General features: G+C 36.7%; 1 protein-coding gene across 1 annotated transcript; it reads right to left on the bottom strand.

Moving 5' to 3' along the window:
• Positions 1-50,999: 50,999 nt before the first annotated feature.
• Positions 51,000-107,036, bottom strand: LOC121410273 (TBC1 domain family member 19-like). Its single transcript, XM_041602249.1, has 9 exons — positions 106,957-107,036; positions 104,783-104,902; positions 103,985-104,057; positions 90,881-91,002; positions 87,234-87,308; positions 69,844-69,907; positions 64,042-64,196; positions 53,074-53,146; positions 51,000-51,275 (listed from the first exon to the last, which is right to left on the bottom strand). The coding sequence occupies exons 2-9, from the start codon at positions 104,888-104,890 to the stop codon at positions 51,055-51,057; spliced, it is 891 nt and encodes a 296-aa protein (XP_041458183.1). The 5' UTR covers positions 104,891-104,902; positions 106,957-107,036; the 3' UTR covers positions 51,000-51,054.
• Positions 107,037-144,179: the final 37,143 nt, after the last annotated feature.

Genomic DNA, 144,179 nt, shown 5'->3' with positions numbered 1-144,179 from the left:
AAAAATCGTCTATTCCTTCAACCCTTCACCATTTCTCTCATATGTTTTGTACACAACAATCTTACGATACCCAAAGGTCAAAGAGGTTGTTACTTACTCAACGCTGTGGGGCGCTCTTCCCGAGCGTTTCATTAAGCGGTCTACGTACTGTCCGATCTTCCCCTTGTAGTATCTTTGGCTACAGACTACAGGTTGCTGAGGGGTCATTGGGTGATTTCAAGTTCAGTGTTGACCTTTTGGTGTTGGTGTTAGGTCAATTTTTACACGATTATAACACCGAACATAAAATGAAGATGGTCCCGAAAAGTCACTCACTAGTTGTTGAGATGTCAAGAATGTGATCTGGATCAGTTTTACAAACTCTGAATAAGTTTTGGAGCTAGGGGAAGCAATCCAAATTTCAACACCAACACCAACACTGAGGCCAACACCGTACTTGACATCACCCATTGCTGCTTTTGATTATTTATTGGATCAATAATTAATGAATAATAAGTTGGAAAATGATGAATTGCATTTATCACTCAATCATACTATATTTAAATCCCATCAAATCTCTCTACCTACCTGCATTCACTCCAAAACTCTCCAGTGTATCTCCCCTTCCCCCCCCCCCCCCTCTGTCTACCCCTCCCTCATTTTTTGTTGGCAATCCTGATTCATATTAGGTGGTGTCAGACCGCCTCGAAGTTCGTCAGTTCCAGGTATTCTCTGATCGGGAAATTTACCCCGATCAGAAAATACCAGGTATTTTGATAATGTGAAAGCAAACTACGCGTAATCTCCCCGAAAGAAAATACCCGCTAAATAGTAGGTACTTGGCGAAATTACGAGAACTTTCGCGGGGATTTTTCCAAGGTCGCAGGTATTTTGGCGATGTGAAAGCAAATTACGGGAACTTTTAGCCCAGCGTGTCGTTGGGCGTTGTTGGCTCGGGAGCTGTGGGTGGCTGCTGGGCTAGAGATTTTGAATCGCGCCTTGCCTGCTTATCAGACCATACTATGCGCATGCTCGTAACTTCAGGAACTTATCCCGAAGGGTATGTTTCGGGACGGTGTGAATGCAGGAATAATTAATGGGTATTTTTTAGCCGAAAACAGTTCCCGTTATTTAACGGGGATTCTTGTGATCGAGGCGGTTTGAAACCACCTAGTGTGGATCATTTCAGGATTGGGGACTGAGCTTGCCCTGCTAACATCACTTGACTCACTATTTCCATAAATTCTTGATCAAATGGTATTACAACAGTTTTGTAAAGTAAAATTTGGAGTGAATTAAGATGAACATATGTTTCAAACAAATTTTACTAGGTAAGGGAGAAATTTACTCAACAAATGAAAGTCACTCTCCATCTAGTGAATTTTATTCATACCCTTTTATAGGTACGTCATTCACTCCTTGTTTTTGGGAGCGTTTGCTCAGACATCAGCTGGTTGAAATATTTTGTGTACAATTGTGCACAATATGGAAACAGCACATTGGAATGATGGCGGGCCTGCCAACATTTGAAAATGAAAAAAGGAGTCCTAATTGAACAGCCTGCATTTTTAATCTTTAAATGGAAAAACAGAGTGCTCCTCTTTTTGATTGATTAAAAAAAACATTAAAAACTGGTTAACTCCTGAAAAAAGTAGTTCTTGCAAGGCCTATGATGGTTGTAGCAGTGTGAACATCACCCCTAAACCTAAAATCAACTATATATGTAATAACCGGGGCAGACATTCACGCTACGGTGACTTTATGACAAACTGCTGACATGTGAATGCATTTAAGTGGAGAATAATTCAAAGCTGTGGACAAGCTAACACACATGACATCAGAGAAATCGGTAGCAACATCTAGCTATGACACTCTAACTACATGTACGTCACAACCAGTAGTTTATTACATTTTCATGGGGAACTTTTAGATGAAAAGGCTTGCCAAAATTAGAATAAAAACGTTTATGAGGTTAAGATTATGACATTACTTTGAATGAAAGGACCTATATCTTTTCTTACACAATTAAAAGAATCATATGGTTTAAGTGACAAGCTCAAAATTTATGAGATGTGTTTTCATAGTTTAATCAGTTTCAAGGCTAAATCTTTAATCTACTCTCCTCTCTGTGAATATAATATTTTACTGTTTTACTAGTACATACCTTAACTAGAGTATGCAATGGAAAACCATATCCATAAATAGTATCATTCTCATCCTCCTCCTCCTCACAATTAGCATTAGCCCCTTCATCATCACTAGACCAACAACATCATGAATATAACAATCACTTCTCCCTGGCTGCTTAAATACCAATCTCTTGAAAATGTACCCTGGCCTAACTGACCCATTTTTCCTTGATCAATCATCTTTTGTTTTTGCATTTACATATGATCTGTTTATCAATTCCTCTGGCAGCCATCCACCCTTAACCACCCTCCCTCCCATCACAGCTTCAGTGGTTTCCCATATCTCACACCCCAACGGTACCACTTCCCACCACTCACCAGCACCCCCAAAGCCCCCCTTCAGGAGGAGCCAGAGTCCCTTCAGAAACCCTATCCCACTCTTAAGTCACTTTGAGCTGCAGATGCACCCATCTCCCGTTTCACTATGTTCACATCAGGGCCTGATGGAAACCCCTACAGCACTCCTTACATTACACTTTTGTTCATGTGATTGCTAGTCTTCCTGCTCAGACCCATCAGTGTCATCAAATATCAGTCTACTACTACATGTATATACCAAAATAGGCTTTTTACACAGGATTTTCTTAACCCCGGACTATCGCTAACCCCGTACTATCCTTAACCCCGTACTATTTATTTTCCTTTTCACACATGCCAAATTGTTTTTGCTAACCCCGGATAAGGAATGCTTGCTTTTTACACACGAAACTCGCTAACCCCGGACTATTGGTAGCTCATGAATATTCACGAGCGCACTGAGGGGTCATTCGGGTCATATCCAAAATCGCTGACTTCTGGCGTGCGCTTTTTTTTCATCGCAGTGATCGCTGTTCATGAATATTCATTATACTTACCTCTGATTGGACAACAGGGCCGGCTCTGTTGCGGGGCATGAATGGGAGCGCTTAGCCCACTTTCGTTTTACACATGCGATCTTAACCCCGTACTATTGCTCTTAGCACCGCAATTGGTGGGATAACCCTGCTTTTTTGCAGGGCCAAATAATCCCGTACTATAGGTGGGGTTAGCCCACTTTGCAAAAACGCTGTGTAAAACGAAAGTGGGCTAAGCTTAACCCCGTACTATAGGTGGGGCTAAATTGCCATTTAGCCCCACCAATAGTACGGGGTTAAGGAAATTTTAGCCTGTCTAAAAAGGGTAAAAGAGAACCAGAATGCATGCTATTAGTAATGTACATAGCATACATAATCTTGATATTATTTGACCACAATGAGCAAGCAATGAATTGTTGTTGACCAATTTTGCTGCCATATGTCTTTGTTTCAGTTCAATGCTTAAAAAAGTTATTGATCATTGACAGCATGCTGGGTCGCCTGCATAATGGCAGGTTTGATACCAATTTCATATTTTTTAACGATATGCAAAAAAAAAACTCATGGATTTGAGAAGAATAAAGAACAGACTTTACAGGGCAAAAAAATTGGCGCAAAATTGCATGAAAATTAAAAAAATTATGGGTTCCTGAAACTGAATTTCAGAACAATTCGATCCAATTACGAACAAGGCTCACTGGCGCTCAATAAAATTTCATTTAAAGTTATCAAATCAAATTTTGATCCAATTACTAAATTCATGAAGAAAGAAGTAATGCATTCATGAAGATTGGTAATTCATAAGGATTGATTTTTTATTCATTAAAAGTGTCATAACATATCCCTTTAAAGCCTGTGATAGAACAGCTATGGTTTTGAAGAAATTGGCATGACAAAGGAAAATGGCAGCAAGAATCGATATGGTCTTATTTCTTCATTAATCTTTCAACAAGGTATAAGCAATTTTGTGTCTCGCCCACTTATGAAAATAACCAGAAATATTGTGATTTGAGAGGGCACGCAACAGAATTGTATCGAAACTTCATTTTGGAATGACTGGGATAAAATAACAGCTGTCATAAAAGTCTTGCCCATAAACTTTAATGTTGACCTCAAAATGAACTTTGACCATATACCATGTGACCTCCGAACACAATAACAATGCAGGTCTCCTAAGTACACCTACAACCCAAGTTTGGTTGAAAAGTAACTTACGGTTACAGAGTTATGTGTCATAAGAGAGTCTTGCATGTAAACTTGAACGATGACCTGAAAATAACCTTTAACCTTACCATGTGACCTTCGACTGCAGCATAACATGCAGGTCCCCAAGTCCATCTTCCATCCAAGTTTGGTTGAAAAGTGACTTATGGTTGCAGAGTTACGTGTCATAAGGTCTGTGCCGAACGGACGACATTTGGACCCCTAAGTCTCGCCTTCACCTCCGGTGGGTGAGACAAAAACAAACAAGGCAAAAGCAATTTTGTGTCTCGCCCACTTATGAAAATAAACAGAAATATCATGATTTGCGAGGGCACGCAAGAGAATTATATCATGGAACAACACTTGTCATAAGAGCCTTGCTCGTAAACTTTAACGTTGACCTCAGTATGACCTTTGACCTTACCATGTGACCTCCGACTGCAGCATAACATGCAGGTCCCCCAAGTCCTTCTACCATCCAAGTTTGGTTGAAATACAATTTACAGTTGCAGAGTTAGGTATCATAAGAAAGTCTTGCATGTAAACTTTGACGTTGACCTGAAAATGACCTTTGACCTTATCATGTGACCTCCGACTGCAGCATAACATGCAGGTCCCACAAGTCTATCTACCATCCAAGTTTGGTTGAAAAGTGACTTACGGTTGCGGAGTTAGGTGTCATAATAGAGTCTTGCATGTAAACTTTAACGTTGACCTGAAAATGACCTTTGAGCTTATCATGTGACCTCCGACTGCAGCATGACATGCAGGTCCCACAAGTCTATCTACCAACCAAGTTTGGTTGAAAAGCGACTTACGGTTGCGACTTACATTTCATTTGAATTCCAGTGCCTGTAATCGTGGACCTATCATCCACATGCCTACACAACTCTGGAAAACCTTGGGGAGACATACTAATTGAGAAACATTCACTGAAACATTCCGTCTTGAGTGACAGTTTGATGGTATTTGTAAAACAAAGAGCCCCCTGCCCACAGGCATAGCCTACATGTAGCAAACATCCAGGATCATTTTTACCCTGAGCTCTGTTTTAGCTTTCAGATCTTGGAGAAATGGGGGGGGGGTAAAGGGTAGATAACAGAGAGAGAGAGGGGAAAAGAGGGAGGGGAGTGCTGAGGATAAAGATGGAGAGAAAGAGAGGAGTGGAGGGAAAGTGAAGGGGAGAAGAGAGAGAAGGATGGGATGGAGGGGGAGGGATGTGGAGATGAAGCAAAGGGGAGGGGGTAAAGATGAGAAAGAGAAAAAGATGTGAAGATATGGAAAGATGGAGCAAAGGGAGGACAGGAGGATGGATAGATGATATTGGAGAGCAATGGAAATAAAGAAATCGGTAGAAAAGGGAGAAGCGGCCATGACACCAAAATAGTAAGATGTTTGTGTGGGTGTTTTAAGATGCGATAGTAGAAAAAGCACGAGTATCATCTAATAAATGATTGATAATGTAAGTTTATAACATTCTAGTAGCCTATGGCCCACAAGCGAAGCTTATTAGTAGGTCACCACATTTCATTTCTATCTTCTCTCATGGATGTTACTAATATTCCATAAAGAGTAGTGCTTGCACTATGCATATTATTCTGTAACTATTTACTTGCATTGCAATGATTTACTGTTGATGTTGTTAATATCGGAATTGAAACAAAGTGATGATTCATTCAGTCATCCATTCATCCATCCATCCTCCATTCATTCTTTAATTCATTCATTCATTCATATTCTAATCTTATAAAAAAAAGTGTTATGGACAGCCAAACTTTTTTTTACATTAGAACCCTATTTCTTTGTGAAAAGTTGTAACTGATTTTTTTTCTCAAAATACTGCCCAATATCAATAACATTTGAATTACGCTTTAAAAATGGCCTTTTGGCTGATTTACCAAAACTTAAAACAAACTCTGAAATATGATCATTGCACAACATGCAGTGAATTAAACAGACATCTTCTCCCTTTTTTGGAGCTCCTACATTATCGAAAGTCCTCACACGACACCTTCTATGTAAAAAAAATGTACATGTCTTCTTGAACTAGAAAAGATGACCTGTCCAAACCGCTTATACTTCAAAGAAAAGAAGCTTCATCTCAGCTTGAATAAAAAGTGTCAGGCTATACAATGCTATTATGGCATGGGTATCAATGTAGCATGACAAGGAAGATTATAGTGGGTGCTGAACAGTTTAAAGGCAAAAAATATATTGAAGTTCTTTAGAATATGATAACAAAGGAATGACAGAAATTCTTATAGACAAGGTATTTAAGCTTTTAATTGCATAATACAGACCTGCCAACTTCTGGGAATGAAAAATTGTATTCTGTGATAAAAAAAGTGTATTTTTCCCCAAAAAGTGTATTTCATAATAAAGTGCATGGCAAACTCGCTCATCGCGGCGCTCAAGCTGCATGCAAGCTAAAATGCGCACTGCTCTTGCAGATGAAAAAACAACATTTAAACATGTGTATATCTCACCCTGGTTTTAATAAAATGATTGAAAAAAAAGTTACCTGAAATTACATTGATCTACTAACCATATTTGTGTAAGTTCTATGACATTGCAACATGTAGAGATGATTTTTCTCAATAAATTACGATTTTGTAAAAAAAATAAATAAAAAAAAACATACTGCCGTATTTTGGTTGTAAAAACATACTACATATGCCAAAAACATACTGGTTGGCAGGTCTGATAATAAATTGCATTATATTTCACTAAATTTTTTCATGCATTTACAATTGATCCTGATTGGCTGTAAATGATGACCAGTTGTACACTGGATTTAGATCAAATCTCGAGATTTGAATTTAAGCTTTAAGATTTGAATATAGATCTTTTCACGTTCCAAAATACATCTCTAGGATGCAATATAATTCTGAGTTCAACCAGTCACTTTATACACCTGAACTTTAAATCAATTGTCTTTGTATAGTGTCCAATGGACAACTTTTGGTTACACTAATACCACATAATTAGTCTCTATTTATAGCTCGTAATTAGCAAATATTAATGCATGTGAAAGAGTGAGAAAATACAATAAACAGTGCAATTCTTCATACATTAGTCAAATGAACTATGTATGGGAGTGGAAGAGCCATCACACCACCAAAATAGTTTGGTTATAAAGTGGTATTATTTCTCTCTCTCAATCAATGCTTACACCTTTCATCTCTTTAAGAATCTACCTTACCCTGTCAAAGTATTGAAGTATTATCTCTTAAATATTGATGAGCATGACTGCACCACCTTCTTGGCGCATCCAAGTATATACAGCATCAATAATGAAATGTAATGAGATTAAGGTTTCCAAAATAAACACGACCATGGTGGCAAAGTAAAATGGTAATGTACGAGACTCTACTTTGCCTTAAGTAACGTAAGAAAATCAAAATACGGTGACGAAATTGGGTACATGTATGCTTGATGGTTGATCTTGAATGACCTGGATGGCATACGGGTTCACGGACAATCCTGAAGTCAGAGAAGTGATAATGCAGTGTTCGCTTCAAAATCTCCTTCTATAACCTTTGCCGTTTATAATCATATTTGTTTCATTATTTCATACATGTGTGAATGATATGTCTCCCTAATAATGAAATTAGTTGCAGGAATGAATATCTAATGCACCAAATCAGTTGTTAACTCAAATTTTCTAGTTCCTGGAGGGAAAAATTTGAATAAACCTTATTTCATATAATAAAATACAAAAGAACAAGTGGGGATATGACAACGTATGTAGACATGCCTAGAACATTGGCCCGTTTCATAAAGGACTTGCAACAGTTGTAACTTTGCCATTATGACAACTAACATGGAAACCTTGATTTTGATTGGCTGCTGAGTACTGTTACCATGGTAGTTGCCATAATGGCAAACTTCAAACAGTTGCAAGTACTTTATGAAATGGGCCCCTGTTTTACGAGAATAATGCAATTCTTTAAATTGTCATAAAATCAATAATTCATGCATTGTCTAATCTTGATCAAATTTTCAGTTTTATGTTTGTCTGATTTTTCTGTATCTATTGAAATTACATTATCTTCAGCCTGGAGCATCCTTTTAATAGCGGCTTTCCCCGCATTCCCCATTGTTTTGTCTAATTTGGAGTGTGAGAATCCGAGGGTTCCCACAAGATACCTTATCATACAAGCTAACAGTTCCTCTTTAAAGAAAGTTAATTAGTGAAAGTGAATTATAGGCATAACATCTTCAAATGTTAGGCTTTGTAATATTTCAATCTGACAGATACACATCATCATGTTATATCACAAACCTTCTTATAAAACAAAGAAACAACAAAAATCAGAATTTCAAAATGTTATTTCCAAAAAGTCATTTACTAGGAAAAAGATCCACTTTGCCAACCACAAATGTAGAGCATTAAACATGTTTCAGGCAAAGTGCATCTACAAGTACATGTATCATTTTTTTCACGAAAATTCTGTGGAATAGTAGCAAATACCCAAGTTGTACTCAGCAGATAAAGGGTAGAAGTTTGCCATCCATCTACATGTACAGTGCGTCTCAAAAAAAACTATACACTTTTGAAATGGCTGCCAAATAAAAAAAAATATGTCACTTTGGGGATAAAGACCTACATATATGGAAAGCCAATAAAATCAACATTCAGATGACACCAAAAGTTTCATGCTTAAGTGAGCACCACATGTACCTACTTAAACAAATGGTATGACAATTTGGCTGGGCGGGAATTAGACTTCCAATTTCTTTCTGTAGGCATTCAGTTGAGAGGCGAGTCCTTTCGGATTTGCACAAATTGAGGGTGTTGTGATAAATGAATGATCAATTTAGGTTGTTTGAGCAAATTTCATGAATTATTAAATTGAAATCTAATGCAGGAGTGAACATGAATTGGAATTTTTAGTGCAGCATTTTGACTTTAACCTGTTGATCGCAGCAGTGTTCCAGGGAGTCAGTAGGATAGGAGTGAGACAGGACTTAAGTGGGTGAAGTACAAGTAGGTTGATGGGATAAGGGTCAACAGAATATCTACCCTCCCTCCTACAGGTCCCCCCCCCTCCTACAGGTCCCCCCCCCCCTCCTGTTGAGATCGAGACTGATTGCTAATACATGTAGGTATAAAGTCCAGAGTGGACTGTCAATTTAATGATAAATTCTGAAAATTAGGTCATCATCGTTTGTTCAACTATCAATCATTCAATCGACAATTTATCCGTAAATTATCTCAATCAATGTGATCAATCGAAAATGCAGCTTTTTCAATAGATTATCAATCAAACACCCATTTTTAAATGAATTATTTCATAAATCATAATTATCAGTCAATTTGTTAGTAATAATCCCACAAAAAAACAACAGACCTATCATCAACCATCGATCACTTGGCAGTTTTGACTCGCCTCTCAAATTTGAAGTCTAATTCCTGCCCAGCCTAATTTTCATACCCTTTGTTTAAGTGTGTAGTGCTCACTCACGCACGAATAGTTTTCTAACTTTTTGGTGTCATTTGAAAGTTGACTTTGTTGGCTTTCCATATTTATATAGATCTCTTTCCCCTAAGTGACATATTTCTTATTTGGCAGCACTTTCAAAAGTGCATAGTTTTTGTTTGAGATGCACTGTATATTCTGAAAGTTGAATTAGGCATAAAACAGGTTTATTCCAGCAGAAGAATCACGTAGCACCATGCATGATTTGAAAGATTTCCTGTTCAGTTGAAAATTATGTCCATGGTTTGTGCCATAAGCTCTTGACATTGAATCAAAGCTTCCTGACTCATGTGGCAAGCGTTTGAATGGAAAAAAAATGATAAAGAGAGAGGGGAATGTATAGAATGTAGGCGCTTAAATGGAAGAAAGGAGGAAAAAAACAGGGGACAAAGACAGTAGGCTTTGAATGGAAGAAGAGAAGACCATACATTCCTTCAGGATAATGTCAGGCAATGTGAAGAGTCCAAAGTGGCATTTCTTTCTGTTGGCATTCTGTGGACCATTAAAGCAATCTAAGATATTCTTGACTGACAGTGCACTAGGAAACGAGAGCAAGCGGATACAACGGGTTGAGGGAAAGGTACCTGAAAAGCGTATTCAGTAAAGATCTCAGTGGCTGCATGTGATACCAGTCACACCTTGAAACGAATCGCTTAACCTTTCCGCTGCCGAAGCGATTTCCGCTGCATGTGGCAGTTCAGTCCTGTATCGATCTGGACGGAATTTCCGCTCGGTACCTGATCTGTCTGCCAAGCAGAAAAGCATTGAGTGCTTTGTGAATGCAGGTAAACATGGGAAACTAAATATCCGACTGATGGATCAATAATTAAAGCTTTCATACCATTCTTGATAACTTGCCAGGATATTGTTATACCCCTCCATCGAGGCAACCTTTGACAGAAAGGTGTCCTCAAAAGTCGTCATGATAATCTTTGGCAGTGCCTTGGTATTTCACCTCCTATCCTTTATTCTTTCAAATTGTAGTAACCTAACCTCTAGTATTTGCATTTCATATTAAGCACAGAAGCTAATGGCACTGATTTCTTTACTGCTATGAATGCCTATCACTCCCATGCTTTTCTTTTTGGAGGCTTGCAAATAGATATTGTTGTTGATAGTTGAGGAATTTGATAGCTACTTGTCTGCAAACAAGATTTACATGTTAATCTTTGGAGTACACCTGTGAGCCTCATATGACAGCACTATTTTGGAATGGAATGGATGTGAATCGGGACAATCTTTAGTGTGGACAATTATCCATCATGGACAATTATGCAAATGCGGTGACGAGACGATTGTGATCTGGGTCAAATGCCAAGAAGAAATTATGGAACATGGTGCTTGGTTTCTCCCTAACATTGATTTTTCAAATGCCCGAATGGTTTTCTTTGCACTCCTGTACCTCAAGGCCCTGAACAAATCTCTGCCTTACTTCAAGAGCAACTTATCAACTTTAATCAAAGGTAAGTTAAAATAATAATATATCTACTCAAAATGAAAAACAATATAGCACAGCTTGGCCTTATTCTTATTATGGAAAGGCCCAGAATCTTGTAAGTTATGTTTCGTTTGCCTTTTTTTTCCACCTGATCAGTGTCATTTCATTGATTTCCAGTTAGGTAATTGTCTAATATCAACTTGGCCCAAAACTTTAGAGTATGGTTAGATGAACTATTTATGAATCAAATTCTGATTTGACGATGTTGAAACAAGTCGTAGAGAAATTGGATATTAGACTAAATTAGAAATAGAATAAAATAGCATTAGACCGAATGTAGTGTAGACCTAATGGTAATGAGACCAAATCGATAGTAGATCAAATGGGTTTAGACGAAGTGGTATAGCCTGTCTGAGAGGTGGACTACCAAATACGTGTAGACCAAAGGAGTATAAACCATGACAGTGCTCACCTACTTAATCTCACAATATTCAAACTTTCAGTTGGTTATCTGATATGAAGATATTAAACAATAAATGCGTTTTTATAGGGACATATGCAATACTAGGCTTAGAGGCACACGCCTGTAATCCAATTTACACTGGAAAGTTAAGAACTGATGCACTGGTTTGAAGTTTGAGCCCTGGTCGCATCTTTCAGGACATGATGACGTTGAACGTTGGTCTCAGGCATAAATAACAACATCTGATTGATACACGTCTGAAAAAAACCTCAATCAAACACATATGAACATCCCGTCTCCACACAGTCACCCACACATACACACCCACATAAATGATCAAACTGGGGAGTATTTCATCAACATTTTCATCCGACAAGTTGTCAGATCTGACATCTTTCTCTGATGTTGATTGGCTGAGAGGTACTGTTACTATGGTAGCTGTCATATAAAGTGGGGCTTGTCGGATAAAACGTCCGACAAGTCCTTTCATGAAACGCTCCCCTGGAGTCACAATGAATACGGGAGAAGATACTTGTAAAATTACATGGAAATTCTGTATGGTATTTCTACCACATAGAACAACTAATGACTATCAACTAATGAAAAGGCTGAGTAAATGATGCATTCAAAATTAGCTTCACACTTAATGATGACATTCTAAGAAATACCACTTTAGCAATTGTCTGAGCCAAATTCAATCTATTATCAAATGATTTATTTTCCCATGGAAAATTTATTCTTCCCCTTTTCAAACTTCCATGAGGCCATACAGAATGAATATTTGTTATGTCATTCTAATAGTATTTTCAATAGGGTAGGTAATTGTATTTTTCTAATTCCAGATAGAAGGAAGACAAGTATATTCACTATTATTACTTTTATCATCATTATTCTGTGCGCTAAGAAGGATTTCATGAGCAAGTCATCAAAACAATGCACTATGAATAATAGAAATGCAGCAGACTTCAGCAAATCCATGGACAATTTGTATATTAGAAGACACCCTAACTTAAACACTCTCTCCAAACATCCCGTACCCCGATGACAGCCTAAATTTAAGACAACCTCTACCAATAATTGAAAAAGCCGTTAAAGGTAACATTGTGTACAGTACTTGGATGGCATGAAGTTGATGGGGAATGTGGTGGTGGTGGTGGCTGTTATTTGTAGTAATGGCTATGTTGATGGTAGAGCTGGCTGGTGGTGTCACTGGTGGTGGCTGTGGTGGTGATGAAGGAAGAATTGTTGTTGGTAGAGGCGTTGGTAGTGGTGAGGGTGGCTTTCGTGGTGGCTGATTAGGTGGTGGTAATGGTAGTGGTGGTGGTTGCTGTGGTGTTAGTGGTAGTAAATAAATCCTGTTTCAATAATTCAAACTGGCAATTACATATTTTTATTTGATTGATCAATGTTTGATATGGTTAGTCAGCAGACAGAATGAACTTGTTCTATTCTTACTTAGTTTTTTACATGAACTAATCATGTATTGTTTAAGAGTTAAAGAGATGTAGGTACCATCTAATTCATGCTATGCTTTCTTTGAAGTTTTCAAATAGGCATTGTTGTTGAGTCAAATTAAATCAAATCATATTATACCTAAGGCTGTTTAATTTGATTTTTTATAGAGCATCTATGGTTCATAGAGAAAAAAACAATTTCTCCAATGACCAAATAACTTCATTTCTCGGTCACATATTAGCTGGGGTTTTCCCTTTTGATAAAATCAGACAAGCTTGCCTGGTTAACAAAAAATGGATAAAACTATTGGCCATACATGTACATCCCAACACTGGGATTCAATGAAATCCAATGAATTCCCTTGAGTGCCAAAATGAATTTCCACTTTAAGAAACATTGTCAGAGCATAGTCACTCATCCAGCGCACCACTGTAGTATAAACATGTTTTGGTGTCATCAGCAAAACTGCTGATTATTGCGGTGTCTGCAATTGTACACTGCAGACAAAATACAATCCCTCCAAGCCAGGGTGGATACAACTTGAAAGCGCTAAGAGAAGGAGGGATAAGGAAGAGAGAGAGAGAAAAAAAGGCACCTTGAACACTTGAACCCCCCCCCTCCCCCTCCCCCACAAAAAAGTGACAAAATACAAAGTGAAGTTACATTTAGATCATACTTCAGGACTCAAATTCATTCATTAAAAAAAAAATAGAGATATGAGGAGAGAGGTGGGAAAGGTGTGGGGGTAGAGAAAGTGAAAGAGAGAAGAAGAAGAAAAAGAAGAAGGAGAAGAAGAAAAAGAAGAAGAAGGAGAAACAGAAGAAAAAGAAGAAGAAAAAAGAATAGAAAAAGAAGAAAAAAGGTGGGAAAGGTGTGGGGTAGAGAAAGTGAAAGAGAGAACAATAAGTAGAAAAAAAAGAAAAAGAATAAAAATGACAAGAAGAAAAAGGAGAAAGGAGAAGAAAAACAACAAAGAATAAAAATGAGAAGAAGAAAAAGGAGAAGAACAAAGAGGAAGAAGAAAAAAGAAGAGAGAGGGGAAAGACAGAGAGAGAGGGGAAAGTTGAAATAAGAAAGTGGCAGAGAATGAGGTTAGAGAGACAGTGGAAAGAAAATGACAAAGAGAGAGAGGGGATGAAGAAGAAAACATTAAGATTTTCTGTATAAACTATGCTTAATTTAGCGCATATCAGGCGCGCATATAAAAAAATGTCCTATGCTGATGCTTGCTTTTGTCACTGTGCACCAAATTGATGCCTGTTACCATGGTTAGATACGCTATTTTATTCACGAGTCCACCGTTTGATAACTGTTTGGATAACCACGGCAACAGGTGTCAATTTGGCGCGCTGTGACAAAAGCGCGCATCAGCATTACACATTTTTTTAATATACGTGGTAAAATAAGCGTACATTACACAGGAAATCTGCATAAACCATAAGACTCAATCGTGGGTTTTCAAAACCACCTTTGTAAATTCGGGCCAAAGTATATTTAAAGAGATAAGATGAGCAGAAGAATTAAGAGACATTATATTTACAATAATGGCAACTTAATTATAAAATGGTACAGGAAATAGAAGATAAAAACCAAATTGAACATAAGAGAAGAGATCTATTGGGCAGAAGGGAGGATTAAAAAAAATAGACTAAAGTAACTAAACGCCCTGAATGACAGGGATTTAAAAAAAACAAATCCAGATTTCCTGCGGTTAGTGGTGGGTTGAAATCTGGATTTCATGTCAATCATGAAATATTCTTCAAGCTTTAAATAATTTTTTTGTTAGTAAATGAAATCTTTACTGTTTGTTATCCAGTGTTTGGTTGGACACTATTAACTGCAGCTGAACTGGATTTTTTTTTATCCATGAAATTTAGAGTGTAGTCAGGAATAAAGAAAGAGAAAAAGAGAGAGATAGGGGACATGAGGGGGTGGGGGAGACATTATGAAAAGGATTCGCCCCATTAAAGCAGACCTTTAAGACATCCTACTTAAATTACACTTCAATGTTAATGGAGTGCATCTGAAAGAAAATTCAGATATTCTGAAAATGTCAAAACTAGGGACATTTCCAAATGTCCCACCTACGTCAACATTACATCTAGGAAGGACCATGAGGCCATCATGGGTATAACAAACAATTGTCACTTCTTGTAACCTACATCACGTCCCAGTAACATAAAACTCAGTGACTGCTTAAATGGGATTTGTTCTTATGATTGAGTGCCGTGTAGGATCCATCGTAGAAACCAGCCCAACGTTCAATCACCACGCTTTATGTCACAGGGCTCGAGACTGCCGGTGGAAAACTGGGGCAGTTGGCAGCAATGGTGATACGGATACCAACCCCACCCGTCCCTCTCTTGCGAAGAGCAAGTACCAAGATGCCCCTGTCTCAGGGTAAAGAATGTGAAGTGCTTGTGACGACTAATTGAGTACACTGAAGGGGTTGCCTTGATGGTTTCGGCAGTCTGATAAAGACCCAATTCACATGTGAAAAAACAAGTAAACTAAGAAAGAAATAAACACTCACTCAGTAGTATGTATACAGTCAAATAGTTCATGGATTATGAGGCAACCCCCCCCCCCCGAAAAAAAAGTTGGGGTCTCAAGTGAGAGAGAGTTCATATCTACTCAAGATACTCAATATGCAAGATAATTCTACATCAGGTCCAGGGGTGCACAACAGAAAAAAAATGTCTTGACATACTTCAACAAAGTTATACAGAACATTATTTATTTTAGTTTGGGGGGGGGGGGGGTTAACACCCAAACTGTATCATAATTTAGGTGTTAACTCCAAAACTGTTGTTTGGCTCAATATACTTAAACGATTGTTTTGCTTATATTGTTAAAATACTTTGTTCACACTATCAATATCCGAAGATCATTATGTACAATTATAAAGTTTCCATTAAGAAAAAAAACTACACACACAATGATGCATTTATCAATGTTATACTTGATTGAAACACATGTGTGGGAACCTCCCCAACATTTTCTTTTTTAATTCAGCTTTAACACTTGGTACTTTGAAGAAATATTATGGGCTTTGTACATGGTTCAACAGGTTCCAGGTTGCTAAGGATACTGTTATAAAGCTGACACATTCATCTTAAGTCTATGCAAATGGAAGAGACAAAGACAGAGGAAAAGAGAGAAAGAGAGAGAGAAAAAGAGGGGGGAGAGAAAGATAGAGAAAGAAAGTTGGGGAGGATGTAGCGATTTCCAGTCCCGAGGGTGCAATTCATGGTATCATCAAATTTAATAATGAAAGTGGCAAAAATGCAGGAGTGATTTATACGGTGAAACATGAAGATGAATAATGAATTTGTATGGTAGTTTTTGATACAAAAACGGTAAAAAATCCATGACAAGTGATTTGTACAGGAATGTTGTAAAACATAGGAGGCATACAAGAGCCTATGTTGTCTTGGCTTTGAAATTGCACCTGCCAACAGCTAAAGGGCTATCATGTGGGGAATACCTTCCAGCATTAACATTAGAACCGTTTGAAACGGAAACCAGCGTATAGCATGTGTTGGAGAGGAGGAAATTAATGTTTGATAGAAGAAAATGGGGAATTGAATTGGAAAATGCTTTTTTTTTAAAGGTGGCACATGACTAAACGCAGGATTTACATTTTCTAAATGGAATTTTGTTATATCAACATATGGTAATCTTTGGTGAAACTTTTCCTAAATGGCTTTAATTACGTTGTCAATTGATCTATTAATTTATTCATTCATGTTCTATTAGATGTATTTTAAAAATTTCTAATATACATGTATTTCTAATATTCAGTGTGGGTGTTTCATCAAGCTGTTTGTAAGTTAGAGCACCTTTAAGAACAAGTGGTGATCCTTTCTTGTGGTAAAAAAATGGTATATTCATTGGCAATGGTTTATCGCATAAGAAAGGATCACCAGTCGCTCTTAACTTACAAACAGCTCTATGAAACGGCCTCCACGTCGCTCTTATGCTCTACATTTACAAACAGCTTTATGAGATGGCCCCCTGATACACTTATAATATGAATATGAAAAAGGATCAGCATAATATTCATTTATATCACTGATTAGTTTGAAGAAAATATTGGAAAAACCATGTACACCCTGGATTACAGAGATTTATAATTTAACCTGAGCAGCTGTGGGCAGTGACAAGGAAAGCTCTGGATTTGTTTTGAATCCCAAGTACATGTCTTTAAAGTCTTTTCAGCTTTGAAGTCTCCAGGTCAGCCAGTCATCAAACCCACGCAGTCATTAACCCCAGCTGATCTGGATTTGTTTCACATCCAAGGAGGTGTAGGCTCAATAATTGGTGAAGACCAAGTGTATACAAATGGAAGGGGGGGGTTAGCGGGCATTTGACCCCCCCCAAAAAAAAAAAATCCACAACTGACACAAACAGTAGGAGAAATCAAAGAAATAAATAAAAAAGGAAACTGTAAAAAAAGGGAAATAATTTTCTACATACCATGCTGAAATCTGTCGCAACATTTTTTTCCTCCCTCGCTTCCCTCACTCTCAACTACTTGAAAATTGTCATCAAGAGATTTTGTATCATTCTTTATTTTCTCTCATTACGCCAATGGTTGAAATTATGGAATTTTGTTGGAATGGATTGAATAAGAATTTTGAAAAAAAAATACATCATGATTTGAGTTCAAACATTTGAAAAGAGGCAAAAAGGTTAGAATATTCTATTCTTTTTTTGTTCATGCAGTGGGCTTGGGTTCAGAATATGATTTCAAACATTCCCTACTTCTTCAATCTTTATCTTTTTGCACATAACTATGTTTATTAAAATTACAGATAATACTGCAGTAGTTTTAGATAATCATATGATGCACTGAGTTTCATAACAGCGTTGGGGGGTAGAAAAGTGGAACAGAGCAAGAGAGAAATTGATTGTCTGATAAAAAGGACAAACAATTACTTTTAAAGTTCAATGAACATTTCAAACAATTTTTGTTTTTACCATTACATAGAGTTTTGCTTCCTGAATAGTTTGAGGGGATTTAACGAGGTAAAACATCTTTTTCGTATTATAAGTATATATTCATTTTAATGAACCCTGTTATACATTCTTTCATAAATTCTTACATCCTTGTTGGTTCATTCATTACTCAATGAAGAACATGTGATATTGATTTTTTGCTCACATGTTCCTATCAAAGTAATTCGAGTGCAGTGAACTGAAAATCTATCCATCTTTTTTTTCTTCACCAAGTTGATGCATGTAACTCACAAAGACCACCATAGACTCCCAGTAGGGAATGGTTAATATTGCTTCCTCATTGTTCAAACTGTGAGGGAAATGCTCAATATGTGGTTGCTTCTTTCCTGATTTTTTTTTTCATAATCATGTGATATTGATTTTTGCCCATGTGATGAGGGTATCCCTTTCCGGGTAATTCAAATGTAGTGTGGGCGAAGGGGGAAATTCCCAATGCCCCTTGAGTGATATCACATTAATTGTCTAGGTGATCAGTGAATTCGATATCTCAACAAGTTTGAATATTTACCATTTGTTTTAAGGATGTTTGTTTCCTGTTCTTTAGGTACTGTTTTTAGTGAACTTCTGCAAATGTGCAGTTTTCCTTTTCGCTTCATTCTAACGTTAAGGGAAAAAATCTTCTGGTCATACACTTCCTGTCATATGATAAACCTGCCCCTCCCCTCCCCATCCTCTCATCCCATTCTGTGTGACGGTATGTGTGTGTGGGGGTGAGCGTCTCCCTCTCTTTCTTGCATTATATCCCCCTCCCTTCCCATCCCCTCCCCATTATCTCCATCTATGTCTCTCTGTCCTATCTCTTCTATATGTCTCCGTTTTCAATTTACCCCCCCCCCACTCTCTGTTTTACCATCCCCTCCCCTATCCAACCCCCCCTCTACCCCTCTTTCTGGTTTGCTATCCATTACCCCTCCCTCTCCCTCTCTTACCTCTATTTCTCCTCTTTCTCCGTTTTACCATCCCCTCCCCTATCCACCCTCTCTCCCTCTCTGTTTTCATTTTACTATCCCCTCCCTTATCTATCCCCCTCTCTTTGTTTTTGCTAGTATCCCGTCCCCTATCCATTACCCCTCTCTCCCCTCTGTTTTGCTATCCACCCCCTATCCCAACCCTCTCTCTTCCTCTCTTTGTTTAACTATCCCCTCCCCTATCCAACACCCCCTCTCTGTTTTGCTACCCCCTATCCCTTTCCTACCTATCCTTTCATCTTACCCTCCCCTTGGTCATTACTTTTTCCTTTGGCATGTCTCCCTCTATCTATTCGTCTTGTACATTTTTACTCCCCTCCAATGAGGTCTTCATAAATGCATGCACCAACAAAAAGGTCTTTCGATCTTGTTTCCTTTGTCTCCCAAGGTGCAGCCAAGGGCAATTTGATAAAAGTATATACAGCACACAATGAGATCTTTACCAATAATGACTGAAATCTACTATACACAAATCACAAAAATAACAAAAAGATAGCAATAATGATAAAACATGACATCTTTTCAAAAATCTAAAAGGGACGAGGTCTTGCAAGAAGCTCAAACGCACACTGAATTCCCTGTCATAGGAGCATGCGCTGTATACAGTGCGTCCCACAAAAGCGAAACCAAGATTTATCATAACTTAATCACAAATAAAATAGACAAATGACCTACCATTGTAAAGCTTAGAATCTCCTCTTTCATCTGAAATTACGATTATTTCTCATTCATGCATGATTGAGCAAAAACAATTTGAAGAGGGGACGCCAAAAAGTCACTAGGTAGGCTGTATCTGGGTTTCAAAAAGTAAGCCACATTTTAAAAAAGTTCAATATCTGCTCTCTAATTTGATAACTCAATTACAGAAAATGGTCAAGAAATAACAAAGTTCTGGTTATTTGAAATAAGGGCAATTTTACTGTTTCAGTTCATAAATTGATCCTGTCATAGTTATCTTCGTAAATGGCAATTTATTTCTAAAATCAGCTGGCTACGATACACTTTTCTGGTCAGATATGGAATGTCAGATATATATCCTATCCAATGGTAGTAAAAACTCAACCCTCAAATTTCATGTTTATTTTTATGACTTTTTTAAAATGCCATTTTAACACAGAAGTCTAAGGGGAATGTTTTACGCGCGTGGCATCTATAGGGGAATTCCCTAATGGATGGAGAAACTGACCAAACTCCTCAGTACCAAACTATTTCTCACCAAATGTTCAGTCATTAAGGTGTGCAAAAAATGGATTTAATGTCTTGGCAAGGCTATATCAGCAGAGCTACATGTGCCAAGTCTCACGCATTATGCGTGAGACTCAAGCATTTTGGACTCTTGTTCATCCCCTCAAATCTCTGTCTCACGCAACTATCACAGCCTATCCCCATATACATTGTACACAATGTCTGTGATCTCACTCAGATTCACAGAAAATCTCACGCATAGCTGGTCTTTGATCTTGGCATCTCTGTATCAGTTAAATTTAGTAGGTTACGTTCGAATGTAACTCTGTAAGATGGGGACCAGATATCTGCCTGGAAATCCATATTGTTATTTACCAGCAATTATATATATTTTCTATGAGAGTCATTTCGCACATTTATTTTTTTTACTTTTAAACATGCACAACTTTGGTGATTATTTTATTGGATCCTGTTCTTCCTCATCTGGAGCATTGTGGCCAAGTGGATCAGTCTTCTGACTTTGAAACAGAGGGTCTTGGTTTCAAATCCCAGCCATGGCACACTGGGCTGCACTTAACCCATGTGAGGTGCATAGGTACTCGGTAGGAAGGAAATTCCTTGAATGCTTTGAGTGCCTTGGCAGTCCAGCTAAAGCAGGGTAATAATAATAGCAGGGCCCACTGCGAGAACAGTTTTCAGAACTGAAGTGGCTTCCCTGGGTAAATATACCAATATTATTATTATCTTTAGACTGTTAAACAGCAAAAACATGATTTTGTATAATGCTGTTTACTACAGTATATGAACCTTACAGTAGCTGTCTATAAAACAGTAAAACAAGTGCTTATAATCTCAATCAAAAATATGTAATACTCAATAAATTTTGCATGATTGGTCAAATTGTTAAACAACTTCTGCAAGTTTCACATTAGGGCCTAGTTCATACAGTACAAAACATTGTATAAAATTTCAAACAGAATTTTTACTGTGAACCACTGGCATTTAGGTTCAAGCTGTGTGTGAATGCACCCATCACCTACTTGCTGGTGCAGCCTTGTAAGGTATACAAAACAGAGATTGTATTTTTTTACATAGCTCAGAGGATGTGGATTGAAAGCTTTTCTAGAGGCCAACCCTTAGTGTGGATGACAAGATAACAGACCAAGAAGAACCTGTGTTCTTCTGATCCTCTATTGATTGATGCCACAGGGATCCACTGGCAGGAGCCGTATCAAGAAGCATCGTGGGATATGACATGCAATGGGTAGAGAGATAGAAATAGAGACAGCAAGAGAGAGAGGGGGGGGGTGGTAGGTACTAGGTAGGTAATATGGTATTTATTTAAACAAGAAATAAAAACTGAAAACCAGTCCATAGACTGAAAAGTCTGAGGTACATAAATGCAAAAGCAGGGTGAAATAATCATCATAAGAAAATTATAAAGATGATAGAGAGAGAGATGGACAGAGGGAGGAGGGGAGGACAGAGAGAACAGTGAATAGAGAAAGACAGGAGTACAGGGAGACGGGAAAAGAGAGAGGAGTGAGAGGAAAGAGGCGAGACAAGGAAAAATACAATGAGAGCAGGACAGAAAGTTCTAGACAAAGATAAGAGCAACAGCAAGGAGAGAAACAGACAGAAAGTGGTAAACTAAAGAGAGAGAGGGAGAGAAGCTGGCTGAGAAAGGGAACGAGTAAAACGGAGAAAGGGAGAGAGAGAAAGAGAGTGAGAGAGACAAGAAAGGGGGTTGCAAAATGAAAGACTGAAGGGAAAATTGGAATAGAGACTATGGGTAGATGGAAAGCAGAGAGAAATAACTGTGGTAAGAGTAACAGGTGGAAGAAAAACTAATAAACAGAACTTCAGAAAAGATCATTGGAACAAAAGCTTTATTATAAAAATTTGACAGCCGAAGCGGCCATTGTCTGAAAGCACCCCCTAATTCCTGTCCAGAACTCTTTCTACACAGAAAAAAATGTGTTTTAAAACCTTTATGAAATACTGTTCACTTTATATAAGCCTTATAGTAGTTGTTTAAATGGTTTATACAAGTGTTTAAAGTGTTTAATTTCTAATATTTCAATATCAATGCAAGCATGGTTGTTTAAAGGGCAAGTCGCCCCAGAAAAATGTTGACTTGAATAAACAGAGAAAAATAAAACTAGCATAACACTAAATATTTCATCAAAATCAGATGGAAAATAAGAAAGTTATGACATTCAAAATTTTGCGTATTTTTCTCAAAACAATGATATGCACAATCCAGAGACATGTACATGTAAATGAGATAGTCAATGATGTCTTTCACTCACTATTTTTGTTTGTGTTTTTCATTGTTTAAATTATATGCATTTCATTTTTTTACATATTTGACAAATAAGGACCAACTTGATTGAACGATATAGTATTAAACAATGCTAATTCTACCATTTCAGGAAGGAATTAATCAGTTTCACTTGACAATGAGGAGAAAAATTTATTTCACACAATAAAATACAACAGAAACAGTGAGTGGGTGACGTCATCAGTCTCCTCATTTGCATGTAAATGACCAGGATGTCCATATAACTGTTTTGTGAAATTATGCAAAACTTTAAAGTGTCGTAACTTTCTTATTTTACATCCCATTTTGATGAAACTTTCAGTGTTATGCTCGTTGGATTTTTCTCTTATTCAAATCAACTTTATGTTGGGGTGGACTTGTCCTTTAAACTGTAAAAAAAAAGTATTGCAAGGTTCATAGACTTAACAGCATAGTATAATTTTTTTTGGTGTTTTACTGTGTAGACCTCAAACTGTTCACATTTTAAAAAAATACAAACGCTTGCAATGTTCAGCGATGATCTAAGAGGTTCATTTGCCTCTAAACATGGGAAACACTACTGGTGAATCAAAACAGAGGAAGAGGAGTACGCCCATTTTTGTCATCGGGTTTACCCCAGATCTAAACACGCGTGAATATGTTTTCCTCTTCTTCTTTGCCATTATCCAAGCCAACGCAGAGTTCATAATCCCGACAATATCCTGATCTCATCTGGAGTATTGACATCTCATACAAATCACAATCAATAAAAGAGTCCTAACCTTACTAAATCCATATTGCCGAGCACCACCACGTACACAAGCACATGCAGGAAATGAGCAAGCAACGTTCACACGAGACCACTTGTGACGGCGATGCGACATTTGCTCCTGCGACAACTGCTCCAGGCTTAATTTCGTATAAGATGTAGGGTTAGGGTTGGGGTTGAAATAGGGTTTTATGTTAGGTTTATCGTATAGTGTTGAACCCAGGGATGAAGTTGGTCATTCGATTAGTGTGTGGAATTGAGAGCGGAGCGATTGTCGACGGACCAAATGCCATGGAACCTCTGTGACAAGCCACCCCAAAACCAACGCCAGGGAAGGTCCTCTGAAAATAGCCTATTTTTGTCTTCAAAAAGGTGAAAACAAAACAAGTATCTGAAAGGGTAATTCCCTCTTCTATATGTAGAAAACTTTTTGAAGTTTTTAAAGTTTGATAAAAAGCATCTCGCAAGCAGCCTATTATCATTACAAATACGCACATGTCATGGTTACTATAGACAAACCAATGGGGATGCATGAAACCACTATGAAAAGGGGCATGGTGCCTTTGCAACGGGATACCTGGGAAAAGATGCGGCCCGGGGATGCGGCAAAGACTTTTGATACATGTAGGTAATTAACACCCCAAAGCTTCTTTACTGTAATAATTAGGGTGCTGTAAATCTAATTGATACCAACTGGTGTCCCAAGACAAAAACACCCTTTAATTGTCAAAACTACTCCCTAGAGTTTAAACATAACATAAAATAGTATTAGAATAACAATCAGGTGGTACTATGGGGTGATAACACTTGACACCACCGATTGTGCACCGGTGTAAAATGAATGGTGTGGTCCTGTATGCACACTGATTTAACACCACAGCTTTTCCTGCGTTTGATTCATGGCTAGGATTGTTTTTTATGTGATCCTTATCTTTTATCTAATAAGTTCACAACATCCACTCATACCTAGTTTAAATTTCAAGGACTTTCAAGTAAACCCGACTCCATAATACCAACAGACAAGTTAAGGAGAAATCTATGTTTGGGCGGTGCAAATAAATCCGATGTTTGGAGTAATGTCATCCGATCAGTTTGGACACGCACCGAGTTTGAATACTAACAAATCAATAAAGTGCTCCCCTATATTTATCCACCATCAGCCAATTTACATTCAATATCAAAGGCCAAACACGGTCCCTGCATCATATGTCCTCAAACACTCTAAATTGGGCAAAGCGACTGAGCAAGGAACAAACAACATCCTTTATGAATATGGTCTGGATTTTTGAGAGGCAATGCATTAATCGTAAACGGTCTTTATAGCGAGACATGGATTTGTACTGGCCTAATCTTGATGACCTTAGTATTGACTTTCAGACTTGATGCAAAAAAAAATTGTCCTTTGTCCAAACCCCAACGATGTAAAACATCAGGGAGGCCAATCTTAGTTCCAAACTTTTAAAGGCTGTCTTCATTAAGTTCAAGTCCTTGGCATATAGTCTTTAAAAGGTACACTCTCAAAATTTGTTTGCATCTTGTTTCTCTGGGACAGTGTGTTAGATTGTCCCAATGCCCTAACCTCAAAAAGAAACATAACCAAACCAGAAGGTCCATGCCTGAACAGACCTGATGGCTGCAAAAAAGAAAGGCAGTGCAAACTGCCAAGTTCTGGCAAGTTATCTGACATAAAGGGAAGGTGAAATGACAGAGCAATGTGTGTGTCTTTTTTTTTAATCATGGCAGATGGGGAAAAAGAGCTGATGAAGATAAGATGGACATAAAATAATCAAAAGAAGGAAAAGATAAATGAAGAAAAGGTGGAAAGAGGAATAATCAGGAAAGAAAAAAATAGGAAATAGCTGTGGAGAAATGTAATATTAACTTATTAAGGACTAAAAATGTACAAACAGGAGAAACATGAAGTTGGATGAAAAGACAAAGAAGGGGTATGAAAATAAATGATTCAAATAAATTTTAGAAAGAGAGGGAACAATATTATTAAGCACAATAATCAAAGACAAGAGCATGTTTGGAACAAAAGACAAATCTCACTACATCTTTCCTATTCACCACTTCACATGCACCCAGCAACTAGCTATCTCCCCTGACAGCCAAAAGTCAAACCAACTATAAATTATCTCCCACAAGTCTTCTTTACAGAGATTAATTGATCAAGCTAAAGCTTTCTCTGCTGTAAAGCCTTGGCAATTACTTCAACGTGTCCAAACCTAGGACAATATTGCTCATTCGGTCTGCGGTGGCACTCTCTCCCGCTGCAATAAAATGGTCCGTCGATACCGACAGAGATAAATACCTCTTGCTCATAGAACCAATCGTCAATAGTTTCAAGTACATTGTCATTCGGGTGATGCAATTTATTTCCAAGTTGTTCAAATTGTGTCTGATTTGGGGTTCTTGTATGAGGTCTGAAGACATTATCGCTGCTCAACCATAACACTTAAATTTTACAAAATAGAAAGGAAAAGAAGTGGTCTTCTTTGGGGTATTTATTTATGGTATGTGAAGATCAAACATTCTTCCCAACCAGGCAATAAACATTTCTCTTGCAACTAATGAAAAGTCTTTGGAAAAGATGTGGATAATGATCATGGCAATAAGTAGAAAAAATAGAACTTTTAAATTTTTTTTCAAGAGTTTCTTTGATCTTAAGTTATTTTCCAACGTAATATAGGTTTGCACTAACCACATCTGTCTATGTTATGTTTTGTTAGACCTTAGGCTAAGGTCACAACCCCCAAAATTAGCCTGCTCGGCGACCGGGCGACAAATTTCTAGTCAATTTCGCCCAGGCACCACTAGTTTTGGGGCACTGCTCAGTCGCCCCCAAAGATTTAGTGCGGAGTTAAAATTCTGGCTGCGACTGCTCACTCTTTACTTGCTGCTCAGTGCCTGGGTGGTCGCTCTGCGGGTGTTGACCTATTCAAGCGGTGAATCACGGTGAATTCAAGATCGGCCGAGCGATAACTGAAATATAGGCCGGTGGCCAGTGGGAGACTGCCCAGCAATTGGTGGGTCGTCGGTCGGTCACTACTTGGACGCCAAACAGAAAAGTTACAGATTTGACCCAAATTTGGCCTTGAGTAATGGGTACTACAGGGCACTGCTTGGCCATCGAAAAGTATTTTTACAGCCTGCTCGACTTCTACAAATATCGTTGCGCGGTGTCTAAATTCCAGCGGTGCCATTGCAGGCTACTAATCAGTTGGTCGCCGCTCTAAGTTGTGACTGAAACCCAAAGAATTTCATTGTCGGAAAAGGTAAAAAAAAATTGCTCTTATGACAACTGCTCCTCCGCAATTTACACCTCTGAAGAATAAGGTCCAAATGAGGGTTGTGATACTGTCTTTGGTTCAGAATCAATATTGATTAGAAGCTCAAGCTTATGTCTAGAATATGCATGTATTTCCAGGAGGAGCGATTCTTGAAGGAGCAAATGCTATGTTACCATCGGATGAAATATAGCAGATATGTTATATTAAACCCCATGATGACTTGTTACAGGCAATATCACACTCATCTACGATTCATGTCAAATTGGCCCAAACTTGTGGAATACTTATGGTATCCCATTCTTTGCCATAAAAAATGGTGTAATTATTGAACCTTTACCAAAGATGTATGCAGGCTTAACCATGTTTATTGGAAATGAAAAGACTTACAGACACAAAGGCAGGAAGCAGGATTCATAATAGACCTAACTATTAAAAAATGTACTTAATCATAATTAAACAATACACTATATTACTTAAACTACATCAACAGATGCTCACACTTCTTAAACTTCAAGTCATGAGGAAATGGGTAAACACATGAGACCCCTGGAGCAAAGACTGATTTACAAAATTGTAAGGCTTCTTTATACAAAAAAAAAGCCACATCAACCAAACACATTTCCCATTCCAGTTCAACATGCTCACTCATAAAAGTAATATTATTTTGTATGTTCATATGATATACCCATTTGTCCATCCATTTTCAGGATATGTCAATGTCCTCCACATCACAGACACATTTGTCCCTGAGTGACCCTTTTAAATGGTCAATACCTGTCCTGGAATAGCTATCAAATCATCAATGTTCTATTGAAAAGCCAATATCTACCTTCACATGGTTTGCAATTTCACCATACTTGACAGCGTTTAGGATGACTCTTCCATAAAGGATAATCAAGCATATAGGCATAGTAAAGCAAGCATGTCATACAAAACCGAGGAATGGAGATAAACAGAGAGAAGGAAGGGTATGAAGAGGATCGAGAGAGAAAGAGAAAGGTGGAGAAAGAGAGAGAAAGAAAGAGAGAAAGAAAGAGGGAGAGAAGGAGTGTAGAAAGAAAGAAAGGAAGCAAGGAAGGAAGGAAGGAAAAAGAAAGAAAGAAAGAAAGAAAGAAAGAAAGAAAGAAAGAAAGAAAGAAAGAAAGAAAGAAAAAAGAAAGAAAGTGGAGAGGGGTGGGGGGGGCAAAGAGGGAGAGACAGAGAGATACAAAATCATTGTTACTATAACATCTGCTTGAAACACCATGCAATTTTTGTGGTGTCTTGCATTTAACTGGTATCCTTAGCAAAGTTTAAAACTACATGGAAAATATAAATTTAATGAGAAAGTATAGTGTAAATTAGTAGGCCTAAAATGGAAATAGAAGAGTTAGTAAAAAACTGAAAGATCAGCAAAGGGGAAAACAGACGACCCCTGAAAAAGTACAAGATGATTTCGAAAGCATTTTTCTTCTTTTCTTTTCTTCAACAGATGCACAACAATTAAAACAGATATTGCGACCAACTTATGCGTAATATCTTCATGGAATTGAAAAATCAAATTTCCCTACTCCACACAGCTAAGGTTTTTTTCTATAATGTCTTTCTGGAAATGCCTCTCTTAAACCAAACACTCTAGCATCCATTTATGCCTCCTCCTCCTCCTTCGTATCCGCAAGCATGCAATCAATGGTGAGCTGTAAAACAATTTTCACTCAAGTATTTATCCACCCACTTCAGATCGCTCCTCTCGCCGGACGGCTTGTTGTTTCAAAGCACCGTGTCGGGAGGTCTCCACATCACTCCACGGCGCGAGTGTAAACAGTCGCAAATGAGTTTCGCTTTAGGATGTTTCTACTGCGCTTCCCCAATCCTCTTGACTGCGTAAGACCCCCGCCGATTCGGATTTACATAAGCAGAAATTTAGACAAAATACTTTTGCGTGTTAACACAAGGCCACTTCAGATACAGATTACCCTCTCCTCAGGGTCTGAATGTTTTGGGTCGTTTACCGCCAAGAGCCGATCTTTCCCTCGCAAATTAAGTTCCAAATTGATGGCATGATTTTGTTTCTTCTGCCTTTGCTTCTTTCTTGTCTTTCAAGGTCACGTTATTGAATTTGAGGATGGCAATTAAACATAAAGTACACTTCACAATTCGATACGGTGTAAAATTCCAGATGCTATGAGCAGAGTACGAAGTAGGGTTTTTTTTATTGTTAGTGGCTATTTTTTTCTATCTCTCACTGGGGCAATTAATGTGCTCCTGGAGCCATTTCTTTCATTTCAAGGGCTACTTCCTTTTGCCAAATTATGTGGTTATGCAAATACTGTTATCAAACTGTATGTAGAATATTGATTTCATCAGCATTTTTCAATTTTTTTGTGGTAGATCTCTGGTAGCTATAGAAAAGATGGTTGCCCCAAAGTATTCCATCTGGGGGAAACTAAGTGACAAAGATGGTGGCGATGAGAATGAGATCACCCCTCGCCCTCATGTATTTTGTATACTGGCTACAAGTAAACACATCTCAAATTAAGTTTAAAATACTAAGTGAGACAACAAGATCATTCAGAAGCACCTACGTGTATTAGACCAGTGAGTCCGAACTTCACAATATATATATATATATATATATATATATATATATATATATTTGTCATACAATTTTTGAAATTCATATATTTATATTTATATATATATATATATATATATATATAAATATATGAATTTCAAAAATTGTATGACAAGTAAATTTGTGTGGATGCATCGTGGTCTAGTGGTGTCTCTCGCCTTTCAAACAGAGGGTTGTGTGTTTGAATCCTAGCCATGGCGTGTTTTCCTCCAGCAAGAGATTTACTGCACTGTGCTGCACTCGATGCAGGTGAGGTGAATGGGTACCCGACGGGATTAATTCCTAGAATGCACTGAGCGACGGTGATGGTAGCTCGAGCTAAAGCCGGGGTAATAATAGAAGAGCTTTCTATCCTCAGGCAAAAGGCGCTTTATAAATTCAGCAATGATTATTATCATTATCATTACTATTTCTCAATGCAAAACCAACAATTTTTTTCATATTATATTATGTAGCGTACTCAGTAAACTTGCATTATCAAAGAAAAAAAACCTGGGAGAAGGGGGAGGTGAAGGGAAAAAGCAATATGGAAATTTGTACATGATTTCACAAATCCAATGACAGATAAAAAGCAATAAAAAGTACAATTCACTCATTCATTTATTTCATATCATGGCACTTTTTTTCATACGTGTATATCAAACAAGGGACAATACCGAAGAGTGCCTGGGTATCTGTGTCAGTCTCACAAACTTCAAAAGTATCCTACTTATTTCATGTACATGTACAAAATCAGGTGAGAACCATACATCCGTCCTTGTCGGATAACAAACTGTAAATCGGTCTGCGGTGAGGGCAGACGTGTTGCTTTACAAGACACTTAACAATGCTCACCACAAAGTAACAGAACGCAAGGAAAAAAAAAATCAATTGTTGACAGATGGAGTTTGCCTGGCTGTCAAAATTGTAAAAATGTGGTTGAAAATTTCTACATGTGAAGGACACTGCCTTTTAGATGGTTCCCCAAATTGCTGTTATACACTCTTTTAGAAGAGATAATGTGGAATTAAGAAAATTCAAACATCAGCAAAGTATGGTGAGTGTAAATGTGTGGTTAAAAATCGAAACTTGGAATAATGGGAAGTTTTACGAAGGCACTTTTAAAGTCGATACTTGTTAAAAGGAAAGTATTGGATACCGCCTTTTCAAATCACAGAGAGAGAGAGAGTTGGCTGAATTAGCGACACTTAAAACCCACAGATCGCTCTGTCACTAGAAGAATAGAGATAAAAGAAGCAAACCCAGTAAATCCGACTGGTTATCAAAAAATTACATGAGAACATTGATTTTTCTTTAGAGTGACAATGGTGTTTAGATTATGATCCCCAAACTATCTTCAGCTGAGCTAATGTTGGATTTAGAAAATCAAACAGGAGAAAGTAGGGTGGATGTATTGGGGGGTTAAAATTGAAACCTACAATAATGAATGTGAAGTATCCAGAAGAACTTTGGATAATCACTAAAGAAAAAGATCGGATACCACCTTTCGTTCAATACTTAGAGAGAGAGTTGATTGAATTAAATACACTTAAAGCCCACAGATCCCTCAGTGCTATATATTTATTAGTGAAAGAATGTGGACTGGTAAATCTGCCTGGTTTGATTTTAACACAGTCAGGATAATTACACAAGAAGGACATAGTTTGTTTCCTTTTTTCATCTCAAAACACTTGAGTGACAACAAAGTTTGGATTGTTGAACCCCAAATAACTTTCTGTTGACATGTTCTTCAAAGATAATGTTTAATTAAAATAGCAGGAAATTGCATTATGGGTTGTTGGAAATCGAAACCTGGAAGAATGTGAATGCGGTATAAAAAATAAAAAAATAACCATTAGGGTACGATGTAGCAGAGTGCCTAACCAGTTTCCATACAATGTGAGATACTTTATCACTGCTGAAAAGAACACAAAGTCACACACCATGTTCACACTGCCATCAGTGTGTTCACCCTGTCACACAGTGTGTTCAGTGTATCTCAGTGTGTTCACACTCCCACTAGTGTGTCAGATGTCAAACGTCATGTGTGGAGCGTTGTGGCCCAGTGGATTCGTCTCCAGACTTTGAAACAGAGGGTCGTGGGTTAAAATCCCTGCCCTTGCATAGTTTCCTTCAGCAAGAAAAATATCCACATTATGCTTGCACTCAACCCAGGTGAGGTGAATGGGTAACTACCTGGCAGGAATTTATTCCTTGAAATGCCGAGCGCTGGAAAGGCTGCTTGAGCTACAGCCAGGATAGTAATATCAAAGTCCTTTGGAAGCGCATAGAGACGTTATTCATAATGTGTTATGCGCTGCACAAGAAACAACTATTGTTATTATTATCATTATTATTTAATGGAGGTCAAGGAACTTTGGCAATGTTGGGGGTATTTGTTGATTTGTCATCACACATGTAACTTTGAAACTTTTAAGTTTATAGATATAGTTCATGAAATGTGGACATAAAAGTAATCAATCATCCTTGCATGAGTCTAAGGTCACACGATCAAGGTCAAATGTCATTTAGCATTGATGAAAATATACATGTAGTATTTTATTATCATATGAATGGCATTTTTGTGAATAATTATTCAGAAGTTGTTTTCAAAATCAGCACAGCTGCGATATTGAATCCGTATGCAATGCTACGCAGACTCAAGGCATGATGTATTCACATTGAGTAGCAATCACACTGATTAACCTTAATTTAGATAATTGAAATGTAGGGGGGGGGGGCTGTTTTTCCTGTATTGTAATGCTGATTGAAATCTAGATGAATTAATGTTACTTTCCTACATGGTACCTTTGTACCATCATCTTTTTTCCATGTATTCACTTCTGATTATTTTGCATGTTCTGTTTGTTTTTCCTTTTTTAATTTGCTTGTTTGTTATATTGTAAACATTTGTTTACAGGGCCCCCTGGAAAACAGTACATGACTACTGATGGGGCTACCCTGTATAAATAAAACAAAATAAATAAATAAATAAATAAATAAATAAATGCTACGTAAGTGTACGTAGACAAGTAACAAAACCTACCCAACCCTACGCTCATCCATTGTCTCCCTACTATTGGCAGATTCCAGTGTGAACCCACCCTTAAATATGTCTCAGTCAATTTCAGCAGTATGGACACATCAGATCCATACCCGTTTCCGGTGCAAACGTGCATACAATTCCTTAAACATGATCTGAAACCAATAATGACCCAGTTCCGCAGTATGGAAGCATCGGAACGGTACTTGTTTCTGCTGCAAACGTGCATGCAATCCCCTAAGTATATCAGAAGCCATTAATGAGAAATTTTCTGTCAACACTTGATGATATCCTCTTTGGTACATGCTTCATAAATGTTATTGCTTCCTGTGTGATATATCATATCTCTTACATGGTAAATCCCAAAGCATCAATCTGCACACTTCCATTTGACTTTCTTTCTTCACATCACCCCCCCCCCCCCCACCTCCTCCTCCCAAGCCCACCTCCCCCTCCTGCCCTAGTCTGCTGGGCAAACCCTTCACTCGAGTTAAGGGTCTGAATGTGCAGCCTACTCATGCCTTGTACAACTGAAGGCTCTCTCGCTCAGCATTGGAACAGCAAGTTTTGTATGTGCTAGTCTTTGTGTGGAGGCACACTTGTTGATCAAAAGTTCCAATCAGGGTCTGTGCCTGCAGACTTTTCCTGCCCCGGATAAAAGGGGAGAAGACAGGAGGAATGATTGCCTAAGCAGAGCAACTCATGTTTTTGTAAAGTCAGAAGACAGGTGTGAAGGCAATCCAGGTGCTTAAACAGACACTAAACCTCATCAAGGCATGAATGACTTGATGAATGATAATGAGATATAAATGGCTAATGAGCAGAGCTCTTATTACAATGTTGGAGATGGTCTTACAAGTATTATTAAAAATTCCATAAGATGTTTAAAAAAAACTCTGAAAGGATGATATGAGAGGAAATAAGCATAGCTTTTATAATAATGTTTGAGCTGGTTAAGGCATCATTAAAAGTTTGATAAGATATTAAAAAAAAACTGAAGCTTTAATCTACATGCTTTATAGGGGGGGCACAGCGTCTATGTGGGAACTAAATGAGGAATCATTCAAGGGCTATATACAGTGCGTCCAACAAAAATGAAAACCCCTTTTCAGAGATAGATTTCACAATTATCCAACATGTTTTTACTATGAATTTTATACTTATGGTAAGAGTGGAACGTCATCTTTAATTTGAGATGAACAGCTTCGCAAATCATTCACACATTTCAGATTACAAACAATAAATATTGAGGCCTATCAGAAATGATTTGTGCAGAAACTTACGTGTTAATCTGACTCCACTCTCATTTCAGGAATAAGTGAGAGAAACTTAACAAAGAATACAAAAGAAATACGCTAAGGAGATAATTGTTGAAAAGGACGGTTGTCGGTACCGGTATCACAAACCAATCTTGTCCAATTTTTCTGGACAACCTAATTTTGAAATTAAAATTTCAAACTCCTCGTGCTTGTGAATGCGTTAAGTGTTTGTCACATATTAGGTATCATAATGTAGAGGAATTATTGAATTGTATGATGATGTAAATGAAATACCATAATTAATTTGCCTTTGAAGAAAAAAGATGTGGGAAACCCGGTCCTCTTTTTATCGGAACACACTGTATAGCGTTGTAGTTGGTTATGATATCATCACAAGTGCCATTTAACAAACTGAAACAGATAAATACCTGAAGCTTTTTATGGCAGGAGGCATGGAGCCTATTGTGCTAGGGTCCATGTGTGAGGGAAAAAAAGTACAATTTTAACAATAATATTGGAGCAATTAATGGTAGTTTAGGTATCAGTAAAAGTGCATTAGATGTTGGAAAAACCTTGAAGTTTTAATCTTTTCATATGATATGAGGGACAAAACTTCGTATTTTGTTAATAGCCCAAGGAGAAACCTTCACCTGCCGACTTTCCATTTACTTACTGATAACTCAGGGGTGTCTGGGAAGACCTGGGACTATGAGCAATTATGGAAAGAAACTAGGGAATCATTAAAGAAAGTAACATTGCCGATGTCATTTATCTTTCATAAGCAAAGTTCTAATGAGAACACATTGGTGATTAAAACGACATTGAAATGTCAAGAATAGCATAGCAATATACTCAGTGAATATATCTTCTATCACCTCTCACAACATCTATAGGTGAATGTCTTCTTACATTAATTTGGAGTTCACTCATCTGGTTCCATATTAAATACATCAGCTGAACTGAAATCAAACAAATTTTGTTTTGTTCACATGACCCACATTTTATTTTGTGTGTGGATGTGTTAATAATTGGATCAACGTGGAGTTCACTCAATTAATTCAACATTGAGATATTGAATTGATCAGACAGTATGTTCCATTGCCTCTTAATGTTTCTTGAGAGTTTGTATAATTTGTTTTAGAATCGGGAGCCATTTCGTATCCCATAATCATTATTTCAAAACAGGCAATGGTGAACATCCAGTTCATGATAATTAATCAACAGTAGATAATGAATCTCTATAAAAACTCTCTAAGTCTATTGAATCCTAAAGTTCCAGAAACTTTTCACTCTTATTTTTCCTTTTTTGTTGACAACAATGACATAAAAATAAGGGTAAATTGTGTTTATCTTTTTGCTGTATATCCAATTGCCAATAATACATTCTACTGGAAAAAAAATAAATAAAAAGTGGACCCTTCAAGTGGTTTCAGAAAATATAAAGCTTGCTCAAAATCTAAGTTTTACGGGTAAGATTTGTTGCAGAAAGATACATGTAGGATTAAAAACAGATCACCAGAAATTTATGGCACAAGCATCAGGTTTCCATGCCTCATTGCAGTCACGGCATATATAAATCATGCATATGAAATACAAAACATTAAATTATTAGAAAAAGAAACCATGGATGACTTTTCTTTGAAATCATCCCGAACCGCAGTTCTGCAGTGATCCTACCCCTTGGAAGATATCAACAGGTCCTTCAACAGGCTGAACTCTCTCGGGAACACTCGTAATTGAAAGCCCATATCGGCTTCAAACCATCAATGGCTTAAAAAGAGAGAAAACAAATCCTCCCCAAAAACACATATTCATGACACCGTGGATGCTTCAGTCCCCTAAATCCCCCGGGATTAGCCCGGTTGGGACCGCCACTGGAAGCCGAGACATATTACCGCTCCCTCTCTCCCAGATCTCTGGACAGGATATTGGAATTTTTAATGCCGTCTTTTTCTCCTTTTAGTGGCTGGGAATACCTCTAACAGCTTTTTAAGTATTACCTCATGGGTGGATTTCGTGAGGAGTTTTAATCTCTTTCAGGATGTTGGAAGGCAGCAATGACTAACATTAGAAATCACAGTCCCACCCCAGTGTATTCAATTCTTGTTTCCCACTGCCCTGATGTAAGATTGTAGAATGTCAAGGTTGTTTGCCTTGGAGGTACCAAGTGTCTATCAATTCATTGTCCCAGAATGTAGAATGTCCGTATTTGCCTCAGAGACATCAAGTGTCTATCAATTCAGTGTGTTATTAAGATGAGTAAAATCTCTTTCAGGATAACAGAAGGCAGCAATGACTAAATTAGAGATCAAAAGTCCCATCCCAGTGTATGTTTCCCAGTACACTGGTGTGAGATTCTAGAATGTCCTTATTTGCCCTGGAGGTACCAAGTGTCTACCAATTTAGTGTGTTCAGAGAGTCGTAAAGAGAAATGCCAGTAGTTGCAGTAAACACTGATTTCATGAGAAAGTCTGTAAAACAAGGCTTAATTGTCAGTATATCATCGAGGATCTGGTACAGTTACATGAACTGAACTTGAAATCTTGAAATCCACACTGAAAACTGTTCACACTGAAGATTGCCAACACAGATGAGCGCACGTGGGACAGTGTATTATTATTGCTCTGAATGTCGGCCCGATGCTTGACCCGAATCCTGTGCTTATTTGCTAATTTCTCAGCAATTATACAATTTCTTCCAGAATCCTTTGGCACATATTTTTTATTCATACAAACTGACACTTTGGTGGTCATTTCATTTGATTCTGTACGAACTCATTTTGATGTCGTTACCAAAACTGGAATTTACGTTTAACACACTGACAAAAATATGTCGCCAGAGGGCAATTGGCTTTTGAAGAAACTTATGCTCCATTGCAAATCCCACGTAAGTCCCAAAATGAGTGTTAAGAATCTTTTGAATAAATGCAACTTTGGTGATTGGTTTGTTTTTGTTGCAACAGGAAATTCTTGCAACAATCCATCGTGCAAGACTTTGGGACTTATTATTGCTTTGCCAATTTTTTTTAAAAAATCTTATTTTGGTGGAAGTTAACGTGCAATGACTTCTTAAACCATATTCTGGGTTGAAGCTTTGCAAGGGTAGTCATTTATTATGGTATGCACAATAAATAAAATTCATTGTTTTAATCAAAAGCCGGGCAATCAACATTTAAAGAAAAGTATCATCTCTAAATCTATAATCTACAGTAGATATGAACTTATTATACACCCCTTCAATAGTGTTTGCATGATCAACACTATCAGTGCTAATGCAATACAAAACAGAGTATATTTATAACTCCGCCTAGGTTCAATACAGGATCACAAAAACAGGTGTAGAACTACATCATAATAGCACTCCAGTTAAACCAAAACAAAGACAAGTAACTATATCTGGCACTTCTTGTTGCTGATGTTATCACAACACCATACTTGTAGCTGGTGATATTTTGACACTGCTGGTGTTAACTCAACAATAATACTCCCTGGTGTTGCATTTAATTCAATGGCATAACACCATGGGATTACAATGTGACTATGGCGTAAATATAATCACATTTTTTCCCATCATCAGGTAGTTGAACATGAGGCTAATATTCTTCTCAAAGTTTCATATGAACAAGAATCAGGAAATAATCAACCTCTTAGAAATGGCAAGCTTAGATCACACTATTGTGCTTTCTCAGCATTGAATTAAATTCAATATTAAAATCGAAAGTATAAAAAAATGATTGAATATTTGAAATAACTGAAAAACATGAATTTTGCAAGCAAATATTTTAAAACAATTCCTATCATTCCAGCTCTCAATAAACTTTATGATACTGTTCATGGGCCCATTACAGAAAGAGTCCTATTCTAATGCAACATTAAAATATCTAACGCAACTTGATATAAACCAATCAACAACGCACATTTGGGTGTTAAACTTGATATTTTGAGTTGCGATTGAACACAAATCTTCCTGCAACAGGGTCCAGATTGTCTAAGGGCAAAACAATTCAGTTCCAATTCATAGAATCTCATAGCTTCAAACAAATCATGATTTCCAAGTTATCATTTCCAAGATCAAATTTTGTTATTACAGGAGGTCTTAATGGAATCAGCCTTTAGAAACGTGAACAAATGCATTCATCTAATGGACCTCCCAAGCAAACGTTACTCTTCCTAATTGGGAAAGTCCAACTGCAAAAACAGATATGGTGATGGATGTAGTCTTGATAATTAAGAACACCAAGGTAAATCGCATTAAAACAAATACCAAGGGAGTATCAAAATCATTCTATTTTCTAGGAATTTTTTTTTAATCGTTGCCTCAAAGAAACATAGCGATGGAAGTAAAGATTTATAAATGCTAAGAGCATCGTTGCTAGCGAATGCTGTATTGTTATCAGAATGTATGAAGGATGTTTGCATGATATAACTTGTACTATATACATGGATTTTGTGATAAAGGCATTTCTAATTTCTTCAGTTCTTTATCAATTTCTGCATAGAGCTTTAACTAATAAAAGTAAAGAAATGTTACAGAAAGAAGGACATCATATTTAGCTTAGATTGTCTTCTGGGGTTTAATAACAAATGATTATTTACCTAATGTATTGCTCATGGATGGTAAACTTGGAAGTTCCATCAGCGTCGCCACATTTTTGTCAGATGATGACGATGATGATGGTGACGTTGGTAATGATGATGATGATGGTGGTGATGACGTTGATAATGATAATGATGATGACGGTGGAGATTAGTAATGGAGGGATTATGACGACAGTGATGATGATGTCGGTGGGGGTGGTTGTGGTAACGGTGAAGAAGATGATGATGATGACGATAACATTAAAAAAATAATGAAAGACACCTTAAAAGATTTGGAAGCCCTTTTTAATAACAATGGATTCAACAATATATATATGCAATATTAAATTTATGACGAATAAAATCAATAGAAAAAGTCTTCCCGAGTTATTTATCAAAAATTGCGTTTCATGATTAGGTAGGTGTGAGGACAAGAAAAGGGGAATACAAAACCAAGAACACAAACAACATGGTTATTTGCTGCATGAAAATAAATCAAAACAAAAACCTAAAAAATATATAGCAATTGAAACAAACACAAAAATGCATGGATGCATGCAACACTTTTATTACAAAGGGGCCCCCGGGAGGCCTAAACGAGAGAAACAATAGATAAGAGACGAAGATGGTGACGAAAATATTAAAAAAAGCCCTGGATGGGGTATGGGGAGGTAGGGAGTAAAGTGTTTTCTGATCGATGGGAAATGAAAATTCTCTGCGGCATCCATCACATGATGGTATCATTAGTGTGTGACTAACATGATGAACATGCAAGCGATACAAGCAGTTGTTGAAGAAGCCTTTCACACGAGATCAAGATGGTGATCATCAAGAAGAGTTGTACTTAATACCATGAAAGGAAAGATGAGTTGTATTCAAGTAGTTAACATAGATAGGAGAGGTCATGGGGGAAGAAAGTGACAAGATTTCCACAATTTTCAATTTCCAGAATTTTCAATTTCCAGATATCTCAATCTATGTTTATTTGAAGATATTCATAAATGCAAATTTGAAATATCAAAATTGCATTTGAAAGTTTTGATTGAATGAAAAATGTCAAGAAAAAACCTTTATTCTGCATCGGTTTAGTTCAAGAAAAGCATCTCTGTTTTGTATTGCATTGGCACTACTATTGCTGATTATGGAAATGGTATTGAAGGGATGCATAATAAGTTCATATCTACTACTACATTAAAACATGTTTCGACAAATTTTGAATCAATGTGGTGCAAAATCACATTTACTTTCATGTGAAAAAGCTCTTCACAAGATATACATGTAGATAGGTGAAGACAGAGATGGAATGATACAGAAGAAGGATTGAGCAGAAATGGGGAATTGAAAAAAAGGATGTTGATGATGGGGGTAAGGTGGAAAAACATAACAAGAGGAGAGGAAAGTAAAATGGAAGTTAAGAGAATGAGACTGAAAGAGAGAGAAGTAGTTGAATGAGCAACAATTTCAAATAAAATCCTGAAATTGATGACAGAATATTTATCATGCCATCACAGTAGGTATAGGAAAAAAAGAATAAGCAAGCGTGAACGATGAAAACGGGCTGATGAATATTACATGTGGACACATGATTTTTCATAATTTCTGAGCAATGTCTCATATTCTAATAGAATCATTTGGCCATAAACTTGAAACTTTTTTTGTTGAATTCTCTGTAAATCCATCATTTGCTCATTGCCTTGTTTGAATTGAATTTATCCACAACATTTATAGTATACCAGGGCCAGATACGATCAATCACAAATGTGGACGGCCAGCAACATTAACATCTATTATGCATGTTTGTTCAAAATATTTTGTAGCTTTGATGTAAATGTATGCATGCATGCATTTTTTTGTATTCACCGTGCTTCTCTTTGTTGACAAAGGACATTGTGCAAATTTCCTGTACAAAAGAAATTATGACACTGATGGATTTCTATATTAAAAAAGTTACGATGAAATTGGGCCAATCGCAACTCTTTGAAAGGCGAGGCCCAGTACTACTCGTACAAGATCATGGAACAGAACATATATCCCCCCCCCCCGCCCTTCTTGCCTACTCACTGACATTGTGAATTCCATTTGGTATCAATAATTCCTTTCCTCAACAAAATAAGATAGCTCAAGCTTTGTTAAATGGAGGTGAATTCAAATGAACTCTATTATATACACTCTCAAATTTCAAAGTAATGATGGCAATTCATCAAATACCCCCAACATGGCCAAAGTTCAATGACCTTACATGACCTTTGTTCTTGGGCATGTGACCTGAAACTCAGGCAGGATGTTTGCTGATACTTGATTACTCTTATGTCCAAGATTCAGGAAGTAGATCTTTATACTTTCAAAGTTATGATGAAATTTCAATACCTTCATCTTGGCTAAGATTTCAATGTTGACAACGCCGACTGCCACAATCAGAAAAGCACCGCCTATCAATAGTCGCGCTCTGCTAAATGCAGGCAAGACAAAATGGCAAAACATATAAGTACAACAGGGGATAAGTTTTACAATGTTGCGCGCAGTACCGCATTAGTCATATCAGGCACACGCACCACTAAATAGGCATCAATAAGATTACGCATTTTGAGCATGACTCTAAGTTGCACTTAACTCTTGGTGACCCCCCCTCGCCATCCCTGGCCGGAAATCGTATAACCACCAAGACAGGTTTAAGAGTTCAATGTTAAATGGTGCTAAGTTATTCCATGAATACTCAATGTCACTTTCTTCTGACAAACCCGAACAGTGCAGGTGGCAAGTGTTTACTGGCATGATTATTACGTTTGGATGCGGAACACACATAAAACGCATCAACAATTAAAATGCTATTATGAATTTGTAATAAGAATAGGAACATATGTGCATAAGATGAGATTACAAGCTGTATGTTCTTTGCTGATAAATGGATTATTGCTGCCCAAAGTACCAAGATGATTCTACGAGCTGTAGTAGTTGAAAATAAAATAAGTAAACCTAAATGATCCCCGTCAAAGTACAACCTAAATAACACTTCTTCAGTTCAAGGACGGCTTGAGTCTTATTTGATTGAACAATACATTCAGTCATGTCATTTTCTCTAAAATACACGTGAAGGTGAACTTCACAAAAATACACTGGATCTACAATTATTAGTTCAAGAAATCTAGATTTCCAAACTATATAATTCATACCTCATTATGTCGAGAAGCATAAATGCTCATCTTTTGTTACATATATATTTTATCAAAGATGATGAGTGTTATATGAAATGGTAATCCACCTTCAAGGGCAACCTGAAAACACACATGTAAGAGTGTGTTTTGATAGACATTGACTTATTGTTCAGACACGTATTATTTGTAAAAAGTTTTTGTTGTTATGCTCTGAAGCGCCTTGAGCATCTAATGAAGATGGAAAGTGCATAATTAATATAAAACTCATGTATCATTATTATTATCATTAATCTATCAGTGAGGTAGTATACCCTGCTAGCAGTAACGCAGATTGGACAAAAGCAGATGGTATGTAACGTGAGCTCAGCCTTGACTTTGACATGATTTTATCAAATTATGGCATTATAATATAAAGAGAATTAGGCAAGGCATGATATGAGACAGCATTCATCAGTTCATAGACGGAACATTGTCTGGAAATAACGCAAAATGTAACTACATCAACAGGGAGAGTTCTCACTGGATACCAAGGGTGTAAGTTGTCTACACAGCAAGAACGTTGGTGTTGACTGGTGTAGACAGAGGACTACATTATAATTTCACTCTGGTGCTAAATTGTTTTCAACACCCACAGGTGTTATAATACATGTAAGACCTTTGGGTCTCATCTTTACACTCTTTGGTGTTATGCTCGAATTCTAAGCTGTAACTGAATAACATGATTTTATCCAATTATCCACTTAATATTCAAAACTTGTGGTGTCCAGTGTACATAGCACACATTTATCACTATATTTTAGTCTGATGTCTAAATACAGTACATAGTTTAACACATTATTGACACATATTTAGTATCATTACAACACATATTTAACACATTATTAGTATTATTACAACACATTTGGGTATTACCTTTACACTCTTGGGTGTTATGTTCAATCTCTAGGGTGTAATTTAACACCTAAAGTTGTGGTACCCCAAGAACGCAAGTAATTATTATATTGTTGTTGTTGTTACAGGATGGGTACTCTGTATTTTCCTATACATATAAAAAAGTAAAGTATAATATGTGAAGTTTTATTTTAGATGAACTACATGTAGGTTAGGTGCAATATCATCACATCAAACAGAAAAGGGAAGTGGCTATATCTGTACTGGTCACAGGGCTGAAAAGGGCTGCTTATTTTAACATATTCATATATTTTGAGGGGAGAATGTGGGGGGGGTCCTGAAGCGTAAAACAACTAGACACATAAAAACGGGGGAAAACAGGGACCTAGGATGTGGAAAGATAAGTGGAGGGAGGGGAATAGATAAGGAAATAGGGGATTGACCATATTCATTTTAACACTTGAAAAGATGTGATGATTGCATGTTGCTATATTCGAATACACTCCCCGATATATATCTTGAGGGGATAGTGAAAGGGAAGTCTTGCAGCTCAAAATGAGATGCCATTAAAAAGGGAAGAAAGCAGGAAATAAGATGAGGAAATGATAACCAAAGAGGGAGGGAGATAGATAATGGCATAGCAAGTATAAGTAGGCTGCAGGCAAAATACCCTTCACATTCAAGGTCAGGATCTGTCTCGTCTTGTATGTTTCCCTTTCTCGTTCCCATCGGCAACCCTTGAGGAAGGGGGTCTGAATGACACTGTCAAGAACATGTTTTTCATTTGGACCAAACAAGCATAGCGCTTCCAAGGCAACTAGTCGAAAGCATGTGCCACGTCTTAACACCGTTCTCACTACCTTCCTAAACCTAGTTTACTGGAAACTAGTTTAGTGGAAAATAGTTTAACGTGTAATGAGAACAGTCGCAGCGATCTTGGAAGGGATCTTCCGAACCGGTTCATAAAACCACCTCGCAATGTAGTTTTGAAGATAGCTTCGCCTCGTTAAACCGGTTTTAATAGCGTAAGAGAGGACACAACCGTTTTTCGGGAAGCAATCTTCACTCATTTTGAGCACACTACTTCACACGAAAGATGTAGAATGCCTACGCTGCGGTTGCGAAGTTTGCGTGAAACGTATCACCTCACTGAGAGCAATTCCATAGCGACAAGATTGCTTTACATGAAGTGATTTTGAAAACCACCTTTGTGTGATCAAATGGGAACGCCAGCACAGTGATCTTCCAAACTGGTTTCCTGAACCCGTTTCCAGCAAACTAGTATCAAAAAGCATAATGAGAACTGTGTCCTTTAGCACAGACACTATGTGTCTTTTCATAGCGGCTTTCCTGCATACCTTGTCTAGGATGAACTTGTGTGGTCTTTCACCGACTGTGTGTTATAAAATGCCTTGCAATATGCAGTTTGAGATAACCATTTATAAAACAAAGAATAGACTAGACTAAAAATTTTATTTGTGTGAAGAAAAAAATGCTTTTAAGAGAAAAAGTAATTGTTTTGCAACTTAGTTAAACATAATCATTGTGATGCAAATGTACTGAGTATTGAATTAGTGAGAATGCTATCGTTAAAAGTGGGTGTATATGACAAGACTACACTGCTAAGAAAGTTGCATTATGGGAAATGAATCTGAATAGTCAAGGGCCTTAGGTTGGATAAATTGCCCTTTAAAAGATACACATTCCATTTGCATCATCATCAGTATATTAATATCTACCAATGATAGCAAAATCTAAAGAAAATGAAACTTATACATGTACATGTGGATGGGTTTAGAGGTACTTTTCATATCTACAATTCCATTGGCTACAATGATGACCATTCAGCTAAATTTGTGTTAAGTATGCCCGCTGCCAACAGAAAGGTATCATGTATCCATGGAGGTAAATATGACATAAACAGAACCTACGAATCAGAAAACTCAATGCAAGATTCGGGTTCCAATGAACAGGAGTGGAGGATTTGGCCTTGCGAGTTACATCCGTTGCATCGTAGCCTTTGGCGCTGCTATCTAAGGAAGGGAAGTGAAAATGTCACTGCTTTACTAGGTCAATCCTCTTGGGGGAGAGAGACACCTCTGGATTAGTTTGTTATCTAAGCATGACCCTGTGAGCTTACACGATGGTGAGAAGGTAATTACGCATCGAGTGCTTCCAATTGACCATGACCATGGATCCTTGCGCCTCATTCATCCCCAAAAGCCCAATCTGGTCTGTATTTACCCACCACAAATCCGCAGACAAGTGCATCGTCCAGAGAGGAAAATCAACGATGGGTGATAGAATCGTTAAATGTCCTCCTTCCTCCTGCTCTCATTCTTGTTTCCTGTTCATAGAAACTTGTTTATCATGGCATTTTCCCATCATCTTCCTATTTTTTTTCCAATTTCATCTTGGTGCAATATATCATTTAATCTCTTGTCTGGTAATCTATCTTTCTGGCTATCTTTTGATCTATGGATTTTATTACATCCTAAATGAACAAAACCGTGGGAGATAATCTGATTTAAACTAGGTATAACCCTACATCCAATTAGCATGCTAATTTATCAAAAGATAAGCCATTCCTTGAAAATCCTAAATATCACTAGACCTTGCTCTTCTTTTTAATATGCTTTACTACATTCTGTATTTGCCTCTGGAGTCCTCTTCTACATTGGACCATGATATTGGATCTCTCCTCAAGGTGACATCATAATGTTTCCTTTTCTTCCTTTTACGCAATCCATACTTTTAGTCCAACCATCTTTGAAGTTTGTTGACCCTTAACTTGTCAATCTTTTTTTCCAAAAAATAAACTCTTCTTGTTAGCTCTCATACTTGGTCTGCCTCCATCTCTCTCTTGCTTTAACATCTCCACTTCTCCCCTCCCCCTCCTTTTCTCTCTATCACCCCCTCTTCACACTATATCTAACATCTCTCCACTCTCATAAAAGGGGGGGGGGCAAGGGGCTCTGCTGAGAGACCGCACATCACAAATCTCTTTATATTCACCACTAAAAATCAATAATTGGAGGTTTATTAACTACACAAAATCAAAAGCAAGTCTCATAATCTTCAGCAAAGGGGGATTTATTATTTTTTTTGTTCATTCTTTACATTTGCAAAATTCCATAAGAAAATGTGTCCAAGATGTTTAATCTTTTATATATGGAACCAAATCTACATAAGCCCCAAATTACATGTATGACAAGAATGAGTCAATAATTTCCCTAAAGATAGAAGTGATTTAAACAAATATTATCTTATTAGGAGCAGAGAAAAACACATGAAAGGGATAAGATACCCATGTATAAGCAGACAGTGGCAGGCCTAAAGATTTGTGTACCATTGACATTATGGTTCAAAATAAACAATGTTTCAAATACTGTTGGTTCATCAAAATTAAATTAAACAATATGATTAAATTTGTATGAATCATGACTATATTCAATTGCTATATTACACAGCAAACACTTTCACCATTTCTCTTTTCCCCTACTTCCCACTTTACAAATAACACGCACTGAAAATCAATAAGATCTGATCCTGTTTTCTCACCTCTCTTTTTAGTTTATCTACCGACTAGTATTTGAGGAAGGGGTGAGGTTTAAGGAGATGTCATAGGTGAATAACACTCCAATTAACCACAGAACTTAAATGAATGAATGAATGAATGAATACATAAAATAAATGAATAAATAACTAACTAAATAAATATATATAAATATGAATAAATAAATAAAAAATAAACAGATGAATGAATGAATAAATAAACAGATGAATGAATGAATGAATGAATGAATGAATAAATAAATCAATAAATAAATAACTAAAACAATAAAATTAAATAAATAATGAAAAAAAATCATAAATCAAATAGTATTTAAAAACATTGTTTGAAGATTATAAGTAATAAGAATAAAGTTTGAATCAAATGCTAAATATCAAGGAATAATCAAATATGAAGGGGCCTATAAAAACAAAGTTTATCTTTTAACATAAATAAACATATATCTTCCACAGTTGCTTCCCAGTACTCTACGACTTCTTCATTGGTGAATAGGGGGAGAAGCAAGGAAAATACACTGAGTGCAATCGCTGGGAAAAAAAGATGTGTCTCAAACTTTGTTAAATTGCCTAACACCCTGAAATTATAGATTGGCACCAAACAGCATTATCTACATATTAAACTCCAATGATGATGCAATTTCTTTAAGAGCTTAGTCATTATTAACTTTATAGACATCAATCAAGCTATTATTCAAACCCAAGGTTTCTGGTTAGACTCAGCCTTTAATTTGCAATCAGAATGATTTTGAACCTCTAAAGGAATCGATTGAGGAAGAGACAATAATTTCCCAGCAGAGCAATTTCAAAATCCTGGATCATTTGCAAATATCTCTCAAGTTTATTTTACCCAAGTGCTCAATTGAAAGAGAGATAAGTTGCAATACCTCCATTTATCAGTTACCCTAATACATGTACATGTATGTGTTCAGATTGGTGTAAATAATCAATCTAAAATGTTGGAAAGGAATAAAGAAAACCCTGCAATAATTTTTTCCCCTTTGAAATCAGAGTTAAAAATTCACTTGGAAAAAACATGAGAAAAGTTATTAAAATGCCTTCAAAATCTTACAATGAAGAATCACTTTCTTTTTTTTTCTTTTTTTTCCTTCCTTCCTTTCTTTTCTTTCTTTCTTTCTTTCTTTCTTTCTTTCTTTCTTTCTTTCTTTCTTTCTTTCTTCCTTCCTTCCTTCCTTCCTTCCTTCCTTCCTTCCTTCCTTCTTCTTCTTCTTCTTCTTCTTCTTCTTCTTCTTCTTCTCCTCCTCCTTCTACTTCTCATCCTTCTCCGCCTTCTACTTCTTCTTCTTCTTCTTCTACTTCTACTTCGCCTCCTCCTCCTTCTCCATTTTCTCCTTCCTGCCACCTTTTTCCTTTCTCTGTGTTATCTCTTTCATCCTATGACAACCATGTTTTGTGTCCATTTGTGTGAGCTGTAACTGACAACTGTCTGGCTCAATCACTTAACCCCTCCCTATAACTCTCTCTCCCTTCTCTTGAACCCCCCCCCCTCTATACATGTATCTATTTCTCTCTCCATCTTCCTTCCCCTCTTTCCAATTCATTCATTAATTTTTACAAGAATGTAAGTCCATTTTTCCTTCAAAGTCTTAGATCAAGTGAAAAAGTAATGTACTTACATGTAGCACAAAGTACATGTATATCCCAAAGGTGAAACATGAATCATATAAAGCATATCATGGGTTTATTCACATATTTGGGGGGGGGGGTGTTTATACAACAGTACAATTCTCCATGGTCGATCAGAATCCTGCATTAACAATTTTTTTTTTTATAGTTTTGGGAGCTAATTTAAAAAAAAAACACTTTCTAAACCTGCTATATTGGATAAGCTTTAAACAGAGAATTGGGTTTTTTCCAAGGCTCTTTTTATCATTTTAGGGGCTAAATCGCCCCACATCCCAGTGTAATTTCTTTCCTGATCGTGATCATTCATTGGTCACAACTATGCACGTACAGTATGCATGAACATGTAAGGTCCTGTCACATATATCACCTGATTATTAAAGTACTTGTTCGTTTGACTTCTTAATTCTTCCTTCTGCTAGTAAACAAACAAATCTACATATTGATTGACATTGGATTCCCATCTACCATCAGAAGCAATAAATTGCAACTGTTCAACAAATGGATGTAAATTTAAGTATGGAAAAGAAAACAGACGCATTTGAAATGGGGACATATCGTAGAAAGGGTCAAATATTCATTGAGAGAGAGGAAGACAAACAATGTTCTAAAACTCATGGATCTTAAACTAGAAAGATCTCGTAATGTAGCAATAAAGAAATACCATCTTTCATATTATGGACATACCAGAAAACATAAAATCTTTGCAACAACAACAAAAATGTGGAGAAAATTCGTAGGTAGGGGAGGAAAAGATTGAAAAAAACATGAATGTTGGCTTGGAAATATCAAGGACATGACATGTTAAACTGGTTTCCACAAACTAGATTTAAAAAGTAGATGAGATTGGGGTCTCGGCTTCCACCAGCAGACAAAATATACAACTACCCGCAAGGACAACACAGGGTAGGCCAACGGAAGAAACACGAGAAGACTGGAGCTACTGGGCAAAGGTCCCCGGCTCAGAATCCTCAGGATCGGAAAGCCATCAGCGATATAAGCACTTACACCCATCCTGCTCACAAATAATGGGCGACAGGGGCTCATTCATGACAAATTGAAAATGTTCTCCCAGGGAAACCGAACACGAATCACATTGTTTTTTAAACCAGGGGCCTAGCTGTTACACAAAGCTTAACAATCGTGGGAGAATTGTTTTTTTTTACGATTGATTGCATTGACTACAATGTACAATCAATTGTCATACCGGACATCTTTGTCATACCGGACAAAGTGCATATTAATCATAAACATTAGATTACAATAAATGGAGTAAATACATGAAAGTTGAGATCGTGGCATTAATAGTGAAAATTAACTTTGTAAATACCACTCACCATTTTCAGAGCTGCCAAGTTGTATTTTGCATTTTCAATATTCTTATCCCCCCAAATCCGTATTTTCACAAAAAAATCTGTATTTTTACCGTGTGAGATAAAATATGCATGCAAAAGTTTGATCACTTCTTACATTTGCGCCCCACACGTATACAATTGTGTTGAAGACTGAACACTCCACAATGATCTGAATACTGAACTGGTCTCTCTTTGCCGCAACGATACACTTCCATCGATTGCAATATCCCTCCTTGAAATCTTGTTTGCGTGGTTGAGCTGATTTAGATGATTTTGATGATTTCCACGATAAAATCTCAAATCAAACCACAAAATATCACTGGCACAGTGCACAGATGAAAACGGTTTACCCCCTACCCACCATTATTACCATTTCCTCTCCATCTCTTTTCTCACCTATTCTCTCCCTGTGTATTTCACTCTCTTGTATAATTCAAACAATAAAAAACAAAAGAAATAGTGAGTGAGTGACATCATCGAGTCTCTCATTTGAATGTAACTGGCTCGTTCATATAACTTTTTGTTGAAAATAAGCGAAACTTTGAAACGTCATAACTTTCTTATTTTACATCCGATTTTGATGAAATTTTCAGCTTGTGCTTGTCTGATTTTTCTCTATTGATTCAACTCAACATTTTTCTGAGGTGGACTTGACCTTTAACCAATTATACCATGTCTAGAGTAAAGACTAGATCATGAACTCTCTCAAGTGTACATAGTGAATCTAGTCTCACCACTTCAGACTCTACATTATGCAATATGCGAATTGCCAAAACCAAGGGTCTGTCCCTGCAGACTAATCAGAGGGTACCTGCTCTGTTGCAGGAAAGAATCTTGGAAATTAATTTTTTTGTTTTTATTGTTGCAACAAAATATTCAAAAAACACTAAAAAACATAGTAAGCTTTATTATAAATACAAAGTCCATGGCCTAATGCAATTTATGGTGGAAAAAGGCAAAGGATAACGTTGAAGTAGCTCTCCAATTCACTGACAACATAAAAAAAATCAAACAATATCCCTTCATTCAAGCATTTGAGAATGAAAACCTTAACCTTTAGTGAAAATCAACCCTCACTGTCTTGAGCGGACATGATGCCCAAGGCAAGGTTAGAAGAGGCAAGCACAATTCAGTGAGCAAAACATCATTGTGAAACTACTCCGGCCTGGGGGCATTTTCATGACTGCTTATGTACCTTAACCTCCTATACAACAAGAACGTAAACTTCAGTACACATCGGGTTTGTCACACGATGCTGCATTTGACAAGGGACAAAGCAGCCGATCAGCGAAAAAGAGGTGCATCGCCCCTGCCCAACATCCTCGAAGATTCTCTCTAATTTGATTCGCAAAAAATACAGATGGCACAACTTTAGAAACCCTATCCCACACCCCGGATCTTGTTCTGCGACATGAATATTTCATTAGTACCTCGGAGCACAAGACATACTTCGAGTGGGGTTAAGAAAAAGAAAGAACTGCACTTCGGTGAACTTCCTTTTTCCCCGAAAAATGCTTGTAACATTCTAACTGTGAGGGGCATGCCATGCGAAGGAAGGAAAAGTACAAGTGAGTAGATACAGCATAAGGTAATAAAGATGACCACAGTGTAACATATTGGGAGTGTGACACACACACTTACCCCCCCCCACCCCCTTATGTCCATCTTCCACAAAGATACATGTACATGTATATGGGCCTATGCAAATATGTGCAAACTTCTGTTTATTCCTTGGACACTGCAGAAGGAAAAAACCTTCCTATTCCATGAAACAAACAATAGATTTGTTTCAGTTCACAAAGTAATACATGTAAGTACTGTGTATGAATACCAGCTGGGAATCCAAAATAATAAGTCACCCAAAAAGTAATTTTGACATATCACAGTTAACCTTCACTCATATTTATTCAGATCGACATTTTCTAATAAAACATGTTTCAAATTTCATGCCAATTTCCCTAAAATCAGAAAAGCAAACATTTGAATCGGAGGGAAGGCAAGAAGGGCATTTATGACATGGTGCGCAGTCATGAGATGACCAAAAGTATCACAAAACTTAGCAACGATCGTAGAACATTTTTCTACAATTGATTCCATTGACTACAATGTACAATCAATCGTAAAAATCAAGTGTATGATCAATCGCTAACCTTTGTGTTACGGGACCCTGATGTACCAACGGCAGCACGTGGACGTAAAATAAAATCCTGTTCCACTTGACAAAGTACTGTAAAACTATTTCATGCCAACTCCTGGGAAAAGTTTTTATTTTCCCTGCTCCTGCCAAATCGTACCAATACTGGCATTTGGAACAGGATCTTTACTAGAGTCTATTAAGAAATTAACATTCCAGAGGTACATGTAGCAATAGTACTGTGCAATATGGAGTCATTCCACAAACAAACTTTCACAAAGAAAGAAAACCGGACATTGAAAGTAGGCTGCCCATAAACTTACCGTATGATCGACCGCTACTCCAAGGATCTGCTTCCAGATTTGACCCCTGAGCCCACTGGGGCAGCCACTCTTGGCATACTGCTGAGCCACTGCTGTGTGGTTTGCTTGGATGACGCGTCTCCCTAGCTTCATCCTTTCTCCGTCAAACAGCTCTGTCACATCAGTCCATAAACAAAGAATTTTTTCGAATTTTAAAGTCGAGCAATAGTTTGTGAAAAACAGTTATATAAGCATGTTATCACGAACATTCATTAGGTTGGCTTATAATGTTATGTTCCCACTTTGTTCTTGAATATGTTATTACATGAAGTATTAATACATCATTTTCATACATGCATGAATGACACTCTCTTGTAACAAAATAGGTAACAGCAAAAGATGCCTTATGCATTTAATCAGTTGTCAACAGTCAATTGATTTTGTTTTTTCATTCTTGATGGACAAAATTTGAATTTATATAGTTTTCATAGAACAAAATACAAAGGAATATTCAATGTAAAGTGGGATATGACATCAGCTTCCTCACTGCATATATGAGTACATGCATAGAACCGTTATACTAAACTACATGTAATGCAACGCTTTAATATGTCAGAACGTTGTTTATCCCTTGTCTGACTTTGATGAAATGTCAGTGTTTTACTTGTCTGATATTACCTAATCTGTTTAAATCTTCTTACTTTCAGCCTGGAGTACCCCTTTAAAGGTAACAAAAACCCAAGAAGAGAAGCAATCTTATTGGAAAGAGTACGGTAAAATGCGAGGAGCAATCTAGAACTTGCTTTATCAAAATCTGTTATAAAATAAGCTAGTTATGAAAGTTTGAAAACACTTGTTGAACTTTCTAGGGGATCCTCAAATTGGCAAACATACATGTACTTCAAAATGGCTGATTTTGTAGACAACTCTCCATTTGGTTGTATACAAATTTTCTGATTTTCCTCATTAACTTTCAAATTGCATCTTGCCTCCTCATGAACACAAAATATGTCATGGGAAATATAATTCACTCCACATAATTATGTTAATGTGAAATATGTAAAATACAGGGGAAAATCTGAAAATTTGTGTATAAAACAAATGGAGAGTTGTCCACAAAATCAGCCATTTTGAAGCACGTTTGCCAATTTGAGGATCCCTGTTGAAAGTACAAGACTTTTTAAATGTCAATAACTTTAATACTTATTTCAAAACCGGTTTTGATGAAACTTGTTTTAAATTGTTCCTCTCATTTTACTCTTTCCAATAAGATTGCTTCTCTCCTTGGGTTTTTGTTTCCTTTAATACATGTAGAGCAGTTCATGGCTACCCTCACTAATGCTTGGTAATGACATGGTGGTTTATCATTCTTTTAAGGAGTCTATGACTACCTTCACTAATGGTCGGTAATTGCTTGCAGGTTTCTCACTGAAGGAATACAAGTTCATGATTTGAATAACTGTCAAAGTGCTCTCTCTTTATCTCTCTCTGGCAAGATTTCATCACCGAGAAAATAAAACCCCACAAGAAATGAACTTTCAGTTCCTTTTTTCTCTGTCCATGTGAGTTTTAAGTGTGACAGTTTCTCCCACACTAATGATTCACATTAACCACATGATTTCTTGCAACAAGAAACGATTGGCTACGCAGGAAGACACGCATGCAGACAGTCAAACTTAATATTGCACTTTCTATTTTGTGAAGGGTAAAATAGATACAAGGCGACGTTGCATATGAAAGTGCAACAATTATTTCTTTTCTTCTCTCAACAACTTTATGCACTTGTAAATGTTAACCCGTTTCCTAGTGGAACCAGGTGATCCCTGTACAAAACCTATGGAAATCACATGATTCAGTAGTCAGCAGTTTAATCACTGCATTACAAATACCAGTCATAGAGCCCTTTTGATATCTACCCCTGTACTCCCATGTTCCCTTCCTTTAAATAAACGAAAAACTTCTTGTACCCACCTCCGGGGAAATCCGATGTGTCATCTACGCCTGTTTGCCGCTGCTTTGGAGATAGGTCCTTATACTCCTCTTGCTGCACATGGGGTATTAATGAGAGACAAACTCAATTAGAGATGGTCAATATTTGCATATAACTCTCAAATCATGTCAAAGACACATGTGAGCGATGTGAATGACAGGCCACTTTGAGGAAGCTTTCCAAAGATTAATTTTCAGATTGTGAATGATTGATCAAAATGACTGGCCCTTTCTAGCCCGGACTGATTTTGCATTGCTAAAAAAAAAAAACAAGCTAAGACCCTCTATATTGCTGCAACTTTAAAGGGCACTTTCCTTTACCTTCCAGTAGGGAACAAGAAAAAATTTGATGATTTTTATATGCTCTCAATTCAGTCTGACATTGCTCTCCTCCTACACCATAATCATTACCGGTATACTCATTAAATTAGAAGTTTTCAAATATGATGCTCAGGGAAGAATACCTACCACTTATTATACCTGTAAGTTTAATACGTGCAGGGTTCCCAGCTTTTCAAGAAAACAAAATTCCCTGATTTTTCCCTAATGAAGTTAAAAAATTCCTGATAATTATTCAAAACAATTGCCAGTTTCGCATGTTTTCTAAGTTGTAGCAATGAAATTACATGTGAAGAGAACACAAAAAATGTCACCATAACAAGTCATTCAATGGATGTTCTTTTGATATGCAACAAAATATAACAGAGTCTGACTGACTAACGTGCTTTTGACATTGGGCCGATCAAAATTCCTTGATTTTTCCTGATTTGAGATAATTTTAGAAATCAAATTCCCTGATTTTTCCCTGACTGGAAAAAAGTAAAATAATTTTCCCTGATGGGCTGGGAACCCCGTTGATGAAAGTGGCATGTATTACAAGGTTACATTTTTCAAATTTCCCACATACAATATTTATTATTGTATGATAAATGTGAAACAAGTATAGTTACAGAAAGAGGCAGAATAAACAATGCTTACTTTACTTTCACTGATGTAAATGAAAAAAGAAACCTTGAAATAATTGTATTGGTCATTGACGAAGGATATTTAATTCAACATGTTTTAGATAATAATGAGGAAGATGACATAGGGTAGTTATATGTACATCACATACAATGAGCTTCTCTTCTCAACGTGTGATGCAATCACCCAAGTAAAATGAGCAGTTATTCGCTCATTTTTGTTCTTTATTTATTAGTTTTTATCATTCTTTTTTGTTCAGCACTTTATGTAATCTTAAGTAGAACCCATTCTTTTTTAATATTATTTTGCATAAAAAACATGAATGTTTAAAGGATAAACATAACTCGAGATAGCTGATGTTTGGGGTAGTGTTATGAGAAAAATTAAAATAAAAACTCTTCTTCAATGCAAGTTTATAGTGATCAGAGTAAAACCCATATTGTGCTGTTTGCAAGACTACTATGGTGTCACTATGATTTTAGATTAAATTTGCTTTTTTTTGTACATGGAGGCTTGCAAGAGCATGAAACTTAGACTTTCAAATTGATATATGCTCACACCACTATTTGAAATTTTGATAGTTAATATTTCACAAGTTGCAATGATCGTATCAAACACTATTCCATTTCTTTCAATATCGGATACAAAAAAATCAAGAAGCGTGCACCCTGCTTTAGAGTAAATCTCGAAAAATATGGCATGGCAGCACAACTTAATGCCCGAATAGAAATAATACTTGAATGTTCCATGTATGTGGGTGGACAAGTTCTCATCACATCCTAAATCCTCCATTAAAACTTACAAATCAGCTTATAAAGAAAATGTACGGCACAAAAGTCAAGAGCCAAGGTAAATATTAACTTCATGAGATAGCTGTTTCATTGCCAGCTGTTAGTGATGTACATCACGCAACCTGGTACTGCACGCCACATATCGTGACAGTTGTAAAATATTATCCAAAATGAGAGGATGTATGTATTTCAAGACAGTCAATGAACTTGAATGAAATACATGTAAGGGCAGTGATTCCCATGTACCCCCCCCCCCACCCACCTCCACCACTGGCCCCGCCCCAACCCCCTTTAACCTTACATGTATGTATAAAAATGTTTCATTTCAATTCCCGAAGAGACTTTCCAGAAATGCAATAAAGGCATGGCCACATATTTACAAGCATTAATATCACTGTATTTTCAAGCTTCACCTTGCATGATTTAAATTTTTGACCACCCAGCTCAGAAACCGATAACTTTAAAGAACAAAATAAATTCTTAATTTCTATGTAGAAAAAGAAAAAATACATGAATCCAGGGGTCTTTCCACACTCTCGCCAACCGCATCAGATAAACAGGTCTCATTGGGATATGAAATTGGTGTTTAATAACCAACATCAATACGCTGCAGGTTCGGGCATGGGAGGATTACAAATTAAATGAAGATGTTTTTGATCTCACAGAAGCTAATCCTCCCTCGGGTCATGAGATTAAAAGAAGATGATAGGATTTAAGCCATAGGAGATGCATGGTGTTTGTCATGTGATATTTTATGGGTCAAATTTCCCTTGGAGGAAAAAAAACAAGGAGAGTTTGGTGAAATAAGGTGTTTTCAATCATACTTGTATCGTTTCATGATGTCAGAATATGACATCAAAGGGGGATTTTTTACAGTGTTTTCATCAGTCTAAGTTTCAATGACAGCCCATTAATTCTGGCCATGGACATTGATTTATTTTGAATGGGCTTGACTTACATGTGAAGCATCTTGGCCCAGTGGATTAGTCTCCAACTTTGGAACAAAGGGTCGTGGGTTCAAATCCCAGCCATAGATAATTTCCTTCAGCAAGGAATTCATCCACAGTGTGCTGTACTCGACCCAGGTGAGGTAAATGGGTACCGGCAGGAAGTGATTACTCAAACAGCTGTGTGCACCGAATACATGTATACATAGATAGCCTAGCTTAAGGTGGTGTCACACCTTGGCGTTTTAGACAGCGTATGCCCGACGTATCAAAATTTCTCTAAAACGTCGGCATACGCTGAACTTTGATTTTTTTTTTCAACTCTGGGCGTATACTTAGCGTATTCATAACGAGTTGGACGTATACATAACGTATTAGTAACTTATATCGAACGCTTCGTTAACTTATAAGTAACGTATTCCAACGAATGCTTAGCGTATTGCTGGCGTACACAACTTATGCCCTACGATAGCCTAACTTACGCATAGCGCGCGGCAGCGTATTGCTGACGAACACGTGTCGTAGCCTATAAAAAGGCTGCCGCTCGATTATTCAAATCATAACCGCACGATACATCACCTATCAACACCACCGCCATGCCGAAGAAAACTCCTGTGAACCCCTACTTTATATACCAATTCCTATAAACATGATAAACGTTGTCAATACGCCATTATACGGTAGCTGTAAGTTATAAACACGTTCAGTAAGTTTTGTGGTCGTCCGGAGCACGTCTTCATACGTCAATATACGTTGGAGTTAAGTTACACATACGTTCAAAGCACGTTACTCATAGGTTAGAAGTTTTAGGGTACGCTGGACATTATCTCGACGTACATCGACTTATGAGTAACTTACGAGTAACGTGTGTCAACGTGTATCAACGATCGCGTAACTTGCCTACAACTTATGGCCCGCGTATGCGGGACGTATGAGCCATACGCTGGCATACGTCGAAAAATTTTGTGCTTGCACAAAATTTTTCGATGACCTTGCCGTATGACGACGTATACCAGCGTGTTTTAGCGTACTCTTAACGTATGCAAAACTTACCCGTTACGTATTCGACGTACGCCAGCGTATTCGCCAAATTCCTCATACGTCGGGCATACGCTGTCTAAAACGCCAAGGTGTGACAGCGCCTTTAGAGGGGTAGTAATAGCAGGGCCCGCTGTGAGAACACTTTTCGTAACGGAAGTGGCTAGCCTAAGTAAATATACCATTATTATTATTATCATTATTATGTTATTGTGGAAGCACCATGGTGTGGTGATTGTTTTGCACACACACCTTTAGGTCAGAGGGTCATGTGTTCGAATCCAACCTTGGAACTCATATCCTTTAGCAACACAACATCCACGCCTTGTTCAGAATTAGTCCACAAATTCAGGTAAAGCAACACACACGATTTTTAGCAAAATTGATGCATTCATACGCTCTGGCCATTGGGCTCTTATCAAAAACATTGCAGACTGCATATTCCCTTGCTAAAACTTAATCAATCATTAAAGTGGAAGTGCCGTGGTGTAGCAGTTCTAACTCTCGCCTTGTAATCAGAGGGTCGTGTGTTCGAATCTCACCAAGGCCTAGCGTCCTTTGGCAAGGCGTCAATCCACACTTTGCCACTCTCACCCAGGTGCTAATTGCGTACCGGTAGGAAACAACTGTCACTGTGGTTAGTTTAACAAGTGTGCGCCTAACAGGCTGCTTGAAATGCTATGAATTCAGTGACCAAGTAATAATAATTGTGAAGCGCTTTGAGCAGTCCTAAATCGATAAAGCACTATATAAATGCCAATTATTATTATTGTTATTATTATCATTGAGCACTAATATTGCCTCACTCGGGTGGAAAAGGAATTAGCACATGAAACCAAAAGACGTTTAAGATATGGGTGATATGGTTAAAATCATGAACTTTGAATAAACTTGGGGTAACAAAGTAGCCTTGTGGCTCAGTGATGTAGATGACAATATTTGAAGCAGGGGTTAATACCTCTAACATGATTACAATGCAAGGTGAAAATGAAACATAATAAACTATAAACAACTTTTGGTGCAAGTGGGACATTGATTTATTCACAACAATCGGGTTTTGAACAAATTTGAGGCAGTATTGTTCATTCATCTTGAGCTTGTTTACTCCAATGAAAATGACCTGAGGAGGCCGGGGTTGTTGATCAAATTGATCAAACTGATCAAATTTCTTGAGAAAAAAAAAGCTTTGCTGATGAAGCTCAGTGAAATGCAATTTGTGCAATGACATAGGGTAGAACAGGTACAAATGAATACAGGACAGGTTACATAAATGAACATGTCACATATATGTCAATTGTGTTTTAACAAGTTTGTCACATGTACATGAATCAATGCTACCTCTAGTATCATGGTGGGAAATTTTGAGTTTTGTCACCACTTTGTATCTATTTAAAAATACAAGAAAACTAGAAAACTGAATCTTTTTGTCATTTAGACATATACAAATGATGGAATTTTAGGAAACAGCTACAAAACAGTGATTTCTGTTCATTCTTTGCAACTTTGCCCTACTGTATTTCTTTTACATCTCTTTCAATAAGTTTCAGTTAATCAGCTTTTTCACTGGCACATTATCATGTTTAACAAGGTTTTTATCATTTCCTAACTTTGATCAAACTTCCCATCTTATTCAACCAGTTTCACTACAACATTTTGAAAACACCGGAATGCAAACAAAATTCAATCACATCACATTTGGTGGATTTTTGTAATATTCTCTCCAATCATACTATCTAAAGATAGCCAATCTGCATGAAACCTAAACCAAACACAATGCATTGCCATGCCAACCTACCTGTTTTATACTATTGTGTTATTCCATTTTGCAACTCTATTATACATGCATGTAATGATCTTTGTTCACCCAATCAGGTGTGGGAGGGAAGGCCTGTGGGCCATGGCCATTAAAGTTAACCTATTCTCTACCCAGGCTACCTGGTTGGGTGAAAAGGGTCTAAAAACTATTTGTATTTTTGTACTATTTCTTAATCTTGCATTGTACATGCTGTTTTTTTTTATTAAGTGCCGAATGAAATAATAATAATATATATTAACAACTTCAAAAAATGTTTCAATCCTAAAGGGGGCTTATAGCTAAACGTAAAATCGTGCATTCACATTGATTATCTCTTAAAATCTTAAGCCAACATGCTAGTCATGTTTACATGTTATACTTATAGCATCATCCATCTTCGTTTAGAATGTACATGTATGCATCTACATGTATTTTCAGAAATAATCCAATGAAGTACTAAATACTGTAGCTCTCAGGAACAATGCTATTCTAAAACGTTAAAAAAAATTGTAAAAACATAAGCTGTAATACATGTAGAGCACTTGCTCCTTAATAAAGAGTCAATTTGGACTTAAAGGGATAGTCCAGGCAAAAGGTATTTATACCTCAATAAATAGAGTGAAATTCACAGAGCAAATGCTGCAAATTTGATCAAAATTGTATGACAAGCGACAAAGTTATTGAAGTATAAAGATTTGCAAACTTGAAACAGTTCTATGCATGTATTTATAAATATTCATTTGGTGGGCTGATGATGTCATATCCCCACTTGTTCTTTTGTATTTTATTTTATTGAAATCAGGTTTATTCAATTTTTTTTACTAAGAATTAAGACACTTGGATTGACAACTGATTAAGTGCATTAATTATTCATTGCTGCAACTTATTTCATAATGGAGACACATCGTTTCCACATGTTTGGAAAAATGAAACAAATATAATTTCATGTAAGAATATAAGAAAAAGGAAAGTGGGGATGTGATATTATCAGCTTACCAAATGAATATTCATGACGAAGTGCATATAACTGTCTTCACAAAATATTCCTAAAATTTAAAATTCAATAACTTTGTTACCTGTAATCCAATTTCAACCAGATTTTCAGCATTTTGCTCTGTGAATTTTACCCTATTTATTCAGATATAAATATTTTCAGCCCAGAGCATCCCTTTAAACCATGCATGCATTAGTCTATTAACATGACCAGGGTAGATGTTTCAAAAGAGTTAATTGACACTTAAAGTCAAGCTTACATGCCAATGCACTATTATTTAACGTGTAATCTAATTGATGGATACACGGTAGTGCATCTCCCATGCACATGATCTGACAAGTATGGTGATGCATTATACCACAAGCAACTGAAATTTAAGTGCGACTCTATTAAAGTCACACTTAAATCTGTGTGAAACACCAAAGTTTTAAACATTTAGGCTGCGTTTGAAATTTTACTGGTTCATAACCTTTTTCAAACCACGTTTCCGAATGCCTGTTCAATTTTCAACAACTTCCATTTCCAGCCCACTGCAGTCTCCATGTAAATACATGTACCTTTTCAAACAGAATTCAACAACAACAACAAACGCAGTTTCTTTTCAATAGACAGCTTTAATAGCATACATGGTAGCCTCAGGGAGAGTGTAATTAAACTAATGGTAGATCCCTAAAATCCCTAACTGAAAGAATTGCAGAATTCATGAATATTGACTATCTGTATTCCTAGCAGCTGAGATGCATCTTATCTTGCAGTATCATTCAGTTGACTTCAGTCTCTAACTTACATCAAGAAAGGGATGATTTGATTGATGCTTAGCAGTTAGGTACGTGGGGAAAAATGCATAGCTGAAATGGGCTGAACTTTTCAAAACAGAGCTGCAATTAAAAACTGATTGATTATTGTGCAGGGGAAAGGGAATAGAGAGTATATGTAGATGGAAAGAGGGATAAAAATGGAAAGAGAGGGAGAGCAGGGCCACTGTAAGTAACCACAAATAAAAGAGAGTTGAAAAAAGTTGATTTTATACACAAAAAAACACATCATTATCATTATTCAATGGAAATTCACACACAAAAACTAAAATAAGCTGAAGAAAAAAAATGAAAAACATGAGATCAACTTTAAAGCTGAACTCCCATGCCCCTCGGAGTGAGAGACGGTGAGAGTAAGAGAGAGAGACACACACAGAAAGAGATAGAAAGGAAAAATAAAACAAAAAGGAGTAAAGGAGAGAAAGGAATAAAACAGAGAAAGAGGGGTTGACAATTACATGTACATGAGTGAGGGGAAGAAGAGACAGTGAAAAGGTGTGAGAGAGAGAGAGAGAGAGAGATGGAAAAATAATCAGAAAAAGGTCACTGGAGAGACACAGATTAAAAAAAAAAACAACAGGTGACATCCATTAAATCACTCTATCAGATTGGTCGAGACAAATACATGTACCAGGCATTCCGAAGGAAAACGAGACTTGTAAATACAACACCATGAAGGAATAGATGAAAATCTTTAAAAAAAAATAAAAATAAAAATCTTGAAAATTAAAAGCGAACAATGTGACACAGCCCTTGTGAAAGCGCCAGCCGTCTGGAAGCAAATATTAGCAGAACATGTGCGTGACTAGATGGCCCATCTGATGTGGGAAAATAGTCGTAGGATCCGAGATTGGGTAACAAAAAGTCATGATTTTTCGAAAGGTTAGCACTCTTTTGCGTCTCTCTGTCCCTCATGCTTTGCCAACAGAGCAATTTCCTCCTCATAAAGGCTCAATTCATTCCCGTCATCCGATCTCTCTTATCCCCCCTTTTCCTTCCCTCTTCTTTTTTCATCTTTGAGAGGTTTTATTTCAGTGATTCGTTGTCATTAATCAGTTGGTGTTTTCACCCCCCCCCCCCCATCTCTCTCTCTACTCCCTTCTAGGGTGCATTCATGTCTGTTCTTTCACATAAACACATGTACATGTACTGTTCGTATTTTCTAGCCTTGGCTTTTTCTCTCATAATGGACAGCTATTAAAGAGGTCAACTATGGCCTATAATGCTACTGTACTTACTGGTCAGATAATGCAAGTTAATGTCTAACTCAAATAGTCAAAAATTTCACTGACTAATTTGTTCTGAGTCAATGAGATGCGAGTATTTCAGTAGCTTTATTAAATAGAGGTTGTTCGTTTCATGAGATTCTCGCCTTTATGGTTTGGGGCTATTTTGCCCCCAAAGTGCTCAAAAGAGCATTTGCAAATAAAACCCAAAACTTTGAATTCTCAAAATTATTGTGTACCTAAAATATCATGGGGGTAATGTTTGTGGGAAATGTAGAAGACGCCATTCAGTTAAAAAAAAAGTCGTAGCTCAGTCATAAGGTGTATAGTGGCCTTAAGGTGGCTTCACACCCACTAGATCTCCATATTTTCCTGTAGATTTTAATACATTTTTTTCCCTGGCTCCATTTTTGAGCCTACCACCACAATTTTGATACGTTGTATTATATCACATATCAGATACTATAGGAACTTAAAGGTGTTCTTTATTAGTTTAGCAAGGCTCTTTTGGGCATCTCAGGGGCGCATTCGCTCCTAGCCCCCATGTATTTTTTTCCCTGGTACGGAATGAGTAGCAGACTCGCAATAAAAACCTGGATGGGGATTGATCCAAGTTGGGAGTGGGGTAGATTTCCCATTCACGGAATAGCGGGTAATTTTGGTTTTCAAGCTGGTCTGAAAGCTCCTATAATATACCTCATTCAGTCATCCCTCGACGAAAAATTTCTTCCTATCCAGAAGGCCCACAAGAGTGTTATGACCTTAGATAAAGCTTGCACGATAATCCCAACCATTCAAAAGAAGATGCAGTGGTGATCACATCTTCTATTGAAGTTTGATTTTGAATTGTCCAGTCCAGTTTTGTCCCAAAGCGTTATGATTTCCGACCGGTATTAAATCATGGAGGTCAGTGCCTCCTCTTTTATTAAAGAGCACAAGGAGCAAAGTTATGAGTAAATACAATGCCTATGAGAAATGAGCTGTGAAGTATGGCATGGTGCATCATTAAGTAATTTGACTGCTGACAAACTTCTCCAATATTTCTAATTTTGCCTCTCTCCTCCACCTGTTTTTCCTTCTATCTTTCCACCCATCCCCTACGCCCTACTCCCCCCCCCCTTCCCTCCTCCCTCTCTCAAACACACATTACTCTCAATATCTATTTCAAAACCTTTTTTTTTTTCTCTTTGAATGTTGTCACAAAGCTTTACAATTGATTGCATGATTGATGTCAATGCAATCAATTGCAAAAAATAAGAAATAATGAAGAGAAAGAGAATAACGAAGAAAAAGAATAACAAAGAGAAAGAAAAACAAAGAGAAAGAAAGAATAACAAAGAGAAAGAATAACAAAGAGAAAGAATAACAAAGAGAAAGAAAGAATAACAAAGAGCAAGAATAACAAAGAGAAAGAAAGAATAACAAAGAGAAAGAAAGAATAACAAAGAGAAAGAAAGAATTACAAAGAGAAAGAAAGAATAACAAAGAGAAAGAAAAAATAACAAAGAGAAAGAAAAAATAACAAAGAGAAAGAAAGAATAACAAAGAGAAAGAAAGAATAACAAAGAGAAAGAAAGAATAACAAAGAGAAAGAAAGAATAACAAAGAGAAAGAAAGAATTACAAAGAGAAAGAAAGAATAACAAAGAGAAAGAAAGAATTACAAAGAGAAAGAAAGAATAACAAAGAGAAAGAAAGAATAACAAAGAGACAGGAAGAATAACAAAGAGACAGAATCGCAAAGAGAAAGAAAGAATAACAAAGAGAAAGAAAGAATAACAAAGAGAAAGAATAATAAAGAGAAAGAACAACAAAGAGAAAGAAAGATAGAAAGCAAAAAAGAAGATTATATTCATCTGAGAAAATAAAGATTTCAAACTAACAGTGTTCACAACACACAATGCAAACTTTTGATTCTTGGTTCTTGTTCAATCTCACTTCTATCTAGATTTAGGTTAGGAAATGCGCCGTGACTGATGAAGTTATCAAAGAAGGTGATAGAACGAAGCAAATACTCTAGTTCTAATCTCATAATATGAAGCTTCATAATGAAAATGCTATCTCATTTTTACTCCATCTTTCAGTTAACCCCCCTGTCAATCAAACTGTTGTTTTATTCATGAGATTTCAAATACCCAACTCCAAAATACCAATCAAATTCTTTTTTTTCAAGGTCATTTGGGAGATACAATATGCTCACATATCAAATCTGCAAAACTGTTCTTGATACATATGAAAGACATAGAACACTTAACAGATATTAATATCCCATTATCGGGGGGGGGGGGGGCTTGGCAACACACAATACATGTATGTTCACCTTCTTGACTTCCTGGGCAGCATTCCAAGAAGTGCTGTAGAAAAAAAAGAGCAACTACTCACTAACTGAGGCAGTGTCTTGACTTTTAGAGGTAGATATATCAATCCCCATTGTGGTGATGATGTTTGGCCATTTGAGGCAAGATTGGGATGTTTGATAGTTGTGAGCATATCCAAAAAGTCCTTTGGTCCATAAACTGGTCGAAAGTTGCCTAAATCTGTAAAAAAAAATAATGATGAAAATATATGAATAAACCAGTACATAAAGAAATAGATAGATGGATGGATGGATGGATAAATGAATAAATGAATAAATAAATAAATAAATAAATGAATGAATGAATGAATAAATAAATAATAAATAAATTAAAAAAATAAAAATAAATAGGTAAATAAATAAATAAATACCAATCCTCATATTCTGCATCAAGCTGCGCCAATGTGTTGATTATGAATGCATTGTCGCTACATTGTACAGCGCGCGGATATCCGATTATCCGGCCTCTTGGCCGTGTTGTTAATAAACCACACACTCCCACTCAATACTCTGTCTGGTAAATTATCCTTTATTTTATTAAGACTGGCGTGGTGGCAGCTTGTGGTCTGAACCTAAGGCCCTAAGGTGATCCTACCAACAGTCCGATAATTCTTACTCTATACAAGGGGCCAGGCGCTCCGTTAGACTAACGGTGATAGGTTTGAGTTATTTTGCATTTTGAGTGTGTAGTCCCTTCACCTTAAATTCATGTGCAGTATGAATAGTTGCTCGAAGATACATGTGGGCGTGTCCGCGGCCAAGGGCACGGCCTCGCGAGAGGGCCTGGCGGTTAATAGTAGAATGGAGCGATGCTCCAATCCTTGTAACACAGTTACATCTCCTTATTTCCATGCATTGTGTGGTTTTGATGAGAATTATGAACAGAAAGAAGTGAAAATAGAGATTAGGAGTGCATGTGAGGTGAATTTAATTAGTGAATCAATGGCCGAGATATTGGGATTGGAGATATTGATTGATGAGATGGTGATTGAAGATGAGTACAATGAAATATCTAAACATGTCAGCAGAAATTATATTATTGGCCTCACTTATTTTCCACTCTTTCGTGATGGCCTAGAATTACAATTTGATGGGTTGGTTGTTGAGGATGACGCCATGACATTAAATGCTGGAATTGTTGCTGGTGCCCCATTTATGGAGGCAAATGACATATCCGTTAGACCAGCTAGGCATCTGATCACATTCAGTGATGATTCTGTTTTCTTCTATCATAGTAAACCAAGTGGTGTCATGAGTGACAAATCTTTGGTGTGCAAGAATACTTGTGTAGATCTAGATCAGTTTACTCATGATGAGATTGGTGGCAATGTTGATCCTATGCATGTGGTGTCTAGGCCAGACCCCATTGTTATAGTCCCAGGGAATGGTGAGCAAGATCTTTGTGTCTACTCAGATGAGAGTCGACCGAATCTGAGTGTTGTGTCTAAGGATGTCCACTCCTCGGAGTCTGAATGTTCCGCCAATTGTGTAGAGTCAAGTGGGGTTACTCAAAACCGACCGAACAGGAATAGTGAAGTTGTTCACAATACTCCCCTAGTGCATGATGTTGATGAGCATAGGCCTACATCTGATATTGTGCCTGAAACATCCGACAAGTTTCGTATGCCTGTCTCGAAGGCTCGGACTCATCTGTCAGGTTCTGGTTTGACCAACGAAGAAGTGCGGTTGCCTGAGCTCGAAGATTTGCACTCGCCCGTTTCGGTCTGCTCGTTGCACAAGCCCGATTCTATCGTTTCGCTGCTCATGTCCGATTCTCACATTTCGCTGCGCTCGCCCGATTCGTTCGATTATAAGTCATGCTTGCCTGATTCGATCGTTTCGCCATGCTCGCATGATCCGGTACATGTAGCTGATCAGTCAGACTTAACCGATTCGGATCCACTCAACAACCGGTTTTCGTTCGTTTCGCTCAGTGATGATTTCGTGGTTGAGTTGGACTCTATTAACATACCGACATCTCCACACCCACCTGGTCATTCACACACTACACCTTACATACATGAAACTTCACAACCCCCTTACGATGATCCTGATTGTACACAGTGCTTACAGTCACATGACTTTTCACACACTGATAGCCTAAGTGACCTTACACCGGCCATTCTTCATACCATCGAGATGACTGACGACCACCCTCGTCGCTACCCACCAGATTCTGCAGAAGCCGTGACCAGTCCATCGTTCAGAGATGTCGAATCATGTCACCTTTGATTCCACTCCACTGAAGATAGCCTGTTGTGCCGATGGCCACGACCCTCCATCACACTATGTTGCCAATGATCACGGTTCGTCAGAGACAGTCGCCCATGGTGCCCACAATCACAGCTCTTCAGTGACAGTAGCCCGTGGTGCCTATGATTACGGTTCCTCAGAGACAGTAGCCTGTGGTGCCCATGATCACGGTTCCTAAGAGACAATAGCCCGTGGTGCCCATGATCACGGTTCCTCAGAGACAATAGCCTGTGGTGCCCATGATCACGGTTCGCCTTCCTCGAGAGCCCATGCTTGCTTTGACGCTGACCTTCAGATGACAGCCAGCCCTACCGACCACCCTCAACTGACAGCCTGCGGTTTCCCTGACCCTCCAGGGCCCCACGCTGATGACGGCATACATATGTTACCGGCCCCTACTCCATTTGCCATTCCTTTGCTGAGTAGTCCCACACCCATCCCTCCTGACATCCCTGAATGTTCTAGTAAGGTGCCTCTGCCCCTTTCTCACAGAGACAGTAGCCCACCCATACGTCCCAATCTTTCCCAAGCCACAGGTTCCAGTCCCCATACGGCATTCCATATCTTTCAGTCTGGTATCACCTCTGATATCCCAGCAGCGGATGATGACTACCTGATCCAGCCTTGCCTCTTCACCACAGCACGTGACCAACCTCCAGAATTTTCCCCTCTCGTACGTCAAGCCCTGGACTTTCATTCCCCTGCCCCATTGCTAGCCATCCCTTTGGACCCCCATCTACCCCACATCATATGATTTGTGCTCATTAGGTCTGGATCTTATATGTTGTCTGTGTTGACTTTTTGCATGTACATTTTTCAGGTTGTGCTACATTAAACTGCTGTTTACCCCCATGTTGTATTTTTTTTTCTTCAACCTGGCTTAATTGTGTTTGATTATATACAATGTACTTTCAAATTTCTTTTTTCCTTTTTTAACGTGTATTTTGACACTGTAATTAGAGTTAACTGTTGATATATGTTTAGGATAATTGCTGAGTTTAGGATGTGACTTTTTCGATGTTTGTTGACGTGTGAGTTAGTGTATTTGATATTTGCTCACTTGTTTATTACATTGGAGGTAGACAGTGTGCTGAGTATTAATGTTTGAAGAGTTGACTGGACTGGATTGACTGAAATGGTTGTTTCATGAATGAGGGTAAGGTGCAAGAATGTACCATGATGCAGGTTGTGTGTTCCTATGAAGTGAAGGTGGGATGAAAAGATAGAGTGAAGAGGTAGAGTGTAAGGTGCAAGAATGTACCATGATGCAGGTTGTTATGTTTTCCTACTAGTATGAAGTGAAGGTGGGATAAAGAGATAGAATGAAGAGGTAGGGTGATGAAGATATTACTACTTGATTGTTAGTGGAATTGTAAATGACAGCTGATGGTAAATGAGAGGTAGCAGAACTCTTGATGTTTGATTTAATGTATGGTTTGTACTGTTTACACCAGCATACAGTTTAATTATGGAGTAATGTTTTCATAGTTTATTGACAAGTAAATAGTAATTATTGGTAGAAATATAATCCTCATGTTTTGGTTTGCTATTTTGCCTTACACTAATGTTTAGATTACTTACTAGAGACATTTGTTTATTGATGCATAGCATATCATATCCTTATTTCATTTGGATTGAATATAGTCTTATTATATAATTGTTTATCATCATACCTGTCATGTATCTGTTATTGTTGTTTTATCATTAATTTGGTATAGGCATTATGAACAAATTGTATCCTCCTTTGCTGGTGGGATATTGTATGTATTTGACTTTAACATAACAGAGCATTTATGTAAATATGTTTGTATGTCAATTGATAGGCAGGATTTATTATGTATGTAGGCAATTTTATTATTTGAAAGTTTTTTGCTCTTCATGGATAAGAATCTGATTGGAGTTTTGTATAGCATTATTTATCTTTTTAGAGTGTCATTGTATTTTATTGCTGTGTTTTATTATTTTAGCAGACTTACCCCATTCACCAGTTTTGAATATACAGTATATTAAGGAGATAAAGATAAAATGTTAAATGGTTTATGTGTTTGTTAAAACTACTTATTAGTGAGGATTTGTAATGTGTATTTTTGGATGATTGCTGAAGTTTAATGGGATTTTTTTATGCAAGTTATTTGCAAGTAGTAATGATTTGTATGTTGAAAAACATTTGATCGGTTTTTAGTTTGTGATGATTTAAAGTGTTGAAAGGCAATTTAATATTTTATGCTGTAAAGAGAAAGTAAAACAAATGAGATTTGCTTAACAATTTTTGATTTGTTAATGGATTAGTTGGTGATACATAGAATTGTGTTGTTAGATTTAGAAGAGTTGTTTTTGTTACTAATGGTTGGATAGTTTAGATATTGAGGGAGAAGATAATATGAAGGAAAAATGAGTCACGCCAATGTGTTGATTATGAATGCATTGTCGCTACATTGTACAGCGCGCGGATATCCGATTATCCGGCCTCTTGGCCGTGTTGTTAATAAACCACACACTCCCACTCAATACTCTGTCTGGTAAATTATCTTTTATTTTATTTAGACTGGCGCAGGAACATAATTTTCTTCTTCTTTTTGGTGGGGGAGGGGGAATTTTCACAATCTACTGCCTAAATCTGCTGCATTGGTTAAGCTTTAACATGGAGGTGAATGGGGATTTTCCAGGGCTCTTATGAGCATTTTGGGGGTGAAATCTAGTACGCAGACACAGACCCTGATTGAAACTTTGATCAACAAGTGTGTCTCCACGCAAAGACTAGCACATACAAAACTTGCTGTTTCAATTATAAGCGAGAGAGTCTTCAGTACACAAGACATGAATAGGCTGCAATTCAGACCCTTTACTTGAGTGAAGGGTTTGCACAGCAAACTAGGTGAAACCACCCAGAGACCCCGTGCAATTTTTCCCCCGTTCTGCATACATGTACGGCGGTTTGGGGGTGTAATAAGGTAATGGACAGGGATATGCCTTTATTGAACCCTGAAATAATTGAGGGGTGTCTTCAAAACTGATTTAAAGTGAAATAAAATGGGTCTTGAGGATTTATTATCTTGGGAAAATTGCTGTTCAGTGCTACATGTATTACCATCATTATCGTTTCATCATTTTTACGTTTAACATGAAATACTTTCTGGTCATGATTTTGAATGATGGAGTAAACTGCCAGAAAATAATTGTGAAAGACTATTTGAAATGCACTTAAAATGGTATGTATACATCATTGGAATCTCAATACTAGTATGTTATCAGAGTCAATTAACTCTTCCAAAGATTTTATATGTATCAACACAGAAGTCCGGAAATGTACGGACCTGTTATTTGTTGTATTTTGAAAATAAGGCATTTGACGAGCACATATTTGCAGGATATTATTATTCAGGATATCCTTCCTCGATATTCATAGAAAAGAAATGATAACTCACAATGAACATACCTTTACTTGTGCTATAAAAACTAGTTAACACAGTGCACGTGGTCTACACACTGTATTGTCTGCAAACAGTAATAGTGGATCAAGCTTTTTTTTCCCAATTTTTATGAATGCAAAGGGGAATGTTAAACTAACGTCCTACCTGGCTCCTCAGTTCCAAGTTCATTCCAGTGGGATCTGAGTTCATTCTGCTCTGATAGTGGTCTCTGTAATGAGGCAGAAAGAGAGTTAGAGAGAGAGGGGGATAGAGAAAGAAAAGACATAGAGGAAGAAGGAAGGAAGGAAAGAGAAAGAAACAAGGAACAGAAGAAAGAAAGAAAGAAAGAAAAAAAGAAAGAAAGAAAGAAAGAAAGAAAGAAAGGAAGGAGATCAGTAGAATTTATACAGAGAGAGAGGGGGGAAGAGAGCAGAAGAGAGATGGCAGTAAAAAGGAGTGAGTGAAGAAAGATAGAAAGAGAATGGACAGGGAGGGGAAAGAGGGAACAAGGATAAGAAGGAAATGGAGAAAGAGAGGGAGAGAGAGAGTAGGAAAAATGGGACAGAAAGACAAGAGAAAGATACACAGGTAAATGCATAAATTCAATGTTTCATGATACAAAGATCACAAGAAAAAAAGTTTGAGAGGATAGAGAAATGTTGAATGTAGAATGAAGGAGAAATTTAAATAACGGTCAGGAGCATACAAAGAGGAAGAAATTCCATGTGAAAGAGAGGGTGGTTAGGGAGAGGTGAGGGGAGGAAAAGAAAAGAAAAAGATTGGTAATTAACTAAGACATTTACCATCCTTCGCTGATCTTGGGTAGATATGGACATACTGAATTGTAATTATTATAAAATGAGCCAGTGACTTGATAAACTGGAGCAGAATTTCATTCCAATTATTAAATTTTATTCTTTTCTACCTCACTTTTTCAGGATAAAGACATGGACCACCAAATACATTGAAATTAGATTACTCATATTCAATTAGTCCTTTGTTCTCACTTCCTTGTAAAATTAAATTTTGGATGATTATTAATCACAGGACTAAAAGTAAGACAACAGGAATGATTAGTCACATGAAGGGCTCTCGACCAATCAAAAAGTAAGACATTTTCAGTTAAGGAAATAAAAGATATAAGAAAAGATTACATGGTTCAGTACTGCTTACCTATATCATACAGTCCTAGACATAACAAGTCACCTTGGATATTTGGATTTGAAATTAAACTGAAGTTTATGAACATTATTCACAATGTAGTTCATTGCAACATTTTTGCAGAAAATATAAATTACTCTCTAAAACTTTTGGAGGCAACAATACAGCTGACCCCTGTTTTCTTTGCAGAGAGGTGTTGTGATTTTTAGTATGTTTGATCTGTTTTTCAATATTACTTCACAAAAAAAATCACTTCAATCAAATACATGGACATGAGGATGTATAAATCAAGTTTAAAAATAAAATATTGAATTTTCACAAGCCATCAAAACCCATTTCTATATGAACTCTGTGCATGACCTACATGTATGTAACAAGTGCACATTAATGATCAAGGAACACTGTACATCAACACCACACAAACATTCTGCCATCCCCTCATGTGTCTTTTGTGAAAGATGGGTGCATACTCTGCGGCCTGTATTCCAAAGTATGGAAAAAGACGACCATGATATCAATTGGCACTTTCAAGGAAAAAGTGTAATGTATCTACAACAATGCAATAAAAATGTATGCCTCGATTTGATTATTCCACGCTGAACCACAAAGAAACTGATATCCATGTGCATAAATATCTATTTCTCAGAATTATCCTCATGATAATAATTTAAAATTGCATTCATCATATTGCTGGACAAGATTTCCAACAGAGGACAAGATTTCCAACAGAGGTCAAGAGGAAAGTAGGTCTTTTGATACAGCTCTCAACAAAATGTTTCATATTATGTAATTATGACTTGATATCATGAACGAATCATATTTCACAGGAACGCTGAACAACCCAAGCGGAATGATAAAGGGTGTATAATTTTGTGGATTCTTGTTGTATAAAATATATACAAAATTCCATAAAAAAGACAATTTATTTGGATGCTTCTGACATTCATTTGATATAACATACAGGATTATAATGAATAAAAGTCCACTCCTACACAACACCATGATTATTTTGCATGTAGTCTCACATATGATAATAATAAAAATATTAAAAATAAGCATTTATATACATGTAGCCCCATCAACATGTATCTAGAAATACTCTATTCCGAGGCGCGATGTTATTATTAAACTTACCCTGGCTTTAGCTCGAGCTGCCCTTCAGCGCTCATGCATTCAAGGAATTAATCCTGTCGGGTACCCATTCACCTCACCTGGGTTAAGTGCAGCACAATGTGGATAACTTTCTTGCTGAAGGAAATTACGCCATGGCTGGGATTCGAAATCATGACCCTGTGTTTCAAAGTCAGAAGACTAATCCACTGGGCCACAAGGCTCCACCATATCTATATGTTTTTGTGCTGAAATACTATCTGACAGTGAATTTCTTTAGAAATTGCAACACTTTGTGTTTTATGTTCAACTGATGTTCGTTTCTTGAATCCTTTGAAATTATTTCCTTTATGCAATCAGGGTTTGAATAAATGAGGACGCTTGGAGCATTTGATACGCCTGTGGCCTGTAAAACAAAGCTTAGCAATCATCGTAGAAGAATATTTTCAAAATTGATAATACGACAATCTACAATCAATCGTGCAAATCAAGGGTACAGAGCTACCTCTCAAGCATTTTGGACTCTTGTTCATCCCCTCAAATTTCTGTCTCATGCAACTATCACAGCCTATCCCCATATACATTGTACACAATGTCTGTGATCTCACTCAGACTCACAGAAAATCTCATGCATAGCTGGTCTTTGAACTTGGCATCTCTGAGGGCATGATCAATCACTAACCTTTGTTTTTTAATTGGATGACCAACACTGATTGTAACAACTTTAACCTATGGAACATAATGTTGGAATTCAGTATAATGCACATGCTATCTTCCATTGAGGGGACATCAATATGCCCGTCCCCACCAAGGTTAAGGCAAAAAATCAATAGGATTAAATCATTTTTCAAATTGTCTGGATGCAAGTGGTGTACAGATGGGGGGGTGGGGGTGCTTGCCCCAAAGATTTTACATGACCAAGAAATAAAAACAAAAAAGAGAAAAGTAGAGAAGGGTGATAAATAATATTACATGTAAATGTTAAAGATTATGTCAAAATCTATAACAAAATTAGATTTTTTATGTTTTATGAACTACATGTAGACCAATACACTTACAAAGATAGGATGGTAATTCAACAAATATCCCCAAATGTGGCCAAAATTCATTGACCTCACATGACCTTTGACCTTGATCATGTTACATGAAACTTGCACAGGATATTCAGTGATACTTGATTACTCTTATGTCCAAATTTCAAAAGTCAGATCAATAAACTTGCAAAGTTATGATGGTAATTCAACAGATACCCCCATTATGTCCAAAGTTCATTGACCTTTGACCTTGGTAATGTGACCTAAAATGCGCACAGGATGTTCAGTGATATTTGGTTACTCTTATGTCCAAGTTTCATGAATCAGATCAAAAAACTTTTTAAGTTTTGATTGTAATTCAACAGATACCCCAAATCGGCCAAAGTTCATTGACCCTAAATGACCTTTGACCTTGGTATGTGACGTGAAACTTATGCAGAATGTTTGGTGATACTTGATTAACCTTATGTACAAGTTTAATGAACTAGGGCCATATATTTTCTAAGTTATGATGACATTTCAAAAACTTAACCTCAGGTTAAAATTTTGATGATGATTCCCCCAACATGGTCTAAGTTCATTGACCCTAAATGACCTTTGATCTTGGTCATGTGACATGAAACTCTGATAGGATGTTCAGTAATACTTGATTAACCGTATGGCAAAATTTCATGAACTCGGTCCATATACTTTCTAAGTTATGTCATTTCAAAAACATAACCTTAGGTTAAGATTTGATGTTGACGCCACCGCCGTCAGAAAAGCGGCGCCTATAGTCTCACTTTGCATTGCAGGTGTGACAAAAATCAATTTGAAAGACCAAAGTTTTCAATAAGTCTCTAGTAATAATGTGTTGCTTGCATTCATGAACTTAACTTCTCCAATGAGATGACAGAAAGTGAAAGGGCTGGAAGAAGATCCAGAAGTAGTCTAGAATAGGTCTACATGTATACTGTATATCTCCCTCCCCCTACATGTATATCGATATGCAAACATACACCCTCACAAAATGGAAAAAAAAGAGACAAAGCAGGAATGACTACACATTTTGAGTTATTCATGATATTATTTTGCACATCTGAAAATGGTAATGAAGAACCATGCTCTGAGCAGTGAAGCACATTTGGTCGGCCGGGCTGGTCCCCCTTCTAAACCTGGATAAATGATGATTGGGAGGCCAGCTGACATTAATTGAGAATGACATCGATTTACGAGATAAGGTGTTCACCGCGACAGGGCGCGGCCCATTACTTCTTAGCCAGTGGCGAGAATGCAGTAACGAGGTGCTAACGAGGCAATGTTTCAATGGAAAACCGAAGACCACTTATCTCAGAAAGAAAAGGTGAAAGTCAACCAGCATCTCACTTTCTTTCCTTTTCTCTCTTCCTCTCTCCCTCTCTCTCTACCTCCACCCCCCCCCTACCCTTCCCCTATGTCTCACAATCTCTCTCACCCTTCCCTCCCTCTCTATTCCTCCTTCCCTTCTTCTACATCTCTCCCCTTCCTTCTCGATTAAACAGTATTTAACTTTCTTTCCTCCTTCTCTCTCTCTTCTCATGGAATCTTATTATTCCTCTCTCTACCTCCACCCTTTTTCCCTTCCCTTTCATCTCCCACTCCCTCTCTCCCTTCCCACCCTACCCCACAATCACTTCTTCCCCCTACCTTCTTGATCAAGCAGCACCTGACTTTCTTTCATTCTATTTCTCTACCGCTCACTACCTCCACCCCCTCCCTTCTCCTTGCCTCTCACTTCCCCTTCCTTCCCCCCCTCCCTCCCTCCCTCACTCCTTCCACCCCTTCCACCCTCCCTCCCTTTCTCCATCTTCTCCTTCCCTCCATCCCATTTCTCTATCTCAAAATCTCCACCAACCCTCTCACTCCTTTCTCCCTCCCTCCCTCTCTCTCACTCTCTCTCATTCACACCCAAAGGCCCGAATTCACAAAGGATGTTTTTAAAACCCACGGTTTATGCAGATTTCCTGTATAAAGTACGCTTATTTTACCGCGTATATTAAAAAATGTCTAATGCTGATGAGCGCTTTTATCACAGTTCTTGACGCCTGTTGCCTTGGTTATCCATGCTACTTCATTCATGAGTCCACTGTTTTTATTCATGAGTCCACTCTTCAAACAGTGGACTCATGAATAAAATAGCGTATCTTGGCAAACTGTGACAAAAGCGCGCATCAGCATTGGACATTTTTTATACACGCACTTAATACGCGCTAAAATTATACAGGAAATCTGCATAAACCATGGACTCAACCGTGGGTTTTCAAAACCACCTTTGTGAATTCGGGCCAAAGAGAACTGAAATGGACCTCTTTAGGTCCATGATATGATGAAGGAACTATCCAAGATGAGGCAATGCTACATGTACCAAAGAAAATGTGAGTTTGATATTTATGTTGCCGCTTGAAATGTGATGGATTTTGGGGGAACGAAATGGATGATTTTCCTGTTGATAAGAATGCACACTAGAACTTTACACCTAAGTCCAAATAACAAAAAAGCTCAGTTTACAGGGAAATGTGCATGTCGGGACTTAGCCTAAGGTCCAGATGGTCCACAATATCTTCTTTAAAATAGAAATACATCTAAAGGATTAACTGCTATGCACAGTTTAATCAGAATATAAACATGTCTCATCATTATTGTTGCTCCAGTTATCATCATCAGTACTGACATTCTCTTTAATTTCGTGTTATTGTTAATATTACTATTTTATTTGGCAAATGGAATCATAATAAAATGCAAAAGATATCCTAACCTTTTGAACCCTGAATTAATTGGGATGGTCAGAGCCCTCACTCTAAATCATATGCTGATATCAAGCTTACAACCTAAATGAAGAAATACTTGTGAAAAATGACCTACTATTCTCATGATCCCAGCCCACCCATGCCAGCAGCAACTCTGTTGACCAGCAACCCGCCTGGCCTGGCTGATGTTGTGTAGCTTCCCATTTATCGATGATAATCTCAAATTATTACTCAAAATTACTATTTTGATCGAAGTAAAATTCATCAATAGCTTACGCATACTCCTTATATGACTCACCATGTATTATCCCACAACAGTGTAGCCCCCTTGGTAGGATAATATATTTTGGTCATTTTTTATGATAAAATCTTACAAATGAAAGTAATTTATGAACAATATTATAAATAGAAATCATCGACTGAATCTATCAAAGATAACGTCATTTTATACAAAAGGTCACCTGACATATCAAACACTTGCTTTTCAAGTCACACATGAATTGAAGCCAGTATTCCGGCTTTTAGGGTCCATGTGCGTTCATGGTGAAGCCGGCTTTCTGGCTTTTAAGGTTTAAAGGGTTAAGCATGAATCTACTAGAGACCTTCTTCTGATTATGTGTATTAATTGCATACTCCAGGATGCCAACTGCACTGTGGATGGGCTTGAAATAATATACAGTAATCAACACACCATGCAAAGTGGACATAATTTGCAAAAAATCATAAAATCAACAAGTTTCTTCGAAATACCATGTGATGGAAATATCTGAAGATGCCAACAAATACAATTTCTTGGATATTCCAAGGGCAAGGTAATCAAACCACATTCCAAGGGCAAAGTTATCAATATTACAAGGTAAAAGCTGATTAATTCTTCCTTTTCCATCGTGGCATAAGATGACGATATTAAATTAGCTTTTAGCAAAAGTATCTCAAAGCAACCTTTATAGTAATAATGCATGGAATATGCAAGGAAAGCGCATGTACATGTTTTAACCACTTTATCTTTCTATATCCAAAGGTCAATTGTTCCTCCGAGAAACATTTATGTATTACATGTAGTAGAAACTCCATTTTGCAAATTGGATGCTTTTCCTCTTTATCCTTTTTTAAGCCAACAGAAAAACATTATACAATGTATTGCCACATCCAAACAATTATCATTCAAGTATTAAACTTCATTATTACACCTTTCAGGGTATTTTTATGTATCGTTTTGAATATATTATACAGAATGGGAAAAGGGTGAGACTCAAATTCTTACACATGTACATGATTTTTTTTTCCTGAACTATAAAAGTACAAGATAGGGCACATTATGTTCGTGATGAATAAGGGTCTCAAAAACACTAAAATGATGAAAAAGGGGGTATACATTTTGCTATGAAAACTATGTTTTTACGGTCCAATGTGCAAAGGTATCATGGGTAAAAGAAGACCAAGAAGGATGCACTTTTTGCCCCAACACTACGTGTTGAGGGTCCAATTAGAGCGAGGTGTGTGGGGGGTAGTACTAAAGTAAACCTAATGAAAGTAGAGGTAAAGCCAACATCCGTTACATAACAATTAATATTTTGTTGTACATGTACTTGATTTATTTAGGGGTGGCAATTCAGGGAATACTTGCCGAGGGTTTTGTTTCCAATACTTGGTAAGGGTAGGGTTTCATGCTAATACTTGTTAAAGGGGTGCATTTTCAGCAGAACATGGAAAATACTTGTTTAGGGTGTTTTTCGAAACACCATGGTCATGCATTGTATCCACTCCTCAATGGAAGTGCTTATTCCCCCCCCCCCCCCCCCCCTATTCTATACTATTCTTGTGTTTAAGCCATTTTCTGGTATCGGAGTCTGGCTTTTTTCTTAGTCAACTAACAACATTCACGTATCCTTTTGATACTTCATCTTGAACTCCGTTCTACTTTAAAACGGAGAGATGAAATCATTCAAATGAAAATAACTTTCAATATTTCATCATGAATTTTGTGATAATAATCCTAGACTTCCCAAGGAGCATTATTACCAAATCTTGACAATAATTCCCGCTTCAGGGATCCGAACTCTCTTTCTTTTCTTTTCTTTTCAGCCCTTTACAGATAAAATGAAATTACTTTCTGGGCTACACTTCTAAAATAATTGAAGAGATTAACATGATACTTCAGAAGGGATTTTCCCTGATCTTTTGGTTTTCAACGAAAATTATGTCTTTTTTTCAAAAGGCTGTTGCAATGACACAGTTGCATATGTAGGAGGGACCCCAGAGAATGGAAAGTAGGCGTGAAAAGGGACTTTCCCTCGTTGATGTTGAAGAAAAACCATGATGGCATGATGTATTGATGAAGGCGACCTCTGCACCCTTATTTGCAGGACATACAATGTGGTTCACAATTGAAGTGGTATTTCACATATATGCCACTTATGGTAATGATCTCACAATGATTTTAAAGGAAACCCAAACCCAAGAAGAGAAGCAATCTTATTGGAAAGAGTAAAATAAGAGAAATATTTTAAAACAAGTCTCATCAAAATCGGTTGTAAAATAAGCAAGATATGAATGTTTAAAATGTCTTGTTGTACTTTCAATGGGGAACCTCAAATTGGCAAACATGCTTCAAAATGGCTGATTTTGTGGACAATTCTCCATTAGTTTTGTCCACAATTCTTAAAATCTTTAAAATCAGAGTCGGGGAAAGAGGTGAATATTCTTAATTTTTCTGATAGTTTTCAACTAAATCAAAATAATTTCAAGGAATTATGGAAAATGGATGGCCATTTCATGGATTTAAAGATATAAAATGTGAAATTTACGCAATTTTTTTTTAGGAACGCGATTATTTGTTCTCCTTATTTTTTTTGGAGTGCGGTAGGAGCGCCGGCACGATCACGCTCCTAAAAAATGAAGGTCTGGAGTGAAAAACGATCAAACAATAAAAAAAAATGTTTCAGTTGATGTTACACTCTTGCAACATTAGTTCAGCCTTTATACTCTTGTTCAATCCATTACAATGCACATTGATTCAAACAGATGGACAGCAAGAATACTACCCCCCCCCCCCACAAAAACAAAAACATAAGAGAAAGCTTGAGATAATGGTGTTTATTTGAGCAAAAGAGTAAAATTTTAATTTGCTTTCATACATAACAAGAGGAAATGAGGGAGAATTATCAAGAAGTATCAAGAAGAAATCATAGCTTGCTCTCTGAATTAGATGAAACATCAGGGGGTTATCCATAAAGAACAAACTCTCCTACACTGAATTATCTATTGTTTAAAATTTCAAAAGCATTGTTTAAACATGTCCCTCTGATAAACTATTGTTTAAAAGTTTAAAGAGCTGTTGTTAGAACACAGTCTTACACAACATGCTTAAAATTTTGAACAGCGTTCTTACACAGTGGACTGAAAGTGCCCCAAGTATTAAAACCCACTAGGGCTGTCTGCACCATCCCGAGTTTTCAAATTATCGCGCTAGTTCGTAGGATTAATCTCGAGATTGCAATCCCAAGTCAACTTGGAATTATTTGCAAAATAGCACGCTATTTTACGAATTATCGCGCTAATTCGTGGGTGCAGACGCACTCGGGATTATTTATTCACAATGTCAGACCACAATGCATCGATGCCTCGCTCGAGCAGGAATCGCTCTTCTTGCGATGGTGGAGACGTGGTTTCTTGAATCTCAAGATTAATCGCGGAGAGGGCCGATTGGGCTTAAATCTCGTGATCGAGCAAACTCGGGATGGTGCAGCACTACCTACTGATTTCTAGAACAAGGTGGATCCTGTTCAAAGGCCTTTGGCAACCAGAGGCTTAAGTCACCAGGGACATGCACAGGCATGATAATCAAAGAATAGCTCCATGATCAAAGCCAGAGATGTGTGTTTCACTCAGAATCAAACACAGCATTTTTTCACCACCAATCCTCATATAGATATATTGAAAATGTGGTATTAGCTACTTTGAAAGAATTATGGCACTCTTTTCTCATAGCAGGAATCCTATTAACTTGTGTTGAACTGAATTTTGTTACGATCCTTGTTTTCTTTTTAAGTTCACCATACAAAAAAATCTTTGATTTCAACTTGAGAAATCATTAATATATTTTACCATTTCACAGATTGGGATGTGGGATGTAGCGGGGGTGTGGCCCTCAGGCTACCCTTTAGTGAGCATTTATGTTGGGCTGCCGTGGAAGAATGATGATGCAATTTAAAACATAATTCACATTTTATTTCTGTGTAAAGTATTCAGACAATTTTGAAATACTATATTGCTCATGCACTATAGTATTTAATACATTCATTGTATCTGCTTTGATATTTATCAATTGTAAACTTGCTGTGTTTAATGTAGGTTTTCAGACTTTTTCTTGAATGTTTTAATAAAACCCGATTGAATTTTAATTCTAATTGAAGAATGCTGCACCTTTCAAGAAATCCTCCAGAAGAGAAGCAGTCAAGCCACTAACCCAAGCTCATGATAGAACTCTTTAAAAGACTAGGCCATCTCATCTCAACAAAAGTTGATTTTAATAAAAAGAGAAAAATCCAACAAGCATAACACAGGAAATTTCATCAAAATCAGATGCAATATAAGAAAGTTATGACATTTTTAAGTTTTGCTTAATTTCACAAAACAGTTACATGTAGATGCACATCCTGGCTGGTATGCAAATGAGGAGACTATGACGTCATCCACTCACCATTTTATTATATGAAATATTCTAATTTTCTCCTCATACAACGATCAATTCCTCCCTGAACATGTGGAATTAGCATTGTTTAATACTATATGGTTCAGTCAAGTAGGTCCTTATTGTCAAATCTATAAAAATTCAATACTGCATAATTAAAACAATAAAAACCAAAAGAAATAGTGAGTAATGGACATCATTGACTGACTCACCTAGTTGTGCATATCACTGTTTTGTGAAAAATATAAAAAAGTGAAATTTTGAAATGTCATAACTTTCTTATTTTACATCCGATTTTGATGAAATTTTCAGCACTATGCCAGTTTGATTTTACTCTATTTAAAAGCCAGCAATTTCCTGGGGTGGACTTGACCTTTAAGAGGAAGTCCACCCCATATAGAAGAAGTGTCATGGTGTTGTGGTTCAGTCACTTGACTCTTAAACCAAGGGTTGAAGGTTTGAATCCCACCCAGTACTCATTAATGTACTTTGGCAAGGCACTTTTCCATGTCTGTCGCTCTCCATCCATGTGTTAAATGGGTACTCGGTAGAATGTGAAAGTCAATGTGATTAGATTGGCATGTGTGCATCGATTAACGGTTGCTTGGCCAGGATACTCCCCAGGGAGTGGAGATGGTGCACTTTATGTCCGGAATAGTGATACATGTAATAATTACAATTTAAAGTGCTAATAGAAACCAATGTATAAGGTGCTATACATGTATAAATGTACATTATTAAAAAGTTGCTATGTGTGAACTAGAGAAAATGAAACAAGCATTACAGTCAAAATCTCTTTTCAGTGTTTGATGTAATTGTAAAATAAGAAAGTTATGACATATTAAAGTTGTGCTAAAATTTCACAAAGCAGCACATCCTGTCCAGTTTGAAAATGAGGGACTGATGACATCTCCCACTTACAATTTCTTTTGTATTTTATTACAATATACTCTTGCATATCACTTTGATGCCCATAATTGTCTGTGAAAACACCACAGAACTTTAAGATATCACCATTTTCTTATTTTACATCTGATTTTGATGAATTTCCAGTTTTTTTTCTTTTTATTCAAATCAACTTTTTGTGGGGTGGACTTGCCCTTTAAAGAAACGTAAATCCCAATTCATGCGTCCGTCAGGAAGATCGAGATTATCAAATCAAGTTGAAAAAGAGATGCTTGTCACAACATTAGCGTGGCACGTAGGAATGCACACAACCTTGAATTTTGCACTTAAATGAAGATCACTTACTTGTTTGCATGTCAATATCACCATAAAGGAGCTCTCTAGGGTCAGTCATGGGGGCATCAGGGACACCCCCCCCCCCCCCCGGAGAAAATAATGACAGCCCCAAAACATCCATGAGTATTATAGCCAAAGTACAATCAGAATAAACAGGGAAAGGTAATTCAAAAGGCTAGGGGTTTGGGATAATCATTCTCAATTCTATTTTCCAAGAAACTGCATGTATGCAGGTACGCAAGAATTTTTTTTTCCAGGGGCATATTTGATAAAGGACTTTACATACATGTATGTTGTAACTATGGCAACTACTTTGGTGACATGGCTCAGGATCCAATGACAATGCATGATTCCACAAGAGTTGTCATAATGGTAAAATCGTGAAAAAATAACTATTTTTTAAATACCCCCCTATGTGCCAAGAAACAGAAAATCGGGCAAGCTGTATCACTTCTTGAAGGAGGATTCTTTCCAAACTGAATTTTCAATTGAAAACATACAATAGGCATATATACAGGGGCTTGTATGCAATTAGCAGGTTTTTTTAAACAAATTGGGGGCAATGCCCTTGTCCTCTGTTCCTTCAACAACACCCCCCCCCCATTCATTCCCTTCTTTTCTACCACTCCCCCTACCCCTCCCCCTTCCCTTCTTTCCTCAAATGCAATCTTCAGGGTTATGTCTAGTGATATCCAAGAATACACAAATTAAAAAGTACAAGGACACCACCCAAATTTTTCACTAACAATCCATAACCTGCAAGTATCCTTACTATCAGTTTAGTGTTTAGCCTCTGAAAGCAAATTTAATTTCTGGGGGTGTTTCACAAAGACTTAAATATGACTTAAATCGCACTTAAATGCTGACGCCCGACATGTATCTGAAATGCAACGAGAAATCTAATTGATCAACATGCAGTAGTGCTTGTTCTCTTTGCATGATCTGACCAATGCGGTAATGCCTTTTATACCCCACACATCTAGGCATTTAAGTGTGACTCTAAGTTGTACTTAAATCTTTGTGAAACATCCCCCTGATCTACATGTACTATTCCAGGCACTTTCTCACCTTGTGTCTGAAAGTTGTTACAGAATTAAAAACTATATATATGGTATCTTACAAAAGTCTTTTTTCTGGAAAAATTAAAGAACAGAGTAATGAGCAAATAAAGATAAGAAAAATACTGACAAAATTCTCTTGACCTTTGAACCCATCATCCTCAACAACCCACATGTGGTATTACCCAAGGATCATCTGTAGGCCTGCCGAGTGTGAATATACATGTAATTTGATGCAAAAATAGAGAAATGGGGGCAAAATTGAACAAGAACTTGACCTTTTGACTCCAAGATGACATTTGACCCCATCATTTTTAACAGCACACATGTGGTATTTTCCAAGAATCATTTGTACCAAGTGTGAACATAACTGATGCAGAAATAAACAAATAAGAATGGGTTGCACAAAAATATTTAAAAAAGGATGGACATGACCTCATGAAATTCGATCTTTTGACCCCTTGATGACCTTTGATGGTCAAAGGTCATCAAGGGGTCAAAAGATTGAATTTCATGAGGTCATGTCCATCCTTTTTTAAATATTTTTTTTGACCCCATCATTCTCATTAGGTCACATGGTGTATTACCCAAGGATCATATACCAAGTATGAACAACATTGCTGCAGAAAAAAAAAGAAATGTGATCAAGGTTGAACAAAAACTTAAAAAAGGATGAACATGACCTCATATCATTTGACCTTCTAACCCTTTAACAGGGGCCCGTTGCAGAAAGAGTTGCAATCAAACGCAACTCTAAAAATCATGCGCAACTTGATTTTCAACCAATCAACAGCGCGCATTTTTGACTTGCTTTTAAACGCAACTCTTTCTGCAACGGGCCCCAGTTGACCTTTGACCCCATCATTTTCAAGGGGTCACATGGGGTTTTACCCTATGGTCATCTGTACTTTAATAGTATGAATATAACATAGGGACTGCCTCGACAGAACATTTGCTTTGTTCTTTTGCAGTTTCCCATTTCATGTTCATTTTTTTTTATACATGTACTGTAATTATCCTTATACAATCTTAGCCCTTTTCTAAAATCTTTCTTGCATCTTGCTATGTGTCGTTGTTTCCTTGTTTTTTTTTTAATGTATTTTTGATGTTTTTTGTATGCTCAATGTATTTTAATGGACGTGAATAAATAAATAAATGAAATGAAAAATGAAAAAAATGAAATGAAAAATTGCTGAACAAATAAAGAAATGAGAGCAAGTTGAACAAAAACTTTTACATTGTGGTGAGTTTTTGTGAGTTTTGAAAATATATGAATAAATAGCAGATTCAATGAGTTTCAAAATTCTATGTTTAAATTTTGTATCACCACCTCGAGCTATCATATAAAGCAAACAAAACTGAAATTGATCAACAAATGAAGAAGAAAAAACATTTTTTGTGATTTATGAATAAATTTGCATAAATTAGAATAACTAATTTTCCAGACATAATTTTCAAAATTTTGTGTACAAGTTTGGTGAACCTCATGCAGCTCTACCAGATGGAAGAAAAAAAATCAAAATCTGTCAACAAATTAAGAAAAAGAGGAATTTTCTGTGATTTATGAATACATTTTGCATAAATTAGCATAAATAATTTTCTACTGAAAATTTTCAAAATTCTGTGTAGAAGTTTGGTGGGCCTCATGAAGTTCTACCGGATGGAAGAAAAAATATCAAAATCTGTCAACAAATAAAGAAGAAGAGGCATTTTCTGTGATTTCTGAAAAAATTTCGCATAAATTAACATAAGTAATTTTCTACTGAAAATTTCAAAAATCTGTGTCGAAGTTTGGTGAACCTCATAAAGTTCTACAAGATGGAAGGAGAAAAAAAGTAAAAATCAGTCAACAATTAAAGAAGAAAAAGCATTTCATGTGAAATTTTAAAAATATGAATAAATTCATTTCCAATAAATTAGCATAAAAATTGTTCTAGTCAAAATTTCAAAATTCTGCGTACAAGATTGGTGAACCTCATGAAGCTCTACCAGATGGAAGAAAAAAAATCAAAATCGGTCAACAAAGAAAGAAGAAGCATTTATGTGAAATTTTAAAAATATGCATAAATTAATTTCGCATAAATTAGCATAAAAATTGTTCTGGTCAAAATTTCAAAATTCTGTGTAGAAGATTGGTGAACCTCATGAAGCTCTACCGGATGGAAGCAAAAAATTCAAAATCGGTCAACAAATAAAGAAGAAGCATTTTATGTGAATTTTTAAAAATATGCATAAATTAATTTCGCATAAATTAGCATAAAAATTGTTCTGGTCAAAATTTCAAAATTCTGTGTAGAAGTTTGGTGAACCTCATGAAGCTCTACCAGATGGAAGCAAAAAAATCAAAATCGGTCAACAAATAAAGAAAAAGTAGCATTTTTTGTGAATTTTGAATAATGCGCATAAATTAATAGCATATTTAATGAATTTAAAAATTCTGTGTAGAAGTTTTGAATGCCCCACCTAGTGCTATCATATAAAGCAAACAGAATTGAAATCGGACTTGAAATGGCGAAGTAGTAGCATTTTGAAATTGTGGACGGACGACAGACGATGGACGCCAAGCCACGACATAAGCTCATCTTGCCCTTCGGGCCGGATGAGCTAAAAATCTAAGTAAAGCTGTCATAAATCATGGCCACCGCAAATAACTAAAACATGGTGGAATCAAAAAAAGAAATTGTTTTTAAAAAAGCATGAAATTCACAGCTTTAATAATCCAAGATCACATGCATATAAAAGTTTTTGTGCCTTAAGAACAAAAGGATCTTGTTTATAGTTCCCATTCAATCCAATTCCGAATTTGTAGAGCACTAAAATACTACATGTACATGTAGTTGCCTTCACAATTGAAGACAACTTTACTGAAAAAAATCACTACTGTATTTCTATTATTCTAACTAGGAAAGACTGTAAAGCTCTCTGAATTGGGCCAGTAATGAATGTCTGCAGTTCTTCTATGTTATTATGCTGCATGCATTCTCATATTATGCATGCACATTTTTTTTCCTTGAATTTTTTGTTCACGAATAAGAGAACAGCCTTGTCCTTCGAATGAGTCTTCATCAGCCTGAATTTATAGCTTAAACCGCTTCAGGCTAAAGCCAAAATAGGTCCTTGTTTCCACCAATAGCTTCACCAATAGCTTTATGAAACAGGCCTCAGGCCCTCTTGAGAAAATCACGGGGGAAATTTTGAAAGGGGATCCAAATGCATTAGAGAAAGATTAGATAATAAGACAGGTTTTAAAGAACAAAGCAACATCTTAATCAGTCCAATCATGAGAGAAATGGTGGCTCATGAATGATAATGATAATTTACCCAGGGTAGCCACTTCAGTTCCGAAAACTGGTCTCCAAGCGGGCCCTGCTATCATTTTTACCAAGGCATAGCTCTGCTACTTTAATATGTACTTGAGCATTCAAAGAATTCTTACCGGGTACCCATTCACCTCACCTTCATCATGAAATATTCCCCATCTACTACTTGAAAGTTTAAGCTGATGAGGATATAGGCTTCCATGAGTGGGTAGCACAACTTTGGTGGGCAAACATAAGAGGGTCCCCACGGAAGTTGAAATACAATCAGGGCAGCCATAATTAGAAGTGCATCCATAGATCTGAAGAATGTTTAATGATTGTGAATTTCAAAGTCATCATTTTGCGGTGTGATTGCGAGTGGATTGCAGATGCCCCAAATCAGAAGAAACAGTTATCAATACATTTTCAGAACATACACTGTACTTATGAATTTCATAATCTTAACAGGCATTGTTTAAGTATTTTTTTTTCTCTATGTGAGCAGCCATTCCAAAACCAGCAATACATGTAGTACATGTATGTCACCTGGCAAGACTCTATGTACATAGCAAAAATAGTAATTGTGGTCTTAAAAAAAATGGAACTGGCCCATCTGAAAGAGTAATTCTTTTGCTTACATGTAGCGTCAATATTTGAATCAGTTATTGTTACATGAATGAAAATGAAACTGAAGAGTTTTTTAGACACAAGTGTTTTTAGGGACTGCTTGGAAGTTTCATTGAGATTGCACATGGTGCAAATCTTACACTTGAGTGAACCTGAGCCCTTATTCTACGAAGCTCTTGCCGAGTTTCTTCTCAAAAGTACTCATGTGGATTATCGTTGATCAATTTTAACAAGTTACATATCATTTCAAAGCTTGGGATTTGCTTTTTCAAACACAATAAAAATTTCAAAGTTCACTTTGAGCGAATTATTGCTTTGGGGTGGCTGGTCACAAATAATGCCATTAAAAGTGTGCCTAGAATACATGTAGCTGTGGCTTGTGTTTAAGTTTGGATTTAGTGATTGTGATTCTAGAATGAAAAACTGATTATTAAAACAGACCCCAAAAGGAGTATTCTTGATTATTACCTGAATGAGGCATTTTGGAGACATGATATAAATGCGTATTTTGTCTGTCTTTTACTGATTAACTCAACATAAACTACGTCACAATATTAATTATTTACCTTTCTTGCCAATGGAATGGAGAGTTCTGTACACATGCTATTGAGACTTTTCAAGATCCGTTTCTCCCAGGTAGACTGTAGGAAAGACAAAATGGAGATAATAATAATCAATACTACTAATATACTACTACTAATAATGATAATAATACTAATGATAATAATAATAAAAATGTAATAACAATAATAAAAAAAGAAGGACAAGGAGGAGAAGCAGGAGGGGAAGGAGGGAAAGAAGAGGAGGAGGAATAAGAGGAAGAAGAGGAGGAAGAGGAAGAAGAAGAAAGAGAAGGAGAAGAAGGAGAAAGAGAAGGAGGAGAAGAAGAAGATGGAGGAGGAGGAGAACAAGAAGGAGAAAGAGAAGAAGGAGAAGAAGAAGAAGGAGGAGAAAAAGAAGGAGAAAGAGAAGAAGAAGAAGAAGAAGAAGGAGAATTAGAATTAGAAGGAGGGAGAAAAAGAAGAATGAGAAAGAAAAGGAGGAGAAAAAGAAGAAGAAAAAGATGATCGTGTTGAGTGATAGAAGTCGCTTAGCACTTTCAAAAAGACTTGCATATATCTCCATTGCTTATTGGGATTTGAACCCACAACCCTCTGTTTAGAAATCAGAAAACTAATCTACTGGGCCACAAATTCTGAGACCAATGACAATTTAAGCCTTTCAAACAATACAATGTAAATTCAAAGGACAAGAATACAGAGAGAGAAAGATGAGAGACAAGAGACAAAAGCATATAAGTTTGAAAAGAGAAAATATAGTACGGTACAGTTTGTAGTTGCACGTGGCTAGAATTCTATTTGCCTCGTGCACCAAAAAACTAAAAACCATGTTGAATAATAAATGGTGTAACCCTACACCTCACCCAAACTCATCCTACCTTTTAACCTGAAAAACCAACAAAGGTTAAAATTTTCAATCACACTGTACTAGCTTTGCTCCAATATCATCACTTTGAATAAATTGCTGATGTGGGAATGCCTAACAAATTGAACTTTGCCTGGGAGACTAGGAGGAAAACTCGAACTATTGAATACTTTTGATCAGTTAACTATCAATAGACAGCCGAATACTCCTTTTATCAAATGTTTACCAAATGTGTATAGATTTGAGACATTTGATTATCACAAGTACATGGCCATAATATCTGAAAACAAACTGCAAGATAACAAATGAAATTTATGCTAAAATTTAATGATTTTAATTTCAATCATTTATTTTCTTTTCGAGATAAGACAATGCGGCCTTGTCAGTGGCTTTGCATCATTCAGCTGTGTTGATGGGACATTATACCGAGATTAAAGCTCGCTCATTATGTGAGACCACTGGAAGGTCAATATATAAATAGGGAACATTTTATGATTGATAATCCAGGTATCTCGATCGTTTGAACTTTTCAATATCTTTTACCCTGGCGAACACTCAAATGGCAAAGAAGGATACTCGTCCTAAGCCTACAGTACATGTATATCTAGGCATTAATCTGTAGAAGAAAAATGGTACGTAGAGATGAAAGATACAAAATCAAATGGTCCATTTTCCACACTGTCGAATACACATTTACCTCACCTCACCTGGGTTGATAACAGGGACCCATTGCAGAAAGAGTTGTGTTTAAACGCAAACCAAAAAATCAATCTTAAGTCCCAAATGCGCGCTGCTGATTGGTTGAAAATCAAGTTGCGCATGATTTTTAGAGTTGCGATTGATTGCAACTCTTTCTGCAACGGGCCCCAGGACAATGTTGGCAAATTTCTTGCTGAAGGAAAGAAGCCATGGTTGGGGCTCAAACCCATGACCCTATGATTGAATGACAAGAGTCGAAACCACTAGACCATGACGCAGTCATTTAGTTTTCTATTTTTTAATACGCAGGGCTATTTTTTCAAAGTCTACAGGTACTGTCTAAAATCTGCAACGTTTGATAAGCTTTAAACATTGCAGCCAATGGGAAGTTTGGGGGCTCGTTTGAGCATTTCGGGGGCAAAATCACCCCAAATAATTTTGTTCCTTGCTGTGAGGTGTCCATGTATGTAGATTGTGTTTGACTACTCTAAAACCAAGCTGTACAGACTGTTGGGTACCCATCTAACTATTACAGAATTTCCACTGAAATTGCCTCATAGCACTTTGCTTTTGCCTGTCGCTTCCAGAGCGTGGCAAATGGTGTTCGGTTTCCATCGACACATAATTGAGCATAATTTGAATTCATTAGCACCTGAGAACCAAGAGGGCTCTGGGCAAACTTGTAAAGGGTACATGTACCTGCAAAGTCAGGGGAGGAAGGGTTGTTGTGGTTTTGACCACTTGGCAGAAAATTTGCTGATTCTACGATTCTCATTAGCCCACTTTTGTATATGTTGAATGTTCATTGTCCTACATGAGATCACATTACTATTCATAGCCAACTGACTCAGACCTAACGTCTTACAGACAAGTGTTTTAACCTCTCTATTAGGCATACCCATTTTTTAAGCTAATGTCTTATACCCTTTTTACACAGGCTAAAATTTCCTTAACCCCGTACTATAGGTGGGGCTAAATTGCCATTTAGCCCCACCTATAGTACGGGGTTAAGCTTAGCCCACTTTCTTTTTACACAGCATTTTTGTAAAGTGGGCTAACCCCACCTATAGTACGGGATTATTTGGCCCTGCAAAAAAGCAGGGTTATCCCAGCAATTGCGGTGCTAAGAGCGATAGTACGGGGTTAAGATCGCTAGTGTAAAACGAAAGTGGGCTAAGCTTAACCCCGTACTATAGGTGGGGCTAAATGGCAATTTAGCCCCACCTATAGTAGGGGGTTAAGGAAATTTTAGCGTGTGTAAAAAGGTACGAGTGAAGTACTTGTACTACGAATGATCGACAAAAACCACTAGTCCGGGGTTAGCGAGTTTCATGTGTGAAAAGCAAGCATTGCTTATCCGGGGTTAGCAATAACAATTTGGCATGTGTGAAAAGGAAAAAAAATAGTACGGGGTTAAGGATAGTACGGGGTTAGCGATAGTCCGGGGCTAAGAAAATCCTGTGTAAAAAGGGTATTAAATAATTTTTTTAGGAGCCCCTATAGCTGGTGCCATACATGTAGACGTTACTGTAAAGATTTCTTCATGTGTTTATTTGGGAATGTACTTTACAAAGCCACTTTACAAAGACAATAGTATCAATCTATTACTGTGTTTACATGAAATCGGCTTTTGCACCGGCTTTCTCATAGCGTGTAAAGACGACTGACTTGCATCAGCTCTTGGTTCAGAATCTGCAATTTTGCATCACCAAAGTACATGTAGTAGGTTCAGAACCGCGAGCCGGTGCAGAATCAACTTTTTTACTACGTGTAAACAGAACGCCGATTCTGCATCGGCAATTAGTGTGCATTTCATTTACTTTACCATTGTGACGTAATTGTAAGCCGCGGATCCAGTGCTGTCTTTATTATGATGTATATTGTTGGTGTGCGTACCATTTCAGGTTTTTGACATGCGAGCCAATTCTGCACCACGAGCTGTAACAGCGTGTAAAAGCGGTGCAAGATAATCCAAAAGCCGATTCTCCATCAGCCTTTGGTTCAGAACCAAAAGCCGATCACATGTAAACATGGTAAATATCAATCAATCTAAGTACGGTGGGTTGCCCAATCAGTATTGGTTCCATACCTGTGCTCTTCGAATGTACGCTAAAGATTCCTTCATTTGTTCTTGGGGTGTGTCCGGGTGGGGCATGGGTCTGTAGTGTCGAAGGTGTCTGTAAACTGCATTGTGCAGTTTCTGTTCCCATCCTATAAAAAATAAGAAAAAAATGAAAAGTATGGAAAAGAAATCAATGATTTTGCCATACCGAGGTGCCGTGGCTGAGTGTTTTTTTAAGGGCACCTGAGACACTGAAAGTCCAGGGTTCAATGCCCAACCTCAACACTTATACCTGTGAGCAAGGCAATCAATAGTACTCTTATCTCCATTTAAATTTATGGAAATGCTATAGGAACTCTTAGTGCTTTAATTTTAAAACAATTTTCCAGAGGGACAAAGCTATGTACAGCTACATGTATCTGACAAAAGTGAAATATTTCTCAAATATTTTACAGATAATGGAACAATTACCAAAAGGGTCTCTTACAAGATTGATTTATGTCATGAATTCATTGAAAACTGATATCATGGTACAATGTACTATATACTGCTATCAATGGCCCAAATTCACAAAGGTAGTTTTTAAAACCATGGTTGAACCCATGGTTTATGCAGATTTCCTGTATAAAGTAGTACTTAACCATGGCAACCTGCGTCAACATTGGGCACTGTGACAAAAGCGTGCATCAGCATTGGACATATTTTAATATACACGGTAAATATTAGCATAATTTATACAGGAAATCTGTATAAAATATGGGATCAACTGATGGTTTTTATAAAAAGCACCTTTGTGAATTTGGGCCAAAGAGTTCATTTACATACTGATTCCAATAAAAAAATATAGACATTACCAATGGATTCTTTAGACTTTAATATTAAACTTCAGAACAAGTTTCTACTCAGATTTTACATGGAGGTACATTAAGTATACCTAACTTGAATATCTTGAGGTTAAATAAATCTATTCAACATCTAGGCTAAATTCAACCTAGCTGTAGAAGAAATTTACTTTTAAATGTGCTTTGTAAAATGTGGTCTGGGTAACTGATTTGACATTTTTTAGAGGGAGGGGGCATTTTTTTTACTTTAAAGAAGAAGTAGTGGAGACCGGGGTTAGTTGGAACGCGGGGTACGTTGAAACATTGTAATTTTCTTTAAAGCCTGTAAAATAAATTTATGCAATACTGCCCTCAATTTACTGCTATTAATAATACAACAGTGTTGAATTATTATTGCATTAAATTGAGGGCAGTATTGCATAAATTTATTTTACAGGCGTAAAAAAACTACAATGTTTCAACTTACCCCGCGTTTCAACTAACCTCGGTCTCCCCTACTTTACCTGTAGGACTGCATACATATATATATAGGCCTATATATATTTTTATTGTAATTATATTTTATATTCAACTTCATGCAATTCACATGCAGCTATCCACAAACTATTATCATTCATGCATATAAAGAACATCAACTGCTAATAATATATGCTATCTGAGTAAAAATTCATGGAATGAAAATCCCTTGTTTTATCCAGGGCTCTTGAATTATCCCTGTCAGAGCTGTACATGTACATGTAGGCATTGAGAGTTCTACAAAAGATAGGATGCACTACTACTTAGAAGTTTACGAAGAAGAAATTTCGCTTTTCTTGAATGAGAAATTTAAAAAAATGGATTCAAATATCATAAAATGTTCAAAGTATATGATCAGGATTACTAATAATAAAGGTATTATCAAGAACACAGGATGAAAATGATTTTTCTATGTATTGTTTGATGCCATTGTAAGGAATTATCAATCGTACATCTTCATGAGATATCTGAATAAAACATGAGTTTCTACATGTATGAAATAATAGTATTCAACGTACATGTAGCTGTAGTAGTTGTTTATTACTTCTGCTGAAATCCCCTTATCATTTCATTTTCTGTTCACTTTTTAGGTGGTCTGTCTATGACAGATCACCTATTGTTTTCGTCAGAATTTTCTTTCTTTCTTTCTTTCTTTATTCTTGGCACCTATGTTTGTCGCCAACTTTTCTCGGAAATGGCTGAATCAATTTTGCTGATTTTTTCGTCATACATAGAATCTATCATAGAGACGGCATACTAAGCTTTTCAAGGTCATCTGGTCATGATGACGTCATCTACGCGCCATTTTGTAAAATTATTCATTTGATCATATCTTCATTATCAATTATCAAAAATTAACAATATTTACATGACATTAACTTCAGGTCAAGGGTCAACTGTCAATGTCATCAAAGGTCATGACGCACGCGTACGCGCGCGTCAAAGGTAAAAAAATCGTCCAAATGGCCTATAAAAATTTTTGGATACGTTTCAGGTCATTTTAAGCATTTCAAAAATTTGCGCGCGCGTTTCCGCGCGTAACACCTAAACGCAACACAGAAACACCGTTTTTTTAATATCATTCCGTTGCTAATGAAATTCTGAGCAATTTGATACCCAATTTAGCTCTCTGTGACCAATAGTAACGAAATTAACACCCGTTAAAGTTTGCAGCACGTGTGCGCGCGAGCTCTCACTATAGGCCATATATGGGCAAAAACATGCCTATTGAAAATTCACTGTAGCTCTTTAAATAGTCCATTGACCCCCAATTTTTTTTTCATATATCGATAGAGTATTAGTTGTAAATTTGATTTCATGTCACCAATGTCCCTCAATTTGATCATGACGTCATCAAAATGGCGCCTAAACTAAAAATTTCATTTTTTCAAAAATGACGTCATCAAATTTATGCAAATTTGGTTGTAACTTCTCAAATATAGATTGTTTTTCGCCCAGATTTGGATATGTTGTAGTTTAGAATGTACTCTTTCTCCTCAGTAAACATCAATTTTCATTTTGAGAAACGCATCATGGCGTAAAACAGCGATGAAAAGAGGCTTGTCATTTTTCCTCATTTTGCGTGTAATCTCTATGGGACATGACTTTTTTTTAAAAACTGGATTCGAAATTCCTCTATTTCGTGAGCCATATCTCCATTTTTTAGTGTCACTTTTCCTTGAGCTTTTAGTATGATGTAGCTGAGATCCTAAGCTTCGCAAATGTTCCCTCCATTTTTTTATCAGATGCCGGGATCATGCCCGTTTTTCACTTGCAAAATTGGAATTGTAATTCTCAAAATTGCTTACGTGTAATCTCTATGGGGAATATCGTGGCTCAATGGATAACGCATTTGACTTGCTTTCTCGAGGGCGGAGGTTCGAGTCCTGGGGTAAACAAGATGATTTTTTTTCCCATTTTTTTTTCTTTTTACCACCTCGTACATGATCCTTTATGATAATTTAAAGGTACAAAAGTTAAAATTTAGCAAGATAAAAGAGATTATAATTACTTTTTTCATATCACATGTATTGTCATACATCAAAGAGACCCTTTTCACAGTGCTTTATCATCTCCCGTCTTTCACAAGTATTCCATCCATAATGAGCATTCCATTGTCATCATGAAGATCATATTGATCTGCATGAACATGGTAATAGTGATCATGATGGCAATAATAAAGACAGACCACCTAATTCGTCCGCATGACGAATTAAATTCTAGTTATTTTACTCTACATTTTAGCTGGTGAAAAAAAATTCTGAGCTGGGCAATTCCACAGGTTGGTGGACATGAGCTTAAAAATTCAAATTCAATATTTTCTTGAATTTTTTAATACTTAAAGTCCTTTATGCATGATAGTTTCAGGAACAAGAAATAAAAAGTTTATTTTCATATGTATACTTTGGAAAAAATGGTCAAAAGTTGTGTCTTCCATTCTGTACCAAAATACAAGAAAAATAGTGAAAAATGAAATATGCCTTATTACCATTTTGTTATTGCAACAACATACCACTTTATATATTTCTGAAGTTTAGAAGAGTCAAATTACCTAAAATACACAACAGCTTTTCAAGTAAATTTGTAGTACTCATTCAAAAATGAATATTGCAACCTGCTCAGGTGATGTAACGTGAGTAACCGAAAAAACTGACTTTGTTTTCTGAGAGAAAAATTCTTCACAGTTAATTGGTGGGATTTTAAATTCTCTTCCTTCAAACAATCTTTGACACAGTGATGACTATCAAAATCATTAAAAAGTACAATTTCTTATAAAAACGATGAAGAAAAACTGTAACGTGAGTAAACATCATGTAATGAGTAACCAGAAAAAATTATGCAGTTAAGTAACATTTTCTGTGGGATGTCAAGTTTTCAGTCTCATGGTGAGTTGTGAAGTTATTTTTGATTAATTAAAAGCAAAATGAGGGTGCACCTCTTTGATGTGACTCTTTGTACATCAAAATATCAGTGGTCATACAATCACACAAAAAATTGAATATTTATAAGTAGAAGTATTCACAATGCGAGAGTGCATTAGTAAGACTTGGTTTTGATTAACCAAACTTTAAAGAGTGTTCGAAAAACACATTGAATGTCCTTACCTGTAACCCTATCTAGGCTGGGGTATTTTGGGAGTTAAAGGGGAATCCAACCCAAATAAAAAATTGTTTTTATAAGGAAAAGAAAAATCAGACAAGTTGATAGGTGAAAGTTTGAACAATATTGGACAAACAAAAAGAAAGATATGAATTTTTAAAAGTTGTAAATATTGGTAATCACTATACCCATGGAGATTTCAAATTGGCCGCATATGGGATGTCAGAGTGATGTAAGGCAAGGACTACTCTTCCATGTACTCCAATACATATTATGGCTAAAATGTCATTTTTCCCAAAAGTTTTATTTCAAATTATATTTTTCTTTCATGAGGACATAAAACAATATACTACATGGGTTATATTCAGATTACTGCCCCAGGGGAATGGGTACTTAGGAGAAAACCACAAATCCCTGATAATAAAGTACATGGCCTATGGGAAAGTTGTCCTTGCCCCTTGTCATAATTTACTTACCCAGTTGCCAATTTGAAATCTACATAGTATTAGTGATCTCAATTTTAAAGCAGCTATAACTTTCTTATTGCTGGTCCAATTTCTTTCAAACTTTCACCATTCTGTTTTATTTATTTTTCTCCTTCCCAACACAACATTTTATGGCCAAGGCTGGATTCCCCTTTAATGTGGCCGGGGGGTGGGGCCTCCCAGGCCCCCCTTGAGATCTTGGCCATTGGCCGCACGATCACGCCGAAAATTTGCACGCAGGTTGTCTTGGACATAATCTACAATACTATACAGTAATTTATTTCATGCAAATTGGTATTAAGCGATTATGCTAATTTATGCATAATTAGTAAGCAAAATCATACTTTTCCCTCTTACTCCCTAATAAAGCTCCAATTGTTCCAATTTTTGGTATAAAATCTCTTTTTGATGTTCCTAGCAATGAATTTTACACACATTATTGAATTTTTAATGACATTTGTGTTGTTAACCATACATGGACAAAATGTAATGTGAGTAACCGTAACGTGAGTAACCATATTATCTGCACCCCAAGTAAAAACCATGTGTTCTTTATTTTTTTAATTATGTACAAAGTTTGTCTCCCTAATATACTTCTTTGAAATGGATATAATCAACTTTCATAAAAGCCTTGTACGAGGAGACTTTTCACTTATGTCGACTTTTCATTTCATGCATGTCCAAATCATGTAACGTGAGTAACCGACACATTCCAAAGATTTGCCAGGAGCATAATAAAATTTCCCAAGTTTTGTTTTTATACAAAGGATAGTCAGACTGTGTACTTTGTTGTGATAAGGGGATGTTTACTTCCTATCAATAATAATGGAGTTACAGCTCCAAGTATGAGTCAAGGTGACTCCAAATGTAACGTAACCGTGGAATAGCCCAGCTTGTCTTCATTAATTTGGCACCATTTTTACATTACCAGGCCATTGGAAACTGAGCCTACATGTATTGTTTTCCAGCATCTGTGAACAATGCATGTTCTGTCTCACTTTATGAAAAAATTACAAAATTTCAATTTGTTCGCACTTTCCCTTTTAATAGATGTATTGTATGCATATCTGATTTTTCTTCATTATGGAATGGTTTTGATTTTTAATGTAACTTCAACACACAATAATATTCATCTTGTTTCTTTTACAATAGTTTTCATTTGAATTGTATCAATGTATGTTTAAAAGTCAAGCAATATTATTTCTTTTTTTCGAAGGAAATGTAAGTTTAGGGAAATAATTGGCATATGTCACAAAATAAAAAATACTTTTTTATCTCTTAATATTCTTTGGAATTTTAAAACTTATTTTCCTGCTTGAAAAAATCTTGACTTCAGGATGAACTTATCCTTTAACAGATTAAAAAAACATCTCCAGGGTGAGCATGAAAATAATTTTCCAATCATTTACAAGTTAGATTTCAGTCATGAAGACAACAAAAGTTGAAAGGTGTTTGTTTCACCTGTCCGCCTAAAGAATTAGGACATGTACAGTATCTATAACAGTACTTGACTATTAACACAAAATTGAATTACACTAAGTAATTGCATTTCAAATTTCTAAAGAGTGTGTTTTACAAAATAGAATGGGAACTTACATCTAAATGCTCTGTTACAATATTCCAAATCGCTCAAAGCAAATTCAAGGAATTTGTTCCATGTCAAAAGTTCAACCTTAATAATGTGTTCCTTTTTTAATGAAAGAAAGAGAACATCTTGTGTCTACAGGCCCAGGGACATACATGTACATGTAGCTTAAGATTTTGAACCTAAAAACTATTATCATTTATTATTGGAGAGTCAAAAGTATTTATGTTTGATTAAATTGGGATAAGCACAAGTTTGTAAAAAAATAATTAATGATTTGAGAAGACTCTACACTTTCCTAAGTTTAACACAAATAGCAAACACATAAAGTTTTTTTAGCAGAGTACTCTATATGGTGTTATCATTCAAAGCATTCTCAGGGCCAAGCTGCATAAAAGTTACCATTATGGTAACTTTGCCATTCATGAACATCAGTAATCCTCGATTTTGATTGGCTGTTGATCAGCGAAGTCAAGGGTAGTCGCCATCAGATGGCAGAGTTAATAAAAAATGTATGCATAACGCCTTCAATTAGGAGTGGACTATAAAGGGATTAATTTTTTTAGTTTGCTTTTTTTATACACATGCTTTGTGCAGACAGTACCACAATAATCATATGGATATTGAAGTAAAAAAAAAAGAAAAAAAAAACACTGATATTTTTACTTTATTTAGTTGGACAATGCAAGATTATGTTGTGCCAATTATCCTCTACCTACAGGTATCACTAATGAAATATAAATGCTGCAGCAGTAAAATTCACCTACGGGTCAAATACAGCAGTTTTATGGATTTCTGTTCAAACCACATACATGTACCGAAACCTGGTACAAAAACTATAAAAACACCAGTTTTCGACTGGCCGTACAGTCATCGTAGGCGAAATGTGACTACGCCATAACCTTTGCAATAAAATATACATCATCCCACATGGAAAAATCGCCTTGTAATCAGAGGGTCGTGTGTTCGAATCCCACCATGGCCTAGCGCCCTTTGGCAAGGCGTCAATCCACACTTTGCCACTCTCACCCAGGTGCTAATTGGGTACCGGTAGGAAACAATCGTCATTGTGGTTGGTTTAGCAAGTTTGCGCCTAACAGGCTGCTTGGAATGCTATGAATCCAGTGACCGGGTAATAATAATTGTGAAGCGCTTTGAACAGTCGTACATGTAGATTGATAAAGCGCTATATAAATGTCAATTATTATTATTATTAAAATCTGATGAAAAAAATTTCATCCTTGTTTGTGTTGCGGAATTACATGAAAGCTCTTTACTTACGGGAGCAGATTAGCAACCATACACGCAAAGACAAGTAATCCGAATGCATATTTCATAAAATTAATTACCATTTCTTTCTGCTTGCCATCCATGATGATAGCAGTTTAAGCACTGTGGCCTTTTCATATTACCAGAGCCCTTGTGATAGCAAACTACAAAAGCATATTTCTTTATGAAAATGCTTGACTAGATGTAAGCCAAGTAGGGATCAGGTCTTTGTTTATTTTAGCAGTCCTCAGGAAAATCCAGATAAGCACACGCCTCTCGCTGGCTCATGCTCTAGCTCCGCATCTCAGCTTATTTGCAATTTTGGAAAATGCATCTTTTTTTCTCTCTCGGAATGTAATATAAGGAGACCATTGTTTTTTTTCTGAAACTCCTTTCTCTATGACCTCAATATCCGATCGGAATCATTTCGCAATGCAGTGTTGAAGTTGTTTCTTTTTTCTTTCATTCCTGTTCCTGATTCTACTCCTGCAACTTGAGTTCCAATCACACTCCTGACCCCTTTGCTAGTGCAGGTATCTCAAACTCTTGTTGGAACAAGACAACTTGCATTCCATCTATACCCCAATTGTATAACAGGCAGTAATCGAGTCGCTTCCTTCCTGCCTATAGATACTTTGTCTGAGCAATTTCCCAGTGGAATCAAGCAGGGATATACTACTTCAAATGTTTCTACATGTACCTTTGGTAACTAGAACAGTTTCACACTTTTTTTTGCTCAATGTTATTTTCCAAATATTGGATTTTTGTATATCGTTGATTTATAACAAGAGGATTTAGGTAAAAAAATACCTCCAAAACTCAAAATGGGATAACAAATAGAAATCTGAGTGATTTTCAGAACTCGTCATTTCCTTTTGCCCTTATTCATCCCAGGTGTCAAGGAGTACAAGAAGGCTTTTGAGCCAACCGAATTGTGCACGAGAACAAACTGCTCAACACATGCACAAATATGTGAGGAGAATTTGATAAATCCATAATAAAAATTTCATTCCTTTTTGGCTATTACATGTGTCAGAAATCACAACCAAATTTCAGAATTGATAGTGTTCCAAATTATCCAAAATACATACACCTACATGTACATGTACATATTACATGTAATTGCAGCTTTAACAGAGACTTTTGATGTCTTGTGCAACTTCTGAATAAGTCTCTTAACAATTTTTTTCTTTATAGACTGTCTGAACCTGAGAAAGTATTCCACTGCCATTGAACTACATTTCTTGCATGATGTATCGAGCCACTAGCAGACAGTTGTGACAGACATCTTTGAAAAATGACGATGATGGGTTCTTATGTAGCACCGTTATCTGCTTCTGCTGGGCACTCATACATGTATAACATGATGAATGTAGAAATTATCGCATCTTCTTGTGTGTAATAGGAAAGCTGTCACTTCTGTTGATTACCATACATATATTGGAATTGAATCAATTGCTCATTCTGGATGCAGATGCTATTTCTTTTACTTATTGATGGGCCAAATTCAATGCATTCAATTTTTAGAGGCTGTCACACTGGACGATTTATCCAGTGTAGGCCGACATACATGTACATGTATGGCAAGCCATTTTATCATAGATCTATTAACTTTTTAAATTTTATATGAAGAATTGCAATTTCTTAACAAAACAAAATAAAATTCTGGTATCAAGAAATTAATTGTTCATACCAAGGCAAAGACGAAAGCAAGGATGGAATACTACATATTACCAAGAAATAAATGATGGAGCATTATTTCATGGATTTAAAGATGTGAAATGTGAAATTTTAAGAATTTTTTTTCAATTTTTTTTTTTTTTGAGGAGCGCGATTTTTTTGCTCTCCTTATTTTTTTTAAGGAGCGCGGTAGGAGCGCCGGCGCGATCGCGCTCCTCAGACATGAAGGTCTGCAGTATGACATGACATTTTCATTTGAACAGTCATGCATGGATGGTTAAATGCTTTAAACAATAGCAATGTCAGTAAATAAAAATTGCAAGAAATGGATCAGTCATTGTATGGCTGGTTACAGGCATTCAACAATCACAATGTCAGTAAAAGAAAATTGCTAGCAAACGATGTGAAAGTTTGTGTGGCATAAATATCCATTCAACGATAAAAGCAAACTTAAAGTCAAATACCACTCTAATAGTGAAGAGAAAGTTATCCACCTTGGATGCATCACTATTCCACTGGAATTTTAAGTCAAAGTTAAGTCGATGAAAAAAATGTCAAATTTCAGTATCTTGGCATAAGCAAAAGAAAATTATCCTTATCCTATCTACTGCAGCGGTGGTGGCCCTACGTCGACCACTCCTAGGACGATCTCTAACTTCATTAGTAGCCAAATACCGCTGGTTTAAATTTGAAATTGTTGTTGGTGACTCTTAGAAATATCGAGCCACTTGTCTAAATGACTGCCCAGACTGCAACATTCCTATTGCTCTTGCATGCTCTTGGTTGGAAAGTGAAAGTGAATGTCCAAATGATCCATCTCATTATGCATCTCATGATGCATCCTTAAGCATTCAATTCAAATGATAAATGCATGTTGAAATTGCTGATTGTATGCCTACAGGATGGCCATGATCATTAGCATTTGAATGGTCCATTTCTGCAATTTTCTTTTACTGACATTGCTATTGTTTAAAGCATTTAACCACTCATGCATGACTGTTCACATGAAAATGTCATGTCATACTGGAAGAGGAATATTGTCTGGTTATGTTGACATACAATAATTTGCCTTTAATCAAATATCTATATGGAATATTTTAACTTTTTTAAGTGTCCAAGAACTTTTTTTGCTGAGTGTATATTGTTTTGCTCTAGTGTTTTCATGCGATTTAATTCTGTCAAAAAGCTTCAGTATGTCCGTTTTTTTGGGCTATTTTAAGAATTGAAAAAGCTTGCTACATAGTGTACATACAGAGCTTGCCGCAGCCATACTTTTATCAACGTTGTAAAACCATGGCTGAATATTCTGGGTGTGACAGACTCTTTGACGGACTATTCCTAGTAATTAATCAATGTCATTGCCATCATTCCTCTACATGTATGTATCTTCATACTGTGGACAAGTTGTTATGTGGGCATGGGCCATGGGGAATTTAGGGATACCAGGCTAGTAGGCTTGCTACTTGTTTTTATTTTGCAAAATACTTTTAAGAACTCATTAGGTTGAAATTTGAATGTACAATGTAGTCCAAAATATTGACCCTGGCCCAAGAAAATGTGTGCAAAGTGCAAACCTTTAATATCAAAGAGCACATCTATTAATTTATTTTGTTAAAATATCAAGAAATAAAAAAATGTTTTTTTAAATGTATTAAATTGTCAGGTGCTTAGATGGTAAAGCATTTGATATTGCTCATAATACACAATACTCAGATAGATCTTTGCAGTATCTTTAATATTAGCAATACCCAAAAAAGAATATTGATATCTGAATTATCTTATAGAGTTACCTACATGTAACAAGGCAATGACATCACAAATTCTTGTTTGCACTTCTGTGTTTTCTCTTGCTGTCTGGTTTCTCGGCAAAGCATGCTGAAAAACAGCCACAGCCGAAATTTGGTGGGGATTTGTCAACAGGGGTAAGGCTGTGACTGTACATGTATCCACTTTATTTCAGCCCAACTGGAATAAAGTGGATATTGGCCAGGTTCTACAAAGTTATGAATGAGGCTTTTAGATCACTTGTAAAATAGGCCTACTCATTTGGCCCTGGACCAGCATCTTCCAATTCATGTATAATTTGTTGTTAGTATAGACATGTAGGAACCTCTCAAATCATCCTGCTTGTACTTGAATCCTGAGGGGCTAGTCAAATATATTGCTGTACACACACGTGACCAAAAAGCGCGTTTAATTAAAGGGGTGTTTTTCAGTTTTGGACGCGGTCAGCGGTTGGACTCGTTAAGGGTATCAAAAACACTGATTCTCAAGAAAAAGGGTGGTGTTGAAAGACTGGTCAATGGTCAATCGCAGGGTCAAACATATTAAGGGTATATTTTTTTTTCCTAAAGCACGTTTTTTTTAGACTAGCCAAATGTGTTTAGGGTATGTTTTTATCAAAGTTTTTTTCCCCGAGGTCATATTCTGTGGACAACTTGTTTAGGGGCCAAACTGTGTATTTATATAGCCCGCAAAAAACTTGTTTAGGGGATTATTTGCACACAGAGAAAAGACTTGTTTTAATAGAGGGTGATTGGAAATAATTTGGTCATGCATGTGTACAGCAAAACATTTGAACCCCCCCCCCGGAATAAAGTGGATATTGGCCGGGTTCTACAAAGTTATGAATCAGGCTTTGGATCACATACTAATTTGACCCTGGACCACCATTGTTATTCATGCAAAATTTGGATTCTCTGTATAAACGCACACAGGAAATTTAAAGCTCATACTTGCTGACTGGATATCTTCCTGTGTGCTCATAGGCCTGTTACATACATGTATACACGTCGGGGTCCAAAGCCGCTTTGGGGCCACGCCAGCTATTTAGAACTGCCTCAAAGTCATCATACCCCTGTTACACTTGGTCTGAGGCCTTCAGTTGTGTGCCTACACTTGGGCTGGCAATACATCGCCTACTCACGTGACAGAAGTCACCTCAGGGATATTTACAATGTAATGTATTAAACATTGTGCATTGTTTTTTTTATGGTACTGGTAGTCAGTTCATGTATAGCGCATAAGACATTATGAATAACGTCTCTATGCCCTTCTAAAGGACTTGGATATCATTACCTAGGCTGTAGCTCAAGCAGCCTTTCCAGCACTCGGCATTTCAAGGAATAAATTACTGCCAGGTACCCATTCACCTCACCTGGGTTGAGTGTGCACAGCACAATGTGGACAAATTTCTAGCTGAATGAAACTACGCCATGGCTGGGATTTGAACCCACAACCCTCTGTATCAGAGGCCGGAGACTAATCCACTGGGCCACAACACTCTGAACGCTCTAATAACCTGTTGAATTTTGAATTCTCTAATTGGACTTTAGTTACTTTGCTAGGGCACATGACTAATCTAAAACTAAATAAATCTCATAAAAATAGGCAGTCGTACAAATACAAGGTTGCACACAATTCGCTATACTAGGGGATCCATGTCTTGTGCAATACCAATGACTGATCCACAAAATAGTGATAACCACTTTGGACATGAGTGCATAAGAATTGCATGCATAAGTAATGGAAATGGCCTCCTGTGTGGAACAGAGGCACTTATTCTGAAATACAATGAACAAAGCATTCTTCTAATTTTTTTAATGAATATGTATCAAACAAAAATAATACAAAATTTGGATTTGTTTTTGCTTACCTGTATCTGTAAGTTTTTCAGGCACTGTGAATTCCAAGTCAGAAATATTTATATCGGGCATTGCAGCAATCACCTGAAAAAAACATACAGATCCCATACTGCTAGTGATACATGTACATGAAGAATATGGTTTACAAATTATGTCAACTGTAAAATACAAAGATATAAAACGTGTGACTTCTAACCATAGAAAGAAGGCATTTCAGCAAAATTTGCATGATAAAGCCAAAACTAATTTTTAAACAAAATATTTTCTTAAAAGCATGTACTGTAATTTAGATTGTTTGATTCATATCCCATAGCATTTTATCTTAATCAATTAACCACATCTACATGTGCAGTATGCCCCTGGAGAAAAGTGGTCAGAGATCAACCAAGTTGGTCTTTAAAGGTAAATGAAAGTAGTTGCAGTAAACACTGATTACACAAGAAAGTGTGTGAAACCAAGCTTAATTGTCGCTATATCATTGAGGAACTAAATCTGGTACAGTTACATAAACTGAACTTTGAGAAATCTTGAAATCTACGCTGAAAAATGTTCACACTGAAGATCACCAACACAGATAAGTGCATGTGGGACAGTGTATTATTATTGCTTTGAATGTCGGCCCGATGCTTCACACGAATCCCGTGCTTATTTGCTAATTTCTCAGCAATTCCAGAATCCTTTGGCACATATTTTTTATTTAAATACAAACAGACACTTCGGTGGTCATTTCATTGGATTCTGTACGAACTCATTTTGAAATCGTTACAACTTGAATTCATCTTTAACTATAAAACCTCTCTGCATATTACCTGTGCTGCCTGTTTGAGTTGTGAATGCAAAGTTGTTTTCTGGAGTTCCCTGACGATCTGAGGGAGGATCGCACCTACATCCCCAGCAGAATAATTGATGTCTGCCATCTTAAAACAAATCTGCATTATCAATAGAAATAGAGAAAAAGAAAAGGCATATTTACTTCATAGAAATGATAATAAGTCTATTATTTTGTTGTGTCTCAGTTACAGCGTAACAATATGCACTAGCCGTATTGTGAAGTCCAATTAATGTAGACCTCAGTCTAAATCTGTGCTAATACCACAAAAACTGGTTTGTGTTTTCTGCACCCAAGTATTTAGTGATATTACTCACTAAATACGAGTTGTATGCTGGTCTGTTCCTTTTCCTTTCATGATTGAGTGAAAATTTAGATGATATTGCCCATGTTATCCTACTTTGAATGTAATAAAATAAAATTACATTTTGAGTTCTATTTCCAGCTTTTCTTGGCAGTCAGTCCAGTCACCGTGGAGTGCAATTGAAGCAGTACAAAGCTGATTTTCAGGTCATGTGATACCCGTACAGTACTTGTCACCTGATCATATTCCACAATCTTTCCTCATAATCGTTATATCAGCATTGAATAGCAATTCAAATGACCATCCAGAGAATATTACGTATTTATTCCCATCAATCTATTTGGAGCTCATTTTGGATCCAACTACACAATCTCAGGCAAGTTACAGCGCTCTCGGCTGGTTGCACTTGTTTGCTGGCGCTGCCAAGCACACCTGTTGTTTTGGGAGAGTGAGTGTATGGGGCTGGTGGCTAGTTGACCGAAAATCATGTTGTCATCTGCACATATCATTGTTGAAGATATTTTTGGAAGAATTCTGCATTGGTCCGCGGCCTTTTTTCGTGTTTTGTGATCATGGAAAATACAAACAAACTTTGCTCTGTCATCTGCTTGTGCAACGCTCACCTGGCCAGCGCATACCGTCAATGCATGCATGCAGTGCGTGCATGGCGCATCGACGCGAAGGCCGGAGCAAAAAAAATCGACTCAATTTTCCCCGTCTTCGATGCGTCGATGTTCGATCAAATTAAAGCTGACGAACACCGTTTTTCAAAATAATCGATATGACTTAGGCTTAGAAAAAAAGCAGATTTATTGTAAAAATATCCAAAAAAAAGACATCAACAATAAATAAAAGCTTAATTTCTTACTCTTAACCCTTATTTCATTAGTGTCCATTCTCTGGTCGGCAATCCTGTATTTTAGGGGTCTAAATTATTTTAGGTTGCTAACTTCAGGCAACAGCTCCAAGACCATTGTTAACAGTAGTTCAGTAGTGCGTACATACGTGCCGGGTATGGCGGGCCGTTAATGCCATTATTATATATAGGACTAGTATACAGCTACACGCCAGTCGCCTATGTAGTAGATGTAAAGTTGTATTTACCAATGGGGTATCATGCGATATATAGGGGCCAGGGGGGGGGGTATAGAATAACGGTATACCTAAAGCCGTCGGGGTGTCACGTGACCCGGGACTAGTCATGGCCGGGCCGGGGGGGGGGGGGGTATGCAATGAAGAAATATTATAAATGGCCCACCATACCCGGCACGTACGTACGCACTACTGAACTATCGTTAACAACGGTCTTGGAGCTGTTGCCTGAACTGAAGTTAGCAGCCGAAAATAATTTAGACCCCTAAAATACAGGATTGCCCTCTGGTCATCCTCAAAATTGGTGATTTTTTGCCAGTATCTACTATGTAATTCCTCACACATATTAATTCACGGCCGATTTCAACACATCACACGTGAGGGTCGCAGCCTCAAACAGCATGAATATTATATGTTTATTGGATGGCTCAGAATGGAATACCACAAATATTTCAAGAGTTTGTAAAAATATTCCACGATCAATGACAAATTATATCTTATATAACCTTGTTCATTGAATGAGTGGTATGCAGCACTCATTCAATGGACAAGGAATATGCAGTGCAGTTGCAGTGAATGGCATACATGTACGGTACGTAGGCCTACACCAATGTCAGTATGTGGGGCTCAACGAACTGACAGACACTAATTGACGAACAAAGTAATATTAATAAACTGTTCTGTGGATCTTCCTTCATTTACTTCGTTCGCAGTTGTCGTGTGATTATTCCCCTTAAAATCTGAGTTCTATTACTCACCAAATATTCTTAGATTACTGCTAGGGATAAAATATCTGGTCGGCCGTCGGTCGACGAAAACACTATCTGTCACTGGAAATAGTTTACAGTCTGCTATGGCAATTGATAGCGCATGCGCAACTAAACAACGTCAATTTTTGTCAAAATCCTTTAGGCCCTATAAGAAAAAACAAACAAAAACAACAAAATAATCAACAAGTTCACCAAGATAGCATTTCTTAGAAAGATGAATTCAATGTACACACAAGGATATCTTTTCATAAACAATATTTCATTACAAACAATATAAGTGAAATGTAAATACATGCATAACCGTGACTGTGATCTTCATTTGTTGCATGAATAAATGATTTATTTTTAGAGTATATAGCAATAATGATATTATTCATAATAAATATTATCTTTTTCATCACTTTGATTATTAGAATTATCAATTTTATTATGTTTTATTATTATTATTATTAGTAGTAGTAGTAGTAGTAGTAGTAGTAGTATCATCATTAATAATACTATAGGGTCCCTGTAATTATTCAACTGATCGTAAACTACATTTGCTGACAGCTTCATCAACCCCCCCCCCAAAAAAAAAAAATATATATAATAAAAATAAAAATAATAAACAATAAATAAGTAAATAGATAAAGATATGAATAAATAAATAAATGAATAAATAAATAAAAATAAAAAATAGGCCTTATAATAATAATAATGAAAATAGAATTAAAAATGAAATAAAAGTAAGTCAATAAATAAATAAAAAAATGAACAAATAAAACAAAACGAATGGGGGATTAGACTGTTTTTGCGTCAGTTTCTCACCTGAAAAATTTGCCCCATAAAACATCTGATATTAAGCTCCTCCTCCCCCCCCCCCCCCCCGACAAAAAAGCAGAGAAAAATGTGGGAAATTACAGGTTAATTTAGAACTTTTTACTCCCTTCCAGATAGCCCCCCCCCCCCAAAAAAAAAAAAAAAAAAAAAAAAAACTACAATTAAACCCTTTCTTATCTCCACTATATCATCCCTCGATGGACAGTGGGATAAACTTGTTATCATTTAAAAAAGGATAGTTATTAAAAAGTGCAATGAACCGAAGTGCAATGTTTACACCTAAGAAAGGGCGTTTACTTCAATAAAGATTTGTTTTTAAGTCATATCAATACATCATATAGAATTGCATCAATAATTAAATAAACACCTTACCCAGAGAAAATTTGATATCACATCGAAAATTAATGGAATAATTCTGAAACATATTGTATACTGGAAGAGGGTTGATGTCAGAAATCAGATGACCATGGCCGGGCCAATTATTATATTTCCTCAGTGGTAATGACATTTCGATGAGTTTACACAGTATAGTGTTACTTTCTGCTCTATCGTTCGATAAGGAAAAGTCTGATGGATATAGGCCTCCATGATATTGGGTATGCCAGACTCAATTTTATGGTCGCCTCCCAGGTTCTGCTGTAAAAGGCCTATATTCTCTTCAATGGCACTGACATATTATGGCAAGGCCGCGGTATCGGGGGGGGGGGGCATTTTGACCATTAAGAGAAAAATAACCGGAGTGCTGACCTTAAATTTGTGAAAAAAAATCACTTTTGAATCCGAGTGAGCCAAACAAATAAGCACACATTCGGCATCACTGAATCAATTATTAATTCTCTCTGCATGAAAAGAAGAAGCTACAAGTAAAAACATAATAACAATCTTTTGAGGAGAGATGCACCAGGTATTCAAATAAATTCTCTGTTTAAAAAAATTCAATGATCGTACGCCCATCCCCTTGTGTCACCGTATGTTGTTCACGGTATACTCCCCCCCCCCCCACGATAAGATATTGTTTATTGGGAGTCAGTTCCTCTCTTCTGCTCTTCTCGTGAACCTTGCGCTCTGCATAATAATCATCATTCAATGGGAAGTTCATCCAGACGTCGAAGTCTTAATTTGTTTTGAGAGAAAAACAGACAAATTAGACGAAACATAATTATGGTGTATTCGTGGAGAGAGAGAGAGTGAGAGAGAAAAAAAGAGGGGGGAGGGTATGAGTTTGAGCAAGTCTGATGAGGGGGGAGAGAGACGGGGGGGTGGTATAGACAGACAGGCTAACTTAGAGACAGGCTGACAGAGGAGATTGAGAGATGAATTAAAAAAAAACAGAAGGGAAATGAAAAGGGAGAATGAGATTTATGAATCACCAAACTTCGAGTCATGCTCCAAAGAAATATTCAATGAATATATTTGTCGATAATGTCATTAATTTTCACCACTCATGATAGTTTTCATACACTCAGTTTTTTTCATTGAGTTTCTTAAAATTTGGCATCCGGCTTCTTTTCTTTGCATGAGTATTTTGTGAGAATTTTATTCAATTTTTTTTCTGAATACTGATGATTAATGATTCCCTCTAGCACCTCTTATTCATGCGAGATGAGGTAGGCCTACTTTTTGTTTGATTACTTTGTCTTTATAAGCAATTTTATCACTGAAGTATTGCCCGAAGCTGGAATAATAACTGATGGGACTTTCTAAGCAAAAGAAGCACACTGCAAAAACTCTGGTGTTGATTTAACCCCAGCCCAGAATCCATGGGTGTCGATCACGGGGGGATGGGGGGATATATCCCCCCCCCCAATATTTCAAGTGGGGGGGATGGCCTGTATTATCATCCCCCCCCCCCCAATAATTTAGGGTAGAAAAATTTAATAATGATGATGAAAAAATGAAAAGTTTGATCATGATGATTATAGTATGCCATCAATCAGTTTGTTTCCCTCGCAATTTGTGTATATTGTTATTAAATAAAAACATTCTTTTTCAGGACTATTAAACAGATGGGTGGAGGTTCAAGATGAAAAAGAATGAAATGTTTATGTATCTGATATTTTTTAACACATGACATGAAAGGACCCCAACGAAAATCAACTTTTGTTGATAGGGTGTTGCATCCCACCAGTGGTGAATAAATTAATTTAAATAAATCATTAACTCAAAAGGGTGGAAAAATAAACGGGAGTAAAAGGGTGGCAAGATAAATAAAGGAATGACGGTAAGCCCGATGGCGCACGAGAAGCCACACAGGTTGTAATTTTTGCTAGTCTTAATTGGTCCGAATCTGCATTTTATCATCATGCATTAAGAAGAATAAAGATATTGCCAGTCAGGTTAGATTTAAGAGAGAAGTTGTATACACAGAGGCGTCGATCCTGGGTGGGGGGGGGGGGGCAGGGGGCGATCTCCCCACCAATAAAATATTGGGGGGCAAACATATCGTTTTGCCCCCCCCCCAATAATTCCGCATGTGCAACTAAAAAATAAAATAAGATTGTAATGCTACACTGAAATCAGCAAGGGAGATTGAGATACCAACTCGATTTTGAATTAAAATCGTGCTCAAAATGTCTGCTTTTCAGATTGGAATATAAAAATTTTCAGCTCGCGCTTCGCGCTCGCATCATGTACCAAAAACCCATACTTTTCATGATTATATAGGTGAATATAATGTCCCGTTCTCAATTCTAAACCTCAAAAGAACTTTGATTTTGCAATAATCTTTTGTTGGATATATATCTTTCATTAAAGTGTCCTTTTTTTCCAGATCAAAATATCAAAATTTTCAGCTCGCGCTCGCATCTATTGTTCTTCTAGATACCCATCTTAATCATTGGTACCAAAAATGCTTAGAATATCAAGCTTTCAGGTCAGAATATAAAGAAATTTCGGCTCGCTCTCTAGTGAGATACATGTATCGACCCTCCTCATGAGTTACTACAAACAAACCTAAACAGGTACATTTTTCCTGTTTTCATGACATACTAAAAAGATTTAGCTCGCGCTTCGCGCTCGCATTGTTGGTGAAGGTGAGATATGTGTCTCTTTCTCATGAGTTATATATATATATTGTGATCGAGCGCCTTTGGAACGTTGATTCATAATTTTGCCCCCCCCCCCCTTCTGAAAAATGGATCGACGCCCCTGTGTATACATCATGCTCAATAAACAGATCACTATGTACATGGTCCAGTCAATTTTTGTCATTTTTTTCTCGGTATGAGTTTAGAATAGGCTTACTTGTAACACAAATTGAATTTTCACAAAAAATATACAAGTATAGTACACTACAACAATGAAGGAATTTCCAAGAACACCATGCATATCAACCACTCCCAAATGTCCTAACTTGTTATTTTAGTGGGGGTAATGTTGAAATATCCCCGTCCACAAGAACATTTGTGTCAATCATCCCCCCCAACCAAGAATACCGATCGACACCCATGCCAGAATCTATATATGTCCACACCAGATAAGTATTTGCCGAGAATTGCCGAGTCATGTTAGAGGGCATCATATACCACATATCCCCATATCACTGGCGTACAGATAGGACGGGTCAGGGGTGATTACCCCTATTATTTTGCAAGTAGACCTAATACAAAAATAACAATAAAGGGATGACAATGGAATAAGGCACTAAAAATCAAAGAATAATGAAAACCATTAAATGGCGCTTCTCTGCGTTATAGAACTTTATGATATCCATTTTGAAAGAATGCTTCCATACTTCGGGCAATTGTAATGTACCAATTTATCTATATTTTTGTATTTTAATATTCTTCCCATTTCACAACTCAATGAATTTTTTGACAACTTTTTTGCAACAGAATAATGATATTCTTTTAAAATTCATGAATTTGTTGACAACTGGCACTCCATAAAAGTGTGGTCTTAGTTAACCCATGTTAAACTAAACCATGGCTATAACAATACCACCCATTGCCACTGAAGCGCAAAACTGGTACTTTTTGGAGGGAAATGGTCAACGGGAAGAGGGGGATTCCCTTCAGTACTCCATTTTAGCTATATGAGCGAATCTGAACATCAAATTAGAAAAAAAAACAAATATGCATAGTGACCCTTTTACACTAAGAAATAAGGGTTCAAATTCAACCTCAGGGGTTGGTACATGAGAGACCATGCAAGGGGTGATGATGAATGCAATTATGCGGATTGGTGCACATTTTATAAGGGTGTTGTAAGTTAAATTCATCAAACTATAGGGCGCAGAGCTGAACCATGCCATATAAAGTTCAAATTAAAACCTTATTCAATGTCAAATATCATGCAACTTAAAAGGTACAAATTTGCACCTTTTACAAACTAGCATTTCTTGGTGCAGAATAATGAAAAGGTAATCTTTGCACCTTTTTCAACTAAGGGTGCAACATACACCCCCAAAATGTTGAATCAAGCGTTTCATTTATCCACGGTAAAAAAAAAATATACAACGCTGTTTACTACATAAACCTTACAGCAATTGTTTATACAGTTTAAACAAGTGTATTTTAATTTTCATTATGTAATCTTCAATAAACATTGTTCAAACTGTTTAACAAATACTGTAAGGTTCATAGTAAACAGCGTTGCTTAAAATCTTAAACAGCGTTTTCACTGTGTATAGGGTTCAAAAAATATTACAGTGTATAATGCAACCCCCCCCCCCTACACACACCACCATCATCATCTGCTGTAATCTTCAAAGGGCTCTGCAGCCTATATCTCGAAGATGAAATTAAACTTGGACGCTCGATGTGAGGAGGAGTGAGGGATATTTCAAGGTGATTTTGCAGAAGCTTTTGGAGGTTGTCAAGCGGAACTGCATTAACTCACACCAAATGTATGAAACGCGCATTTAGTTTCTGCTTAAAAAAAAAGTTTAGCATGGTGTCGGGTCCATGGTTTAAGTTTTCTTCATACAATCGTGCTTCAAATTAAAGTCTACTTCGAGACTTCGGCTCTCACAATCCCACAATACAATCGTTTGATATGCACAAGGGGATGATTTGGTAAAACAACCCGCCTTCATCATCATGCTCATAGGAACTTCTGTGAAAGACAAAGTCATGAGGGTTGTCTCAGTTCATGGAGAAATATACGGTATCGCCGCAGCATGCTCTGATGAAACACGAGCTCGGGAATTTCCCAATGATCTGCAATTTTAGAGTTGGGATTAGTAATTTGAAAGGGGGGTCGACTCGATGTCAATGCAGTGATGGTTAAGTTGTGATGCAGTGTCGCATGGATTTTCTCCCCTATGTCTACCACGAGGATCAGCATTCTTTTTAAAACAAACTCCTCAAATAATGACCAAATGAAGGGTCTTTTTATGTTTGAATAATATTCTAGTTGCACTTGACATGCTTGACTAGCACATAATTAATTAAGTTTCTTGCACCCAACTGAATAGTAATCTATAGCACCCCCTCTCGGCGCCATCTTCAGCTGTAGCTGGCAGAAGTAGGGAGAGTCATTACTGCCAAAGACCTGTTTCTTGTTTCAGAAAACACACACGCACATTATGTGCACCAATTGAATAGCTCAGTCGCTTTGCTTCCTATAATGATCATCCTAAAGCCCAGCGCACAGTATGCGATCCGATGAGACGCGATATTTAAAAAAAAAAAATGCAAGAAATGTGAAAGTTCCAAGAAGTATAGTTATTTCATTTGAAGTTTGGTATAATGTTAGCAATAAAAAGTAACTTTGTTTTGCAGTCAGACCTGTGCTCAGAGTAAAGTTCAAATCTGCTTCAAGTCGCTGCAGCAGATGATGACGTAATTACGATTTGGATTTGAAGTTGTTTTTATAGGCTCGAACTATATAGCCTGAGTTTAGTTTTCAGGTATCCTACTATACACTCTAAAAATTATGGGGTAAAAGTGCTCCGTGAGGGTAATTATGTGTCCAACCAAATTTGGCATTTATTTATTCAGTGTGATGAAAATGCTGCCCATTCTAAAGTAAGTGCTGCTTATTTTTTTTAACCTCACTGGACAATACGCTTCCCGCATTGGGTAAAATAGTGCCCCAAATTGATTGGGCACATATTACCCTCGTGCTGGTTAAAATTTTACCCACTATTTTTTTTCTTTACAGTCTACTATTCCGAACTCTGATCGCTAAGATTTTATTAGGTGAAATGTTCATATCAATGTTACAAAAAAATATTTGAAGTTCGGGTGCATGACGAATCGCAGTGTGCGTGCCGCGCCGGGCTTAATAATTTATGAAATAGCTACATAATAGACATGACCAGGGTTCCGTAACACAAAGGTTTGTGATTAATCGTACGCTAGCCTTGATTCTTACAACTGATTGTACATTGTAGCCAGTAGAATTAATCGTACTAAAATTTTCTACGATCATTGCTAAAATCTAAACTTAGATTCCACCATTCTTCGACTCCATAAAATGAAAAAAAAATCAAATGAGGATTAAAGTAAACAATTAAATAAATTTGCCTGTAAATTTCCAATAACAACAACAAACTCAGTAAATTTGGTTGACCCAACCCGTAGACTACGATTCTATAACACTGCTCACCCGGAGGCAACAGAATAGGAGAAGAGTTTTGAAGTTAGGAGTGTCTCTATTAAGGCCACGGGGAATCGGTATTCCTCGGGGGTGAGATGACTTCACGTTGTGTAAAGGAAGTTGGCTGCATCGGATGGCATGCGAGACATTTCCGCACATCTCTTTGATTTCTATTTCCCTCTCTCTCCCCTCCCCATCTTTCCATCTCTTTCTAACTATCTTTCTCTCTCTCGTTCTTCTCCTTCCTCCTCCTCCTCTTCTTTTTCTTTTCCTTTTTCTTCTTTTTCTCCTCCTCCTGCTTCTTTTTTTAGTTCTTTTCTTCTTCTTCTTCATCATTCTTCTTCTTCTTCATCATCTTCTTATTTTTCTTCTCATTCCCCTTCTTTTATCTATCTATCTATCCATCCATCCATCCATCCATCCATCCATCCATCCATCTATCTACAAAAATACCTACGTGTCTTCATTCTTTTCTCCCCATTTTTATCATTTCTACCTCTCGTTTTAACACGGCATTGATTTTCTTTTTTACGTCCCTCCCAAGCCCCCCCCCCTCTTTCTATCTTATACACAGCAACAACTGTGGTGTTAACCGGTGTACATAGAGGACCACACCAGTTATTTTACACTGGTGTTAAATTGGTGGTGTTAGTTTTATACCTTTATTTGTTATTATAACACCTATACATTTAAACTCTTTGGTGTTATGTTCAATCTCTAGGGTGTCAGTTTTAACACCACAGTTTTTACAGTGTACACTCTAAAAAATGAAGTGCTAATTTAGCTCTTAAAGAGCGTGTATAGTGACTGCACTTCGGAGTGCTGATTTGTCTAGTTCACATTTGAACTAGAAAAATCAGCACTCCGAAATGCAGTCACTATACACGCTCTTTAAGAGCTGAATTAGCACTTCATTTTTAGAGTGTATATTTTATCGAAATGTGACCTGCAATCAAGTACACTGTAAAAAATGAAGTGCTCATTTAGCACTTACAGTGCTTGTATAGTGACTGCACTCCGAGTACTGATTTTCTAGTTTAGATTTGAACTAGAAAATCAACACTCGTAGTGCAGTCACTATCAAGCACTGTAAGTGCTAAATTTTTACAGTGTAGGTACCACATTAATACCCTTGCTTTGTTTCCATTGAAACTGTAACTGAATACTGTCATTATTTTAAAGGGTGAAATCATTGAGTTTATGGGGAATGAGACAAATTGCTTTTTCACCATGGGAATTGATATATACTTGCTATCATTCCCCATCCTTTACACTAAACGATTCCATGATTTTTTCACGAGTTATTTGAAAAGGAAATTGCATTAGCAAAAAGCAATGATTAGTGGAAATCGATACATATTATTTCACGCCAAGCGCCAAGGAGTCTTCCTTGGCAATAATTTACGTCATTCAATAGCAATTTCCCAAATTACTCATGATATTAAATATTGTGTTATTACTTCGTATATGCATGTTTCTTACACTATATACATTTTTTTCATCTATGAAGATGGATTTCGAATTCTGTCAAACTGAATTACGGTAATTTGTCCCAATTTGTCCTTGTTACGAATGACCTTGAAAGTATATGTATTGTTGAATATGTTCCAACTTTTTATTAAAGCGTATGCTATATCCAATATTTGTCTTTATCTTTTGATGTAGTAAATAGCTCCTTGATAACGGCTTAAATACACTGTCAACCCCAAAGTAATAGAATCACAACAATGAATATTATATATATATATACATATTATGAAACGCAAAGTATGTTATGCTCAAAATGACCGGAGGTCTCGGGGGGGGGGATCCCCCTTGAAATTCACATTTTGTACAGCAGTCTAGAGGAAAGGATCATCTCGCCCCCAACCCCCCCCCCCCCCCACCATGTCTACCGCCGTGGGCCCACATGATACCCACACTAAAGTTTAAGTGAACAGGCAAAGAGATGGGGTAAATTGAAATCTGAAAAAAATAATATGGAAAAGAAGCTTATGTGGGGGGGGGGTGACTAGGGGGCGGGGCAATGGAGAAAATGAAGCCTTTATGACAAGAGTAAGGAGACTATAACGAATACCTTTGTGAGAGTATTTTTTTTTATACATATAGGCCCATCTCTACAAGATTCCAGAAGCATGGTAAATAATATTCATTTCATTTATTTAATTTCCTTCAAAATACAAATCAGAAAAACACACTTTGATCAAAATAATTAAGTCAATTTAGTAAAAAAATATATGTATCATAGTTACACTTGACATAAATAGCGTTATATTAATTGCAAACAATAAAATTAATGAAAAATTACAATAAAATCTAGATTTATATTTTGTGAAAATGGAGGGATCCACTGCAAAGCAATAACTTGTATTTTGTGGACCCCACAATGTAAATCAACAAACGTTATAATGACATTAATAGACACAAGGCAAAAGAACATGACAAAGAGAATAAAGACGAATAGAAGTCGTCTGATAATTTGAATTAAAAATGTTCTCTCCTAAGCTTATGTCTGGTCCGGAAACCTCAATGAGGCATATCTCACCTTTTTTTAAGGAAAGCCCATGTGAATATTCGAAAGGACAAATTGTCATACAATTATTGATTGATGTTGATTATGGTCATGGGCCATCGTTCCATCTACCCATTCTTATTCGTACGTGTGTGTTTAAGCGTGAGGGTGTGTGTGTGTGTCTGCTTGCCTTTTTTCTATGCTGCTCTTCTTGTTTCGGTTTCACAACTTCAATCGTTAATAATATTTCTACGCCGGAGGAAAGAGCTTCGCCCCACCAGCCTTTACAATGTTCTCGCTTTTCACCTTAATGCATTCCTTTTTTTCCCGTTCTACTCTTTTCTGTCGCTTTCCCGTTTTTTCTCAGGTAAGCCAACACCTTTCTGTAAACCCCTTTCCCCCATCACAGAGGGGGTTATTGGATACGAGGGGTATCCATTGTTCCAACCCGCCGGGAATCTGTTCTGGTGTAAACATGTTACAGGTGGAATACGACCGGCGTATGCACAAAGTATTACCCCCTTGAATGCATGAGACATCATGAAAAATATTGTAAACAGGGCAGTTACTATCACGATCATACAAGCCACGCGCTGGCGTAAGATCTTGCCTTTTGATCTCTTAACACTGTTATCACACGACACACCTTTTATAAATTCAGTCACAGTTATATATGAATATAGATATAAGGCCTACCGATTCACCCAACCACAACATTCCATAATGATTAGCCTTTGAACATCTCTGCCCCTCCTAAAAATAAGTTCACAACTTCATCTTGACAGTGAGGCGATTCGGGGGGGGGGGGGGGGGGTCTGTAATTAATCATGTTGAATGCCGTGTTTGATTTTTCTCTATCTATTCAAATCAACATTTTTTATTCGGAGTGAACTTGACCTTTAACCCAGTGTTGGGAGAGCACGTTGCGTGAGATAGAGCACAACGCTTCGTTATCTTTATCGGTCAGTGGTTGTCAAAGTGCATAGACTGTCTACGTTAGATGTTGAGCTATCGCCCGCCCGCGCACCGAGCATGAAAAAAAACCACACGCCAAAATGCATACGGACGCGTGCACGGTCGGCGTCGAACAGTAAGTCATCCAGGCTTGAATTTCGCTGCACCCTCAAAGATTACCAGCGATCTTACATCTCCCGCTTAATCTCTTCTTTATAAAAAAAGAAAGAAAATCAAATCAAAATAAGAGCTTAGCTGCTGATCTCCCCCTTCCGTCTCTCTTTCCTCTCTGCAATTCTAGCCCCCATCTTTCAAGCTCGTCTGCTCCAATATTTTTTTCCGAGGTGGTATTTTGGAAAGCGAGGCACGCGCCTTGTGATCACAGGATTTTTGAGATCTTGTCGGCCGGGCATCGATCTGTTTTTTGGTGTCCAGCTCATGCCCCTGTCTTCGGTGATGGATGGATGACTCGACAGACTGGGAACGTGCCAGCAAATAAAATTCATTTTGCACCACTAAGAATTGAAGACAGTTCATTTGCCAAGGTATTGGTCGCACCAAACACGAGCTGCTTACTAAAGTCATATCACGTGGTTACAATCACCGTCAGAATTGTTCAATCAGCACTTTTATTACTCCGATTGGATTATTGAAAGACTTCTGCTAGCCGAGCATACCAATGAAGTAACTCTTCAGGCATGCCTTCAAGTTTTTAGCATTCATATCTGTCCTTTGTATTTGCAGAATTCGTTGGACGCCCATCATTTGGGTGCTAATGGGGCTCGTAAGTTTTACCACCGGTTGGAATTGTATCATCATTACTTCGGAGTTGCCAATACTCAAAGAATCGACTCGGCTCAAGCGACAAGGTAAGGCAATTAACAAAATTACTCCTGACCACGTTCATGATATTCTTTTTTTTTTATTCAACACGGTTCCACTTCAGACTTATTTTGTTCAATTCAGATAAATATTATGTAAAATTTTCTTGAATCTTTATGACACAAATTGAAATGTCGTAAGCGTGTCTGGCGTACAGGTACGTTTAATGGATTATGGATATCTTTGACGTATTTTCTCAGGATTTTTATGACGTAGAATTAATAGTGTCTGTCGACGGTCCAAGGTACACTGTGCTTGTCTGTAGCAATAATTTGGACCTTTATTGAGTTTAAGGTTATAATCAATTCATAATACAATGGTAATAGGAAGTGAACATTAGAAATCGTATATTCAGAACGAATAAATAAAACATTAAAACATAGATGAATACAGACAAAAGTGATAAACAAATTATTGTTGGCATATACATGTAGAACAAGTAGAAAGATAATTTTCCCAACTTTTTAGCCATCCAAAGGCCTTTTATTGAGTCAAATAATATCAAAATATACACAAGCGAACCTTATTAAACAATCAGTAAAAGAACTCAAACAATAATAATACTTTTCAAGTAAATAAAGAATAGTGACATCCATTTAGTATTGAATTTGTTAAACAAACCAGATATAGAACAAGTAGAAAGAAAAATGAATGGAAAATGGGAATGTACTAAAAAACCGTAAGAAGAATTGTTAAAACGCATTCACCCAAATACTCCCATATCACATCGAGAAATGTTAGTGTATGTGTTGACGGAAAGATGTAAAAGTTCACATATACGTTAACTTTGCAATTGCATGATTGGCTATACATTCATTTCATTTATTCCATTTCAACACAGTACGACCTATTCAGCAAGTAATATTCTATACATGTAGGTCACTGAATAGTATTATTATAAACATTAAACTTAAGATATCGTAGGGAAATAAGAACTACATGTATTATATTAGCATGATTCTCTATGATATGAGAACAGAACATTTACATTATGTTTGAAGTGCATAAACCTGATACATGGACGAAAAAAAAGGTTGGATGAATTATTGGAAAGATTGACAGCGTCCACGGGCGTTGCATTTAAATTTCCTACCCCACAGTCTATCCCCCTCTATATACAGTGCGTATCAAAAAAAATTTACACTTTGAAAAAGCCCTGGGAATTAAAAAAATATACAACATGTGGGTAATTTCTTCACATATAATCTTGGGTTTGGGTCTCATCTATCCAATGAAAGTAAAAGTTTTGACAGAATGTTACACTTGAGTTAGCACTGTCCATTTCTGTAAAGCTCGCAGAAATCTGTTTGCGCAGAAATGCTCGTTTTCATGCTGTTTCAAGGGAAAGGACGAAATTAAACTTACACTACGAAAGATCCCTTGCACTTTTAGTCAATTGGAATAAAACAGATAAATTCATAAATTCAAGCATTTTGTGACAATTTTGCCACCCAAATTGAAATTTCAACACTTAATAAGCACAACCTTTACCCTATTTGTGCCAGCTGGATCTGAGGACATAACTGAATCTGAACAAAAGTTTATATCAGACATCTCCAGCATTTTTTCACTAAGTTTTTATCATTGAAAGTTGGTTTACATTTCATTCTTCATTTAATACTTGTTTCCCCACACTTTTCCCAAGCTCAGCAATGATTAACAAAATGAAAATCAAGCTTAAGCCATTCCATGCAAATCACAGCTCAGTGTAAAGCAAATATCGTCACGAATGCCTCAGTGTGTGGGGGAGTGGGGTGTGGCGAAATGCACTCTTCGAAGTGTTTTGGGCAAGGAAACAAGTCAAACAACGTAGAAGATATCTTCATATCAATTTTACTAGCTAAATTCCATGTGTTCTTCATGTTTAAGGTCTACTTTTATTCGCATAACTATTTCAAATTTCTGCGCAAATCATTTTAACTAACTTTTCAAAAGTAAGTGGTGCTCACTCAAGCGGAAATATTCTTCCACAGTTATATCGTCATTTGCTTTAATGGACCTCCACCAATGTTAAAATGTGGAACAATCTTCAGGATATTACAATTGTATAATTTTACAGGATTTTTTCAAAGTGTAAACTTTTTTTTGATACGCACTGTATAGGAAACACTTGCCAAGATTTGTATTTACTATTCTGGGGGACGATAACATTAATTTTAATACAATCTCTGTTCAAAATTGTTAGAATCGATAAAGAGCATTTAAAGTCATTCCTAACTTACGAACTAAACAGCTATATATGAAACACCTACAAGGGTCCGTCAACACAAGGTTAGCAATTAATCATGAGCTTGATTTTCGCGATGAATTGTCCATTGAATTTGAATTGACTTTATTAACAAATTTCAGTCATTTGGCACGAACATTTTGTTTTACAATATAAACAATGATAACATAAACAAAAATATCTATAATTGTATGTCGTATAAATCAGTAATACATAAATATATCATCCACAGATTTCCTATTATTATACATATACGCACCTACATACAAAAAGAAATTACGTATTGAAATTTAACATACAGAAAGTACAGCATAATGTAATATAATGAAACATAATAAGTTATATATTTATCGAACACAGATCAGAACTAAATGTATATATAATGTTAGATATATAGCTTTGGTGTACATTGGATTTTAGATTACCTTAAATCAAAGAAAAAAAAGGAGTTGATGTTAAAACTCGCCTCTCTTATTCATAACGGCTTTGATGAACTTACAGAAATTATCAATTATGTTTTCATTATCAAGTTTTATTGTAATATATTAATAAAATGTTCTACGATGATCGTTTTAAACGTAATGTTACTGGCCCCAGTTCGGGAATAACATCAATCAAAGTTTATTTTAAAAAATCAAATAGGCCTTCAAAGGCTTATTGACCCGAGGCCGTTTCATCCAGTTGTTCGTAAGTTACGCGCGACTTTAGACAATGTTTACTGTTGACCCTTTCTTAGGCTATATTACATGCCCTATGTAGCTGACCTAGCTCCTAAGAACATGCATGTCCCAGTCGTGTCATAAGACGAACAACTTTTTATGAAATACCACCCAAGTCCAAGAGTGTACAAATATCAGTATGGAAATTACGTGTAGGCCATGTGTTATGCTTTTGGGTCAGACCCAGACCCCCCCACCCCCCCCAAAAAAAAACGCAATTTCTCTGCATATTTAACAGTCTAAAAGCTGGAGAGGACTTGAATGTGTTTTCCGCCAGACTAATGTGCTGTCATGGTTCTGGGTACAATAGATCAAAGGAAAACTCGTAATCATAACTCCATTCTGTTTGGTGTTCTAATCCTGTGCATGATGGTATAATAATTAGCGCATATGGAGGCATTATCAGTATTTGGGCAGGTTCATTTACCATGTCTCCTGTAACATTAGCCGCATGCTCGTATAAGTAATTAAGAGAAAGGGAACAAAAGGAAGGCTCGTAATAAAAAGAAACTGATGCATCTCTATCAAAACTAAACATCAACTTTCCAAATTTAGAGCTAAAATCCACCCTTCTAAATTAAAGTAAATTTTGATGACCTTAACAACGCACTGTCTGGTAATTAACAGGAACGAATAAATAGGACGGACGCTTTGCACATTTTTTCTTATCCCTCTCCCGTCTAAAGATACAGCCATTATGTACTTTGACAATCATTGTTATTATTAATATTATTACTTTTATTTATATTATTATTTTCATTATTATCGTCATCATCATTATCATAATTATTATCAGTATCACTTTCAATTTTTAATATCATTGTTCTTATAATCTTAATCGTTATTATCATTATGAATATTAGTATTCTTATTATTATCATTACTATCATCACCGTCATCATCATCATCATCCTCATAATTATCACTTTTATACTACTCAAAATGACTTAAAATTACTTATAACAAAGAGAAGAAAATAATCTAAGAAATATACATTGTAGGAATTGAAAACATTGTCAACTTTTGTTGTTAGGTATAATTATCAAATTTTGTCAAAAAATCTCGTCTTATTTTTCATTTTTAACAGAACTGGGTAACATTAATGTGCACGTCATCCCCGACCCTTCTACACCAACGTCAAATCATGTTATTTGCCTCGTCGCCTTTAAGAGCGTGGCTGACGCAATGAGCCCCTAATGACGTACATCCTATTCATTTTGCAAAATCAAATGATAATAAAAAAAATCACTGGATAAAAACACGAACTCATTTAATGACATTAATGATAGATCATGCTCAGACTCTTGAAACGTTCCATAGAATCGTAGGACTTGGCTGCAACGTGCACCCGGAAACTAATTGTGAACATTTCATTTTTTTTTAAATAATCATATTTGAAAATTTAAATATTACTGTACTGCCCAACAATTTTCTCTTTTTTTAATTCGTTTTCTTTGAAGGTCATTGAAAATTCCAGGTTATATCAAACAAAGTTAAAAGTGAACAGAAAATGGTTTCAAATTACATTATCTTATGATACGTGAAGCGCGAAATTTCTATGTGGTCTTCTCGAAATATTCATTTGAAATATAAATCGTTTAAAAAAATTGTCATCTCAATGGCTCTGGAAATACTCATATGAAATTCCAGACTTTCTGTATTAAATTAAGATAATTATTTAAAGAACAGTATGTTCTTAGATTGTAATCTACAGTCATATCAATGTTCCCCTCTTAATGTGGTGTGCAGAAACGTCATAAACGTTTCATAACGTGATATCACAATCATCTTATTTAACACTCGGATGATATTTCAACTTAAAGGTCAAGTCCACCTCAGAAAATGTTGATTTGAATCAATAGAAGAAAATCAGACAAGCACAATGCTGAAAATTTCATCAAAATCGGATGTAAAATAAGAAAGTTATGACATTTCAAAGTTTCGCTTATTTTTTTAACAAAATAGTTATATGAACGAGCCAGTTACATCCAAATGAGAGAGTCGATGATGTCACTCACTCACCATTTCTTTTGTTTTTTATGGTTTGAATTATACAATATTTCAATTTTTACGAATTTGATGATTAGGACCTCCTTGTCTGAAGCACAGAATGTTAAAATAATGGAATTCCACGTGACTGTTCAGGGAGGAATGAAACTTCATTTCACATGACAATGACGAATTAAATAAAAATATTTCATATAATAAAATACAAAAAAAATAGTAAGTGATTGATGTCATCAGCTCCCTCATTTACATACCGACCGAGATGTGCAAAAAAAATTGTGAAATGAAGCGAAACTTAAAATGTCATAAGTTTTTTTATTTTACATCCGATTTTGATGAAATTTTCAGTGTTATGCTTGTTGAATTTGTCTCTTTTTATTTAATTCAAGTTTTTGTTGGGGTGGACTTGTACTTTAAGTATTACCAACCGTGCCAATGTGACGTTCTCCAAGTGTATGCCAACTTATATTACATCCCATCCTGCTATCCGTAGGTTTCAGGTCAGAAAATGTCACACGAGAAATGAAAAAAAGGAGGACTTAATTTCATGCTCTCTTCAATGCTTATTACATACATACTTGATATCTATGAACAAGACACAAAATAACGAATGGATATCCAATATTTAGTAACACGTCCGGTTCTCTTGTATTCCGTGTTGTTTCCACGCGATCGGGAGTGCATGGTGATGAATAATTTTCGCGCCCCTATATACAAAAAAGTGTAAAATATGAATGGATTGAGTATGGTTTTAGGGCTGTTATTATAGTCATGAATATGGAGCAAAATGAGGAAGAGTAGGAGAAAGGGTGTCTCTAGGATTGCGTTTTTGAGGGGGGGGGGGGGAGGGGAGAAGAAAGAAAGGGAGAGAGTGAGAAAGAGGGGGGGGGGGGGGTGAGAAAGACAGGATGGAGAGAGAAGGAATGAATGGTTGGTGATACTCACGTGGAGGGAAGAATGACGGGGCCAAAAGATAGAGGGGGGAGGGGGGGGGGGGCTGGTAGCTTGTCATGGATGGGGAGACAAAAAGAGGAGCACTAAAAGAAGGGTTTTTCAAGGGAGACAAACAGGGGTAGATAACAATTCTGATTGGGTGGTTTAATCCTATGGGATAAAGGGGCGGGTGCGGGGAGGAGAGATGTTAAGGGGGTTAACAGACAGAAGGAAACACTTTAAGGGGGCAGTTTAAATGGCACTAGTAAAGCGAACAAGGGACACCTACTCTTTTGATCCTGTACTTACGGTGTGTCGTTGACTTGAAATGGTTAGTAACACTCGCAGCGCCAGCGACCATCCCTGTAATTTTTCAAACCAACGATCGCCCCTTATATATATTTTTTTCCAAAAAGTAAAGAAGGCTTGAGAATGATTTTGAGGCATGCACTGAAAATAAAAGACACTTTTCTATCAAATGAGATGGGCAAGAAACAAAAGGAGAAAATTAAAAATGGCAAGGTAAGGAGAAACATGGATGAGAAAGGGTGGGTCGAGAACAACTAAATGGGTTCGGACAGCTTGGAGCATTTTTACTTTGCTTAAGTGCAATCGACACGTTTTGTTTTCAAACTGTAAAACATAAACAGTATACCCTCTCCTCCACCGCAATACACATTGCCTCACTTGTGGCAAAGCCACCCTTTTGCCAATCAATTTAGTCCCGGAATTTAGTAAATTGCAAATTTTGAGAGTCTCTGGAACCTTGAAAATCTCTCTTGGAGTCACCGTGCTTCTGCTCGGCTCTTCTGAGTGATTTGTTTGCTCCGCGACATACGGATGATTCAAGAACATAGTCAGTCTATTGAGAATGGCCGTCAAACTATGACGAAGAACAACAAAGTTTCGGAGCTGACGAAGAACTGAAAAAAATGTGGTCTTCCACAGTCAAATAAACTGTTGTTTTGATTCACAAATCTTCGACAAACACAAAGATTGTTCTTTGTCTTGAATAGAAGGACATTGGGCAATAAATTTTCTCTGCTAATGAATCTTCCGTACTTGACTGTGCGAGAATTCTCCATTTGCATGAACCTATCTTCGTACATATTCTAGGATCATTTACATGATACAGTCAGACCATATAAATCGGAATAGATTTAAACTCACGTCATTGTAATTTGGCAATTATAACTTTTTCAAAAAGTACCTCGTGTGTGAAATAATTCCTACCAATACCTTCTATGATGCTTAAGATAACTTGTATACAACATCAAATGATGATTTGCACCATCAAAAAACAAACACACGCGCAAAACACCTTTACATTATTACTATAAATTCGTATTGTATGTCACGTGACATTTGCACGATACTGTCGTCTGTTTAACCTTTTTGATCGAATCATAAATATACATTGCCTTTCAGGTAACGTGCAAGCACGTGAATGATAGTCCCACTCTCTAAAGTGATTTTATTTGCCTTTAATTTTCTCCCATTCAGCATTCTTCACAAAGCACTGTGCATATTTGCAAAGCAAAACGTTTCCTAGGCAATTCGCTAGTTCTCAATATCGATGTATGAATTTGACATGGCGTGGTATAAATATTCCTTTATCGATCCATTAAAAAACAAAAACATTTTGCATGAATCAAGCCTGAATAGTCAGTTGAATGAAGAATATTCTAAAGAGGCTCATACACAAATTTCCGTTGGCGTTTAATCAATCATTTATTAGTAATAGAAGAGAGCTAAAAGGGCTGTCACCCCTCGGTCATAATAACTTTTAATGCACAATTTGTATAACAAATTTATTATCAGCCAATCAGATTGAATGATTTCAGTAGATTTTAACTGCTATTGCAAATTTACTGTAATAAGAAGTTATATGAAACAGTCCCCAAACAGTCCCCAGGGGACTGTTTCATCAACATTTTTGTCTGACAAGTTGTCAGATCTGACATCTTTCCTTGATTCTGATTGGCTGAGATGCACTGTTACTATAGTAACTGTCGGATAAAATGGGACTTGTCGGATAAAACGTCTGACAAGTCCTTTCATGAAACGCTCCCCTGGACGCTGTCGACAGTGTATGTCTACGAACGTATGAAAAGCCGTTTTTATTTTTCTTGATAATATTAAGAAATCCGTTGTTGATATATCAAGAAGTGTTTTTTGTTAACAATGCAACTTAATGAAGAATTAAATAAATTTAGTTTGTTAAACAGAGCAGAAAGCAGTGCTTGAATGCTTTAATCCGAGGATATGTCTATATAATTATGTTTTATTTTAATCCGATCAGAACCCTACACAGTATTGATTTAATTCAATATTTCCCTTTGTGTTTTATATCGTCTCGAAATTTTAGCTCGTTCGATTAAATACCCCTCTGTTATGTTTTTGTTTTCGAAATATGATTGTAATCAGATCTGATGCTCTTTGCCTATCTCTCGCAGATGCAACGCAACTTTTCACACTTTATCTTTATGGTGATTGCATCTTTGTCCCATCACTGTTTTTTGAGAACATCTTCATTTCCAATTTTTCTCAACTGTCTTGTGAGCTTCAACACTTTGAAACACTATGCCGAGGAGACAAATAAAACTAACCCGTCAACAAAGATCCTGCGTAAAAAAACGCCGTGACATTCGCTCTTCGCGTAATTCGCAATAACATGTCCATCGTATCGCGGCCGGCATTACTTTCCGAACAACCTCAAAAACTCGTTCGCATAGCTCCGGATACCGTCATCGTACGTCGAAGAGCTGTGCGCAATGCGTGGAAATAATATCACTCCTGCGTGGCGCCGTATAGAGTTGAAACAAAACCTGAACAGTGTATACAGGCCCTTAATGGTTCTCAAATAGACGAGTTCGATTTTTATTTTTCCCCCGTTCGAGCCATTGTGGAGATGAGCGATAGATCTCGTTTTCATCTTCAAATTTCACGCGTATCTCGCTCTGAAAGATGAAGTCGATTGGACCAGGGACATCCCTGATTGGACGAGCAATATTTGGTGGATGGCTTGCAAGCAGTATCAGTTTCGTCGGACGGTCCGTGGGTATTAAAGTATGATGAGTAGAGAAAAGGTGGAGGGGCTGAATGGATAAAAATGCATTCCGTTTGGCTTTAAATATTATACTCTGGTAGCAAAAGGTCTGATACCATATCCGTAACAAGGACGGAGTTGCATCCCATATAGCTGGCCTTCGTACATTGTTGTGCGCCCCTGCCGTTCGAACGCCACATCGAGCCATTTCGTCAACCAAGCTGCTTTGTGAGGGGCATGCTTCAATTTGGTATTGAAGAGTCTGGCACCGTAAGATAGGCCTGCCTTACGTAACCACCTTTGTGGTTAATAATAATTGTTGTCATTGCCGTCGTCATTTTCATCCCGAACATAATTATCCCTCCTCCCCCGTCGTCACCACCGCCATAATCAGTGTTGAGGGGCACAAAATGGCGTTTCTATCAAAACGAAAAGATATCGTGAGGGAGGAAAGCAAGCGATAATTTTGACCCTTTACAAACTGGAAATCTAATATTGTGATAAATTTTGATATGATAGTCAGAAAATGACGTTTGATCTCTTCCTATCATTTTCATTCTCTGATCTTCTTTGTCTTTGTGGTCATGGAAGAACTTTCTTTTTATCTTGTTGTCAAGGGAGGGCGTCCATTGCCCTTAAAGCCCCCATCTATACGACAAAGATCATCGGCATTATCACCACTATCCTAACCACCACCACCACTAATCCCATAATGATCATCAAGCACCAAGAAATTTAATAATTTATCATCCTTGATACCTCAATGTCTTAGTGAAGTTTCTCTCTCTCTCTCTCTTTACTATTATACTTTCAAATTTCTCCATATTTTAAGAAACTCGGGTTTGCACACAGCGAGATAAGCTTCACCCTATTTTTAGATTGTGGTCGCATTAAGAATTTACACAATGCTGTCGGCAAAGATCCCTACGGGGTTTGAAATCATACGTACATTGTAAAGTCGACCCGGGGACCCTCGATAGGGGCCCAGGGCCACCTTCTGATATGAACCCCCTGCACATCCCCATTCCCCACGGTTGAGCCTTTGACACGATACCGTCTAGGAGCCATGCATGAATGATGCATGATAAACATTAGCGTATATTTCCTTGACGGACAGCTAGGCAATTTCTGTGATTTGTGTCTCTCTGTCTCCAATACTCGTCTATCATGTCTGGATCCTTCGTAAGTTGTAAATGGAACGGGACTCTATTTTGGAATATGTTGTTTTAAGGGGATTCCAGCCTTAGCCACAAATTGTTGTGTTGTTGTGTTAATTGGGCGAAATGAATGAATATTAAAAAAAATCGCATATTAGACCAACTGGTTATGAGACGAAATGGTCATAGACGAACTGGTGATTATGCGAAGAGACGATTGGGCCAAATGATTGTAAAACGAAATTGTAGTAGACCATATGGTGAGTGGACGAGTTGGCAATTGTGATTTAGGGCACGCTCGAGTAATATAGCTAGTGCAAATAAAGGAATACAGAAATAAAGGAATACTCTATGCAGGGGCAGCAGAAATGGAGAGGGGGCGTCGAGGCCTAGTCCCAAATTTTGTCATTAAAGGTCAAGTCCACCTCGGAAATATGTTGACATGAATCAACAGAGAAGAATCAGACAAGAATAATGTTAAAAAATGATCAAAATCGGATGTAAAATAACAAAATTATGACATTTTAAAGTTTCGCTTATTTTTCACAAAATAGTAATACGCCCAATTAGTCACATACAAATGAGAGAATCGATGATGTCCCTCACTTACTATTTCTTTTTTTTTTATTTAAATGTTTACATATTTGACAATTAGGACCAAGTTGACTGAACCATAAAATGTTTTGGAAGAAATAAAACTTTGTTTCACAGGACAATGAGTAGAAAATTACAATATTTCATCGTTCATATAAAAAAGTACAAAAGAAATAGTGAATGAGTGAGGTCATTTACCTCATTTTCATACCGACCAAGATGTGCTTATAACTATTTTTGAAATTAAGTGAAATCTAAAAAGGGCATAGCTTTCTTATTTTACATCCGATTTTGATAAAACTTTCGGTTTTATAATCGTTGGATTTTCCTTTTTTATTCCAATAAACTTTTTGTTGGGGCGGACTTGTCCTTTAACCACAAACAGAACACTACATGAGCATCAAATTGTGATTTCCTGCACGTTCAGCCCTCCCACAACCCTCTCACAACCTCGGCTCAGCCGGCCAGTCCAACATCGATCGGAGACTATAATTGCGACGTGTCCTTTCTCCATTATGTTTTAATCCATCCTGTGTTTTCTGTCGTTCTTGAATAGTGATCAAACCGGTGGATAAGCATGGGTAGAGTAACATTTCACATCTCATATTCATTGAGGTGTAAATGATCATGACTGCCAAAAAAAAACCACACCCCATCTCACATGAAATGAATTCATGTTATTCGGCTATTCTTGAATCGTGATTAAACCAGTGGATTATCATGGTTAGAGTAACATTCCACATCTCATATTCGTTGAGGTGTAACTAATCATGCCGGCAAACATACACCCCATCTCACGTGAAATGAATTCATGTTTAACGTAAGATGAAAGAACATTATAGATGGTGATTGGTATTTGTCCGAGCGTGAACATTACGAAAGGAAATTATTCTTGTGAAAATCATTTTGTCTCAGGAGCGGTACGACAGGAGGAACAGGCGGTGACGTCTCTTTGATTTCTAAAGTAATCAAAAGATTAAGTAACATTAGATTAGACAAAAAGAAAAAAGTACAGAGAATGGGGTAAAAAGAAGATCATTAACCATTGTTTGCGTGGTCGTGTATCTATACCCCTCTTTTTTATTTGGGCGGAAGGCGAATAATATCCCATTGGGGTCACACCGCCCCAAACCCCCAATCGAATACCGTAGCACAGCCCCAGAAAAAAATATATTTCCAATTACAATTTCTTAATGCTGAAATGCAATTTTATAATCCTAATTAGGGAATCGCTTTTCTCAAACCAATGGTTTAGATAATGATGATGATGATTATGGATGTTGCTTTTAACCTTGCATGGATGGTGTAATTAATTTACCTTGGATGCGATCCACTGAACGTGGTGATTAAATTAGGTCCAGTGTGTAACGATTCCATTGTAATTAGGGTGATTACATATTTTTTCCATTTGCGTTAACAGAACAGAAAAATATGAGTAGTCGCTAAGCGCAGTTAAAGCATACTCGAATACTTTGAACTTATGAATGAATATATCTGATTAGTCAATTTTGTCCAGTCGTGCGGGTTTTTTTTCATGTTACGAATGAAGCGTAATGTAATTTGCATCGCGATTTTTATTATGGGTACAGATTTTAGGGAGATGGATGTGGTGTTGTTTTGAAAAAAAGATGCCAGCCAATAATTTCTGATCTCGATTTTGGTCCATCGATTGCATTTCTTGTGCTTATTGCAGTACTATCAGTAAAGGTAATGTGATGGCGATGGTAATGGTGATCAGGTGGAGAAGGATGGGGGTGGTGATAATGTTGGTGGTATGATGATGATGATGTCTGTTATGATGATGATAATGATGGTGATGATTATGATAATGATGATGATAATGATGGTGATGATGGTGGTAATGATGACGAAGGCGATGCTGGTGGCGGAGATGGCGATGAATTGATTAAGGAAATGAGATTGGTGACAATGCGGAGGAGTGGAATGTGTGGAGCTGGGACAGATGAAGGTGATGGATGAAATAGGGAAGAGGAGGAGGAGAAAGAGGAGGAAGATAAGAAAGACAAGCTGTGGAGTGATGATGAGAAGAGAAATAGGGAGGGGGTGGGTAAAATAATAGCAGGTGTTTAAGAGGGGAAATAGGTGATGACTATCTCGTACTCTCCGATAGAGAAAGGGAGAGATATAGGGGGAAAAGATGAGAGGGGGAGTCCAAGAGGGGCCGTGTTTGGTACAGAAATAAAAAACAAATGAACCCGGAATTAAGATAATTACAAGGTGTAATAATGAAGGAGAGAATTTTCATTCAAAGAGATGGCGATTCCGACAGAGAGAGAAGTGTGTGTGTGGGTGGGTGTGTGTGTGTGTGGAAAGATAGATTCGGATTAGAAGATATATGGAGGAGGATAAATCCTGAAAAGAAACAATTTACATTCAGGCAAAAATGTCCTATTATGCAAAGTCGATTGGATTATTGGTTCGGGTCCTCTGCTTTTCAACATTTAGTTAATGGTTGTGATATTGTAGCGTCAATCACGCCAGATCATTCGGGCGTTCTGCTTCAGTTGACAAGCAGTGTAGACAAGCCGCACTTAGGCAATTCATATTGGAAGTTTAACAATAGTCTGTGCGCAGATCAGGAATTCGTGAATTTATTCAAAGATAAAGTAGTTGAATTAAAAAAAGAATGGCTCCCGAAAATAAAAGATAAATTATTGTTGTGGGATTTTCTAAAAATGAAAATGAGGGAGATTATTAATAAGTACACAAAGAAAAAAGCAAAGCTTAGGAAACATGAAATTGAAAAATTAGAGGAAGATATAAAAAGTTTGGAAATCCACCTATCGACTCAGCCTTCGAGGAAAATACTTGATGAAATGGAGGAGAAAAAGTCTAAATTGAACAAATTGTTTGATTATAGCCGACAAGGTGTAAAAATCCGATCAAGAGCTTTTTGGTTTGAGGACGGAGAACAAAAAACACAATATTTTGAACAATTATTAAAGTCAAATAAACGGAAAAGTGTAATAAAAGAAATATATGATCAAGGTGAACAGATTATAAAAGATAGGAGTGAAATATTAAAGAAGCTAAAGTCATTTTACGAAAAATTATATTCATTGAATGAAGTGATTGTAAATGAAAACTCTTTTTTCTTTAAGGATATTCCTAAATTATCCAAAGAAAGTCGAGATATTTGTGAAGGTAAAATTACTATTCAGGATTGTTTAAGTGTTTTGAAAGAAATGAAATTTAATAAAACCCCTGGAAACGACGGTTTTACTGTTGAATTTTATTATACCTTTTGGAATTTATTTGGGGGACTTTTGGTGGAAGTGTTAAATGAAGTGTATAATAGGGGATTATTAGCAACTTCACAAAGGCAGGGCGTGATTACACTATTAGAAAAGGAAGGCAAAAACCCTTTATACATTCAAAACTATAGACCGATCACGCTTTTAAATGTTGATTACAAGATCTTATCAAAGGTATTAGCAAAAAGATTAAAAAAGGTTCTGAATGAAATAATTCATATTGATCAAATAGGGTATGTTGAAAATAGGAACATTGGAGATGGTGTGAGATTAATCGATGATATTTTATTTCAGTCCTCTTTTGGAAATATTGGATATTTGATCACGGTGGACTTTGAAAAGGCTTTTGATTCTATTTCCCATGATTTTCTTTTTCAGACTCTTAAATTATTTGGATTTGGCCAGTCTTTCTGTTCTTGGGTTCGTGTTTTATATACAGATATAACTAGTTGTATTATGAATGGAGGTTATTCCACTGGTTATTTTGATATAAAACGAGGGGTAAGACAGGGGGACCCCCTTTCTCCTTATCTGTTTTTGCTGTGCATAGAAACACTAGCTTTGGCAATAAGAAGAGACGCTCTAGTTGAAGGAATTCAGTTTGGATCTCATGAAATTAAGCAAATATTGTATGCCGATGATATCACTCTGTTTGTTAAAAATAGCAATTCTGTTAAACGGCTTAAATATCTTTTGGAAGAATTCGAAAAAGTGAGCGGTTTGAAGATAAAGGGAAAACAAATTTTTTTTGGATGGGAAAAGATCAAGACAGACCTCAAACTCCACTATTTGGAAATTTGGTTCAGCAAATTAAAATCTTAGGCGTTTATTTCTCTCTAAATGTAATAATAAAAGAAGATCTAAATTTCAAAGAGATACTTAGCAAAATAAAAAGACTTTTGGGATGGTGGAAACAAAGGGATCTAACCCTAATGGGTAAAATACATCTGTTGAAAAGTTATGCATTATCAAAATTAAATTACGTCTCGTCACTTTTAGTTGTTCCTAACTGGTTGTTCGTTGAGGTGGAACGGATCACTTTTGAGTTTTTATGGTCGGGTAAAGACCGTATAAAGAGAAACATTATGTATCAGGATTACTCACACGGTGGGTTAAGAATGATGAATTTTAAGTTGTTCATAAAGGCCCAACGTCTAATGTGGCTGAAACGTCTTTTATACGGGGAACGCGATGCTGGGTGGAAATTGTATTTTGATTTCTGTTTTAGATCACTTGGTGGGAGATTGTTATTTCTATGCGATTTTGATTTTTGCAAATTAACACAGACAATGCCACAATTTTATTCTGAAATGCTGAAGGCTTGGCAAGATATGAGAAAATATAGATATACAAAAGAGGAAGTTAATCCGATTATATTTAATAATAAGAATATATGTGTAAGAGGTAAAATGATTTTTGACATTGATCTTTATAATAAGGGAATTTACACTGTAGATCATATTTTTGATAACGGGGTTGTGAGACCTGTGGCTTATTTTCAAAATCTTGGGGTAACTGCAGATGAACTGCTCCACATTATTGATATAGTACATGCTATTCCAACTACTTGGAAAAATGCCTACAGCTCTATTAAATTTATAAAGATTGACGATGAGAACTTCAATGTTAATTTGAATATCAGTAAGCTGGAAACTACTTTTGAGGTGATAAAATCAAAAACGATATATAATAGTTTTGTTGAAAATTTACGGGAAACGTATAATTTAACATTGAAAGATAAAAACATTAATTTGAATTTTACAGATGTTGAAATGTGTAATAGGTTTTCCCAAACCAGGAGCACAACGTTGATTAGGAAACAAAGAGAATTCCAGTTCTTACTTTTACACGGGGCGATTTATACCAAAGAACAGTTATTGAGATTTGGGTATGTTAAAGACAGTTTATGCTCTTTTTGTGGCAGGGAAACCGAATCATACATGCATATTTTTCTAAATTGTTCTAAGGTAAAACCTTTATGGGAATTTTTTATTAAATATTTTTGTATATCTGAATTAAGAGATTTAGAATGGAGAGATATACATTTGGGATTATCTGGAAGTACGAATAGAAATAATTGTGTAAACAGTATAATCTTTTTCATCAAACATGCCATTTTCCAATCCAGAACCAATAGTCAGGTTCCTTCCTGCCATAAAATACAAAAATATATTGCAGAACGTAGGGAGGAAGAAAAATGCTTGGCTATAAAATCGGGCAAATTGAGTTTGCATGTAAAGAAATGGGAAGAACTGAGGGTGAATGAGACATTGAATGCAAACAGGTGTGATGTGTCTGCTGGTGTTGTGAGTGTGTAATGGTATGTCCGCGTGTGAATGCGAGTGTGCAATGGTATGTTTGCTGCCTGGGAGGGGGGGGGGGGGGTCTTCTGTGTGTGTGAGGGCGTGTGTGTGTTTTTTTTTTTTTTTTGGGGGGGGGGGTGGTATATTGTGTAGTAGGGAGTGTGGGGTGCGTGGGTGAGTGAAACATATATATGTAATCTTCCTCTTGAAGGCTTGTAGAGTTTCTTATTTGATTTGACATAATTTTGATATTAACATGATATTGAGGTAATTTTTTTTTTTTCTCTCTTAAAAAAAATAAGTTTCATATTGTTATAGACATGATAGAAGAGAAATATGGCGGTTTGATTTCATTTGTAATCATTTTTAAAATATTTGTAATTTAATTGATATTGATATATTTATTTGTTTGACTGTTAATTGCTTGTATACATGCAAAGAATCTTTATTTATATGAATTGTGATTGTCAACTTATTGTTTTGAAAGAGGAAGAAAATAAAATATTATTTAAAAAAAAAAAAAAAAAAAAGAGAGAGATGAGGGGATGGGGGTGGGAGGAGAGGGAGGTTGCTAGTATGAGATTGAAACTGAAAACAAATTCAATTTCCTTCGTCAATTATGTTAATTGGTCGGCCATTATCTCGCCAATTTGAGTGCAACAACCAATTTTAGGAGCAGACTCGTTCTGTCAGAAATTACCCAAGTGGACACTTGTTTTATTTTGTTTCTATCCAACCAATACAGCGTCTGATTTTATTTTCCAAACGACCGTTATTTTGCAAGCATTGCTCAACGTATCCGTCTAGACATTTTTATTGAATTCATAATTGAATTGGATCCGCGCTTGGGGTCTACGACTTTTTATAATGATCTTAATTGTGGTCTTGTGAGTTACATATATGGTAATATCAGTGTTCTGAGACACTTTCATTCATTTCTTTATAAATATAAATTTCTTTCTACTTTCCATGATTTAAATACAGTTTCAATTAAGCAAAAATAAATATCGTTTTAATTCTTAACAAAAAACAATGTTGCAGTAATTAAACGAAATGTTACGAACAGAAAACAATTGAACTCACTAACTTTCGCTATCACATAACATCATTATAATAAATCTTAACTACTGTACGATTATCATTAATTATCAATGGCTACATTTTAAAACTATTTTACATCGAGGCATTTTTTAACTCTGGTTACATCTCAATCTCCCCCTCGACCCAGTTCAGACAGTGCCTGTTGCACCTGTGGAAAGTATTCTTGTCCTCATACCGAGTTTCCCTTTCTGGGTTAAAAAGCTTACTCATCTTAAGTAGTGAGAAGGGAAAAAAGAGATGGGAGCAGAAAGAAGAAGGCGGCGATAGATAGACACACACACCCACATACAGAGAGCGGAAAAAGAGAAAGAGAGAGATGGAGAGGGGGGGGGGGGGAGTGGGGAGAGAAAGAGGGAATGATTGAGATGGGTAAAGTGGGATGGAGAGAGGGATGAATAAGATAACAAAAGGGGAAAGGAATAGTGAGAGGACTTGATATACATGTACAATGTACAAAATCATAAAAATTCCGGGAAATAAAAGGAGGAGGACGTAAGATTCCAAGCACTTCTTGGGTAAAACGGAGTGAAATTAGAAAAACATTGTAGAAAAAACGTGACTAAGAATTTGTATACAAATGCATATCAGTCTCGATATTTTAACGATAAGTAATAATTAATGATAAGTAAAAATAATGTGTATTGAATATCGTCATAAAATATTCAGAAAGTGATTCATGGATCGTGTTAGGGTTTTAAGATACTTGCGTTTCTTGTGGGATAATTTGATCCGTCTTTGTGGATATGGCGCCGTTTATACAACTCATAAAACATTCATAAAACATGATAAAAAACGGATTTATCATAATAATGATAATAGTTCATATTTCTACAATGCCCTATAGATGCGAAGCGCCTCAGGGTCCCATCTTAAAAAGAGTTGCGATTGATCCGATCAGTCGCAACTATGGAAAGCCAGTAAAGTCAACATTTAAAATGCACGTTTGTTCAAAACATTTCTAGATATGAATGTATATCCATAAATTCAATGATTTCTTGACAATTTGGAGTGTTCCCCCTCTGTTTACAAAGAACATTTTGCAAATTTCCTGTGATAAAATTATGACACTGATTGATTTCCATAGAGTTAAGATTGATTGGATCAATCGTAACTCTTTGTAAGATGGAGCCCAGTATTGCATTTGCAAACACCCATGGTCATACCCTCACCCTCTCATGCTAAGATCCTTCATCTTAAAGCTGCAGTCAGACCACTGAAAACGACGCCAGGCCGATAGACACTCTTACTTTATTTCCGATAACACTGCAATCGATCGATTCGATATTGGTTTTCGTAGTGTGCCTGCAACGTTACCGCTAATCAAGCAATATGCCGGTGCCCGTTGCAGAGAGAGTTGCTTTTAAAACGCGAGTCAAAATATCAAGCGCTAGTCGCAAAACGCGCATTGTTGATTGGCTGGAAATCAAGTTGTGGTCGATTTTAAAGAGTTGCGTTTGATTGTAGCTCTGTATGCAACGACCCCTGGGGTACGTGGCTATCTGCTATTGATCCCTGGTCCCCGGTGATGTGATTTGCGATGTTAATGGTGTCGTGTATAGTCAGGTCCAGATTTTAAAAAATGTGCTCAGAAAAAGTGCTTTAGGCATTTTGTGTTAATGCTGATTTATCAATTGTTTTAAGGTAATTCAGGGGTGCTGAATCCAAAAATGCTGTTTGCCAAACTTGATTCCGACGTTTTCACCCTCAAATTGGCAAAAAACAAAATGGCGGCATATTTAATGCAGTTTCCCATATTAAACGATCTTTATGGGTGATTATATTTCAGAAATTGGGATCTATGCGTTATTTTTTATACCTAGGGTTGCAAACATAATGTGTCCGATTGATTCGTCAGCCATCTTTAATTCCAAGATGGCTGCCATGATTCACAGCTGCTGATTGATTTTAAATAATTTGGCCAAATGTTTGATAATTTGGGGGCGATGATGGCATATTTACATTGTGATATCTTTAACGTGTCCGCCATTTTGCCTTGCCTGCATAGCAGAAGCAAGACACGGACGTCGCTTTTCCGATGGCGGCGATGACCATGGCGGCGGCGAAATCAACATCAAATCTTAACTGAGGTTAAGATTTTGAAATGTCATAACTTTTAGGGTATAGTTGTCTATTTCATGAAACTTAGGCATGTTAGGATTAAACAAAATATATTGAGACAGGTTTTATAGTTACAGAAGGTCGTCAAGTTTACATGGAAATAAAGCATGGCGTCGACAACGGCAGCCGTTGTACCATCAACTCCAAAAATAAAGTAAATCCTCAAAATCGAAATCAAATTCATCAAAAGGCTTTCAAGGCAAATAATGAATCAGGACAGGTTTACAAGATAGTCAGTGAGTGTGTCAGAGAATCCAGAGTCAGAGAAAATGACGTCAATAATGGACGTCAGGACGTTGTAACTTTGAAATGGTCCAAATTCATTATATATACACCTGGTAGAAATACATTTGGGGTCTACCGAGAATAAAATAAATCATATGAAAAAATCATGCTTCCAAAGGGAACAAATTATATTGGAAAAATTTCAAGGTTTATCAGTTGTGCAGTTTTGCAAAAAAAAAAATGATGACCTAAAAATAGTTATTTTAAAAAAATCTGGATGCAAAGTGCATACACTATCTACCTAGAAACATTTTTGTGTCTTTCTCACGATTTCAAGGTTCAAATAATATAAGTGAAGACGAATTACATGGATACACCATTGTCCATTTTGTAGAAAATTGAAGAACGCTCCAAAAATTACATTCCAATTGGCCACCATTGATACAAAAGCGACAATACTTCATATCTCATCTAGTGCCACTATTTTGGTGTGTCTGTTTAAGAATCGTGAAAATACGTTTTACAAGAATTTGTGACTTTATTAGATGGTGATGCAACAATAAGTAAATATCCGAAAAACAAATTCTAAAAACTAACGTACACTTTCACCTAAAAAGTTCCATAATTCACTGATAATTTCAAGACATGTCATTTATGTGCTTAGGACTATCCTATGGTTTCAAGATTACGGGACATCAGTCATTTTGGACTTTTACGACTGACCATCCTTTTTGTTTGTCTTCAAACCACAAAGTGTAGATTTTGTTCACCTAATTTTGACTATGTTTAGGTGATGGAAGTCTTTTTAGACTCATTTTGAAAGCGATCTTTAAATAATAGGTAAAATGGGCAGCTTCATACCATTGTAAATAATAAAAAGTAATATTTAAACCTTGAAACCATAGTGTAGACAACAAAATCATATCTCCCAGATGGATTCTAAATAGATTATGCCAATTTTTAAGTATCAGCAGCCATTTTAGACTCCTTAATTGGAAGCCATCTTGGATTTCTAGACATACGGGACCATTGATTGCCCTTGTAACTTATCCTAATGTATTACTTGACCATTTAAATCAAGGTTTAGACAACATAATCATACACCCCAGGCGGACATTAAACAAACTATGTCAGCTTTTTAGGTAACAATAGCCAGTTTAGACTCCAATTTCGGAAGCCTTTTTGAATTCCTGGACATGCTGGACCTCTGACTGTCCATGTCTTGTCGTAATTTATTACATGACCCTTTAAACCATGGGTTGAACACCAAAATCATATACCCCAGGCTAATATTAAACAAACTATATCAGTTTTTTCGGTAAGAAAGGCCTATATAGACTCAATTTTTGGAAGCCATTGTGGATTTTTGGACATAATGGAACCAGTAACTGTCCTTGTAACTTGTCCCAATCTAATACTTGACCCTTTAAACCATGTGTTATACTAAAAAATCATATTCTCCACGCGGTTATCAAACAAACTATGTCGGTTTGTAGTTAATGAGAGACATTTTATTTTCCATTTTTGCACACCATCTTGGATTTTTGGACATAGAGGACCATATCATCTTTGTTACTTGTCCCAACGTATTTCTTGACCCATTAAACAACGGGTTAGACACCAACATCATATCCCCAAATCAGATATTAAACAAACTATTTCGGATTTTAGGGTTTTTAGATAAAAACAGCTATTTCAGACTCCTATTTTGAAAGCCATCTTGGATTTTTGGACATAGTGGAGCGCTGACTGTCCTTGTGAATTAAACCGGGACAAATTACAACTTGTAATTTGTCCCGGTTTACTTCTTGACCCTTGCATATCACCAATGAATAAAACCCAAATAAAAGACCCTAAAATAGGTAATAGATGAATTGTGAATTTTTAGGATATGGCAACCATTTTTACGCAATCTTTGATTTTCAGGTACCCTGGGGTGCTTATATTTACTCTTTCCTTTTACCCCCTACACCATTGAATGGATGTATGCACCGAAAAATTTGTCTAGGGTAGAAAAACTGCCGGTTATTTTAATTTTCAGCTGATGGCGGCCATCTTAGACGCCATCTTGAAAATAACCACTTTTCCGGATCCGGATTTTGGTGAATTTTTAGTATGTTATTCCTGAGATCAAATAATACCAAAAATCGTTGACAAACATTTTTGTTCCACGATTTGGGGGTCAGAATAGAGTAAAAATGGGTTTAGAATGGCGGCCATATTGTTTTTGCCAATTTGAGGATTTTAACATCAAAATCAAGGTTGGCAAACAGCAAATTTGGATTCAGCGCCCTCAAATTATGCTAAAACACTTCTAAAGTCAGCATTAACACGATTTGCCTAAGGAAGTCTACTTTTCTCAAATCTGGACCTGACTAGTACACCAACCGTGAACTTCTGCTCTTCTGAAGGAGATGGTGGGTAGCGGGGTTAATGACCATCGTTATAAGGGAATAGTCAATTGAAGTCGTGTGGAACGGGTAAACGGGGTGAGTGGGAGGCTGTAAGAAGGCAGAATTTAAAGATTGCACACACATAAATAAATAAATAAATATATATACATATACGAGGGAGGATCTGGGTGTTAGATAAAAAGAGATAGATAGGGATGAAGAGTAATGAACGGGAGATTATATTAATAATAACTCTAATTAAATTAGAGTTATTTGCAAAATGTTAAATCTAAATAAAATTTATAGTTCGTTTTACATGAAGTTACAACTACGCTTTTCAGGAAGTTATCATTACATTCCATTATGTTACATCGCATTTTGCATTACTTTAATATTTTATTGCTGAAGTTGAAATGAAATAAATCCTTCTCCACCATAAATCAATCGGATAGGGTAAAAAATGGATATACACTACGATACGGAATATATTGGCGGTGTTAGTTGCAGAGGAAGGGGATCGCTCCAGGCGAGAAGATTGTTTGTGTGGGTGTGTATAGGTTTGTATGCTCATTTTTTTTGTCGGGGGGGGGGGGGGTGGTAGCGAGGTAGGATAAATCTGCCCTTCTAGAATTCATTAGCGTATTCTTAAATGCCTTTATTAGGGATTTTTTTGCAACTGCAAGTGGGATAGATTTAAGAACACGATAAATGTATTAAAAATGATCGGCAAAATAATGACAAAGAACAGCTGGAAGGTCTTTATCGAAAATTGGTGATTAGAACAGCACATTCGTCCTAGAAGTTTCGGAGTTGAAGGCAAATTGCAACTATGTCGTTTGTTCAGAATCCAGGACAAAACGTTTGTTTTGATTCATCAGAGTTCGACAAAGGCTTCTTGACTTGGTCGTGCTTTTGCCATGAAAGTAAAAGTTTTTTTTTCAATACACAGAGATTTCGTCTTCTGATTCATACAGTATCTCTTAGTTTGCAAATCATAACTGGCCGTCAATTCTATCAATGTCGACCATACCATAGTATGGTCAATGTTTTATCATTTGGAAGATCGAAATAAAATCGTCGGACAAAAATAAAATGATCTCTGCTAATATTCAAGAGACAAGAGAATTGTTAACCTATCTGTTCAAATAACTTCCATACATTTCTTTACCCCCTTTTCTAATTTTGTTTTCAAGCATTTCACCAGCTCTAAATTGAAGCGCAGTAGAATATATGCACATAGTTTCTGCGCTATATAAATCAGTATATTATTATCACTATAAGGGCATTTGATAATATATTTTCCATGTCCTTGAATCTGTCGTGTGTCATTAAAGACAAATCCCCCTATTTTCTGTGTTGGGACGGTGTAACCTAGTACAACTCACCTGTTTTTTAAACGGAAAACACCCTGTCCAGCTGGTGCAACCATGTAACCGATCTCGAAAGAAGGCCAATCCCACGAGAAACCATTAATTTATTACTTTCATAGCGCTCATATTTCGAAAACTGAGAATATAGATTTGTCCTGATTCTCCGATTGGCCTGGTTTAACCATGACAGAAAAGGAAATCAATACAACCAATAAATCAATAGAGGTGATTATGAAACACCAGAATAATGAGAGAATGTATAGAATGCGGTATTCTCTTTTCCTCCATTGTATTAATATACTCAAGCCGGCGGAAGTGACCCAATAACTATAGAAAGAATCAAAAGAATAATGGATTAGATTTATATCGAAACTCAGGAAACTGAGCATTCTAATGAACCTTAGGATCGAATTTCATAACACAATATTCTTCTTTTGAATCTCCTGTTCAGTTTATTTAAGTTTTTTTCTTCAATACTTTCTCTGCATTCTGTTTCTGGTCGAATTAAGTCTAAAAATATCTATATTATCGTAAAATAATCTATAAAAAAAATCAGATGTAGAGTCCCTCACATGCTAATAGGACATTCCTTCCTTTTAATCTCACGTTTATCCACTTAGGCCAGATTTGTGCTCAAACGATTCCTATGAACTTTGTAATTCCTCTGGTCTGTAAAAAAAAAGAAATGCACGACTCGTAGGAATTTCTAGATTTACTGATCAAATTTACAGTGTTAGTCGGGAATTTCCCTTCCCCTTATCACCCTTAATTGTTAGTCATTGCTGAATCTGATAAAAAGTACAATCCTTGTATCGTTCATTTATTGATTCCATCATGAACAGATGGATATCATGGAGACCAGCAAGGCCCCGAACTTGATATCACCTCAACATTTTACAAATTTAATTGAAATACCTCCCCTATTCAGCTTGCTATTTGCATAGTCTGCGTCGTCACACTTGCTTGAGCGCTCCTCTCCCCGCATTCATTTCTGAAGTAAATTCATAATTCTCCGAGTTAATTTGCTTTCGAAATGAACTCGGCAGCAATTCTCTCACTTCCTGTAAGAACACTTATTTCGAAAGTATTGTAATATTAGAGGAGGGGTGAAGAGAAGTGAACCTTTCTCAGTGCGTAACGCGACATAAGTTCCACAATTATTGCTCCTCTGCCAGTCTCTAAATGCAAAAGAGCGAATCAGGCCCCTAATCACTCTCCTCTCAGAGTGAGATGAGGGGCCAATCCTGGTGTAGTGACATTTCAATCTTTAAAGAGTGAATTTTTACCTTTTTGAGTGAAAGTGTGCGTCTGTTTTACACTTTCACTAAAAAGAGGGTAAAATTCACTCTTGAAAGATCAAAATCTCTTTCCTTCAGGACTGATCCCTCATATTAACTCTGAGAGGAGTCTGATTAGGGACCAGATTGTATGACTTCTGTGCATTTTATAGAGAGTGATTTGTAATAGTGATTTTGGGGTTCATAACCATGTGAAGATTAGGATTATGGATTAACACTGCCTGGGAACCATTTGCGCATACATTCGTAATTCGAAAGCTTCGTTATTCCGAAGGTTCGGCTATTCAGAAGGATCGTTATTCCGAAGGTTCGTATTTCCGAAGGTTCGTAATTCCGACGGTTCGTTAGTCCGAAAACGAAATGAGGTTCGTAGTTCCGAAGGTTCGTTTGTCCGAAAACGAAATGATTAACGAACCTTATTTCGTTTTCTGACTAACGGACCTTCGGAACAATAAACCTTATTCCGTTTTCGGATTAACGAACCTTCAGAACAACGAACCTTATTCCGTTTTCGGATTAACGAACCTCGGAATAACGAACCTTTGGAATGACGCCATATACGTCCGGACTAACGAACCCTTTTTACGTTTTCGGATTAACGAACATCGAGGTATAGGCAATTTACGTGTTTCGGAATTACGAAGTGTAACCACGATTTGAAAGAGCTAGTTTGGAAAAAAGGAATAAAGTGAGTGGGTTAAAACTTAGAATGAGGGTGATTTCAGTTCAAAT

Source organism: Lytechinus variegatus, chromosome 1, assembly GCF_018143015.1.
Source record: "Lytechinus variegatus isolate NC3 chromosome 1, Lvar_3.0, whole genome shotgun sequence".
In the NCBI taxonomy this organism is placed as follows: domain Eukaryota; kingdom Metazoa; phylum Echinodermata; class Echinoidea; order Temnopleuroida; family Toxopneustidae; genus Lytechinus; species Lytechinus variegatus.
Note: the sequence above shows the minus strand (reverse complement) of the source record. Positions and strands in the feature narration are given on the sequence as shown.

Coding starts and splice junctions, on each gene's coding strand:
- LOC121410273 (XM_041602249.1), bottom strand. CDS start 104,890: ATGGCAGACATCAATTATTCTGCTGGGGATGTAGGTGCGATCCTCCCT. Junction 87,309..90,880: donor CGTACATTCGAAGAGCACAG/GTATGGAACCAA, acceptor TCTTTCCTACAG/TCTACCTGGGAGAAACGGAT. Junction 51,276..53,073: donor CACATCGGATTTCCCCGGAG/GTGGGTACAAGA, acceptor CTGATGTGACAG/AGCTGTTTGACGGAGAAAGG.